The 109,291-nt window shown below is 41.7% G+C and overlaps 3 protein-coding genes across 3 annotated transcripts in view; 1 reads left to right on the forward strand and 2 right to left on the reverse strand.

The window, feature by feature from the left end:
• The first annotated feature begins 316 nt into the window (after positions 1–316).
• Positions 317–28,730, forward strand: serinc4 (serine incorporator 4). The gene is made up of 11 exons (XM_028577598.1): positions 317–385; positions 5,732–5,899; positions 7,751–7,899; positions 10,355–10,434; positions 10,808–10,901; positions 14,556–14,767; positions 15,945–16,040; positions 21,538–21,664; positions 22,103–22,215; positions 23,647–23,800; positions 25,226–28,730. The coding sequence occupies exons 1-11, from the start codon at positions 317–319 to the stop codon at positions 25,431–25,433; spliced, it is 1,470 nt and encodes a 489-aa protein (XP_028433399.1). The 3' UTR covers positions 25,434–28,730.
• A 3,782-nt stretch (positions 28,731–32,512) lies between these two features.
• On the reverse strand, positions 32,513–76,967 carry adamtsl5 (ADAMTS like 5). The gene is made up of 13 exons (XM_028579420.1): positions 76,294–76,967; positions 61,076–61,151; positions 55,563–55,732; positions 53,542–53,602; positions 52,298–52,403; positions 51,549–51,676; positions 46,857–46,980; positions 41,764–41,850; positions 40,490–40,653; positions 37,395–37,605; positions 33,651–33,773; positions 33,283–33,354; positions 32,513–33,171 (listed from the first exon to the last, which is right to left on the reverse strand). The coding sequence occupies exons 1-13, from the start codon at positions 76,311–76,313 to the stop codon at positions 32,831–32,833; spliced, it is 1,683 nt and encodes a 560-aa protein (XP_028435221.1). The 5' UTR covers positions 76,314–76,967; the 3' UTR covers positions 32,513–32,830.
• Positions 76,968–100,021: 23,054 nt separating this feature from the next.
• The window catches only part of crtc3 (CREB regulated transcription coactivator 3), a 46,958-nt gene continuing 37,688 nt past the window's right edge, over positions 100,022–109,291 (reverse strand). The window contains exons 10-16 of the mRNA XM_028577718.1: positions 108,800–109,020; positions 107,274–107,509; positions 106,615–106,770; positions 106,309–106,404; positions 105,538–105,621; positions 104,646–104,859; positions 100,022–103,083 (exon numbers count right to left, since the gene is read on the reverse strand). Of these exons, the coding sequence (XP_028433519.1) occupies positions 102,884–103,083; positions 104,646–104,859; positions 105,538–105,621; positions 106,309–106,404; positions 106,615–106,770; positions 107,274–107,509; positions 108,800–109,020 (1,207 nt within the window). The 3' untranslated portion in view covers positions 100,022–102,883. The remainder of the gene's footprint in view (positions 103,084–104,645; positions 104,860–105,537; positions 105,622–106,308; positions 106,405–106,614; positions 106,771–107,273; positions 107,510–108,799; positions 109,021–109,291) is intronic.

Below are 109,291 nucleotides of genomic sequence, written 5' to 3' on the forward strand. Positions count from 1 at the left end.
CAAAAAACAACTTATTCCCCTGCGAGGCTGGACTGAGAGCAGGCGGACCCGGTGCTCATGCTGAGGCTCTCGGCTACAGGAAGCCCAGCTGGACTAGATTTACTGCTAATCCAGAATATCCAGCATGTAGGAGACAACCTGCTGGACTACTTTTTCTTGTCATCGTCAGGCCTGTTAGAAGTTGTGTTCTGGCCTCTTGGAGGATGTGAGGATGCCATCTTTGCATGCAAGCTGAGAAAAAAAACCTTGTTTGTGCTGGAAGTTCATGGCCAAATGTAGAGTCGTCGTGACCGATGAAAAGCAGTTCAGAGGCACAATGTCGGCCTCTCAGAGGATGAACCGCAGCGGCGCCTACAACTACTTCCTCAACATGGTGGCCTATCAGGTGAGAGCCGCTGGGCAGCAGCACAGGTGGCAGTCACTGCAGTTGGAGTTTGAAGTTTAGTACTTGAGATTGTTAGACAAAAGCGGGCTTTTTTTTCTTTTTTTTATAACAATACTGGTCAAGGGAATTTATCATTGAAAATGCTACAGAAATATTGTGAGATTTTTCTAATCAAGATATTTATTTGGTGTATTCAAATATTGTATTTAAGTAAATGTCACAGTGCAAAAATACTCTATTACAAGTACATGTCTTGCTTTCAAAATAAAAGTAAAGACGTATTTTCAGAAAAATATACCTAAAGCATCAACAGTTAAAGTACTTGTTATGCAGAATGGCCTTCTTCACTGTTATTTTCCTACATATTATTGGATGATTATATATATTATTATTATAATATATATAGTATAGCTTGTGGTGGAGATTTTTGTTAAACTATTTAAAATAATGTTTTAAAGTTAAATCTATAACAATGCATCACATTTTATAAACTGATTATAGATTTTGTATTAATAATCTGAAACTGCAAAGTAACTATAGCTGTGAAATAACTGTAGTGGAGTGAACAGTACAGGATTTCCCTCTAAAATGTGGTGGCGTAGAAGTATAAAGTATAGCATAAAAGGGCCGTACTCAAAGTACCTCGTTATAATTGATCATTGGCAAAGGTTGATTTCTGTCACTGTGATTTTGTCTGCAGTTGTGCTGATTTTCGTGTTTTAACTTTAAGGATTCCACGAGTTGGTCAAAAGATCAGGAACATCTGCACAGTCTCATTCAGCAATAAATACTTTCTTTTAAGGTTGTCACCGTAGCAGTTGGTTTTTGTGTCATTCTACTGAATTGAATGATATTGCCAGGCTTTCATGTTATTACGTTGTTGTTTTTTTATGTTTCAAAGTCTTTATTTGGCCTTGCTGCCTTCAAAGAGAATATAGCAGTATTGCATCATTCACATATTGATGATGACTGAGGGATGGACAGTCTGGATACATTGAGTGTCTACAACATTTTTTTTCCCGAAGCTAAAAAGGGTAGGATCTGGGATGTCAGGATGTGAAACAATGTGTTATAATCTCTGAGCAAGAAAATATAACCCAACAAAAAATGTACTGTTGCACTGTAGTATTTCACCTCTTACTTTCAGTCATAGTAAGTTCACCAGCGCTCACAAATGTAGATTTATGTATTTGTAGCTCCTGATTGGAGAGTTGTTTGTCTAAAGTTGGGTCTTGGTGTGGCCATAGTGGGATTTGTAATTTTGCTTCCGGGATGGGAGAAAAACCTGCTGTGGTTTATTGGCATTTCTTTAAACCTATCACAATCTCCTTGGGCGGTGCTAAGCACCGGACGGAGCCATGGTGCTGCTGCATCCGGCAGAATTTCCGGCGGCATCCGATTAACCGCGGAAGGGGAACGTCGAGGATATAGACTAAAGTGACTCTGATGATTGTCAACTAATGAAAACACTGGCTAAATACAAACATGCCCTGTCAAACAATGTTAATGCAGTGTGAATTTTTCCAGTTGGGAACCTATATTTCTGATTATTCTGACATTACATGGATGAATGTTAACGAAAGTTAAAAGTAATTGGTGAATCTGCCCGATGATATGGATCAGCTCCAAAATTCATTCCTTGCCCACTGCTACACCCTTCCATGAGTTTCATGAAAATCAGGTCACTATTTTTTCCTTCAATCCTGCTGATAGACACAAACCAACAAACATCCACAAACTAGGGATGGCTCTTGAGACCCGGTTCTGTTAAGGACCCGGTTCCAAATTTCTCAAAACCCGAAAATCAATAAGGGTCGAGCTTATCGATGGTGCTATCGAGACTAGTGGATCAAAAAAAGATATGTCTAAAAATACATAGTCAAAACATAGTCAGCTACCGAGAGCACCGCTCTGTGGGCCGCTTAATCAGCTCGTTAAAACACAAACAGAGACAGAAGAAATCAAACAGTTTTTGCAATAAGAGTAATAACAGTTCTGTTAAGATTAAAAAATGTGTCGCCTCGTCTTTCCACCAAATAATAGAAAAGTATCAATAATGGTATTGATAAACACTCTTGTCATTAAGCAGTCTTTCGAAAATGATAGCAATATCAAAAATTAACCTTGGCAGAGGTAACAATGTGTTAGTCTGTCTCTCAGTACTTTCTGACTTCCCTATGTCTGTGGTACACAGTCTTCAGGTTTAGTCATTTAAAACAGCTGGTCACTTTTTAAAAAAAAACAGAAAGAACTAGTGCATTTGTAGGGGACTATTTTCAGCAGCGGATTAATCCACATTTGGTGCTTTAGTGAGTATTTGTGGCAGCAGGAACAATGTCTTATTGCTTTGGCTTGTGACACAGTGACAGTGGTAACGTTACCCGGTTTGGCTCAGCATACAACCAAAGTAAACAAAATTACTGTATGCACCACTTGAAATGCAACAATGCATCTGTAACGTACTCTTTTATTGTAAATTAATTATCTCCCTGAGCAAAACATTCATAATTCGTGGTAAAAACACTACCGCTTTTGATGAAATCAACACCAACTGAAAGTTACATATAGTCACTTTAAAGAAAATGCTTCTGATAAAATAGGCCTACTACTTCAGATTAAATGAATAATGTAGGATGGTTGTTTGACATTATGAAATGCTTCACCTGCAGCTGGACCACTGGCAGTTTTAATCCAGCTCTGCAAAAGCTGCAGTTGTTCTATACTTCTTTAAGCTTTTCTCTCTCTTCTTCGGTGGTCTTTGCTGTGAAGGCATACTTAGCACACAAAACTAACATTAGGCAATACATTTATTTAAAAAAACAATGAAAAGTATATTACATTAACCAATTGGGACATTAATTCTCATTTGCTATCTCACAACAAAATAAGTAAAGGCAACTTCTATCAGCTTTCACTAACGTTACATCTCATTGTTGACTGTAAACAATGTATAATCTAGCATGAACACAGAACCCAAACCATCCCATCCCTTAGCCTCTCTCTTCCCTACAGAGTGCAAATGTAATATATAATTGACGAAACGTAGCTACAGTATGTTAGCCTGCTGCTGCTACATAGGCTGTCATTAGCTTTCGTTGACAACATAGCATGATGCGTTAATATAAGGCAATGCTGCGCGACGTGATGCAAACGTTAAAAGCTGAAGCTACACATTATTCAAAGCTCAAGTGGATTTTCTTCTTCTTTCTTTCTCTATTCGCAGGGCATTTGTAATTATCTCCATAACTTCAAAAACTCTTTCCCTCTCGTGCTCCATGTGTGAGAATATAAACAGAGTCACGTGACTGGGGGCAGAGGGAATTGCTAATTTGATTTAACTTTACTAATGATGGGCATATTGTATTGGTGCAGCCACAACAGAGAAAGAAAGAAACAAAGAAAGAAATGCTTCTTCTCCAGAGGGGCAGCTGAGCCAATCAGGGCAAACGGGCCTGAGCAACAATAGCCCATACCTGTGCACGTCCCTGCAGGACGGCGTGTATAGGATTGAGTCAAAATAGTGTTGACGGTAGTGTTGTTGATGGTAATGAAGGAACATGTCATCCAGTTCAACAGTGTGGCTCATTGATATGTTCTTATAGCACAGACGAGGACGATATGTACGGCTTTGATACACACACAATACTTGTTAGCGATTCTAGTGGTGTGTGTGGATGTATGGATGGAAATGTCTGTCCACAACTTCAGTCCTCCCTGACATATTTCAACAGACATTTGGTTCCGACCTTCACATTCCCCCAGGGTGACTTGTTATAACTTTGGCGATCCTCTGAAGTTCCATCTAGCGCCATCATCATGTCAAAATTTCAGGCTGTTCGCATGAACCATTCATACATCTAGCTACGAAAAATAATGCACTATTATTTTTATGTATTTCAAGTATTTATTACGTTACGAGCCGATGGATGTGTCCTAAGACAGACTTTGCTGAAGCATGAGACAGATGCGCGTGCACGTTTTGCCACCTTAGAATTAGCTCAGGATCAACGGTGACAGGCTTAAGTCTTTAATTTATCAGTCAGAACCAGCCAGATGATGTTAGTTGGACTCATTAGATTAATCTGAAACCGATGGCCCTAATGCCAAACACTGTTAGTGTAAGTTGTCTGTCTGACACAGTGACCTCCAAGTCCATAGACAGCTTGAATTTAAAGTCCTGGACTCAATGCATCCACACATCAATCACATACCGTTCATATGCTGTTTAAGTACTGCCATGGATACTGCAGGCTGAAACCTAAAATATAAGTTAGTCTCTTTAGGCTCTATAGTGGAGATGAGTGGTTAAAATTTGTTATATTAAGGCATAAGATAAGATAAGATAGTCTTTATTAATCCCACACTGGGGAAATTCCTGTGTTACAGCAGCTCAGAAGAAAAAAGAAAAACAATGTACAAACATCAGAATAACACAAATACAATCAAGTAGACATAGGAGAAAAGAATATATACATAAAGTAAAAAACAGACATATTTATACAATAAACACCCTTATATAAACAGACAGTATATATACCCACATATAAAGATGAGTGAGGTGCTGGTGAATAAATATGACATATTGCACAGTTGGAGGTAACAAAGAGTGATAAATAAATAAATATGCATAGTGCAGAATATTGTCCAGAGATGGCTCATATTGCAGAAACAGCTAGCAGTGCTACATTATGATGTAGCATTAAAGAGTCTGACTGCTGCTGGAATGAAGGACCTGCGGTAACGCTCCTTATTGCACTGAAGGAGCTGCTCAGGGAACTCCCAGTCTCATGTGGGGGGTGAGAGGTGTGGCCCACGATTGATGCCAGCCTGGCTAACATCCTCCTCTCCCCCACCTCCTCTATGGTGTCCAGACGACAGACCAGAACAGAGCTAGCCCTCTTCCGGAAACATTGAAGACACAAGAAAGAGAGACATGAACTTTTGTCACAAAGTTCAGAGTTATACAGATGTGAATATAAAGGCAATGTGAACATATTGTACTGTATGCTCAAATACGTCTGCGTACAAACATATATAATACATCCCATGTACGCGCATATTAACATCTAAAATCTCTGTCATGGCATGCCCTTCCAACCACAAAAATTCAGACTAACGCAGTTTTCACCATGTCAACTGAGGCATTTATAAGTAAAATAAAAAGAATACTTTTCTAATCTGGGCCTCATGGATGTGTCAGTCACATGTGTTTTTTTTTTTTAAATAACCCCGACCTCCATTCTTCGCCCTTCCTCTTTAGTTGAGGATGTTTCCTGTCAGGTTGTTAGACTGTGTGTCTGTGTGTGTTGTGTTTGAGATGCTGAGCTGCCTCCATCCTCTCCTCAGATATGCTGTTGCTGTGGACCGGCTCCCTGCTCGCTCTGCTGTGCCTTCTGTCCTCCGGTCAAATCCTCCACCAGCACGCGGGTCATGTACACCCTCTTCCACATCATGAGCTGCGCTGTCTCCTGCCTCATGCTGTCCCGCACCGTCTCCGAGCTCGTCAGGGAAAATGTGAGTACTGGATCTTATGCTGCATGACACAAATCAAAGAAATCAACTGAAATATAACCATAACTAATTATCTCCTGGAACGCTGGCAACATACAAAGAGCACTCAATACTGTAATTATTCTGTACAAAAGTACTGACACAAATAAGGGAGAAGAGGCCCTAAAGTTTAGTTCTGCAGTCCTTGCATACCCCAAGATGGTTTGTGATTGGCTGCAGCTCGACAAGTACACCAGAAAACAGAAGGAAGAGGACGACAGACAGCGGGGACACATTTAATAGCTAACAGAGAAAATGCAAATCAGCCATTTCAAGTAGGCGTACATGAAGAAGCCAAAAATAAATGAGTAAAATAAAATACATCACATTGAGAATTACTGTAATGTGACTTTAAGAGAGCACAAAGCATGGGGGACAGGAGCAAAGAGCATGGGGGACAGCAAAAGTAAATATGTGACATTTCTTTAATACCTGATATTGTTTTACATTGAGTGCAATTGTGGTTACACACAAGATGTACACCATACAGCTGCAACAATTCTCTATTCCATGTTTCCTGTTTAAATCTATTCCTATCAGCCATCCAATTAAGGGAAACATGCCTAAAAGTGGTCAGTCGAGCTTCAGTGAGCTTTCACTAGCAACATGGAGTGAAAAATATATTGCGGCATGATATTAATGAACACACATTTTAAAAACGTAAAAACATATCCAAATATCAATTGAACCATGAATGCTTCTCAAAGTGTATGCCTTGTTTTTGTTGACATACATGAAAGGCCAGAGGTAAGTAGGAGATTTGTTCATTTTTATCAAGTGGGACAGGGGGGGCTCATTTTGTTCACCCGCGACTGCCTGCCACTGTTCTGTAGTTTAGAGCAGGGGTTGGCAACCTTTTTGATATTAAGTGCCCTTATAAAATGCAGCATTAAGCCTGCCATTATTTACTTATTATCACCTTTGCACCGCATTCTGAGAAGAAGGCAACGAGTACTAGCCAATCAGAGGCAGATTAGGGCGGGTCATCACGGAATGTGAATCAAAAAATCAACCAAACTAGCGTAAATAACAGGCTGTGCTCCTGCCAATGGCTGTGAAAAACTTCAACATTTCGACAAAAACTCTCTTGGACACTTATTGCTAGTTTGCCATCGGTCAAGTGATGGGCCTAAGGTTGCTGACCGCTGGTTTAGAGAACATTATAGATACGAGACAGAAGGGTGAGACTCAGACTCCGTCTGCTACTTGAGCACCACAGACAGCGCCATGGATCTATCAAAATATTTCAGAGCCATGGTCGGGGCCATGGATTCTAACTCGCACAAACCTCAGTCAGATAGAGGATCAGTGAGTCAGGCGGACTAGACTCACATATTCAGCTAAAAACCTCTCTGCCCCTGCACTCGCTCTGAAGATGGCAGGTTAACAAGGGGGATGCATTTTGGTCATTTTGCTAACAAGAGGGATGAGGGGGCATCCCTCCTCATTACATCTCAAATCGCCTACTGCCAGAGGTCAGCAAGTTTTGAAATTAATTAAATATTTAAATACTTTAACTGCAGTTTGAAAATGTTAACATGGACAAAAAAACTAATGTCCTTGTCCTTTGGGTGGGGGTTTGGAGAATAGTTTAGTCAAGTTCAGTGCCATTTGCTCTTAATGTGAATATTGATATACACATATAGGCATTTAAGAGATTAAATCATTTTATCATCATAAAATCTTACCAAAACACCTTCTTCTGAAATATTCACCCAGACAAAGAGACATGGATACATGGATGCAGCGATCGATAAAATACGTGTGTGTGTGTGTGTGTTTCAGGTGCCTTTCTTTAACATGGTGTGTGACCAGGCGCATGGTGGGGGCCACTGTGAGATGCTGGTGGGCTACTCAGCGGTATACAGAGTCTGCTTTGGCACTTCTTGTTTCTACCTGATGATGGCGATCTTCCTCATTGACGTGAAGTCCAGTCAGGACTTCAGAGCGCTCGTACACAACGGGTCAGTGCTGCAGAGTTCACCTCATCAAACATGTTCCTCCTGAAGAAAATGTATTTTTTGACTCATGGCCTTCAGATTTTGGTAATCATTAAAATGGAGTGGATGATTATACATTATTAAGGCAAACACTAGACTTGTTATTATTACAAAATCATGAATACAACACTGTTAGTTGACAGACTTTTGTAATTGCACATGAATGCAGCAAAAATCAAAAAAACAAAACATCACAGTGTCAAAATGTTTTGCCAAAGTACTTTTTTTTATTGATCCTGCCGACAAACAGGAAATCAGAAAGAAAGATATAAAGGACTGAATATGTCACCTTTTTCCAGTTTCTTTTGGATATTTCAAATTCCCAAATCTACCACAAAATCCAGAATAAAACTTTTCACACATTCACTGAATCCCTAAAAATCCTAAGTAAAGCTTGGGAATTTTCTCTGAATTATGTTAGAAAGAACTTTATGTCTTTTCTGTCAATCAGAATACTGTGGATAGGCAGGTTGTAAAATCTCCTGCAGCTCTGTCCTCTCTGTCCTCCATCCCTATCGTCATTGTGATACCGACGCCAAGCAGCAATTCTATAATTACCGTTCGGTTTTCTTTGCAAACCTGTGGGCGTGTAAAGCCTGTTGAGTAGACATGTTGTAATTCACGTTCATGTTTATGAATACAACCTGTCAATATTGTTAAAGTGCTTCAGAGATGAAGGGAAAATGTTGCTAATAGTTTAGCCTCCTGCTAACCGTTGCCGTGAGCTTACCGTTTAGCCTTTGGTTAGCAAAAGGCTAAATTATTAGCAACATTTTCTCTCCACCTCTGAAACGCTTCGCTGATTCTGACACAGGTTAATTGTGTTTATTGTCAGACTCTCTTTTAGTCTCTTTTGAGAAGTCTGTCTTCCTTGTTTTGGGTTGCTTTGCAGAGTAGAGTAGAGTTTGCTGCCAATGCTGGAATAGCAGGATTTTCTGCCATTGAATCAGGCTTTCACCATCGGAAAGGACGCGCACACGCGTCTGCATTTGTAGCACAGCCAATAGGAACGCCCTCTGTCTGAAATGACCTGTGATTGGCCAAAGTCAAAGTCTCCCAAACTCAGATTTTCTTAAAGCTGGAAACCGAGCCAATAGGAGCTACCCCAGCTTTAAGACTGGACCTGATCCCATCTAGAAATCTCTCTTGAAATATACATGTAGTTGCAATCTGACCACAACAAAATGCCACTGGAGTGAATTTTAAAAAAAACGAGCAGACGAGATCTAAAAACACCACTCGCACACAGCTGAGGTTGAAAAACTGTGTAGCTTCCCAGATCCTAATTCCCCCCCACACCTTCTCACCTGTGATTCCCCTTCTAACCTCTGATTAGCACACATACATACAGGTGCACAGGTGACGTAGCGAACAAACCAGTCACACACACACACACACACACACACACACACACACACACACACACACACACACACACACACACACACACACAAACTATACACATAATACATAATACACTCACGCAGCACATGTCTAAATTGGCTACAACAATACTCAGATTTACACACTTCTCTACTATACTATACTTCATTGCCGTCTTTAAGGACTAAGTGTTTTCTCCCTTTGGTCACCTGACCCACCCACTGGTCTATTTAAAGCTCTTTGTTCTCACACTTTCCATAGCAGTTGGAATTAGAGCGGTGACGTATTCCAGATTAGGATTTAACAGATTAGATCGCTGGTCCTCTGAGCCTTACTGGTGCCAAGGTGAAAGGTTTCAGGGCCTGGCAAAGGTTACAGCTCTGAGTGTTCTGTAAGTGGGCCAGGGAGTGACCCAGTGCCCCACTGAAACATGTATGTACTCTGAAAGCCCAGAGATAGTGACATGGATATGCAGGGATTTAATTAGAGACAGACTCAATCGGTAATTCTTTGATCATAGAAATGTATTCACATAATACCACTAAAGAGTCATACATAATGTAATTCTCAGTTAATATTTAAAAAGAATATAGGGTACATACTGTATGAAATGAATAAAGTAAATTAAAATGCAACATTTAGTTCAATGTTTTCAGACATTACTGATATAAAATATCCATGAGAGATTTGGTTTGTTAGTAGAGATTTAGTTGTTTAGTGATGATGACGGACGCTTCTGGTACTATTTTTTTTGCTGCAGGAGGCAACCTCTTAGTTTCAGTTTTTACTTTGCAGGTTGTACCAGGTTGTATAGTGTTACATGCTAATTTTCTGTAGGTTTAGAAATTAAAAAAAAACTCTTAACTGTTGTAGGCTAAAAGCAATATAATATGGACAAAAATCAGAGGTCATTTTGCAATCCTAAAAGCTTGCAAGCAACTATTTTAAAGTAGGTAAGAATTTATTTATTTTTTTTACCATCAATTAAACGTAACTACTTTATTTGTGTGTTGTGTCTCTGTGTGTCCACCTGCAGCTTCTGGTTCCTGAAGTTCATCACTCTGCTGGCGATGTGCACCGCTGCCTTCTTCATCCCAACAGAGTCCTTCCTGCATGGTGAGACTATGAGCTGATGCCGTTTCCTGAAAAATAAACCCAAACTGAGAATTAATGTGATGATGAAGATGATGATGATGGCGTTTTAGTGCACCTCTTGCTGAGTCCTGCTAGAGGGCAGCAGAGACCCGCTCCTGAACACACCACTCGACTCACCGCTGTGAATTATTGCACCATAAATCTCTGCGGCTTGATTTCACTTTGTTTGGCAACAATTAAACTGAAGCTGATACACGGCTGAGATCAGAGCTGATTTATGATTCACGGCTTGTTCTTTTTCTTTCTTTCTTTTGATCCTTCTCTCCGTTTCCTCTCCCTCTCTCGCTTCCCTGAAATAAATCACACATTTCTTTTCTCTCTCCCTTTCTCTCAGCTTGGCATTACGTTGGTGTGGTGGGAGGATTTGCCTTCATCCTCATCCAACTCACCCTTATCACAGCTTTTGCGCACACCTGGAACAAGAACTGGTGAGTGAGAGGGTCATATCAATAAAATATTATATTAATGTCAATGTAATCTTTTATTGTGATAGGGATATAAATCATGATATAGGATAGACTGTAGCATAGGACATTTCTGAAATGTGTGAGAGCAAGCTGTCGATTGATGAAATACCCATATGTGAACTATGTATGACCAAATGACGTGGATACACCTCCAGATACTTTTGGCCTGGGGCTGTTTGTGCTCGTTTGGTCTCGGCTAAAGTTAATGGAACTATGTGCAGCACGTCGTGCCCCCGTGCGCAAAGCCAGCTCCATAAAGAAATGGTTTTCCCAGTTTGGTTTGGAAGAATTTGACAGCCCTGACCTTAACCCCATCCAACACCTTTAGGGTGAACTGGAATGAGCCAGACCTTATCACCCAGCATCAGTGTTTGACTGACTGATCCTCTTGTGTCTGAATGAGAACAACTCAACATCTGGTGGAAAGGCTGAAACCACAAGAGTGGAGGCTGTTAGAGCAGCAGATTCACGCTCATAGTTTTGGAACGAGATCGTCGTCTAACCACATGTGAGTGTAATGTTTTGGGTGTCCACATACCTTTTGACCTTGTAATGTACCATGACTCCATCACGTTGCTGCAAACATGTTGCTCATTGATTCCAAGATGCATCTAAAAGGGGTTACAAGAAAAAATATAAATATAAAAATACATTTCCTCCACAAAATGATTTTTTCAGACTTTATTCTCCCCCCCCAGTGTGAGTTATTGGATATTCTTCTGCCCTCAAACCCACAACATAAAAACACACACAAAAAATACATTGTCACAAAATAGAGCTGTTTTTTTGCTTGTGGGGATTTGACATATTTTAGATACATGGTTCAACAGGACAGAAATAATCTGGTCTCTCACCTCTTACAGTATATAATCTTTACATAGACATACACACTCCAGCCTGGTTCACATCTGGAGAAGAGAGTCTCTCTTCTACACTGGTGATGATGGATTCATCTTGTGTCCAGCAGAACTATAGTAACCCCTCTCCCCCTCCCCCCTCCCCTCCGTCTCAACATCTGGAACTCTGTTTCTGACTCATTTATTTTTCTCTTCCTATTTTCAGAATATAATATGTATTCATTCACTTCAGTCAGGGTTTTAGTTCAATCCAATTGTATTTATAGTATCACATCATAACAAGAGTTATCTCAAGACGCTTTACAGATAGAGTAGGTCTAGACCACACTCACAACAATTCCCCCAAGAGCAGGGATTTAGTGCAACAGTGGGGGCTTAAAACACCATGGAGCCTTCTGCTCCTCTCCACGTCGTCTTGGTCATGTCCTCATTCATCCGCCAGACTTTTCCCCAGACAACCTGATTGTCCCAGATGTGATTTTCTGTGTCCAGCTGTTGCTGTTTTGCCGTCAGTCTCTCTCATGCCACCTCTGAACTCTGCTGTGACATTTTGTAGCAGAGTTGTAGCTATACAACAATTAAGAGGATTTATTCATTCCGGACCTTTTCCAACGCAAAACACACACAAAGCTAATCCTCTCATTCCCTTTTCAGTGGTAAAGCTTGTCTGCCCTTTACAGGTCAAAATACAACCTGCTCCTATGTCGTTTTTTTTTTTTTTTTATAGCTCCAGCACTTAAACATACGATTTTTCCAAACCCCATGAGCTTCATAACGCAGCTGGTAGACTCACACAACATTTGTCCCCTGAAACTTCTCAACTTTGGTTTTATTTGTCTCTTTATACATTGAAGCAGTGGCGATTTTAGACCCTTTTTAGATTTTAAATTTCATCTCAGCCCCACTAAAAATTATGATAATAAAAACCAAATTTAAATATTTTTAAAATTTGTTTTAATCAGTTTTAGTGCTTCAAGTTAGAGTTTGCGAACTTAGTGACAGAGGACAATTACAGGTTTAAAGAAACATCTTTAATATCCTGTGTCGCTGTCGCCAATGCTATGCACCTGTAACCCAGTCCAGGAAAGTTTGATTTTTTATTTATTTATTGTTTACACCTTTTTATCAATTAATTTGAATCTGGTAGTCCATAAAGGGACCTTTGTAGTTTGTTCACATATCAAAATATAAATAAAATTAAATATTTTGCATTTATCCTATATTATCAGGGATAATAATACATACATATATTCATTGTTATTCAGTGAAATCACTGATTTAGCAGTGACACGGCACTGTATCCGTGTCACATTCTCATTAGGGGCTGAGCCCCCCTAAAGATCTGATCCTAGAATCGCCCCTGGGTCATTGTCAGTGAGAAAAATAAAGTCATAAACTGGACTTATAGACCCACAATGCAAAAGCACACTGGAATTTGTTGCATGGTCTGTTGCAGAAAAAAATATTTGATAGTTTTTTACAAGATTAAAGGATGTTACATTAAAAACATCTGACTTTGAAGACTCCTAGTAGTGCCCCCCACCCAGCAGCACATTGACAGAACCAATGACCATTTGAATGTTACCACTTTTCAAAAAACACAAACTTATGCCATCAAAATAGTTTTATTGGTTTTTATTAAATTGAATAGCTTTAATTGCACGAAAACAATTCAAGACACTAAATTAAACACATTAAATGCAATCAGGCTGTCTGAATTCTCATTTTGGAATAAAGCACCATCTATGCATGATTGTTTTCATTCAACTAAGTGCAGTAATTAACGAGAAAACAAGAAAAAATGCTCATGAAAGTATTTAGAAATCTTGGAACACTTGTGACCTAGATTTTTGGCAACATCGTTTAAATTTGTGAACTGTTATTTGTGATATCGAACAGCACTAAAAACATAATGCCCCCCTTAGCAGTTAGATTAACTAATGTTTAGTTATTGTTGAAGTGTTTTCTAAGTAGTCTTTTAAAACTAGACACTAGCCTTACTAGGTGCCTCCGCTATGATAGTCGGCAAGCTATTCCACATTGCGATGGCTCTAAACATTAAAGGTACCTTAGGTAGGATTGCGAAGATCCAGGACTTAGCCAAAAAATTTGAACATCGGCAACTTCTCAGTCCCTCCCCCTTTCTGCTAAAGCCCCAAACGGTCTCCTAAGCCCCACCCCCCACAAGGGAGAATGAATGCGTGTGCATGAGCAGTGATTGACACGCAGTCCAACCCCCCAGCCCTGATTGGTGCATCTGAACAGGAAGCAGTGGATTTTTGCAAATTGCACTACAGGCTGTAGGTGGTGCCAAATTACCTGCTTCATGTAGTTCTGCTCGAACATAGGGTCAGTTTCAGCAAATATGACAGAAAGTTAGTTTTATAAGGCTTACCTACTGCACCTTTAAAGACCAGCACACTGCATCAGTCCAAGGTTTTTCCTTGTCACCCATAGCAGTCTGCCGTGTACTATGTGTGTTGGTCTCTCACATAATTTATCTTGGAGTACAGACAAATTGGCTGTTTACTAAAACGGATATTCCTAAAACAATTCATAAAGTTGCATGCCAACCTCTTGTCTACTCTGAGCCATGAGAGACTAGCATTCACACTCTCTGTACTCACCCTCGCACCTATCGCCCCTTGGTGGGAATAACATTATTCTAACCCTTCAGGCGGGTTCCTCTGACAGCATCCAGACTGAAATGAATATCTGTGCTTAAGCCGTTTTCTCTATCCTCTCCCTCCCCTGTCAGGTTGACCGGAGCAGCAGAGAACAAGCGTTGGTATCTGGCGGTGATGTGCGCCACCCTCTTCTTCTACACCATCGCCACCATGGCCTTCACTTTCATGTACAAGTACTACACACACCCCATCGCCTGCCACTTCAACAAGGCCCTGCTGTGGATCAACCTGGGACTCTGTGCCCTCGTGTCCTTCATTGCCGTCACACCGTGCGTGAAGCAGAGTGAGTCGATGAAACACACTCTGTGCATGTCTGTCGTCGACTCTCAGCGGCGAAATAACACTTAGTCCATCTCCAGCTATGCAAACATCCCCCTGTTGAAACCAGTGCTGCTGCAGATAATAATAATTACAGTAGATGTAAGCTAATATCATCTGTTTCTCCCTTTAAGAACCATAACGTTGAATGCAGGCCTGCTTTGTCTGCACATGTTTGGGTTTTATGATTGAAACATACAGGTGCTTTAGTATAAACTGACGTATTGCTATTTTCCTTGAGTATTTTCATTTTGGAAGAATTTACTATGCTTGACTATTATTCAAAAGGAAACGTTTTTACTTTTTATTCCACAGTATTTATCTGATGGTTAACGTTGCAGATTAAGATTTTGCATATCTACGCAGTGCATATACTGTAGAGTACATGTCTGTTAAGAATCTTGTAACTGCAAATGTGAAATATTCAAGAGTGACATCCAGCGGAATTTCCGGCGGCACCTGAACCTGATGGTCCTGTCTTGCCTGCAGGGCAACAGGTCAAACGGGTGCATTTTGTGCACTCTTGTGCATTTTTGTGCAGTTTGGTCCCCTTGTCCTAGAAATAGGTAAAACAAAAATGAATTCTGTATATATGTAAAGAGTTTCAGACACTTGTAGAGGAGCTCAAGTCAATCTGAATAGGCTACATAACAAAACAAATTGTATTACTATTTTTAAGGCTTGTTGTTTTTTACTGATTTACAATGAAAATATGCAGATTTACTTTTTTATTTGGATGTTGTAACAAAAAAAACAAAGAGGCTGAATTTTCCTTCAAAAAGTTTAAAACCAAATATGAGGAACCAAATAATAAAAAAAAAGAAAGTCTGAAAGGAAAAGTTTTTCTTGTTCAATTCTTCTCAGTCTCACTATGAGTAGCTTTACTCTTCCACTGATACACTGAGTACATTTTATGACTTAATACGCTTTACTTTTACTTGAATCAATGGATTCACCGCGGAGGTTTCTACTTTTGATAAGGTAAAGGATTTGAGGGCGCTCTGTGCCGCTAACTTCTTGTGAAGTCTGTGTGCATCTGTGTGTGTTTTGGAGGGTATTATAGTGCATAATAGAGTATTTTACATTATAGTATGTACAGTATTCTGACCCGTACTCTCTCTATCTGTTTCTTCACCCTACAGAGCAGCCTCGGTCGGGGCTCCTCCAAGCCTCCATCATCAGCTGTTACGTCATGTACCTCACTTTCTCCGCGCTGTCCAGCCGCCCGCCAGAGAAAGGTACGCTAACTAACCGGACAAAGAGCAGAGCCACAGCAACAGCTCTCCGCAGCTCCACTGAGATACTGAACGCTGTCTCTGGCCAGTGTTAACACTCACATACCTCTAACAAGAGCACACTTTTAAGTGATTTTCAGGGTTATTTTCTGTATGTCGATTAAAAGAGAAACATATGGTGCAGGAAATGCGTGCAGGCCACGTCACTCTCAATCGTCTTCGTGCTGAAATGTTTTTAATAGCACCATTCACCCCCCAGATAATTATTACCCAACGCTGCAGTTCCCCTCAGCTCTTTGGAGCACTTTGGCATCTTTCAGCTTGTTGTTGGGGTTTTACAAACTGCAACTTTACTGTTTTGGTTCACTCTCATCGCTCATTTCAGCTTTGCTTCTGGACTCAGCAGACTGGACTCAAATTCTGACAAAACCACCTGCCTACCTACCTGAGATATAGTTACACAAAGAACAAAAGAAGGAATGGTAACTCTTTACTTGAAGGTATGGACATAATCGTGACATGACACTGTCATAACTATGACATGACACTGTCATGAACATGCCATTAACGTTATAAACAAGTCATAAACATTTATGACTTCTGTCATTAAGTGTCATTCATTTTTGTCGTTTTTGTCATGACAAGTTGACATTGTTTGGGTTGTCTTGATTATGACAACTTCACATTAATTAAAGTGACATTACCAGAAGTTGTCTTGGTCATGACAAGTTGACATAAAATTAGTTTGGGATGTCTTTGTAATGACAACTTGACATTAACCAGGATGACCTTACCAGAGGATCTCTTTGTCATGACAACTTGATATTATGTCATCCTGTTTACTGTCAAGTTGTCTTAATAAGGACACTCCAAAGAAATTTAATGTCAAGTTGTCATGACAAATACATCATCTGGTAATGTCATCCTGGTTAATGTCAAGTTGTCATCACAAAGACATCCCAAACAAATGTAATGTCAACTTCTGGTAATGTCACTTTGATTAATGTCAAGTTGTCATTATCAAGACAATCCAAACAATGTCAACTTGTCATGACAAAAACCGAATGACACTTAATGACAGAAGTCATAAACTTGTTTATTACGTTTGTGACACGTCCATGACAGTGTCATGTCATAGTTATGACAATGTCATGTCACAATTATGTCGATACTTTCAAGTAAAGTGTTTCCGAAAAAATTAGTACCAAAAAGACTGCCGAACCACATATTAGCTTAGCTGAACCTTTTGCAATTTTGCACAGAACGAGAACTGGGGATTTTTGTTAAAATGGCTCGTCACAGCCAGTAAGGAATGAAGAAATATATACAACAGCAACCACTTTACTTCAATGTAAATACTGCATTAACGCTGCCTTCACACTGGCAGTTGAAATCAGCTCCGATACGGCTTCGAAACAACCAGAAGTCATTAATTTCCTATGGAGATTCACAGACCGCATGCGAATGGGTCCAAACCGGGTCCGAACGAATGCAAAAAAAATCGTGTCAGTTGGTCATCCGGTTGGTTCAAAAAATTTAAATCTTGCGAAAGCTTTACGGACGGTTCCTATCCGACAAATTCCAGTGGAAGTTAGCGTTGCTATGGTACTGATAAACAAACCTGCTAATGCTAATTGGTTAGCTAGCAACAGACATCGAACTATTGACATTATACCGCTATATATCACATTTAACCGACGTGACATGTCAACGTCCTGGGCAACTTTTCTCCACGCAGCAGCCTTTCTATTTACAGCTGTATAAGAGAGGTCATAGAGAACCGTACATTCAGACACTTATCACTCGTTCTAGTCTCTCCGGCATTTTTGTGAGTCGCTTCCGAAAGCTTTTCAACGGTGTAGTATGATGTCCGCTGGGGGCGTATTGCGTATTATGGAGCTGATTACAACTGCCAGTGTGAAGGCAACGTTAGACTTTAAAAAAGTCTGAACCTCTGCTTTTATATTATTATTTTTTACCACCAGATAAAAGCGTCTTATGGTGAAACGTCTCAAAATGTTGTCTTGTATCTGTCCTACATAATACTAAAGAGCACACACACACACACACACACACACACACACACACACACACACACACACACACACACACACACACACACACACACACATTCGTATTTTAAAATCCTCTATAATTTGACTTTGCTTACCTCATAATGACTCACTTGTTGGCTCCAGGTAAGACAAAGAGCCTTCTCATGATTGAGACATTAGCGCAGAGGCTTGTCAGAGGCCCCCGTCTTATCCGGGGTTTACATCTTAATGGCACGCATGCAAATATAGATGTACACACACACACACACACAGATAATCTGAGATGAGATGTGTTGTGACATGCTGCCTGCTGGTCTGGTGGCTTGTGGTGAGGGCAGAATATTTGTTTCACATTCCTCATGGTTCCATTGACAACATAATAACAGGAATACAGCCTGGCAGTGTCATTATGTTGAACACTGAACACATAAAGTGCAATACATTGTTTGTATCTGTTTTCTACAGCTGAGAGAAAGTCGGATCACACAAGACGTTCCGGACATTGTCGGGAGTTGGCCCTTCACACATGTAGCACACAACAGGAGATTGTCCCTGTGAGGCGCGCTCTCACTTACTCGAAACACTGCGTTTTGGTTTAGGCAGGGGTGGCGCCTGGGTAGATCGTGCAAAGGAGAATCAAAGCAAAAAAGTGTTAAAACATCCACAACAACTTCTCAAACCCTTCATGCAAGAAATTACTAAACATAATAGCACAGCAGACACTTGAACGGCTGACCTTGCTTGCCCAGACTGAAGCTGTGCATTTAGCTGTATTCCATCACAAATATGTGTGTTTGCAACATACCAAGCAAAACGATGAACATGAAAGAAGTGGATTCTGACCTGGGAGTGGCTTGGGAACTACACTAACTGCCACTAATTGTTTTCCATAGAAAAGGACTTAACATAACCCAGCAACAGACTGATAAAATACGTTTGTTTTTTTCGCTGTGAAACTACTGCTGTTGGAATTCATTGTAAATGCTGTAAATCTAAGCTGACTGAAGTTGCTTTTCTCCATAAGGGAGCAACTTGAGGGCTCTGTCTACACAAAGGTTTTGGGGGGAGTATTCCTTTAATGCCCCTGGCGCTAAAGCTTAAAAGTTATTTACCGTATGTTGATTTAACTCCCCTGAATGCCTTTGTATCTAACATGCTGCTATCCACAGAGGCGTACAGTATGAGTGTGTGTGCTGTAGGTGTGTGATAGAGTCTCGGGGCAGCACAGGACATTGTAGCAACTTGTTGAGAAAAAATGCACTCTGAGTTTGTTTTAAAAACACCTTTTCACCTCTAGACTGTGAACCACACACACACACACACACACACACACACACACACACACACACACACACACACACACACACACACACTGCTCTGTAATATTACATTTTCACCTACTGTTGCTGAGTTTCCTTTCTCAGCTGCTTTAATTCAGGGGGTTTGTCACCTGTCTATGTCACATGCTAACATCTCCAAGGGTGTGTGTGTGTGTGTGTGTGTGTGTGTGTGTTCGTGCATGCGTGTACAACAAAGAGATCCGTTCTCTGTCTCCTTAGGTCCTTGTTTCTCTAGTAGTCTGTCCCTGGAAGGCTTATTCTGCTCTATGGCCTCACACACCACAACATGTGTGTGTGTGTGTGTGTGTGTGTGTGTGTGTGTGTGTGTGTGTGTGTGTGTGTGTGTGTGTGTGTGTGTGTGTGTGTGAGGCCATAGTCTATGTTATACAGTCTGAGTCCTGTAATTAGCCAGTGTTTTCACTGTGTTCAGGTTCCTTTCCCCCTCCACAACACACATTAATCCACAGCCAGCTGAAACAAGGTTGGGCTGGATTTGTGTGTGCGTGTGTGTGTGTGTGTTTGGGAGTTAGGGTTAGAGTGAGCATACAGCACATATTTGTGAGGACTCTGTTTACCCCAGAGAGTGTCCAGAGGGTGAGTCTGTTAAGAGTCCCAAAAGGGAAAGTGCAGCTGAGACCCTTTTTTACAAGGAAAAAAAAGTAACTTCCCAGGAAATGAAACGAAGGAGAAAGGAGTAAAAGTGACCCTTGACCTGCATGTGGCACCTTTCTGCGCTGCCTGCAGAAAACAAAACATAAAGTATATTGTCAAAAAAGAAACGTATAAAAACCAAATATGCATTTTGTTCCTGTTGTGTGTAAAAGTTTTTATGACCGAACAAGATTGATTTAGATTACATAATAGAAATGCATTACACCATGGGGGCGTCATGGTTTAGGGCTAAGATGTTGACCATAAACTCCAGATGGGGACCTTTGTTGCATCTCTCTCACTCTTTCCTGTCACCATTACGCTATTGCTAACTAACAATACAATCATAAAATGACCCCCCCTCCCTACACCCCCCCCTCCCTACACCCATAAAATTTGCCATTTACTTTTATTTTCAAAAGGGACACAAAGCCCGGTCTCCTCATGGATGTATTATAAGGTCTCCTGGGTGAAAGTCCTGTGTTTGTTTGACCCATTCACTACCCCCCCAACCTGCCTCCTTATGCGGGATTTATACTTCCTCACCTTACTTCCTAGCCTGGGAAAACCCTGATGAACTTCCGGCAAATTTGTCAGTCTGGCCAACAGCCCATTCAAGCCCATTTCCAATTTTTCTAAATCGAGGCACCAATCACAACCATTAAGGCGGGTCTGATTGGTTGAAGGACTATACAATTGGACAGACTCAATGTTTTTCATGAGGAAAACATACAGTGATGTAATATGAGGTTGCTCTTGTACATTTCTTAGTGTAACAGAAAATCTGTTGCTGCCTTGTATGCACTTTGCAGTTTTTCCAAAGTCCGTAAAATAATATATGCATAGGCGCCGATTTATGTTTTCCTCCGTGGGTGCTCACGGGCGCACGGCCTTTAAAAAAAAAAAGTAGTCAAAAAATGTTTGCGTTTCAGAACCTTAGGAAATGGACAGCGGCCGACACGAACACACGCGCCTATTAACTTGATAATGAAGCTGTAAAGTAGGCTATCTTTCAAATCAGGATCGCAGCACTTCTCACAAATACAGATAGGACTTGAGATGAGAAGTTTAACTGACACGTAACCGCGATCAGCTTGTGGGAAATTAGGAATCAATGCCACTGACATAACCGATCGCACTATGACATCAGTGCGATTATTTCATTTTAGATTAATGTTGCCTACTGGCAGTCTGGCACACATGGGTGCTCAGTATTTTCCGTGGGTGTTCGAGCTCCGGAGCACCCACGGTATCGGCGCCTATGATTATATATACTATCACAATCATCTTTTAAACAGTAATAAGGATTGTATATATCTATTTATATTGTAAATATGCATTAACTGCCACTAACTGTTTCCCATAGACAGACACTGGTAGATGAACCAAAACATACTTTTCCCCCTGAATGAGAGCGTGATGGAGCTTAATGTGCTGTGTTGTTCTCTGTGTCAGTGGTGTATCAGGGCATGAACATGACCGTCTGTTACCCCACCGTGGGACAAGATGGCATCCAGAACGAAGGCAACGCTGTGGCCATAATTGGAGCTGCCATCATGTACTGCTGCGTCCTCTTTGCATGGTGAGTCGTCTCTTTATTTTCAACGCAACGTGTATGCAAAAAAGTAACAATCATTACCAGCATACCACATAATAAAATCCACTTCAAACACAAACACTCACTTTCATAAATGCTCAGGTTCAGGTTCAGGTTTAGGCTTGTTTAGTTGTACCCGTGGGTAGATTTGTTTTGCAGCATGAATATGACATCCATTATGACACACAACTAGCGTATTAGATGCGAGCTGTTTTTGTATCGCTTTGTTTTGCCCCTTGGGACTAAAAACCTCCGTCAGGACGTACAAAGCTGAAAATCATTCATTATCATATCAGTCATTATTTAAAATAGAGGTAGCTGTCCTCTGTATCTGTGTGTGAATTTTGGTGCAATAACAAAATATTTTTTTCATCTCTGAAAAGAGGTATTGTCATTATTATTTATTAACTTTTCCTGCCGCAGTAATGAAGCTTCCTACCTGGCAGAGGTGTTCGGTCCGTTTTGGATGATCAAAGTTTACCGCTACGAGTTCCAGAAAGCCACCTGCTGCTTCTGCTGCCCCGAGGAAGAGGAAGGTTTGTTCTGATGTAGTTAACATTACACAATTGTCTTTTTAAAACGTGTTTTGTGTTGTGTTTTAACGGCAATAAAGCACTCCTTTGCTAATATTAAGATAGAAGCAAGACAAGCAGGAGGTTCAGGAGCAGCACAGTTCTGCGTTCTGTTGGTATTTCAGTTTGCTTTATGGCACAAAGCATGAAGCTAACTTCCAGGCAATTCAAACTCTGTTTCGATTTCCATCTTTGTAATGTACGAGTTTCAATTTCACGTTAAAGGTGCCGTAGGTAGGATTGTGAAGATCCAGGACTTAGCCAAAATATTTGAACATCTACAACTTCTCAGTCCCTCCCCCCTTCTGCTAAAGCCCAAAACGGTCTCCTAAGCCCCTCACCCCACAAGGGAGAATGGTTGGTGGAGATCGGAGCACCTGAAGAGGGAGCTGTGGATTTTTGCAAATCGCACTACAGGCTGTAGGTGGTGCCAGAGGAGCCAGATTTTTATTTTTACCTGCTTCATGTAGTTCTACTGGAACATAGGGTCAGTTTCAGCAAATATGACAGAAAGTTAGTTTCATAAGTCTTACCTACTGCACCTTTAACTTACTTGTTTTTGCAAAGAATGTTCAATTCAAACAAACAAGAGCAGGAGAAACGTCACGATCAGAAATCAAAAGGTTTTATATCACTGACTGGACAAACATGTAGCCACTGACTGTGATGTAACTCTCTAAAAGTGTCTAAAAGGTGACTGACTGTAGTAATTCGGCCATTCGGCCATTTGGCATCCACTAGGCACAATACTTTTGTTTAAATTTATTTATTTATTGCATTTATCCCACTGGAAGTCCTTTGTCTTGTGTTTTTTATGTTTATTTATGTTGGAACGCATCACTTGAGTGCCACAACTAATTATGTTGTATTCCTATGCAGTGACGATAAAGGCCTTCTAATTAGACCTAGAACATTAAAATCTTGAGCAAAATTTAAGCTGAGAGGACAAAACAGTTGTGAACTTATTTTAGGAGGAACAAACTGCTTTTAACATATTCCTTAGGCCCCATATACAATGTGTTTTTGGTAAGAAACACTGAAAGCAAAGTTAACTTTTGTTTGTTTACAAGAAAACCTTAAATGACCGAGTCGATGTTTTATAGATTCAAGACACATTACAAAAATTGCATCCTTTGGAAAAAAATATTAACTTTTTATCAATGTGGTGTCTTTGAACCAATGTCCAGTGGCCATTAGAGGGTTTTTAAGAGCAAAGGAAACTAAAGATGTCAGTTTCTTTGAATTAAACAGAATATATAATTGTGGATATACCGTATGTCTAAATATTGTTGCTGACAAATTCAATATAGTAGATTTGTAGACAAAACGGTAGGTTTATACGTTTAGTTATGTTTGAAGTTGGCAGACAGACATTTATTAATGTGTCTTTTTCAGCTGACGAGGAGTTTGTGATTGACGAAGAGAACAAAGGCTGTCAGAAAGTTATTCATAACGAGACGCAGAGAGTGGCGTACAGCTACTTCTTCTTCCACTTTGTCTTCTTCTTGGCCTCGCTGTACGTCATGATGACCCTCACTAACTGGTTCAGGTTAGTTAACGACGCAGACCTTGTCCTCTCTCAGATTTGTGGGGATTTAGAAGGGATTGTACGAAAATTATTAGGTAGGAGAAGGGGATCAGAAAAGGTGGAGGGTTATGTATTTTTGGGGGGTTTTTTTGCTGAAGGGAGGGTAATCAAAACATTTTTGGGAGAGTGAACGTCATTTGTCTAAATTACTTCATTCTGCAGTTTAACAGAAGACAGAGTTACATAAAATTATGAATGTGCCAACAACTCCTCCAAACCATACGATGATATAGGTCGTTTATTCCCTCTGACATAGTCTATATCAACGACGTTTCATTTCCGGGATTGTTCAGTTGCCGCCGAAATTCCGCCAGATGTCCCTCATTTCGGCCGGATGTCCGTTACCTTCCGCTACAACTTATGTGGTCGTTTTTCGTAGGGGGGGCCGGCTCAAATGTGTCATATAAAGTGACAGTGATGGTTCTTGGGTCCAAAAATAAAGAATAAATGGAATATTTGGTAAACGAGATACATCATTTCGTTAAGTTCGCCTTGATTTGGTATTTGCTAATTCCACTTCTATTGTGTGTGTATTTGGTGAAGTATAGGTCCTTTAACACAGAGATCTTCAACAAGGGGGACCCCTAGGGGGGTCCTCAGAGTCACTGAAGGGGCCACCAAATTATTGTTATTTTTCCTCCAAAAATTCAAATATTTAGGAAAATATACATTAACATGAATCCAACATATTATTAGCAAAGATTAATCGGCCTATTTGTAAAAAACAACAACCTCATCAACATTGATGATAGGCTTACTGGCCTATAGGTGAGGTAGCACCTATGGTAGCCATCCACAGATATAGGTAAGCTTCTGGATTCTCTGTGCCTTCCACATGTTTGTTATGTTAAAACATGATGACATATGAATATGTAAATAATTATTATTTTAATAGCTTAGTATAGTAGGGCGCCATGAAAAGGTATGTATAGGCTTTAGGCCACCCTACGCGTTATTGTAAGCCCAGTATATTATGCAACTCCACTTTATATAATATATGTAGTAGGGGGTCCCTGCTCGTCTCTCTTAGGTTAGGGGTCCTTGGCCTAAAAAACGCTGAAGACCCCTCCTTTAACATATTAAGTTTTGAATTGGAGAATGAAAAATGTATTAAATTTACTTAGTGGACTTTAGTTATTTAGGTAAAATGAATTGTGCCAAGTCATTTATGTTTGAAAAAACTGTTATATTACTTATTATGTCTTATTATTGTGGTAAGGCTGTTGCAGTTTTTCTTTAAATCAAGGAGGGTCAAAAAAGGAAAGAAAAAATGAAACATAATGTTCACCTTTTCAACCCTAACCCTAACCCTTAATCCTAATACTTTTTGACGAGTTCCTAAGCACTTGAAGTGTCATGGAGTAAAATTGTGTTGTCCCCCTCCAGCTACGAGTCAGCAGTGTTGGAGACCACCTTCACCCACGGCAGCTGGTCTACCTTCTGGGTGAAGATGTCGTCGTGCTGGGCCTGTGTGATCCTCTACCTCTGGCTGCTGCTGGGCCCTCTGTGCAGCTGTCAGCCGGAATCCAGACCTCGCCGCTCACGCATCAAACGGCGCTCAGGATCCTCGCGTCACGTTTCCGTCATCATCTGACACGCTCTGCGAGCGGTAAGACAGGGCGCGATGTGGACAACGGGGTCAGGCCGCTCCTGGAGCCAGGGGTCAGGGGGCAAAGACTCACAGTGCTGTGAGAAGGACCAATCAGAGGGCCCAGTGCACTGTTGCTATAAGAAGAACTGGATAAAGCCCTGATGTCACCGGCTGCACACCATGTAATTAAACCACTAGCGAAGACTTGACTGTGGTTTGGAAACACACTTAAAGTATGAATTGCCAAAGGGATCAGAAGAGATGAACTCTCACTCTGCGTAATGTGGGAGTTACAGTACGTAGGTGTAAACATGGATACATTATGAACTTTCATTTTAGTAACATTTTCAACTTTTTAGACTTTTAATATTGTAACAGAGGAGTATTCTAGATATTTGCTGTAATATTGCTAGAGAGGCGCACATCCCAATTAGGTTTTTCTTTCTTTCTAATAGACAAACGAATCTGTCCTAAAATTGAAAGCCCTGTTTGCCCTCCGATCTGTGATCATGAACAAATCTTTCTCAAAGTTGGAAAGGGAGAGCTGTGGGCTGAATTGCATCAAAGTTCAAACATAACCTCGGATGCAAGAGATGACACATTTCAGCAGCTTGTTGCAAAAAGTCGTTACAAGTATAATCAAAGAAAGGAACGAAATATTTAGGCAGATCATTTACGCTAATAGTGTTCAACCATATGTCATGAGTGACGGTTTTCTATTCAACCAAACACTACAACAAATGTCTCCGTGTAGCGTTTGGTTGGAAGATGAACTTTAGGCTTTTCTTCCTTTCAAGTTTTTCATACCTGCATCATCTTTTTTTAATTTTTTTTTATAAATCTTAATAATCAAAACTCACATGGAAATTTAAACTTCCAATCTGGAATTTCAGTTTTCATTAAGTTACCTATGACGCTACATGGCACACACAGTAATATCGGGGTGATAAAACACATTTCAACGATCAGCCACTCACCTTCAATCAAATTCAGTTACCCACAAGTTACAGCACAAGCTTTAAAAAAATAGATCAACATTGTAGGCAATGCATGGAGAGGAATACTTTTAGTACATGACTCCCCATAAAGCCACAACTTGTTGATTTAATATTTATGTTTGTGTACAGATTAAACAAACAAGATAAAACATGCTAATTAGTGAGCTGTTGAGCAGTGGATCCCATTTCCAGCTAAAGCTAATCAATTCCTAGCTATACCCCCCAGATAATGCACAGACATGAAAGTTGTGTCGATCTTCTCAGCTAACTCTCATAAAAAAAATTGAATAAGTTTGTATCCTAAAACGTCAAACTATTGCTTGGACATTTATTTTAAGGACTTTTCAATTCAGTGTTACAATGCATTTAGTAGGGGTGGGATTCTCTAGGCAACTCATGATTCGATTCTGAGGGCTACAACGCAATTTTGAAAGAAGAAAGAAACGGTCGGATTGTATCTATCTGCGGTTGCTTACACTCAGCCATGTCACCAAAACCCAAGATGTAGCCTAGCTTAGAATGTAAACATGACACACAAGTTTTATGTCTGCTATGGTTCACCATCTATGTGGTTTAGCCATAAGAAACATACAGCCCGGGCAAAATTGTTACAGGTGATCACAATGTGGGCAATTGTGTATAACATTTCCAATTACTGACTTGCCTGCGTCGAAACATAATCTTTTAAGGAAAAGTTGCAATGCATCTAAGAATCGATTTTTTTCCCCCATCCCTAGAATTCAGGTTACCTTGCCCATGTCAGCTGGATTCTCACGAGATTACGCTAGAATCACAGGATCAGATATCAGACAAAAATCCATCTCGTCAGGCTTCAACTAGGGTATTGTGTCTGAGCTACCAGCTTACCGAACCAATCAGCGTCCGGATTCCCCCCAGGATGGCGAAGGCATGTCCCGGCCTACTCTGTCTTACTCTAACCCCCTAACCCTAACCCTAAGCCTAGCCTCTGACATTCTTACCCTAACCCTAACCAATCTAACTCCTCATGCCTAAACGTAACCAACCCTACCAGAGCAGGCAGCAAGTACTAGCCAATCAGAGGGACAGTAAGGCCAGTTATGCCTTCCCCATGCCTTCGCCATGTCTTCGCCATACTAGGAAAAAGATTATTACCGGCAGCTACGGTCGCGGCGGTTCGTTCAAAACAGCAATGGATAGACAGATGGTTCATCAAATCATCAAATCGCCTGCCAGGTATTTTTAGAAAGTGCTTGCCCTTTTCAGTTTCCAATGACGGCTTCTCCGATGGTTCTGTGTAACAAACCATCAGGTTAGAGTTGAGGTATCACTGCTGCAAATTCCCACAATTTGAAATCAGCTGCTGGAAAGACAATGAATAGAACAGTCACACTGTAGTGTCACAGAATAATAGCATTCACTTCATTTATTTTAGTGCTGAGAGTTGCATCCTATCATTCAATTATAAACGTTAACTCCTACACTTGTCGTTAAGGCAGCTTCAGTTCAACGCCAAAAACAAAGATTTGTTCATGTGTTGAAATAAAACTTGCAGAGACCAGGGTCACGGGGATAACAGTTTCTCTATTTCAGTATTTTCCCTCCATCTTTTCACAAGATTGTTCTTTAAATGTGTCTGACAGAGTGACTGAAAGGCAGCTAAACAGAAATGTATGATGTTCTTTAAAGTTCAACACAAGAGGCTTGTTAAATTGGGGCAAAACACTTTGCATTTGACTTACAATGAGGAACGCGTTGCATGCTCGCATTATGTTGCTTCATAGTTCATCGTTCACTTAATTCTTGTTTACATTTTGCTTTGCATGTGTTAGTCTATTTAAAAAAACTTTAAAAAATTTAAACCAAGAGTGCTCAAAAAACAAAACGATACTAAAAGTCACTTCCAGAAGGGATAGAAGCGTTCTGTCTCATGCCTTCAGATGAAGTAGTCATGTCAGCTGAGATGAACCGTGCTGTGAATCTAAAATAGCCCCCTATTCCCCCATATGTTTATGTTGATGTTGGTATGTGGAAACCTGGAACTGGTTTCACCACTGAAGGGGCGCTGAGCTGAGCGTCTGCGATTACTTCTTTACAGTTAATGAGCAGAAATCTGGCTCAGTCAATAACATAAATATGTATAGTTATATTATCTGTAGTTTAAAGTATGTATTCTACGGAAGCCCTGAGAGGCAAGTGAGAAAAAAATATTCTGGTAATCCTTTCTTTTTTAAGTCAGATCTAAATAGGTTTTTTTCTCATGTGTTTATGACTTAAGAACAGGTGAAAAAATAATGTTTTGGAGGGATTGTTTTAAATAAAAAAAAAAAAAGTTTGTTGTTGTACTACTCATCCTGGTCACAAGAGGCTGAAGTGCACCACTATTGGTGATGTTCTAAACTGGACTAAAAGCATTCATGTTTACATCCAGGTAAGTGATAATTAATAATATAATCCATCTACTCTAACCAAATTTTTGAAATACAAATTTTTTTTTCACAGTTTTTTTTTTTAAGAATTTAAGATTATTCTGGCAAAACGTTTTTTTTTTCACCTGTTAAATCATAAAAACTCGACACGCAAGAGAAATCCATTTAGATCAGACTTAGAAAAAGGATCACCACAATTGTTTTTTTTTTTTTTTCTGTTGTAGATGTGAAGTATTTTTGTAAATATATTGTTTTCTTACAAACACTGTTGATCTCATGTCTGGTTTGTTGAACTCAAATAACAAAAATCACTTTAAAATGTTTTTATCAGCTTTGAACTCAAATAACAGAAATCACTTTTAAAATGTTTTAATCAGCCTTAAAGCAACGCCGACGATTCTTTTGTACGTTAAAATAATGTTTCCAAAATCGTTTCAGTGGTTCATCAATGCGTAACAGGGTGAACGGCACTTCTGCATTCGCTTTGCGGCTCTCTATCGGCTATAACCGCACTATGCAAGTTTGCCAGATCGGGTAGGGATCTGTAGTTCGAATGAGACATAATTGACACAATTCCGAGCTACAATGTAACCTAATGGGGCAATTGTGGAGCCTTGCTTTATGTCCAATAAAAGTTATTTTTTTTCATCAAAATCATTTAAATATTCAGCGGTTACATTTCAAATCTACTGAACGCCTTTTTCTCGTCTCGCGTTTCACTCTCCAAACAGCTGTCTTCGGACAAAAATTCACGTCCTGAGATCGATGATTGTTGTCAGACACTTTTAGTAACAATCTGAGCCTGTCAGTAGCACACAAAAAAAATATCACTTTTATTGGACACAAGCAAGGCTTCACAATTGCCCCATTAGGTTACATTGTAGCTCGGTTCGCGCCGGTCCGTCATTGCGATCTTGCTCAATTCTGGACCAAATTCAAAGATTTTTGTTCACATCAGTCTATTAGACATACATACATGGGGAAATGGGGTTGAAAAAAACAGTACTTAACCTTTAATTCAAAATTCAATCACAACGGTTGTTTTTTGTGAACGTCTACAATAAGTTGATATTAAGAAGAGTGGGTCATCATTCACTTTATGGACAAAATGTACAAAGACAATATTTTGGCACATGTAGCTGAGGTTTCAGAAGAAATATTATATATCAAATGCATAACACAAGGCACAGAAGTTAACTGACTATTCAACAGACTGCAAGTTTTCTCAAAACAATTATAGTCAAATTATACTTTAGTATATTTGTAGCTAATCAGTGCCACGTAATAAAATACTGTATATTTCATAATCTCTTTCACGTAAAGTATCACAAAGCAGACCAGATTTAACACACTATAACACTGAGACTATGAAAGACGTTAAACAAGTGACACACAAGTTAATGTGTTATGGTTTAAGCTTATTTTCTTTATACATAAATATATTGTGAAGCAATATGTTGTTACTATATGTTGAGTTAAAACTAAAAGAAAAAAAAATCCACCTCTACATCCAAATTTCAATACTGCAACATGCACTGTGAACATAGCTGCAGTTAGCTGTTTAAAAGAAAGATAAATGTGATACCAGAGTTAGAATCTAATTTAAAATTTAAAGTTATTACACTCCGGTCTATTTCCCTAGACTGTGGTGGAGCAGAGTTCTGATGTGGAAATAGACTCACTTTTCCTTGCTGAAAATTCCCCTTTTAACGTTTTCTTTAAATGATATCCTCAATGTTCCTCATCATATTCAACACTGGCGTCTAAGGCGTCATTTAATGATACGTTTATATTACGGTAGCCTTGTTTACGGGATGTACAGTGCTGGGATATGTTTACGGGATGTACAGTGCTGGGATAGGTTTACGGGATGTACAGTGCTAGGATAAAGCCTGAAATCTGGCGCATACAAAGGTACCGTTGCATCCAGGCCTTAGCACCGCCCAAGAGGATTGCGATTGGTTTAAAGAAATGCAAACAACCCAGTGTTTTTTTTTCCTCCTATACCAGAATGACAAGCCAGACCGTACTCCAGCGCCGGTGGTCTGGCTATGTGAGACTAATATTATGGCAGCTCTACAAAGACGGCTTTGCTCCTTAACTCTGAGGGACTGATGCCCAACACTAACTGTTTTATTTTTTTAGATCGCTGAAACATTTGCTGCTATCATAGTCTCGCATTGCCAGACCTTCCTCCACAGCGCCGCGAAAGAGGGTCTGACTAGTCCACACAGCATTACTGGATAGGAGAAAAAAACGTGCTCTGGTTTATTGGCATTTCTTTAAACTAATCACAATCGTCTTGGGCGATGCTAAACGCCGGGCACAATGACAGAAAAATAGTCTCAGGGAAGGAACATGTGTTCGTTCAAAAGTTGTTTTAGTCATGCAACAAAAAAACTCTAGTCTAGCTAGCTGTCTGGATTTACCCTGCAGAGATTTGAGGAGCAGTTAACCATAGTCCTCACAAATCCACCGGAGTTTAAAATGTCAACACAAAGGAAGAGGAAGGAATATCCGGCGGCACCTGAACAATCCCGGAAGTGGAACGTCGTCGATATATAGACTACTGCTATCACAACTCTACTAAGCTGCTGGATATGTAATTGAATTTAAGTTGCTCTTTGTCGTCATGTTTTGAGGTGGATTTTCCCTTTAAGTTTACACACACACACACACACACACACACACACACACACACACACACACACACACACACACACACACACACACACACACACACACAATTATAAAAAGAAAAGATGAAATGATAGCTGTGGAAAAAAACAGCAATCAAGAAAAAGGCCATTTCAGTCAATGTTCTTCTCTTTGGTATGTGTTTAAAGGTGGGCACAGGCATCCACCTAAAGTGCTCTACATGTTACAGTAAGCTGGTCAGGCTTTTAAATAAAGGTGGAGTCTTTTTGGCTTCTTAATGTGGCGGGTTTCAAATTAGGCTGAAACTGTCCGTGGACGATCCAACTGTCATTTCTCTCCAGTGACGCCACTCTGGAATTCATCAGGCCATCATATGGATCACAGGAGTCTGATGGTGTTTTGAAGGTCAAACAAAAAAAATTGAAACGCAGGAAGTGAATAAAGCTTCAGTGTGAGCTTCATTCTCTGAGGCGTGCGCGCACACACACACACACACACACACACACACACACACACACACACACACACACACACACACACACACACACACACACACACACACGCTGAATCTCACTTCTCTTTGCTCCTTGCTCCTCTGTTGAACCTTAGGTCGGTCTGGCCCTCCTTTGTTAAAGCTCTTGTTCCTGCCCCGAGGATCGAGGACAGAGAAAGGATCTCTGAGGATATATGAGCGAGGATGCAGAGAGCAGCCTTCTCGGAAGCTGTGCAGCTGAAAGCTGTTGCTAACTCCGCCCGCACAGCTGACGAATTCATGTGATGCTTCGAACTAGGGCTGCACAATACAGTATATCGTTTTTAATTATCGTCATCGCGATATCAACTGGCGAAACATACGTATTGCGAAAGGGTGCGAGATATCGCGAAAGACACGCAGAGATTTTTTGTGTTGGTTGAAAGAAAGTATCAGCAGAAAACTGCACTTTAAAATGAAACCTTTTATATTCAATTCAATGTTCAATTTGGTCAATAAAAGAATGTTAGCAATAATTTCCTTTTTTTTGTTTTAAATTCAACAAGCCATTGGTTGCATTTTCGAAGAATACTGAAAGCAGCAGAACTGCAGAACTGAGTACCCTTTGATATCTGTTCATTTATCGCAAGTAATATCGTTACCGCGATATTCTACAACAGTATCGCATATTTTTCTGCATATCGTGCAGCCCTTTCTTCAGAGAAAGGGACGTCTCATCCCTCTCCTCGCACGATTTCCTCGTTTCCTCTCTCCTCGTTTCCTCTCTCCTCGCATCTCTCCCATGCTTCCTCAAGCAAGGGGAGGAGCAATTTAAGGGGAGTGAGATTCAGCCAACGTTTGCCTCTACACTCGTCCCGTCCGTTCTGCCGGCTGTCTGGGTCCTCGGTTGCTGCAGAGTCTTTCGAGAGGTCGCAGCAGCTCGTCCTCTCTGGGTCTGTACGGCACCGCGTAGCTCTCCTCCTCCAGCAGGATGCGGTTCAGCGTGTGCTCATAGTTGATGTGACGGCGCACCATCAGTATATACTGTCTTCCCTCCTCCAGGTGGGGGCAGTCACACACATTAGGGACCCACAAGAACTCGCGGTGCTCCAGGCGGAAGCCGTTCCGGTATGTGTGGATGATCTGGACGTCATAACGCGTCTCCTCGCCTCTGTACAGCTTCCCGAGGACTCGGGCCCGGAAAACTGACAGGAAACAAAAAAAAAAATGTTTATGATATTTGAATGTATATGTTGACGTGAGCATTCTAGCACAACTTATTTAGAAAGCAGCAACGCTACAAAGTTTCTACTCACCAAAGTCCTTCTGGCAATACTGTCTGTGGCGTTCCCTTCGCCCTTTAACTCGCCGACATTTCCCACAATGCCCTGCACGATAAACCGAGCAGAAACAAGCTCACAAAAATAGTCACGATAGCACAAAACATACCTTAAACCAGTGTTTCTTAAAAGGAGGTACGCGTACAGTTTTGAAAAAAGTTTGACAACCAATGCCTTAAACAATACTTTTGACATGTTGAGGAATATGCATGCTTCCTCGCGTCATATAAAAAGGTTAATATCCAAAGGTATTTTTCCAAAATATCTGAGCATCCCTTGAAGGATTATTGGCTCGGCTTAGCTTGTTGTGAGGGAGGGTTGGTTGGAGAAAATGTCGAACATACTTCCAGGTGAAGGCTGAGGCAGGAGGTTTCTGTGGTTCTCCTCCCGCCGCTCCAGGCGGGGCGCGGTGGGCTGGCGGCGGTTGTGCTGGGGAGATTGGTGGGGCAGCTTCACAGGCCTTAAATCTAGTAGACACAAATCACACACACAAATCACACAGTGTTGTCAGCCATGTTTGGAAACAATTTAGAATAAGCCATGTTTTCAAAGTGAACTGTAATGAAATTAGTTTATTATTAATGAAATTATTTAAAAGCTCTTTTTATTTTGGATTTGAACATTTCTGAAATTAACCATGTATTATGAAATACACTGACAGTTCTACTGCAACATGTGCACTGACACACGTCATGTTTTTAAAGCTGTCGCACCATTATCCACAATTTGTTCACATTTCTTTCAATCTGTCAGCAGCTGCTCCATTTGTGGGACACAAAAAGTATAAAATCAAGCAAATTTAGGATAAATAGGGATGATCTCTAAACCTGTAATTGTGGGACTTAACTCACGTGAACACGACAGACACTTAAAACTGGTTAGAATAATATATTTGCCACATTTTAAAAGAGCTTTCCACAAAAATTAATGATGCATGTTGACACAAAAAAACAATTATACCAGAAAAGAAGTAGAGGATTTTTTTTTGGGATGTTAAGAACATATTTCATGTGGTGTTCTGGCTTAAAATGTAAATGTAGCAGTTATTTTGACCCTGTTTGCTTGTGTTCATTTTAGTTCTGCAAATCACCAGCGAGCTGGAAGATCTGCAGTTTAAAAAGCTCCTGGTTTCAGTTAGTGGCCATGCTCGACAAAGTACTAATGAGAAACTTGGACCACCTTCTGTCAAAAATAAATGTTAAAAAATTGCAGGCGCACCTAATCTCAATATGTTGCACAACAGATTGGAGAAAACAGGAAGTTCTTTGTTTGGATATCTTGTTCTGATAGTAATAAAAAAAAAACAGACGTCTCTCATATTGTGCTGGTGAGTTAATCACAAATAGATTTGCATGGATTTATTATTACAGTTCCTTGTCTTTCAGATCATTCTAACCTCATTATATCCTACCCAACATAAAAAAATCACGACCAGACTCAGCAACTGGAAAGTTCACCTTGTTACCAAATAATCAACTACTGTAACTATTTTTGGCAACAAGAGTCAGATTGTGTTTGGCACGAATCCATCGGCTGGAAAGTATCTGCAGAGAGGCTACTTAGATTTATAACAGTATTGGATAGATTCTGACAGAATGTACAAGTCCTCAGGCTGCCTGCAGATTTCCATGTGAAAGTGAGTATTTAGGGAGACATTCAGCACATGTGTACTTCAGGCTTATCACGAGAGATAAACCAGCTGCGTTCCTCAGCTTCAGCAGTTCAGCCCGCAGATAAACACTTTCAAATCAAACGTGACCTGAAGATGGGTCCCTTTTAACCCATCGACCAACACACTTTTTGCGCCAGATTGGATCTCCTCTCAGGACTTTGCGGGCGTGTAAAGACAAGTGATTGATTGACATTTCCCTCGTTCTCCTGTTAGTTTGTTGCACCTGTTAGCTCATTCTTGTTAGTAATGACAGAAACACCTGGGAGGGTGTGCAGGGATTTCAATATGACCGAGATGACCGGAGTATTTGAAACACAATGCTGAGGAAAAAATCCTGACTGAATTCTAAAACCTCCAAATATCACAGTGCTGCTGCTGCTGCAGACTTGGGATAAAACTCTACTCATGTAGCCTGGTTGACACCAGACCCTTCTCAGTTGTAACCGCTCAAATGCCTCTGGGTGCAATTGGATAGTCCTTCAACCAATCAGACCAAGGATCCGGGTGACGTAGCAGCGACAGCAGCATCAACGGGTTGCTGCGCTTCGTTGGCCGTCATTCGCTGCGCTATCGTCATTGTGTAAAGCCCGCCTGAATGGTTGTGATTTGTGCCTCGATTTGGAAAAATTGGAAATGGGCTTGAATGGGCTCTTGGCTAGACTGACTTGCAGAGCAAATCTCAAATTTGCAGGAAGTTCGTCAGGGTTTTCCTAGGCTACTACTCATGTACAGGCAATAAAACGCACTCATACACAGCTTATCTTAATACTTCTCTCTTACAGGAGTAGTTCACCCTAAAATTAAAGTTCAGTCATCATCTACCAAACCCATGTCAGCTGAAACTCCATTGAAGGTTGTAGGAACGCCAAACACATAGATTACTCAGGTAAGGTCAGCCTGATCCCAAAACTACTGATAATGACAGGCATATCTGATTAGCTCCAAAAATCAGATATATAATCAGATTACTCCAAAGGTGCAGCTTCTCAAGGCTCCAAAGGTTTAGTTTTTCCCTCATTACCTCCTAATATTTTCCACGGTCATGCTGGCATGTTGTAGACAAAAGTCAGTGAGGAACACCTTGAGCATAACGTGTTAAGGTGCAAGATTTGTCAACCACAGGTGCAATCGTTCACTTGAAATAAGCTACATGAGCTGATAGACATTATGGGCCATCATTCCTATCGATTATGATAACACTGTAATGAATTAATAAGTTGTGGGAACACACCGACATCGCTACAACAACCTTAAAGTCTGATGGGACAAGTGTTCAGACAATCAGACAGATTGTAAACAATACGAGGTAAAACTGATATTGAACACACACAGTACAGTGGTTCAAAGTTGAAAATTGAGTGAAATGTTATTCTTACTGATAAAAATGATGAACAGCACTACAAAAATAACCTCCAGGTTGTATGAAACTGGAATTTTACTTTAATGGACATGTTTCTGCTTTTGAAGTTTTTAAATATTGGCTTCATTAGCTTCAGGGGCTAAGTGCATTTACCGGGCGTTCAAACTAAAAACAGAACTGTGTGAAAAAACACAAGGGGCTGTGTCGGTAGGGCTATGCTGCTTCAGGTACTTAAGGGTTGATGTAAATACTATCCAGGATGTCCAGTTTGAATAACAGATCCATGAGTTTGAAGGCTTATCAAACACCAAAACACTGCACAACGGACAGGATTTACAACTCTGGTAAATTATCACAACAACAATCATTTTATTCTCCATTGCAATGATTGGCAGGTAAAAAGTTGCCATTTATCATCTGCATTTGTTTCTGCGAAAGCCTGGCGGTGCCAAAACAGTGGCCTCATTGAAATTAATGAACACTAATGTCTGCTAGTTCTTAGAGTTCTTCCCTTCAAATGGAGTTTTGACTGACAATGAGGAGGAGTAGATAATGTATTAACTGAGATTTTGGAGAATTAAAAAGGTGCAGTAAGCAATGCTGCGCAAAGATTGTTGATATCCAAACTCAACGGCCAAACAAATACAACCCATGAAAAACATGCTCTGGTTTATTGGCATTTCTTTAAACCAATCACAATCGTCATGGGCGGCGCTAAGTGCTGCACGGAGCCCCAGTGCCGCTGGCAAATAGCTTCGGGAAGGAACTTGTTTTGGTGGAACATCAAAAGTTGTTTTAGTCGTGCAACAGAAAACTCGGATTGGACAGATAGTCTAGCTAGCTGTCTGGATTGACCCAGCAGAGATCTGAGGAGCAGTTAACCATAGTCATCATGAATCTACCGGAATTTAAAATGCAGACACAAAGAAAGGTTAAGGTACGAACGAAAAAAAAGGACATATTGCGGAATTTCCGGAGGCAACGGGGCAATCCCAAAAGTGGAAGGTCTTGGATATAGACTAAGGGTGGTATAATGAAGCTGGAGGCCGGACTTACACCAGGGGGGTTGGGTGGTGACAGGAGGAGGCCGGGTGGTGGTGGTGGTTGTGGTGGTAGCGGTTGTGGTGGAGGGTTGATCCCAGGGGAGGTAGTTGGCAGTGTGGTGAGCTTGACGCAGTGGACTCCTCCCCCCATGGTGGAGGGCGTACTGGCCTGGTGGCAGCCAGTACTCATACTCGATGCCCGGGTTTCTGTCTGTCGCCAGCACCTGAACACAAGGACAGCGTGAAAACATCTAGACTGGCCTGAACAGGTTTTGAATCATTTTTTTCTATTTTCATAATTTCATTTACACTTAAAGTGTAAGTCAAGTCAAGCCATCTTTATTTATATGTAAGTTGACCCAAATTGCTTTACAGCCAAGGCAAATGGTTTAAATCTGCCTCCATACATAGATTGACAACATTAGGCTACATAAATAAAAAGTACATAACAAACAACAATACAAACCGTGATACAAAACAGCTCACGTTAAAACCAAAATCAAGTAAAGAAGCAGGTAGGACCTTAAAGTGTACAGCAGTGTACAGGGTAGGCCTAAACTTTGCAACTGCATGAATCAATATTTATATAATACTGAAGTCAAATTACATAGCGTATATTAACTTTGTTCGATTTTACTCCTCATTTTGGCATCAGGCCAGCTCCTAGAAACATCTTTCTTGGCTTTACGGACACATTAACTATTTTCTCTGTAGACAAAAACAATATCACCACAAGGCCTTTTAGCGCTGTTCTGGAGCTTTTGAATCGTACTTCGTCTAAGATTGTATAATAGAATAGGGATGTTGCTATCAAGTTTGTTTTGGCGCTGATCCTGAGCAGAGTCTTTTAATACTGGGTACCTGCAGAAAAACACTCAGTACAGTGGCGTTACAGAGTGATTTCTCAAGTAAATCTGGCTCGCAGAGAGCGCACAAACCAGACAAAAGATTTTGGTCTGTCTCAAGTTATTCATTCATTTAACGTAATTGGTGACAGCTGAGATAGCCCGGCTACAAATGAGAAGCTGCAACCCCAAACGTTTTGAACGCTGCTCTTTGCTGGTAAGAAGAAAAATAGCAGTAACGAAAGGATTGGCATTTGGTGCGGTTTCATTTTAGCCGATATAGATCCATTAAAATATGCCCAGATCAGCTTGATATCATCTCTATCATAAATCAATAAATCAATAAATGTGCCATTGTTTTATCAACTACTTTTTTAAGTGTCAAGAATTTATTTTTAATCTGAAACTATTTTCTGTGCTCACCAGAGCGTTTTGGGAGGAATGGTCTAGAAGTGTCTAGAATTTGTCATCGTACCCTTGTAAAGGGTTAGGGTTACAAGCGTAACTTATGGGTTCCATGGCATGAAAATGTCCCCTTATGAGGTTTTTTAACATTTGTGGTGTCGTTGGTAGCGATGGTGTAATGCTATGTGGAGAGGAATCCGCCGACACTGTTTCTTGATTATAAAGGTTTATTCACATCCAAGAAATCAGCATCATGTACAAGCCCTGCAGAGCTCGGAGAGGCACTGTTATCCCAATTCTCTGATGGTCACTCCGGCTTTCTTTGTTCAAACATGGTATATATTCTATAACATATGTAACATAGATGGGGAGGAACAATACTTTGACCAATGGCTAAAAGCCAACTGGCCTTATCTCGAGGCCCCACTGATAAGCATGACAGATGTTTTCCAGAGAGGTGTCTTCTGAAAGTAGGCTAAAGTTCATCACTTCTAGCTACATATACATAGTTCAGATATGGCCTAAATACAAGTTATAGAATGATCAGAATAAAGTAGGATGTTAATATACCTCACATTAATATGAGTTCCCCTAGCCTGACTATGGTCCCCTAGTGGCTATCTGGCAATCTGGAATCTTCTCCTTATGAGGTCATAAGGAGCAAGGTTACCTCCCCTTTCTCTGCTTTGTGGGACCGGCTCTAGTGGCTGTAATTCTGCACCAAGGCTGAAGTATGGGAAAGAGACTTCAGAAACAGTATTAGGGGACCACTAAGGTCTATATAAAAGAGACTTCAGATACAGTATTAGAGGACCACTAAGGTCTATATAAAAGAGACTTCAGATACAGTATTAGGGGACCACTAAGGTCTATATAAAAGAGACTTCAGATACAGTATTAGGGGACAACTAAGGTCTATATAAAATAACCTTTAACTAAATGAGGGATCAACAAAATGGCATGGCTCTTAAATGGATGACACATTTTCCAAAATCTGAAGTAAAGGTTGTCTTAACCCTAAGGATTAGCGTCAACCCCTTACCCTTAGATTTAGTGTTACAAGAGGACAAATTGTAGGAAGTCACGAGTGCTGTTATATTCATACTCTGCTATGTGGAAATGAAACAAACAGAACACAGTGTTCAGAGGATGCTTACAACCACCATCAATGTTTTACAGAACAGCGGACTCTAACTGTTCTTACAGTATCTGAGGAGGAAGCAATCGTTAACAGCTGTTTGGTAACTGAGCCACATACCTGCACAGGGTCTGAATGGTAACAATCAGTTATTAATTCAAACCTGATGTTTTTCGTACCTTGAGACATGCTTAACAATAAGCAGTATTTACCATTTTATTGCACAATGCAGGAAAGAACAATGTGTGTATCTTTTACTGGTTTTGGTGCCTGCCTGGCTCAATGGTGTCCTACTGGTTGGTTGTGATGAAACAGACTTACCAGAATGGCCTCAATAAAGTAGACCTGGTTTCACTGACACTTCACAGTGGCTTTACAATGAAGACATTTATTGCATGTCTGGTCATTCAGGGAGGAGAGGGATCCCTCCTCAGTTGCTCTTCCTGAGGTATCTTCCTTTTTTGGGGGAGTTTTTCCTGATTCAAATCAAGGGTTTAAGGACAGAGGGTGTCTAATGCTGTACAGATTCTAAAGCCCCTTGATGCAAATGTGTGATTTGTGAAAATGGGCTATATACTGTAAATAAAATTGACTTCAGTTGACCATGCAAAATCAACAAAACGTCAAGAGACTTCCAGCTCCTGAGACCAGATGATGACTAAACTGTTCTGCTCCAGTATAGAAAGAAAGTTCTAAACTAAAGTATCTTGGAGCTCTCACCATTAGATGGAGGTCTTCCTGGGTGGGTCCTGGTACCTCGAAGCTCTCCCAGGTGTCTGCCGAGCGCCGGTATAACAGCTTTGTTCCGGCTACATTGTACTCGCCTGGAATGCTGATCTTCCAGTTACCGTTGATCACAAACTGGGAGCGACCGTTCTGGAGGGCTGGATGAGGGATGAGGGTAATGGAAAGGAAGGAAGGAAGGAAGGAAAAGTTTGGGGTTATTCAGTATTGATAAGTCAGTAAAATCTAACTAAAATTTAAGGAGTCTCTGACTATCTGTAGGTCTGTCCTTTGATTTTTTTCGGCAACCGTTCATCCGATCAACTTCACACTTGGCGGTAGTATTGCTGAGGACCCAAGGAAGTGCACTGTTGAGTGCGAGCTCTTGAGATCAACAGGACATATTTATTAGTAGTGCTTTATGTACACACTGTCGTGTATTGAGAGGGGACCCCTATTAACTGTTACACCGCCAAACGGCATGCTGGGTACAGCTCGCTCTACGTCATTCGCTGCATAACATTCAAGAACAGATGAAGAAAGAGAGACCGGAGATGCTACATTGTAGCAACCTCAAACATTTCAAGCATCGGCGATGTAACTTTCATAATTAACGCTATTGTTACTGGAAATAGCCTGGTCCCAAATAGCTAGCTGTTAGCAAATGATGCGTATACTCCAGCAACTAAGTCATGGCAGATGTAATTCCCAGGACCCAAAGAAGCGCGGTATCGAGTGTAATGTAGTTTGGATAAGCAGAAAGCTGCAAGCCTGCCTGTTTCTGACAGGCAGGCTGTCAGAAACAGAAATATGCCAGCTGGCTATGTATGGCAGCTGTCTCTCCTCAGTGGTGGGAGAGGGATTTTCCATGACATGAAATGGAAACAAGTACTTTCACCTGCCTTGAGCCAGTGGTCGGATAAAGCCTTTACGAGCGTCCCTTTCAAGGCCACAATGTGTACCATTTCGGGGCCCGTTTTATTTTGGTCTCATAAACAAGGATAAGAATAGATGCCCTTGGTTATTATGTTGCCTGGAAAACACACAGCAGGACCAGAGACCAGATGGGACTGCTGAGCCCCTCCTGTCTCTGGGGAGAGGAAGTAATAGTAAGTCTATGAATTACTTTAAGTGCCTGATTTACACTGCAGCCATGGGTCTTCAGCAGAAAGCTGGAACTGATATACACGGCAGCCCAGGTGTTCTGTATGTGCATGTGTGTGCGTGTGTGTGTGTGTGTGTGCGTGTGTGTGTGACAGGCTGAATCTTACCTAGATAATTCCTGCTGTTATCAGTGACTCGGATGTGAGTGGCTCCAGCTGGAATCATGGCCACTTCGTTGTATCCAAAAGGTCCCGCTGGCAAACAGAGACACTCAGTGAGAGGCTTGGTTTTAATATGAATTTAATTATGAGTTTACTTCACATGATTAAAGGAAAAGTCAGTTATTTTACAACCTTGGGGCACACGTGCTACACTGAAAACAGCTTTACCAAAAAGTGATGCCAAGAAGGGAAACGCCTCAGATGGCTTTTAAATTCAAGTTATTTAAAGTTTTTTGAATCTAAATGAAGGAAAAAAAAAACTTTTAAAATTGTGTTATGCCATGTATGTATGACGGTGGTCAGAAAGCAACAAGAGTGCAGCAACAAAGTTAATATCAGTTTGATATCAGTTTGACCATGAAAGTAAGTTACTTCTCTGTGACGGACAACAGTGGCGCATTGTTCTGACCATCAGCATAGTTAAAGTCTGCCTAACAACTGATGAAGAGGGCGTGTGCCAAAAGACTGGGACCAGTCTGTGCACCAACCAGGGGAGGCTAAGTCTAAACCACGGTACTCCTCCAACTTTTAATAAACAAATCAAAATGCTCTTAGAGACTGATATATGAATTCATGTATAAGCCAGAAAATTCAGTCAGATGAGAGAAGCCTGTGTTGGACCCGTGTACACGTTTATGCTCTTATGATTTTACTTAAATAAATACTTGTTAAACTTTTAAATCCTCTCCTTGCCTACTTAGTGGATTTTGAACCTCACAGTATTCATATTATTTTAAAAACACATGCATGAATGATCTTTGAAAAGTTGTGCATGCATTTTCAGCAACAGCTCTCTTTACATTTTACTGCACAATTATTACAGTTCAGTGATTGACAAGTACAGCCGCTTAATAGATAGCTGCAGGCCTTAACATTGTTCTATGCACTTTATATTCAGGGTTGAACAGCACGCTAAGTCATGTGCCATTTTTTTAGCAATTAGTAACTGATATCATATCAGTTACTCGCAAATAATCTGGATGAGTGTGACTAATGATGTTCTTTAGAAGAGATCTTGCCAAATGCTGATATTGTATCACAATTATAAAACAAATAAAATCTATGATGTCAGTAATGATCAACTGTGATGAATGCTTTACAGGATCGGTTTACGAGCACAAAGAGAGACAATTTATGAATGAGCCGAAAGCACACCCATTCATTACAGTATGATATTTCACTTCCAAGAAAAAAAAACAAAGAGGCTGGGACAACTCAATGGTTCCCCTGCTGCTCTGGAGTGAAAAGTAACCGCAGGATGAACTCCCTTCATTACGGTCGGCCTCTGAGGAGCATGTAACTTTGGTTGCCCCTGCTAACACGTCTCAGAGAGGAACTATTCACGAGGTTCCTCTCCGGGGCTTTAGATTCATGAAGATGTAGTGCTGTGACTGAGGTTACAGAGTTACAGACAGGCTCGAAGCCGTCGGTATTTGACCCGGCGAGATACGACGTTGTGCAGCCACCCTCCATCGGTTCTCTCTCCGTCGGGAAACACAGCTGCAGGAGGAGAGAAAACCTCCCAAGGCTGTTGGGTCGCCCAAACAGAGCGGCTATTATCAGTTTTCTTCTTGCTCAATCTGAGCCATTATGGCCGGCACTTTGCTCTGCCTACACACAGCTGTGTGAAGAAGCTACTGTTACAGAGCCAAGTCGCACGCCAGAGGTGTTGGGTACTTTCTGTTCGTGTGTGTTAAATCTCACAATTTGTGTAAATTCTCAGTAGAGGGCAACACAGGATCAAAAGGAGATTCCTCTCCCATCTTGATTCAACCTAATTCAATTGTATTTCCTTTCTACACATCACTGCCAACATTGTTTTATCTTTTCACAATCTAAGTGATTATTTACAGACTGTTAGAAGCTAGGGCTGTCAATCGATATTTAATCGTATTTAATCGTATTTAATCGCGATTAATCGCACGAATGTCCATAGTTAACTCGCGACGATTCGCAAATGAATTGCACATTTTTCATCTGTTCTAAATGTACTTTAAATGAGATATTATTTAAGATGTTTAACCTCTTATCAACATGGGAGCGGACAACATTTTCTTGCTTTATGCAAATGTTTAATATTATTGCAACAATCCAAAACGTTGACAAATCCTGTCGGCGTATGCTTGGCCAGCAAGTGGTTTTTGAGACTTGACGTACTCCGGTGGTAACTCAGTTCACATCGACAGTACATGCTAACAACTTCAGTCTTGTCTGGAGAACAATCTGGAAAGCGTTTGAAAAGAAACTTACTATACTTCGAGGCTTATACCTCGACGCAGAGGTTCAGGGTTCGAGTCCAACCTGAGACGATTTCCTGCATGTCTTCCCCCTCTCTCCCCTTTCTCACCTAGCTGTCTGTCTATCAATTAAAAGGCAGAAAAGCCCAAAAAATAATCTTTATCCATTTCTGCTCAAGGAGGTTTGTTTCTGCCAGCCATCCACAACATTACTGCTGCATCGCTTCTTGATTCCATAAACTACGGAGCCGCCCGGGGCCCAAATCACAGATTCTGCATAGGACCTCTCCTCACCTGTCCCAACTTAGCTTTAGTTCCAGACTGTAGAGAGTTATTGCAAAACTGGAAAGTTCACATATCCCACAATATCGCCTCCACCTTTTCTCTCTTGTTGCTGAGGCTATTTCAATAAGAAATTAGCTTGCTGGTTAGCAATAATAATAATAATTCACACAACTTTATGCCAAGCAGCACTTTGTTTTTTTATTTTTTTTATTTATCCTTTATTTTACCAGGTGATGTCCCATTGAGATAGTCAAATCTCTTTTAGAAGGGAGCCCTTTGTTTGGATCTGTAATCTTGGGAGGGAAGGGACATACAAAACAGGGATTCCATGAACTACAATAATGATCTTCTCCTCCACAGACATGTAACCGTATGCACAGCAGGTATCTGCATCGCTTTCTTTCTCAGTTTTTTGGCTCATCTCTGCAGAGTTTACAGGCATAAAGCAAACATGTTCCAACTCTCAACAGGTGTGTCAGTAATTCACCCAGATGGAGTGGAAAGGGGGAGATAACCACATATCAACAACAGATGAGCATTTACCACACCATGCAGAGGGTTTTAAAATGAATGGTACGTTTGAAAAATGCCTCTAAGAGCAGTGTCTTTTCTGCCAAATTTAACTGTATTATCATAATGATCCCTGACAGAGCCTGCCTTTAAACTAATGTATTTCAATGGGAAGCATATTTCGGAATCGGTATTTCTATACCACTAACAACGCTCAAAATAGCCCCACACTTCCACGGTAATATGAGGGTCCCTACATGTAAATCGAAGCATTGAGAACTGTGTAAGTGTACAGAAAGTTTATTAAAAAGATAGTTTAGAAAGACCGTACTGTTCACGTATAGAGGCTGGGGCCATCTTGGTGCTTGAGCTATGTTACTGGTTGCACGGCGTTCGGTGAGCGGGCAGGTTTGACAAGTGACGTGACAAGCGGGCGCAATCCTGTGAAACTTGCGTTCATTGTGGTAAATGCACATCTTAAATAATAGGTAGTTGCTGAGCGCACATGGTTATTGGAGTTAGAGAAAATGGCGTCCCAACTGGCGCATACTTGTGTGTACTGCTCTTGTGCAAAGACATCCATCTTTTACCCCCACACACACACACACACACACACACACACACACACACACACACACACAAAAATGCAGATGAGACTTAGAGGATGACCTAAATTGAGGACAGCTACTTTATTGTAAGTGCAATGATAAGTTAAAGTCCAATATCAAACCGTATGAATGTGAGTCCCAGCCCAGGTTAGGAAATGAACTAACAATGTAAAGATCAACAAGCCACTGACACATATGTTCATATTTGATTCATTCAATAACTTATTATTTTGTGTCTTAAATCTACCAGCCGTTTTCATATTATACCAACATCATCATCCAGAGCCTTTTTAGTAAGGTTCCTAGAAAATCTCAGCCCAGAGTAATTAGTTAATAGTAGTAATTATTATTCTCTCCAAAACAAGTTTCCTTTTTATTTATTTTTTTATTTTTAAGAACTATACAAAAAGAGTTGCAACTTTTTTGCAGCAACTCATGTGTTATGGTCCACATTCACCTGTGTTTTTGTTGTTGTGGTGTGCGTAGGCTACTCCTGATTTTGTCAGTCCTGTCATCTCTTATATGCATTGGCGTAACGAGCCAACACCAGACCCCTATGCGGGATTATCAAGGCTGGCCCCCCCACTACAGCACATTATGACGGCGCAATGTCCATGAGTAGGCTACCATGAATAGGACAGGATCATAGAGACACAGCAAGTCCTGTTTTTCACCTTTTATGAGGCAAAAAGAAAACTGGCTGGTAAAAAGTTTTAAAGATTTAAAAATCCACCTGCCACAGTGGCTGGTGGTCCAAAAAGTTAACTTCATGCCCTGGATAGGAGGCCAATGGACAAAACAAAGCCAACCCATCTCCCAACGTGTTTGATGTAAAACCAGTCCGACCCTCTGTACCAGTGTAGGTAGAACATGTTTTGGTGGCATCTAGCCAATATGTCATTCGGGGCCTGAAGAACTCTTTTTTTTCCTCCTCCTCCTCCATATATTATATTGGAGAACATGTTGTGAAGCTGAATTTCTTCCTGGAAAGCAGCCAACAGGTTCTGTTTGGCATAACTGTTTCCATGGTACATTTTCCTTTCATCAAGGAACAATAAAAAAAAAAAAATCTCTTTGCTAAAGAAAGAATTACTAATAACATCTGGGAGGGAAAACACAAATGATCCCTAGATTTGGTCTGAAACTGCTCATTTCATTCTAGGTGGAGATAATGTGTGTGTGTGTGTGTGTGTGTGTGTGTTTGTGTGTGTGTGTGTGTGTGTGTTTTGCGCGTGCGTTTGTGAGTAGGTGCGTGTGTGTCGTGTGTGTCGATGCGTGTGTTTGTGCGTGTGTGTTTGTGCGTGTGTGTATGCGCATGCGTGTGTTTGTGAGTAGGTGCGTGTGTGTCGATGCGTGTGTATGTGCGTGTGTCTCGTGTGTGTGTGCATGTGTATCCTACCTGCCTCCAGACCGTTGCTCTGGTACACACTCTTGTGTTGCAGGCAGGTGGTGTTTTGTCCTCCACACACCATGCAGGCGTCCTCCTGCTGCTTTGATCCAAAGATGGAGTCACAGCCGGGCTTCTGTATGACATGACACACACACGTTTAGGAAACAACAGTTTGATCTGGTTGGAGGTCTCTGCTGAAACTTGTTTCTCTGACAGCGTGTTGACTTTGCACTCCGACTTCACACATTTTCTGACCAGAGCCCTGGCAACCTCTAACCTTTCGTTTATGTTTTTGTCTCTGCACAGTGTACAGCCACCTTAAATCCTTCTGCCATGATCCAACTCTGTCCACTTTCTCTCTCCTTCTCTTGTTTGCTTCTTCCTTTCAATTTTCTCTTTCTCACAAACATTTACTTTGGGATAAAACTGCAGCTCAGGGCCTCAAGAAGGGGAGGACCGTTCCGGAGAGTTGTCTCTGTAAACGTTAAAATGTCAAAGCAAAGAGCACCGAGGATGAGCTGCATGGTTTATGGCGTGTGGAGAATCTTGTAGTTAGATAGATTTACAGTGGCCGCTTTCTTCTCCGGCCTCTTCATCTCGCGCTCTCCGGAGCAAACCAATCAACGGGGAGGTTACCAGGCAAGAGAGCAACAATCTAGGGGACCTATAATCAGCCCCCTAAGCCCCTAAAAACACAACAAACACTCTAAGCATCTGTGAGGGTAAAACAGGAAATGAATCCTCGATGACCCGAGGGAGCGACCGCAGTCCTGCAAAACACCAGAAAACGCTCAAACATGAAAGTTAATGTAGTACAGTATAGCCATTGCACATGCTTGTGTACAACAAAATATGTTGTCCCGTAACTGAATATAAAAGTACTAAAAGTGTCAGGTTCAGCAGGGAAGAGCAGGGAATGGTGGACCCAAAGGCAGAGAGCAGGCAGGCAGGCAGGAATAAGTAGGTGACGAGGATTTATTCGACCAGTAAAACAAAGTACAAAACAACAAAGGAAGTCCAGAACGCAGCAGGCAAAAAGTATTGATTAGTCAGTCAAGAAAATATTTACTGCTTGCAGCTCAAGTGAAGTCAATATCGATCGGTCGGTCGGTCCGCCACTGAAATATCCCAACAACTATTGGATAGATTGCAATTTGGTTCACAGATTCATGGTCTCCAGAGGAGGAATCCTAATGACTCTTGACTTAACATCCTCTGACTTTTCCGCACACATGAGGTTGACATGTTTTTGAGGTTATCAGTGAAAAATCTTGACATCTTAAGGTGTAGAGCCCCAAAATTTGCTGCAGTTATTCAACGTCCCTTGAGGATAAATTGGAATAACTTTGGTGATCCTCTGACTTCTCATTTAGTGCCACTAGCAGGTTACATTTAAAATGTGCCCAATCCTTTGGTTTATGAGCAAAGACCTACAGAACTCCTGACATCCCCTTTGTTCCCGGTAGTACTTAGTGTTTAGCACTAATTAGAAAATGTTAGCATGCTAACAGGCTAAACTAACATGCTGAACCTGGTAAACATCATCGCATGTTAGCATTGTCACTGTGAGCATGTTAGCATACTGATGTTAGATATTGTTTATAACTCATTTCACCTTTTACGTCAGGTAGGATGTCACGGGGGTTGGTCTTACAATAATTATGTCTATTTGTGCACCTGCATGGAGGATGCTGGGGAGGGGTTTGAGTTCTTACATTTTCTGTTGACCACAAATTTCACCGCATCCATGTTCACCTTTGCACACATTTTTTTTCTTGTTTTAAAATAGCTAGTCTATATCCTTGACGTTCCACTTTCGGGATCGCTCGGATTTTTAACGCACACGTTCCACCAAAATAAGTTCCTTCAGAGCCTATTTCTCCAGTCCTTAGCACCGCCTATGAAGATTGTGATTGGTTTAAAGAAATGCCAATGAACAAGAGCACAATTTCCTCCCATCCCTGAATGCTGTGTGGAGTAGCCAGACCTTCCTCCGGCGCGCTTTGGAGGAAGGTCTGGCAAAGCGAGACATTTAGTTCAGAGTGCCTCAGTAGAGCCGCTTACTTAGCTGTCGACTCTTGCTTGAGTCTTGTTCCTACTTTTTATCACTGTAAACTGAACGAAAACCTTATTTTGGGTTTGGACTGTTGGCTGGAGAAAAAAAAATTATTGGAACACAATCCCCCTTTGACACTGGCAACTTATGATGGGCATCTGTCACTATTTCTGACAAGGTAATAGACAGAAATAATTGAACAAACTCCAACATATGGCAACTGCAAATAAAAAAAAACACTTATTAACACTACAAAGTTAGCTGTGCATCTATTGCACACGTGCTGCGTCTAAACCAGCCATGTGTTCTGCAGTCTGATCTCAGTTTGTGACCTGCAGCAGTCCGCACCAGCTGCAGGCTGCATCTGCTTCCGGTTTCAGGCCTTGTGCAGTTCTGACCTCCAGAAGCCAAGTCAACGGCTAATAAATCCACTTATTTGCGCTACATGATAGCATGCACACACACACACACACACACACATATATATATATATATATATATATATATATATAGACATAGGCTATGTAAACACAGACATGCATTAATCCTTTGTCAGTGGTGTAAAAATAACTTTGCTTATGAGTTTTACCCTCAGACGTGTCTACTGAGTATTACATATGAATTTCATTACTTTGCATGTGCTGCAGGACCTGGGGGACACAAGTTAATTTCCAACTATCCCCATCTGTGTGAGGGTGAGAGGGGTGAGCAGGGGACAGGCTGGATGTGGGAGCGAGACTCTGGCCTGTGTGCTGAGCAGAGCCGAGCTGTAATGCTAACTGAAGGCTGCGGTCCATACTGATTAGTGCACTCTGGTCCTAACGCGCAGCATTGAGTTCAGTTCTCCAGAGAGCTCCAAGTCAGAGTGGTCAACATCACTCATACTACGACAGGGTGGGAATGAACACAGAAACTGGATCAAGCCCCATTTTGAAATCACCGTCAGGAAAATAGAAGTCGGAGGAGATAAGTCAGGCGTCCAGGTTTCTGGTTCCAGTTTACACTTTGCAGAAACCTGATAAGACATTCAGCAGGTTAAATCCCTGCACTTTAAGATTCTGGGTCAATTGTGGATGAAATTGGCAACCATGGTGCTGTGTTTTAACCTGGCGTGCCGGATGGTTTGTTAACACAGAACCATTGGAAACTGTCTGGAAAAGGGCAGGCACGCCCGTAGCTGCCTGTAGCTCCTCACCGGACGCTGATTGGTGCAGTAAGCTGGTAGTTCCAAACACAAACGCATTCCTTGAAGCCTGACAAGATGGATTTTGTCTGAAATGTGATCCCGCGATTCTCGCATGATCTCGTGATATCTCGAGAATCCAGATGCCAAGCAAGGTAAGCTGTGTTTTCAGACCAGCATACCAAACTAGTGGAAGAAACCTTTTTCATAGAAACAAAGTTGAAATAATAACATTTGATGGCTGTACCATAGGCCGATAGTATCGTTAAATTATCCAGCAGACTCCTGTGTTTATATAATGAAGATTATAAAGAATATCCTTAAAGGGGAACTATTGTAATGGGAAAATTACATTTAAGCACAATTCCTTATATTTTTATGTTTAATTCATACTTTACTTCTCTCACAAATGTTGAAAGAGTTTATCTCATTACCTACATGTAGATTTTGATTCTAACTTTGTGAGACATCCAGTCTGGAACATTTTGTGAGCTCTGTTTGCCTGAACTGATAAAGGTACAAGGTCACCCCAAAACTATCTCATGTTTTCCCATGCCAGTTAAGATGTAACGGGGGGGTGAAAGTCATACAGGGAGGAGGAGGTGAGATGACTCCAAGATGTCTCTTGTATTTCTCTGAATGTCTTCACGTGTATCAGATTGCCTGTCAAAATTGTAGCGTTATAATAATCTAAGTGCGTGTGCTGTCACTCTGAAGATGCATATAAGCCTGGTGTTCTTGTTCACTCATTTGAGAATCTGACTCCACACTGTGCTGCGGCCTTTTGTGAAATCATGTTGATCCTATATTTGCAAATATATCTTTCTTAATAAAATACAAAAACCCAACTTGGTTTTAGTCTCAGTCTGTCTTATTTGTTTCAATTTACTAAACTCTGAAAACTCTTTCCCCCTGCTGCAAAGGAAACTTCCACGACACTATGCAGTTTTTTTTAGCTTAATTTACCTTAACTGAACAGCTTCGGAGTCATTGGAATGGTTATAGGACTTTTTTCGAGTTGAACGGTGGTCGTATCGCTTCCCCCTAGCGCCTGTGAGTGGAAAAACCACCCTTGCATCTTTCGGCCTCAGTGTCAGGAAGTATCGCGTGATATCAGGTCTCGCGAAGTAACAAATTGCTTCACAGCACTGCACACATACGCCTATTCAGGAACCGGCTAACAAGGTAGCGATGGAGTTTTCACACGTTGTTGGAGGAACAGAGAAAGAGGAAACGGCAGACTGACCGATCGAGGAATCAGACACTAGTAAACATAGGAGCTGCCAAATATCTTGATATAAAACAGCGAAGAAATTACCAAAACCTGCATAGCGCCCCTTTAAAGTAAATCTTTGAAATGGGAATTTAAAGTGTGGGAAAAACACTGACACAAAATTGCATTAATACAATATGTAAAGAAAACACCAACACACACACATACAATAGTATTGCTGCCACTCACCAGGCACTGCCCGTTGACACACACCGCTCCAGGCTCCTTGTCGCAGGCTGTGCCGTCGAGCACACGGCCAAAGTTGTAGTAGAAGTTGTGGCCCAGGGCCAGGCAGCTCAGTTCACAGGGGTTAGAGCCTGGCAGGGAAGATCTTCAGTCAGTGACTCATTAGTTTATTATGGAAAAATAGGCGAGACAAAAGGACAGGGAGGGAGGTGGCGGCGAAATAGAAACAGGCAGGAGGTGAAGAGATGGAACTGGGAGAGAGCAGAGAGGGAGAGGAGGCAAGAAAACCCATAACTGTCCGGATTAAACACCTAGGAGGGCCTCGCAGTGGACGTGAGTTTACCACAACTGCCATAAAACACAATAGCTAAAGTTACACATTAAGCAGACAGAAACACGCGCTTAAATTATATTACACTCCCATCAGCAAAGCCACAAGGGTGAGTGACCCTAAAAACGTGTGGGTGCAAAAACTTTATGCACCTACAAGCCCACAGACTAAATACGTGTGAAACATGTTCACATGCTTTAATGTTCAAAAAACACATTATTTTTTATCATACCGTCTGACTAAATATACATTTAACTTTAACTTTACTAACCCGAAGGAAATTTTGATCTGCAGCAGGCATCAAATCACATCAAGGTCCATGACAAAAAAATATCTGTATTCAACTGTCTAAACGCTCCGTCTTAGCGCCTGTCCCAACCCCACGAAAAAGCCCACTGAACACTGAGTTGTGTTCACTGACCTCCATGAAAGGTGGTCCATCTGAAGGTGTTTCCAGCCACTAACGGTCTGTCATTGAAGGCAGCACACTGCATCTCTCTGAAGTCCTCCGAGCTGGCGGGACACTCCTGCAAACAAACACACACACACACACACACACACACACACACACACACACACACACACACACACACACACACACACACACACACACACACACACACACACACACACACACACACACACGTGAGTATAGATGCAAAGATTTATTAATTAGTTGTCAACTTTCAAATTAATTGCCAAATATTTTGATTATGGATTAATCGTTTTGAGTCATTTTTTATAAAATGAAAAGTAAAGAAAATTATCTGATTCCAGCTTCTTAAATGGGACTATTTTTAGTTAAATAGCTTCTCTCCTCTGTGTCAGTAAACTGAATATCTTTGAGTTGTGGAAGTCATCTTGGGCTTTGGGAAACACTGATCCACATCCACATCGGGAAAATAATCGACAGATTTATCGATAATGTAAATGTAATCGTTAGGGGCAGCCCTAGTTGTGAGAAAACGGTATTAATTCCCTAAAAGTTTATCTCAAAGTCACGTATAACAACTTCATGTCTAACCCCAACCCTTGCCCAAACCTTAACCCAGTCATAATTCTAATCTTAACCCTAAAATAAATGAAGTCCCAAGTGTGACTCCCCAGATGTCACAGTATGAACAGATAGGGTCAGGAAAAGATCATATTGTTCACATGACGCATTGCAGCAGAGAAAGATGTCTGGGATTGATGTCCATTCATTCGAAGCTCTGAGCTAATCACACGTACAAACTGCCACATGCACAGCACACATTTGAGCATGCTTCAACACGCTGCAGCCCATCTGTGTGCTTTTTCCATTAATCAACATGGGCTACAGTGACTGGCTGTCCAAACACACACACACACACACACACACACAGCCCAGCATGTCTGACAACACAGCCGCTGACCTCACAAAAGGAGCAGGTCTGATACGTGTCTGCAGCACGGCTGTGTTAAAACTCAGAGTTCAGCGCAAAGCATTGCAGTGGAGACAAGTTAATATGTCAGCGAAATTCCAGATCACACCCTGAAATACCTGCCCCTGGCCCGCACACACCTATATGACCAATGTCTAGAGCAAACATCAGCCATTGTTCTAAAATATTTGCATTGAAAGTCGGTTTTTTAATTTTATTATATTCTTTAATTCAGTTATGAGAAGCTCTATGCTGAAATCACCTTAGTGTTGCAGATCTTGTATTGTCTGGGATCTCCTGTACACAGCCCGCCCACTGGGTTCCTGCAACACAGAAGCCGAAAGAGATTAATGGCACTACGGTACCAATGGCAAACACGCTTTATTATCAGGTGGGAACTATGTCGTGAGTGTACAGGCGACTGTAATGTCTGGTTAAAAATCCTCTCATCATACACAAAGCACATTTTTGTTAGTGATTTAGGACTCATTCATTTAAAAAAAAAAATGGGACTTCATTTGTTTAGATTATTCTGAAATAGGTGAGCAATTGATTTTTGAAACATTGTTTGCAGTGCAACCACGCTGCAGTTTATTATGGACAAACTAATCTGCAAAATGAATACATGTAAATGTAGTTTAACATCGCAATAGGTCTGATTCACTGTGAACTGCTGCGATCAGTAAGGAAACTTCGGGGTGCATGATGACATTCAATCTGGAGGAAAATCAGTTCAAAAACATACTTTTGGCCAGTGTTTTTGCATTGGAAATCAAAAATACACACTATTTTATTGGCAAAGTTCCATATTTAGATGCATTCTAAATGTTTTAGTAAAGCATTTGAGTGCTACAACTCTATTTCAATATGTATAAACTACGCAAATATGCTATTTCAAATATATTATTTTAAATGCTTTTCAGGTTTCTTGGAAAAATACAATTTAGAAACAGGTCGAAGAAGTTCTCAGATGTTTTATTTAAATAAAAGTAGTAATACTGCCTCTGGGCTTTACAATCTGTACAACAAATGATACCCTCTGTCCTTTAAGTTACTTGTGTAAAAATTTAAAACGTAATATAAAATACTCAAATAAAGTCCTGCATTTAAACTCTTAAATGAAAGTACAAAAGTATTAGCATCAAAATATACTAAGAATACCAAAAGCAAAAATAATCAATATGCAGAATGGCCCATTTCAGAATAATACAATGTTACAGCTGGTAAAGGTGGAGCTGATTGTAACTATATATTGCTTGATGCTATAATAATATGTCGCAATGTGTTTAGTTGATTTATATTTTTTAATAATAATCTAAATCTGCAAAGTAACTAAAGCTATCACATGCACTTTAAAATTGTTCTTAAGTAGAGTACTTAAGCAAGTTACATTTCACCACAGGAACCAGATAACACATTAAGGCTTTAAGTTGCACTTTCTTTTAAAATGATTTATGAGGCTCATTGGGACCATAAATGAAATACGATACTTAAAACTTAAAGTGCTCATATCATTCTCATTTTCAGGTTCATAATTGTATTTACAGGTTATATCGGAATAGGTTTACATGGTTTCATTTTCAAAAAACACCATATTTTTGTTGTACTGCAGCTCTCTGTTTTAGCTACAGAGTGAGACATATCCCTTCTTTTCCATCTTTGTTGGGAGTCGCACACGTGCAGTAGCTAGGTAAGGACTACTAGCCAGTCAGAAGCAGAGTATGAGGGCGTGCCCTGACAGTACCTAGGTAAGGACTACTAGCCAGTCAGAAGCAGAGTATGAGGGCGTGCCCTGACAGTACCTAGGTAAGGACTACTAGCCAGTCAGAAGCAGAGTATGAGGGCGTGCCCTGACAGTACCTAGGTAAGGACTACTAGCCAGTCAGGAGCAGAGTATGAGGGCGTGCCCTGATAGTACCTAGGTAAGGACTACTAGCCAGTCAGGAGCAGAGTGTGAGGGTGTGCCACCCTAGCAGCTAGGCGAGCATTATAACGTGTGTTACAAAGTGACCACGTTTGTCTCTGAAGTAAAGGCTGGACTACAATAGAGCTGTTTGGAGTGTTTTCTGTTGGAGATGGTAAAGTCCCTTTGGGGGGGACTTTGGGCTTTTTCACTTTGTAAATCTATAATGTGCACACAAAGGTATATAACACAATAAAGGAAAGTAAGAAAGACAAAAAGCATAATATGCGCACTTTAAAATACTTAATAAGTATGTTTTTTCCTATCCTATCCCAAGTACACTGCTGTGAGTGACCCTGCGGGACACGGTGGGTATTTACCTGGTGATGCAGGTGCGCTTCCTCACCGAGGCTCCGCTCCCACAGCTACGAGAGCAGACAGACCAGCCGCTCCACGTCGCCCACTCGTTCCTGAAGTGCAGCTGCCGCCGGGCGCGCGCCGGTCGCCCTGATAAGGCCTCGCCGGAGGGATGCCACGCCGAAACCCAGGACTGAGACACAAATGGCACAGAGAGACACTTTAATGCTGACACACAGAGGAAGAGCTGGTGACAGGCTGAGACAATCAACAAATCTCTCTTTTAAGCCTTAATATCTTCTTAATGGAACAACAAAACCACAATTGTGGCATAACCTGTTGTGACTAACATCTTATGAAATAAAAGGTTTAACTTTGTATCTCAAGAGAAATCTTGATATAGAAATGATAGGAAATGCATTTTAAGGCATTTCCTCAACTTGCAGATTATGCATTAGAGTATTTCAATTACTTTCTTTTGGTAATCCTACTTTAACATGTTAGTTATAGTATATCTTCTATTTATCTCCTCTCTCAATCATCACTTATGACCCAGTAGAAGTGTGTGGGGGTGTCTGTATCTGCACTCTGCCTGCCTTATTTTGCTTTGTTCGGGTCATTTCTGGGCATCAATCTTGATAAAAAAAAATCCTAGCGACTAGGTGCCAGATCATAAGGACGCATCCAAGAGGAAGCTACGAAAATGGCGCATACAGCGCCAAAAATACGTAATTATAGCGAGATAAAAAAAAAAGCCAAGCGGACAAAGCTCGTTCCAAAACGAGAGTGAATCTGGGGTTGGCTTTCAACCGCAGGCAAGCAAACCGCGGAGGAGGTGCTGACTTTGAATGTTGTGTTCACAAACCGCAACAGAACACATCCTGCTCATTCTGCATTAAAGCACGCCTTCCATTTTGAATGCAGGACTTGCAACAGAGTATTTTGGCAGTGTGAGATTGCTACTTTTACTTAAGTAAAAGGTCTGAACACTTTCCCCACTGGTAAGATAGACACATAAATAACATTTTCACAACTCTGAACACAATTATTGATGTCAAATGTTCACAATATTAACAAATACAGTATAGGAAATATAACAAAATAGTAACAAAATAGACAATAAACATAAACCCAATAAACATATGTTTATTGTGACTCTTCCCAGCACAAAGCTTCCTAGGAGCCCTCCAGGAAGCTCAGGTACTTCCCCCACACTTGTCAATATTGTCAGACATCACACTGATCACTTTCTATCCTGGGCTGCTACTTCTGTTGATATTGTGCCTCTTGGACTCTGTGGAGCCATGCAGTTATGGACAACATGACTCGGTGCTCTGCAGCGTTGGCCTGCATGTTCAAAGCTGTCAACTGCTCAGTCCCTGCGTGTGTGTGTGTGTGTGTGTGTGTGTGTGTGTGTGTGTGTGTGTGTGTGTGTGTAAGAGGAAGACAGAGAGACTACAGTGTTGGCAGAATGATGGGATATCATTTGTGAAAGGGAGGAAAGTGTGTTGGGGGGAGTTATGTGTGACCCACGTTATTTATAGCCAAGAATCCAACACAGGCAGATGAAGTGAAAGAGTAGATGATAAAAAAATAAATAACCTTGTGAGCCTGGAGGATCCGGACCATCACAGCCAAACAATAAAAGTGATTAGAGAAATCTCAATGGCGCTCCTCAAACACATTCCAGAGTGTTTGCCCTGGAGGAGGACTGAAACTGGCAGCGTTCCCACCGGTTTCTCATACAGGAGCTGGCTAACACACTTTCTTTAACTCTTCACACACACACTCCACAACCTTTCTATCAGGAATGGCTGGAGCCAACGTCATCTGGGGTATCAGCTGTGCAAGACGAGAATTAAAACTCAGCCCACAAAGAAATAAGAGCACAACTGAAAGCTCTTTTCCTCGTTTCTCACTTTCCTCATTAATATGCAAATGTATGCTGCAGGATCCTCCGCTGCGTAATCAGATCTTCTACTGTAAATGAGCAGTTTGGCGTAAGGGTGTTTCTGTCATGTTCTGCACTTGATTTATGTGTTGACAATAAAAGACTAGAGCTCAAACTAATAAATACTTAACGTTCATTTAACAACATTCATTTTTCCTATTACCTGATTTACGGTTTAGCCTGTAAAATAATCTTTTTTACAAATGTAATCGATCTGTAAAGTCAGAATAGGCTTTTTAAGAACAAGCGATAATGTTTTCAGTTGAATTTTCTAAACTTACTTCTTGATGATTGTCCCGTGACCATTTATGCTGTTTCTTCAGATACAGCGAGAGGAAAACAAACCTGAGACTCGCACACGCACACACACACACACACACACACACACACACACACACACACACACACACACACACACACACACACACACACACACACACACTCCTGTGCCATGACTCGCCATCATTTTCCATGGCAGGGTCACCTGAGGTTGCCCTCATTAGTGTTACCGCCGGTCAAATTAGCGTTGATAACAGTTGGAGATGGGGTGGGCTGGCATTCTAGATTAATGAAAGTGACCTTTGACCTTTACAATGCAAATCCCCCCCCACCCCCCTCCCTTTCTTCAAACAAATCTGCTCTCTTGTCTGAAAAGGAAACTGCATAGTTAGAGAGATGAAAGACGAAGGTAAAGAGCCAGAGACTCAATCCAATCCAACATGCAGGTAAACTGACGATGTTTCCCACGAGTCCTCTCGTCTGTCGGCAGACCAGCTCTCCCAGCCTGCCGCCGTTAACACTTGCTACCTTAAAGGCAACAAATGGGGCCAATTGGTGAAGACAGAGACCACAAACTAAATTATCTGATTTTGTGCAAAAAGTTTAGACTTATAGATTAACTTAAAAATGACTCTTCAGTCAGACAAGTCTCAGTCCAGACTACAGTTTTACTGTGAACTGTAGGGCCAAAATCTCCTATCCCGATATACGTAGGTCGTATGCATATCTTAATAACAATATACTGTATATCACAATATAGCATGTTTTCTTTTATTTCAATACACAGTTTTTATCCACAAGCCGTTAGGTTCCTGAATCAAAACATGACAAACTGCTCATCTGCTCCACTTTAAGCCCTGGATCTAATTTAGTGAGCACTTTAGTAGTACAAGGTTTTATTCTATTTATGAGTAGGGGTGTCTGGGTAGTATATTTTTATTTTTAGCTTCTTATTTATTCATGTTTTTAACTCGACTTTTATTCTATAACTTAATTATGTTATTAGTTATGAGATTGGTGGAGTGGATTCAGGAATTCATTTCACTGCTTGTTGTAAGTGTATGACTATGCATGTGACAAATAAACTTGAAACAGAAAATTTCTATACGAAATACCCACATGGTAATGCCTATTTTTGTATACTCCTGTGTAAATTAAATAGTTGACAAATGAAAAGAACTTAGTATTATATATTAGTATATAAAGCGTCTTCCAAGTGACGTAAAAATAATGCCATAACGATGCCGTTTTTTTTTTTTTTTTTTTTTACATTGCGATAGAAACGATTAAAAAAAATAAAAACGATAGACATTTTTATATTGTTTTGACGATATATATCGTAATATCACCCAGCCCTACGTAGAATTGCTCAGATTGCTGCAAGGCAGACCACCAGAATTTCTGGCCTGCCAGAAATCCATCCGATTGTTGGAGAGCCTGATTGCTGGTCATTCAGGCTACTGATTAGGCGCTGTGACCCGCCACCAACTGAACCTCAGACAGTAACTGACCTAGCATAAATCCGAATCCGGGATTAAACCAAATTTCCCTATCAGAACAAACAAAAGTTACTACTAGTACAGCATTTGTACACTTCACAGCCTTTGTGTTCACTTTCAGCTTTTAGCAAAAGGAAAAATGCATCCGTAGTTTGAACTGAACTGGTCACAACTGGCTCTTTGTCTCATATTTTGCATTTCATGATCTATTTCTTGTTCTCATCTTTAACTTGCCAAAATGTGGACAACAGAAGGCGTTGCCAGTGCAGCTGCGATGATGACTGAATGCAGAAAAAGTTTCAGCAATCTAAAACATCGAAAACAAGTCATTAAAACGTGGGAGGACTGACGGTTTTGTTTTCCTTAAAGTGGCATTGCTTCGGTTTGCAGAAAATGAAAAGCTGATCTTGTTGTGTTGACCCTCCACTACATTCCTGTGCTAATGTTACAGAGCAGGGGGCTGGTGTATAGGCCTGAGAGACGGTCCGGGCTGTCTGCCTGACAACAAGACAAACAGTGATGAAAGATGGACGCTGTGGCCGGAGGAGAAGAGGTGGTGCAGCAGCAATCAGAGCGTGGAGAGACCGAGAGGATGCCGGCTCACAGGAACGTTACCATTTCCAAGACAAAATACCGTCCCAAGACAAACACGCTGCGAAAGAAAAAATCCAATCAGCACGCAGCCAGACCTGAGCTGATGTTGGTCAAAGGGCTGTGATTGGTTTATTCTCTAAATTAGCTGGAGTTTCCTCTCTGGAACCTGAGAGCACGGGGTTTCTCTGCACAAATTAGCTTAATGACAACATTTAACTCTGTCAGATGTAAGAAAAAGAGGACATAAATGCAGGAGAAAGTGGGGAGCCTGTGGGAAAGGGCCTTGGGCCCCGACAGACTGGGACTACAAGGCCCCATGGTGCAGTTGAAACGCCGTCATCTAGCTATTATCTTAGTGTATTTGCACATAACACGACAGACGGGTTGACATTTTGGCTGCCGACTGAGTTCTTGCCTATAACTAAATCTATGTGAGTACATAAGGAGCTCTGTTATGTTGTTATAGAATTCAAAACTATGTTTTAAAGACATTCAACTTTATTTAATTGAATATTAAACAAACATTCTTATATTACCAAAATATCAAATGACAATGTGTAATGTGAAAAAGAGACTGTCCTCAGGGATACATGATGCAAATACATAATGAAGCTCTATGGAGGTTTTCAGCCTCAGTGTTATTAAAAAGTGGTGTTATTTTTTCCAGCTTTTCTCTAATATTCGCTTATTTCTGGTGAAGTACTATAGTCACACCATTTCAGGCCTACAAAATCATTTTAATGAAGCAATTTGAAAGTGGAAAATTACTCTTTGGGTTGCAAGGAGATATTGCAGCTTTAAGAGCTGAGACGAGTGCTCGATTAATTGATACATCAACATCCACAGAAATGTAGTTCTTTTGTTTTCTGAAATGATGCTCCGGGACACTACAGGCCCCGCCAGGGGCCGTGGTAGTGGAGTTTAGCCAGGAAAAGTGAGCGTCATGCGGTGATGACAAACAAGCGTTTCCAGCATGAAAGCGCTGTGTTTTATATTGACACCACGTTGTGCTATTTCATTTTGAGATTATTTTCCATTGAATATTTAGTGTTCATTAATAAGTGGTTCGGCATGCCTGGCCGAGTGGCACTATATCCATGGTATTGAAAAGGGGGATTTGATTCTTGTATGTTCTGCACCCTGGTTACGTCATTAGAAGGAGCTGCGACCGGCCTTCCAGCGACTCGTGTTAATGAAGGAGGGTCTTACTTACGCTCTGAGGGGACGACAGGCAGACGGGAGCGACCAACAGCAGGGCAAAGGTCAGGGCCTGGCAGAGAGACAGCTTCCTGCAGAACGGGGAGAGAAAGAAACAGCGTCAGTCGCTCGGTTGGTAACATCGCCCTCATCCTTTTACATATCATACACGCAGGAACACCGAGGCGAAGATGTAGAAGTTGTTACAGCGGAGGTGTTTGAGAAGGAGAACAGGAGGATTACTAAAAACATGTGTGAACTGACCTAAATGTAACAGATCTGTACAGTCAGAATATGGTTTAAACAAGTAATAATCTTCTGTAGGAATGCTCGATAATGGAGAAAAAAAAAATCATAATCACGATTATTTTCGTCAATTCTGTCACACACAATTGTTTAACACGATTACTAATTGACTTTTGGAAAGATGTTGCAATTTTTTAACTTAAAAAACTGTGGAAAAGTTAAACAAGTCAACAGTGAAAACACCTTGAACTGTGAAATTTCCCTTAAAACATTTCCTGTTTGAAATTTCTTTTTCCATTCAGAACACAAGACAAAACAAAAGTGTTTATCTGCAAAGCATAATGTGCTGTATGTAAATGTAATCCTTTTTCTTGAATACTCTACTATACTGTTTTTGTGATCGTTAGGAGCCAAAATCGAAATCACGATTAAAATTTGATTAATCGCACAGTGATTTGTTGATGGTTGTCCAGTGAAAATTCCAATAAAGTTTACTCCTACAACATGCGTCCTTAATAATTGACAAAAAGAGAGAGAGGCAGCGTTACTTTGTGCAGTTCTACTATCAATGGCAGAAAGAAAGAAGAAATAAATAGCTTGACAATACAGTGTCTGTTCTGCAGCGAAGTTCAGTTTAATATCCCATTAGTCTCGGTCAAGACTACAGTTTTAACCACAACATGTAAAACACACCAATATATATTATTATTATTATTATTATTATTATTATTATTATTATTATTATTATTATTATTATAAGGAAGGAGAATGGGAGAAACAGACAGGAAAGACACGACTGACACTTCAAACAACAGAGGTCTTTAGGTCATTGATAATATCCACAAATAAGCTGCCACACTACTGTGACCCCCCGTGGGCAGGAATCCCCCCATCCAGTAAGTATCATTATTTCCCCTCTGCCCCCCCCCCTCCTCACCCACCCCTCTCCAACTGTTGACCTCCGTTACGTAAGAATATGCTGAAAAACCTGCTGCATCTGTATCACCTCCTGCGTTTAAATGAAGCCTTTTTATTTCACTGATAATTGGAATAAGAGCTCAATTACAGCCGCTAACTTAGCCTTTTTTTAACACGTTTACTAGGTGGAGATTTAGCAAACACAGCAAGGCACGCAGTAGGTGTAATTTACAGAGGGGATGGGGGGAGGGGGGTTACAATCCCCCCAATAAAGCCTGGTCCTACCAGACTCTGGTACATTTCATTTGTACAGAGTCTGGCCAATCTCCACTGACAAGTGTTCCTTTAAGGCGGGTACTCTGTTGAAGTTTAAAACTATTGGCTCTGACCAGAGCCACTCTGGTAGCCTGGCTCCGCCCTCCTACGTACTGTCTGGTTGGACCAGGCTAACAAGAGGGGAGACAACAACAACTATCGGCTTAGCATCGCTAGCGTTAGCCTTAACCAACTGCTTCACCACTAGCGGAGCGAGCTGGATAATCAAACCGTGGGGAGGAGGACCACAACATCATGGCCACCAACAAAACTCAGCAAAGATTGGTCTTGCTCTGGCTTTAACTTCTGGATATTCGGCAGCATTGCCACAACGGACCGAATGGCTTCGCTCGCATCTTTCTCCGCCGCCATTACGGAACTACAACTCAAACTAGCGCACGACCTCAACGTCATCGTTCTCAGCCACTCCCTCTGTTCACTGATTGGACCGGTAAAGATTTGACCGGAGAAAACTCAAGAATATACCGCAAACCCAGGTGTTGTACTGAAGGGAAATGAAAATTGAGCGGAAGAACGTATGAGGGCGGAGCCAGGCTATGTGCAACCCACCCCAAAAACCTATTATTATTTCCTTTAAATAAATATAGACATTTGCACTATAACTTGATAAATTGTTGTGGGAAAAAAATCACTAGATTGCAGGAAATGAAGTGTTTTGCTCAAAAGTTGAAATCTCTACCCCCTCAGTGTTGGCCCTAAAGTTACGCCCTTGTAAAAAGGTAACAAAAAGTGAGTACATTGACCTTAAATTGGGATTGTTCTGTGAAAAAAGCAATATGATGTTTACACTGAGTGAAATATTCAAACCTAAGACTCTAGTGCTGTGTCTCAAATCGCGCACCACTGTACAGGTACGTTCCATACGGTTGCTTTTCAGCAAATTAATGTAAACATTTTCAAATGCTAATTAGAAAAGGTTTTATTGAGCTATTTACCTTGATTAAAGTCAGATGAAATTGAATCGTCACTGTTTAAATATTTGTGAAACCCACAGACCCCAAGGTAAAGGGTGACCAATAGATTTATTAATTGATTTATAGCACATAGTGCTACGAGTACCCAGATGCTGCAACCAAAACGGTCAAAACGTTGAGTGTGGAACGCTGGACACCATTCGCCCTCAAAGGTCGCCTTCTTTGCTACGGAGTGAAAGACCGCTGAAGTTAATTGTCATGTGACCGGTCATTATTTGACTAGTCTACATCCACGATGTCCCTCTTTTCGGCCAGATATCTGTTATCTTCCTCTTTCTTTGTGTTGGCGTTCTAACCTCTGGTGGATTTGTGAGGACTATGGCTAACTGCTCCTAAGATCTCTGCAGGGTAAATCCAGACAGCTAGCTAGACTATCTGTCCAATCCGAGTTTTCTGTTGCACGACTTTTGAACGTACACATCTCCCGCCAAAACAAGTTCCTTCCTATTATTCCTATTTTGCAGCGGCGCCGTGGCTCCGTCCGGTGCTTAGCGCTGCCCATGATGACTGTGATTGGTTTAAAGAAATGCCAATAAACCAGAGCACGTTTTTCTCCCATTCCGAAACGCTGTGTGGACTAGCCAGACCTTCCTCCACCGCGCTGTGGAGGGAGGTCTGGCAATGCGAGTCTATCATGTGACCGGCCGGGGTTTGCCGTAATTTCCTACAATATCATACAAACCTGTTGATGAATGCGTTTGGATAGCAGAATAAATCTCACGTATTATCGGCTTCATTTTTAGACCAAAAGCAGCATATTTTTGCATATCGAAACTGAGTCAAAAGCAATTATTTGCAACTGTAGTACCTACCACGGAGACCCTTCTGAGGTGTTACTAGATAAAACCTCCAAATAGCTTTGTGTTGAGTCTCTGTTGTGTTTGCTCCACCAATTTCCTCCTTCCTTCTTTACCTCCGGGGGAAAAAACTGCAACTGTGATTCCCCGTCTTTTCCTTTCTCTGATTCATCATCAAAGAACAAGTGCCTTTTCTGAGAAGTGCCGGTGATTCTTGGAAAGCCCCTCTTTTTGACTGCTTCCTGGCACCACTTTGCTTTACAAGTGTGTCATACGTTTAAGGGCCTGTTTTGTGACGAAGCGTTTTATTAGCACGCTCTGAGGAAAAATATATCAGACAGGCTGCATTTGAAAAGTTACAGCAGCTTAATCTTCTCTATTTCTAACCTTCTCTCCCACATCTCACTTAGCCCTCCTTCAGCTTCCAGTCCGTCTGTCATTTATCTCTCTGCCTGTTCCGTCTCTTTTATCTCTCCCTGGTCCATAAACACAAAACTGCTCCAGAGCCTTTTGGATCAGTTCCAGGTCAGTAGTTGGCCTGTCCAATTAAACGATACACATCTCCCTCACACTTGGCTGAGCAGCCCTTCCCTTCAGCGACCTCGGCTCCCGTCCTGGCCTTACATGGGGGAGTTCATATCGGAGGGAACAAGGAAGGTCGCGCTGACCGAAAGAGGTAATAGGTTCATAAATCATGTTTGATGTAAGAGGCCTTCTCGTTTTCACACAGACTTTATTTTACTTTTTTCCAGCATCTCAGCTGCAGGACTAAAGGGCCCTTGTGTGTGCAAGTCTTACATCCTGACCCCTGCATATTTTCAAATGCAGACCATATTATATTCAATGTGTTAGGTGTATTTTTCACAACAATTAAAAACTTGCATAAGTCCTGTAATCAATGTCAGGTCTGCATTCATTTTTGTCAATGTTTAATTGTGTGGTAACACACTTTACTTCCAGATGGATTTGAAAAGTCTCAACTGCATAACCTTACAATGGTAACTGTGACCAAACTAAATGCAGACTTGCTGTTTAGTTTTTAAAAGTCTGCTAATCCATTTTGTCATTGCATGGTAATAAATGGAAACTAACGGCCACATAGAATGACAGAAAAAACGCAATAAAGTTTCTAAAACACACCTGGATCGTTTGTAAAATGGTCAGTTGTGACGTCAAATATACCAAACATGATTTTGTTGAACATTTAGAAACTTTTACAGAAGATAAAAGCAAAACTGCTTTACAGGTTTCAGGATTTTATTAAAACCATGGGTTTATTATTTGATTAATCGATCGACATAAACATAATTGGCAACTATTTTCATTATCGATTAATCGTTTCAGTAATTTTACAAGCAGACATAGTGAAACAATTCCGATATTCTGTGATTCCAGCTTCTAAAATGACAGGATTTACCATTTCTTTGGGTATTTGGACTTTTGGTCGAACCAAACATGACAAGATAACATTTCAAGACGTCATGTTTGGCTCTGTGAAGTTGTGATGGACATTTCTTAACAATTCTTTGACTTTTTATAGATTTAACAATTATAGATTATTTAAAAAGATTATTAGCAGTTTAATCGATAATTAAAATAATCAGTAGCCGCAGCCCTTCACTCCCTATGCATAATGTCCTTCACTCTCGCTAGTGTTGTTCTCAGTGTATAGATGCTGATTATAACCACTGTACACTACCTGTAGAGCACACAACAACAGATGTAAACATTATCGACTAGCTGGTGAACGTAGTGGAGCATTTAGCAGCCAAAAAGCCAGATATTTCCCTTTAGGAGTTGTTGGAGACCAAACCAGAGCTAAAGGGCGAGTGAAAATGGGATTTACATTTGTCGGGTAAACAAAAATCAGTTACAGCTGCTTCTTAAAAATGGATTGGACAATTTCTTTTTATTTTAAGGTGCATTGTTTGGATGACAAGCATCCATTTTTACAGATGATACGGTTTGTTTTTGCATTCATGCACCAAGCTATAGATGCTCAATGATGTTTTACACATCAGCGATAATAAGCAGGGTTTAGATTTCAGGGTTTCCTCCAGGAAAATTGTTCAGCCCGGTGGCAAGTGTCTTTTTTTTGGACGAGGGCCCGGCTGCTGCCAATCACAGACTGATGGCAGCGTTAATGTAGAGCCCGGTAATTTCTGTGATAACAGAATGATGGAAGGAATCCCAAAATTGAGAATTTAAAAAGGCTATAAGACAGATTCCATACATTGTCAGAGATTTGAAAATATGACTAACGTTACGTCTAACTTTCCAACCGAGTCTTAAAATACATGAAAAAAATGTATTCCCAGTGGCTTAGACCTGGTGGGGAGAAATTTAGGCCTGGTGGGCCACCAGGCTTGCAATACACTGGGGGGGCAACACTGGATTCTAAAAAAGCAAAATTTTGTAATACTCTTGTAATCCACAAAGATTAAGTCATGTATCTCCCTTTCACTTGATCTTTGGCTTAATGTTTTTGAACATGAAAAGACAGCAGCTCTGGTCACTGACTAGTTGGCCCCCTCCCTACAGGAGCCCTTACAGAGGTGATCAGGGGTCAGTCCGCCTCCGCCTGCTCTCATTAAGACTAGAGCAGCACATTAGTGAATAGCTCCGGGGCAGGGGGAGGGAAATGGCTTTAATCAATACGAGACTAGTTGTTTATTTTTAATGACATTAGTCGCTCTCATTACCGAGGAAGAAGAAAAAAAAAACACACCAGCCCCGCCCGACTCACACAACACTGAACTACCCTTATCATTAACCAAATACCAGAATGAGGCTGAAACCATCAGGCCAATTAGCTTTGATCTGAACATGGCTCTGAAATTGTGTTGGGTATTTTTCGAAAATATTCTCTGAAATGTAACAAACTGAAAGATTTACAGAGAATTCACAAACAAAATCACAGAATCAATTGTTCAGTAGCTTCAAGATACAGGAACTATAGGGTGAGGGTGGTGTTCTGTGGGATGGTTAGGGTCGCTGAGAGAGATGGAGAGGCTCGAGGACAGGGTCAGGATACATCCCCTGTATTTGGCCATACTTGTGAAAACACACTATGTACTCAAAATAGCGAGTCCTCTCTGTCAGGCAGAAACATTCTCCATTGTTCCATCCATCCATCCATCCATCTTCGTCCACTTATCCGGTGTCGCGTCGCGGGGGGGGGAGCAGCTCCAGCAGGGGACCCCAAACTACCCTTTCCCAAGCCACATTAACCAGCTCCGACTGGGGGATCCCGAGGCGTTCCCAGGCCAGGGTGGAGATATAGACCCTCCACCTAGTCCTGGGTCTTCCCCGAGGCCTCCTCCCAGCTGGACGTGCCTGGAACACCTCCCTAGGGAGGCGCCCAGGGAGCATCCTTACCAGATGCCCGAACCACTTCATCTGTCTCCTTTCGACGCAAAGGAGCAGCGGCTCTACTCCGAGCTCCTCACGGATGACTGAGCTTCTCACCCTATCTCTAAGGGAGACGCCAGCCACCCTCCTGAGGAAACCCATTTCGGCCGCTTGGACCCTCCACCATCCTACACTCCATTGTTCATCATTTCAATTTCTCTTTGGATAATTGCTATTGGTCACCTTTTCGTCAAACCATTTCAAATTAGCATTTGAAAATGTTTACAACAAATTCCTGAAAAGCAACCGTTTCGAACATACTTAACTGTACAGTAGTGAGAGATTTGAGACACAGCACTAGAGTCTTAAGTTTGAATATTTCACTCGGTGTACACATCATACGGAAGAGGAAAACTGGGGGAGAGAGGCTGCGCGGTTAAACCTTGGGGGGTCTCTGGGGTGTAGTTTTTTCTATCACACTAAACTTTTTAAAGGATTTTGGACTGACAACGCGAGAAATTTGGAGAAGTTACTTTGGGCTCCTGGAACTGTTGATGGGCAATTATTAACGTTTTCTGACATTTTTTGTTTTTTTAGACCGCTCTTTCGGCAGCAACAACACACACGCATTTCATCAAGAAAATAATTGGTACATTAATCGTTAAGAAAAATAATTAATTCCTGTTTTTGATCTAGAAACATTTAAGTATTTTTTTAACGTTGGCCTTTTTGAACAATTTAGCTGTTTTCTTATGATCAACTGCACCGATGTGACGGAAATATATTGCACATGTATCTAATTAATTCCTATTACCATGTATGTATGGTACCATTGTACAGTATTTGGATGCAGATTTGGATATGACTGAGAAACTCTGGTTGTCTTATGATGAAAGTCCCAGATGAAAACCACCACTAAAATCCCATCTACTACTGACACTTGAACAAAGTGCGATCTGTCCACATTAGAGCTGGAGAAAAATCAAATATCACGATATTCTTGCATTGGCAGACCTTCCTCCACGGCGCTGTGGGATGAGAGAAAAACGTGCTCTGGTTTATTGGCATTTCTTTAAACCAATCACAATCGTCTTGGGCGATGCTACGCGCCGGGCACAATGCCGGCAAAATAGCCTCTGGAAGGAACTTGTTTTGGTGGAACATGTGTACGTTCAAAAGTTGTTTTAGTCGTGCAACAGAAAACTCAGATTGGACAGATAGTCTAGCTAGCTGTCTGGAATTACCTTGCAGAGATCTGAGGAGCAGTTAACCATAGTCCTCAGAAATCCACTGGAGTTTAGAACGGCAACACAAAAACAGCGGAAGGAAACAGACATCCGGCCGAAAAGAGCGTGATTCGGCGGAATTTCCGGCAGCACATGAACAATCCTTGAAGTAGAATGTCGTGTTGTGTGATGTAGACTATTCTTGACCACATACATTAATGTCGATATTGTGTCGATATTTGTAGGATTGACATTTGGTGCATTCACAAAATATTTTCACAAAGAGATTTTTGATAAATAATCAATAATGTGGATAGTATGAATAAGTGGGTAAAGGCAATTAACAAAACAGCGAGTAAGTCTGGTAGGTTCAGAAAAGAAGCCTACATCACTTCACTGTAATGCAGCCTTTAAAACCAGGAGAAAAACAACACTTATCCCTTATTATGATACAATATTCAAAATCTAAGACAATATCTAGTCTCATATATCCATATAATATCCTTATATTGCCCAGCCCTAGTCCACATACAGACAGTCAGACAGGCAACATAGTCTCCACCCAGCCTCCGCAGCAGACGTTAAGAGGCTCTCCAGATAATTCCTCCGTAATGACTGAACTCACAAAGCTTTGCTGAAACACACCCTGACAGACAGGTAGCTCTCACATTCCCACCCTGAACAAATAAACAACAGCTCCATGCTGTAATCATGCATCAATTACATTGAGGCAATTAAGGTGCCCTGATTAGGAGTGCATTGCAGGTGAGAATGTGTCCTTTGACCTGGTATGAGTTACGTCAACACAGGAGACACTTGACTGCAGATCTCTGCTCCTTCACTTTCTTTGTGTGGGATCGTAGGCCAAGTGTTTCTGTATGGTGACCCCCTTCTGGGTGTGCACACCCACCAAGTTTGAAAAAGCAATATGTCTTCCAACCAGGGGCGGGTCTTAACCTTTGACCCGCCTGGAGACTTAGCTATGACCCACCCAGCGTTTTGGGGTTGAGGCCGGTGGAGGGTCCGATGGTTATATGGAGCACGCTGGTGAATGGATTGACACAACCCTTAACAGATGTTCAGTGTGAAGGGTCTGTGGTCAGCTCTGACCCCCCCCCACCCCCCACCACCCCCGGGTCTATAGTGACTATGAATGAGGCAGGCAACAATCGAACGCTCAGTGGCCTCGGTCAACACGCATTGACAAAACGTGCCACTTTGAACACAAGTGTGTGTGGGGGTTGGGGGGGTCTTTGTGTCTCAGCAGCTGCTTCACTTGAAGACTCAAAACATTTTAGCAAAAATGAAATCGAATGCCGTTGTATATTGGGACAAAACGCCCAGACTGTTGTGGTAAATGGCTAAATGAAAGACAGACATTAGTATTGTGTTGTTAGTTTTGTTGTTGCCAAAATATCTAGAGACTCAGCCTCTTGCTCAACTATGGTCCCTTCCCTTCCCTTCGCAGCATTTAACTCACTCCTTCCACGACAGGGAGAACAAACTTGGTACACCATCATACCTCAGGGATTATGAGATTATCTTTTCACAGCCACTTTGACTGAACCAGAGCCTCTCAGGTCATCTACAGTCATGGTAGCAACATGGGAAACATGCAGAGATGCACGCAAGTAATATTGTGACGAAGATAACAGGCAAAACGGGATAAATAAATGTTAAAAAGGCAGACATGATTGAGGCGTCTTCTACCAGACGCATGTCAACAGTGACGTCTGTATGGAAATCTGAAAGAAAAAAAAAAATGACTTCTTGTCAAGCTTTACACAATACACCTTACACTTCAAATTTTTTATTTAAATTACTGGTCTAGAAGCTGCAAATGTGCCCGCAGGACTGGGAGGTTCTGAGGTTTCTGTCTCCATCAGTTCCATAATTACAGCTAAGAAACACTAATGGTCCGGTAGCAAAGTCCCAGATCTGGATCACCACCAAAACCTAATCAATTGTTCCTTGGCGCAAAGCCGACGTGTCCATCACATTTCACGGAAATTCTTTCACAGGGTTTTAAAACATCCTGCTGACAGACACTGAAACACTCTTAACTGTGTAAAAACCACAGCCCCTAATCCTGCTCTGAAGCAGACCTTTCTAACAGCACAGGCTTTTCATCGGGTTTGTGCAGAGAGACACAAACACAGAGCAGTAAACTCTTATCTGACTGAACCTTGTAACTGTCTGACTTCTTCGTTTTCTCTGACAGAGTGCAAAGGTCGGCGTATACAAGCCAGTCAAGTTCCTAACCTGGTTTCAAAGTGACCGGGAAACAGTATTTAGAGCAGCAGGATGTTGACATGATGACGTGAGGGGGATTCTTCCAACTGTTCTTCAGAATTAATAACTTAAAGGTCCCATGGCATCAAAATTTCACTTTATGAGGTTTTTTAACGCTAATATGTGTTCCCCCAGCCTGCCTATGGTCCCCCAGTGGCTATATAGTGGGTATCCTGCTCTGCTCAGATGTGCCGATCTGGAATCTTCTCCTTATCGATCTGGAATCTTCTCCTTATGAGGTCATAAGGAGCAAGGTTACCTCCCCTTTCTCTGCTTTGCCCGCCCAGAGAATTTGGCCCACCCATGAGAGAGAGAGAGACATCATCATTTCAAACGAGCAAAGTGGCAGTTGGTCAAGGCCACACCCCCACCCTCCACCTTGCCCCCCCTCTCTCCTCCTCAATAACTACAGACACAGAAATGGCACATCCTAAGGAAAGCTCATTGTGGGACTGGCTCTAGTAGCTGTAATTCTGTACCAAGGCTGAATTTCGGGAAAGAGACTTCAGATACAGTATTAGGGGACCACTAAGGTCTATATAAAAGAGACTTCAGATACAGTATTAGGGGACCACTGAGGTCTATATAAAAGAGACTTCAGATACAGTATTAGGGGACCACTGAGGTCTATATAAAAGAGACTTCAGATACAGTATTAGGGGACCACTAAGGTCTATATAAAAGAGACTTCAGATACAGTATTAGGGGACCACTGAGGTCTATATAAAAGAGACTTCAGATACAGTATTAGGGGACCACTAAGGTCTATATAAAAGAGACTTCAGATACAGTATTAGGGGACCACTAAGGTCTATATAAAAGAGACTTCAGATACAGTATTAGGGGACCACTAAGGCCTATATAAAAGAGACTTCAGATACAGTATTAGGGGACCACTAAGGTCTATATAAAAGAGACTTCAGATACAGTATTAGGGGACCACTAAGGTCTATATAAAAGAGACTTCAGATACAGTATTAGGGGACCACTAAGGTCTATATAAAAGAGACTTCAGATACAGTATTAGGGGACCACTAAGGCCTATATAAAAGAGACTTCAGATACAGTATTAGGGGACCACTAAGGTCTATATAAAAGAGACTTCAGATACAGTATTAGGGGACCACTGAGGTCTATATAAAAGAGACTTCAGATACAGTATTAGGGGGACCACTAAGGTCTATATAAAAGAGACTTCAGATACAGTATTAGGGGACCACTAAGGTCTATATAAAAGAGACTTCAGATACAGTATTAGGGGACCACTAAGGCCTATATAAAAGAGACTTCAGATACAGTATTAGGGGACCACTAAGGTCTATATAAAAGAGACTTCAGATACAGTATTAGGGGACCACTAAGGTCTATATAAAAGAGACTTCAGATACAGTATTAGGGGACCACTAAGGTCTATATAAAAGAGACTTCAGATACAGTATTAGGGGACCACTAAGGCCTATATAAAAGAGACTTCAGATACAGTATTAGGGGACCACTAAGGTCTATATAAAAGAGACTTCAGATACAGTATTAGGGGGCCTATATAAAGAGACTTCAGATACAGTATTAGGGGATCACTAAGGCCTATATAAAAGAGACTTCAGATACAGTATTAGGGGGCCTATATAAAGAGACTTCAGATACAGTATTAGGGGACCACTAAGGTCTATATAAAAGAGACTTCAGATACAGTATTAGGGACCACTAAGGCCTATATAAAAGCATCCAAAGAGCACCATGTCATGGGACCTTTAAGCAAACTAAGATGCAACTGTGGTTTTCATGTGTTAACCTTCTGTTAGTTTGAAAGTTGTGGAATTGCAGGTTTTGTACGATAACAGTTTGTGGGGGGTCTTTTTCACAGCATTCACAACATTTTGACTCGTTATAGTAGGAAACGCAGGGATGTTACTAATGACACGCACAATACCAGGACCATGAAACAGAAGCAGCTAAATGGAATTCAGCCATCATAAATTGTATTATTTACACCTGTGGTATTCTCTACTGGGACATATCAGTATGAAAAAGACCTATTGAGAAACGGGTGTGCTACTGATTCCGATCCCTGTTGTTCTTCCCATTCGTTGCCTTTTTCAAAATCAATTAATTCATTTTCTATTTTGGAAGTTTGTGTGGTGTTATTAAGACATCTGTGATGGGGTTACTTACTGGCATCTTTCCATTGAATATACACACAGACAAAAGGTATAGAACAGAATTATTGTGTAGAAAACCTTGATGCTGAGGTAGTACTCCATCCAGGCATTTTGCAGTACTCTTTGTGCATATATACTTTTTTTAACTACCATAACTACAATGATGTACCCCAAGTGATAAAACTTTACAAACTGTACCTATACACAATGATTTAAACAACAGCAGCGACATTAGCGTAATGCAGCATTTTTGCTTTCTTTTAGACAAGGCTAGTGACTGACAGTTGGAGCACTTGGACATAAAAACTCTACAGGTTGAATCCTCAGTAAAAACGGTGAGCAACTGTTAGGAAAACAGCAGTTTTTGAACAAGTCAGAGCTACAAACCGGCTGAAATAAAACCGTAAGAAGTTTTTTGAATGTTAAATACAACTCCCACGGTGCATTTCAGTAACAAACAATCAAGACCTTTGAAGTCTGTAACGTGTACCACTAACAGCAAGCAGAAGCTAAAACTCACACTTAGTTGAAACCTAATGAATCATTCAGCTGTTTAAATCAGATCACCTTCAAATTCCGGCTATATTCTGGATGAATTCGGCAAAATTTGGTGCAATGATTTCTTTCCAGATAAAACAAGGAAGCATTTTGGCCGGGTTGGCTCAGTGGGTAGAGCTGGCGCACATATACTTAGAGGTTTATGCCTCGATGCAGAGGTCCAGGGTTCGAAGCCAACCTGTAACGATATCCTGCATGTCTTCCCCCTCTCTCACCTAGCTGTCTTGTCAAAAATGAAAGGCGGAAAAAAATTATCTTAAAAAATAAAAACAAGGAAGCATTTTGAATTCACTACAGCTGTGATTTGTCCCTGTGACTGCCTTCTTAACCATAGCAAATAAGGCTCATGGGTAATGTAGTATTTTGAACATTCTGTACCTGGGGCAAATGCTTTTGTTTTTTCAAACTTTGACCACCCTCAATAAATGTGCTACCTTAAGTTGTTTTCATTAACTCTAAATCAGGTTAAGTTTATTACTCTATAGTCTATATGCACGACGTTCCACTTCTGGGATAGCTCCGGTGTCGCAGAAAATTCCCCTGGATGCATGTGTTTTCGCCGATGTCCGTCACCTTCCTCTTTCTTTGTGTTGGCGTTCTAACCTCTGGTGGATTTCTGAAGACTATGGTTAACTGCTCCTCAGATCTCTGCAGGGTAAATCCAAGCAGCTAGCTAGACTATCTGTACGACTATTTTACAGCAACTCCGCGGAGCTTAGCGCCACCCAAGACGATTGGGATTGGTTTAAACAAATGCCAATAAACCAGAGCACGTTATTCTCCCATCCCAGAATGCTGTGTGGACTAGCCAGACCCTCATCCGATCCGCAGCGTGTGGATGGTCTGGGAAAGCGAGACTAACTACTCTATAACTTTACTGTGGATCAAAAGCTGCGGGTGCATCTGGGGCCCATTAGAGTGAGAGCCTCTTACATCTATAAAAAAAAATTAGAGCTTTTCATTTTTTACAAAAATTTACCTCAGAGTATGTAAAATAAAGACGATAACATCAACAAGTTTCGATAACTTTTTGGCTTTTAGAAAATTATAAAATAGACAATTAGTCAACAGAGAGTCACAGTTTTTTTTTAAATACTGATGTCCTTCTCTTGCGCTTCACATCCACGGGGAAGAAAAGCATTGAAATTCCTCCCCCCCAGGAGAGAGTGACATCATAGCATGTAACACCAAATTAGAGTCCTCGTTTTGAAGCTATATGCTCAGTGTTCCATGGTAAGCCGATTAAATCTGTTCATGGGGCTGATGGGCTCCTTCCCAAACAAACATTCCTCCAAAGGGTTATCAGAGAGACAGAAAATGTGCCCTGAGCCAAATCCTTCTCCTTCTGCAGACCAGTCAGGCTGACAGCGGTCCATCTGACAGACAGACTACACATTTGTCCTGACACCTTACAGCAAAATGCAGCCCCATAAAAGGGAAAAGGGGCTTTTTTCTGCAGAGTGCAGAAATGTCAGCGTGCATTGTTTCCACCGAGGAGAGTCATCCAGAGGACCGGGAGGGAAGACACGGTCAAGGTAAATTTGTGATGTTAAAAAAGGACAGATTTAGAAGAATCAAGACTTCATTTCGAGCAGAGATTCAGGCCCTCTGCAGGCCCCCGCCCCATGTTTGTGTTCTCTGTTGCAGGGATGGGGAGCAGATCAAAAATGAGCCGGTTATTTATAGCCGGTGACATTTAGGAGATAAAGGTAGCGAAGCAGGATGGGTGGAACATAGAGCCAGGAGCTGCAATATCACAGATACTGTATGGCAGGAGGATTACCTCACCCCGCTGGCAGGAAGTATAGCTTCCAGCAGAATGGATATGACTTCTGCCCCCGGAGAAAACATTCACACACCACAGGCGACTGCAGGATTGTCTAAACTGCTTCAAGTCAACTTTCTTTCGTGCAAAAGTCAACTAATACATGACATGTTTCAAATATGCAAAGAAAACTCACAAAACAATGTTTTAAACCACCACTTTTTTCCTGCAGTTCTTGTGATAAAGTGAACCACAAAACAAACAGCTTCCAAATGGGGGGGGAGGAACCCTCAACTGTTCTTGGAATGTATCACCTCCCATCCTTCACTATACTGCAAAACAAATGCAAGGCTTTGCAGCTCCTTGCAAGCAAAATAAGTCAGTGTAAATATTTAAAGTCACCACATATTTCTCGAAATTCAACTCAATCACGGTACAAACAGTCGCCACTGGGAAGAAAAAAAAAAAAAAGGAAAAGCTCAACCTGTCTCCGGAATTTATCACCTCCCATCAAAGCTCAACACTTGTTATAAATCATCCTAATTCAGTTCTCATGTGATCCTTTCTGCAGGCAGCCAACGCTTCGCCAGAGACGCGTTTTCCCGGCCTTACCTCGTCAGTAGTGAGGACATGGTAGATCCTCGTGGATTTGATTCAGGTTCTTCGTTGTCAGGTGCAGTTTTGGTCCCGCATCATGGTGTGAAACGTCGCAGCTCAGATGCGCAGTGCGTCCCAGCTGCGGGCTCCGAGACACGGATTCCGGACGCAACACCATCCATATCCAACTCTCTGCTGGGGTTTTTTTTTTAAAAGGGGAAACTTTTAAGGAACTTTATTTTTCCTCTCTTTCTCTCAGCTGCAGAGCTCGTCTATCCAAACAGCTGTGACTCAGTTCCCAAAACACATCACATCAGATTGAGTTGACTTTCGGGACACGCGTAAAAGTTTTGGAAAAAAAGGCGCATCCTCTGCTGAACGTTCAGGTGCAGAAAAAAAAAGTGAAGTCTTCACGCGGAGTTCACTTTTCCTTCTTTACATTAAAACACAATAGCTGTGATTCACATTATTCCATCTACTTTTGTTTTTGTCCTTAAAGTCTTATCGCCACCAGGCAGGTGATCTCACTTGTGCCCGGTCCTGCACGGTTAGAGCACTCCTGGCTCAGCTCCAGTAGTTGTTTTTTTTCTCTTTATGGCCTTCCTGTCAGTCCGAACAGGTCCAATGTACGGAAGAAAAGCCCGATAAAAGAGCGCAGAGAGCCACCGGCAGCACTCCACTATAGTCCACCGTCCCTGGCCTCTCTCTCTCTCTCTCTCTCTCTCTCTCTCTCTCTCTTACTCTCTACCTGAGCGTTGCATTCCTGCGGTGAACACGCCTCTCTCGTCCAATCACAGCCCAGCAGCTCCTCTGAAGTCAGAGGTGACACATAAGTTTCCTACAGAAACCTATGAAGGTGAAGAGAAGAGGAGCTGTGGGATAACAACCTTAATTCTAGTAAATGATAGCCTCCGGTGCAAGTAGGCAAACTCTGCACTCTATGGGGAAGGAACAATTTAGTTTTATTTAGATTTAATCAAGGTATTGATTTAGGTGAAAATGTGTTTTTAAGTTGTGAGGTTTTCAGAAGAAGAAGAACAAGAGAAATTCAGCTGAGAGTCAACTGAGACAATTGCAACAGAAGCAAACTCAACTGATTTTGTATCCTCAATGTGTCCTGAGTAAGGAAAAAAAAGCCCTGAAGAATCCCATTAGGGGAAAGTTTCAAAAAAGACCCAAATATAGCCTATTCATTCTTTTTCTCACGTGAATAAGGTAAACATTTCAACCTTTAGCTATCACCATGAAAATTACTGAATTGATTACTTACATCAGGACAAACAAAAAATGTATTGCAAGTTTTTTTAAATAGTTGGTTAACATGGGCATACGTTGCATAATCTAATTACATATGTGCTAATTTGCATAAATACCACAACAGATGTAAACATTGGGTATAGCCAGGTGAAATGTCTTGTTGAATCCTGTTGACATATAACAGTAAAAGACTTAATGTTAAGATCTGAATGGAACCCATTCAGCTGAGTTTGCTTCTGTTGCAATTTGACTATAAGGACTTGGACACATGATGAACGAACGAGTATTCACTCACACAACCTTGTCGTGAAGTCGGCAAAAGAGATTTGATTCATCACATCGACTGTCATTTTTAAGAGAACCTTAAGAATTTCTCAGACACCTTCTAAGGAACTGGGTATTTTTATACCAATGTACCCAAAGACCAAAAGTTAACCCATTAATAGTCTAAATATCCCTCAATATTAGGGATTGGCGATTCTTAAAAATTCTACTTACACGCAACAAAATTATATACGCAACATAATCCATCCACCTCACAGGTGTGGCATATCAAGATGCTGATTAGACAGCAGGATTATTGCACAGGTGTGCCTTAGGCTGGCCACAATAAAAGGCCACTCTAAAATGTGCAGTTTTACTGTATTGGGGGAGGGAGGGTCCGAAAACCAGTCAGTAAAAAAAAAAACAAACAAACAAAAAACTAACAGTTGCAGGCCTCTCTAAAATGTGCAGTTTTATCACACAGCACAATGCCACAGATGTTGCAAGTTTTGAGGGAGTGTGCAATTGGCATGCTGACTGCAGGAATGTCCACCAAAGCTGTTGCCCGTGAATTGAATGTTCATTTCTCTACCATAAGCCGTCTCCAAAGGCATTTCAGAGAATTTGGCAGTACGTCCAACTGGCCTCACAACCGCAGACCACGTGTAACCACACAAGCCCAGGACCTCAATATCCAGAATCTTCCCCTTCAAGATGGTCTGAGACCAGCCACACGGACAGCTGCTGCAACAATCGGTTTGCATAACCAAAGAATTTCATTTCTGCACAAACTGTAAGAAACCATCTCAGAGAAGCTCATCTGCATGCTCGTCGTCCTCATCAGGGTCTCGACCTGACTGCGGTTCGTCGTTGTAACCGACTTGAGTGGGCAAATGCTCACATTCATTTGGCATCTGGCACTTTGGAGAGGTGTTCTCTTCACGGCTGAATTCCGGTTGACACTGTACAGGGCTGGATGGCAGACAGCGTGAAATGACTTCATGTGGGTGAGCGGTTTGCTGATGTCAACGTTGTGGATCGAGTGGCCCATGGTGGCGGTGTGGTTATGGACTGGGCAGGCGTATGTTATAGACAACGAACACAGGTGCATTTTATTGATGGCATTTTGAATGCTGAGATACCGTGACGAGATCCTGAGGCCCATTGTTGTGCCATTCATCCACGACCATCACCTCATGTTGCAGCATGATAAAGCACGGCCCCACGTTCAAAGGATCTGTACACAATTCCTGGAAGCTGAAAACATCCCAGTTCTTCCACGGCCAGCATACTCACCAGACATGTCACCTATTGAGCATGTTTGGGATGCTCTGGATCGGCGTATACGACAGCGTGTTCCAGGTCCTGCCAATATCCAGCAACTTCTATTTTTTTTACTGACTGGTTTTCATACAGTAAAATTGCTAATTTTAAAGTGGTCTGCCAATATACAGCAACTTCTTTTTTTTGTTTACTGTCTGGTAACCAGTGACCCCCCCCTTCCTCCCAGATACAGTAAAACTGCACATTTTAGAGTGGCCTTTTATTGTGGCCAGCCTAAGGCACACCTGTGCAATAATCCTGCTGTCTAATCAGCATCTTGATATGCCACACCTGGGAGGTGGATGGATTATCTCGGCTCGCTAACACAGATTTAGACAGATTGGTGAACAATATTGGAGAGAAATAGTTCTTTTGTGTACGTAGAAAAAGTCTTAGATCTTTGAGTTCAGCTCATAAAAAATGGTGGCAAAAACAAAAGTGTTGCGTATATAATTTTGTTGAGCGTAAAATACATTTTGAGGATTGTTTTGTGCTTCCAGGTGGGTAAAAGGATTGCATCACAGGATTATTATTATTATAGGGTGAAGTTTATTCTCACTTATCATACTACTGGTATTTTATATTTTAGTTTCATTGACTGTCGCTGTTAGTTTCCAAACTATTATATATCTTATATACTTTGACGTTGCTTGTCTTTGAGCGTAACTTCACAGTCTCACTGACCTCAGGCATCCGTGCCTTACTCACTCTTTCCTCATTCGTCAACTCTCCCCACATCCCGTCGACCTCTCCTCACCTTCCTCTGCTCTGGGACGCCTCCGTACACCTTTTTTGTGTTCATCGCTCCATAGCAGCTTGCCCTTTTCACAGGGATGTCTTAAAATCCCCCTCTCTCTTTTGTAAGTGAACTAAGTGAAACTGTATCCCTCAGACATCTCCTTTGTCTCTCGCTGAGCTTTCCGTTTGAAGGACCACAGAACATCCCTTTTTAGCAGGTTTTGTTTTACAGTCGGAGCACATCTCGTGATGTATGAGGCAGTAACAGGCGGGTCTTCTCCAGTTTCCTACACGGCTTGTGCCGCAGGACAAATGGGATGACTTAGCAACCATGTGGCCTCTCTTTGAACTCGGAGCTCCGTCTCCACCTCGGCGTGTCACAGTTCCTTTAAGCTCAGCCAAGGCGGAGACAATTCATCTGAGCTGTGCCACGATTTCAACACACAACCTTGAACTATCACCTGGAGCCGTGCAGACATAACAGAGCAGACAGAGCAGCAGGGACGTTAAAGCAGTCTTATCTGTCTCCCTGTCAGGATCTGTTACTACTTGTTAGCTGGTTTTTGACCACACAGGGTCACGTAGCCATAAACATTATAGCGTATCATACCACTTACCAACACAGAATGTTATGTTGCAGTCATTTGAAGCCCATTACGGATGCCAAAGGACTGATTTACTAACCAACAAATGTTGACTTGCAGACAACACGAGCCTGCAGCGCCATAAATCTACATCACACAGGCAGCAGCACTCAGCAGAGCGGCTGCAGAGAGCAGCTCTGTCACTCAGGGTGTCCTGTCGTCTCGTCTGCCTAATAACAAATATGTTGGGTTAATCATCATGGAATAAAGACAACTAGAATATTTATCTCAAGTAGAAATGTAGTTGCTTGACATAAAAGTAAAAATAAAGGTGGCAATATTCTATGTTTTTATCGTTGTCAAACAATCACATAAATAGGAAAAAAAACAAGATGTAAAGTCCATTTACTTAAATGTGTTTTTACAATCTCCCAGGCCTATCTGTGGCACTGAGCAACAAGCCCATTAGTTCACACTGATGACATAAATCATCACAACTATAAAAAAATTTCAAAATTATAAAAAGACTCAGTAATTTCCCAAAACAGCTGGTCACTGTAGTTGTTATCAAACAAACAGGAGGAAATGGAATAGTGCATTTGAAGTGGGGACTATTTTCAGTGGCGGATTAATCCACATTTGGCTCTCTAGTGAGTATTTGTGGCAGCAGGACGGTGTATGCGGGATTAAGTAAAAAACTTACTTTGTACTTATGTAAAACAATTTGTATGATATCCTACGAAATTACTGCACATTGTTTAGCTAACAAAAGGTCACTTTAAAAGGGCTGTGAGGTGATGGTTTGGTTTGGGTTAAAACACCGGCCCCCTAAGTAGCACTACCAGGACAAAACATCCGTTTCCTCTGTGAAAGTCTTGAGTTTTCTCCTTAAATTCTTCCGGGATACGAGCGCGCTCCTCTGTTTAAAAGTTCTCTGTTTTGGGACCTATCTATCTCACCATGAAAGGGCCAAAATGACATCCGGACAGTAAACATATACATGGACTGTCAGTTCATACATTTAATAGAATTGTTTGCGTCAGCAGCGAGTGGCTCCTCTGTACCTGCGAATATATAATGATTAGTGAAGTGCTCCGAGGTCTCGGTGCTTGTCTCGGCTTGTGGAGCTGTTTTCCTCTGCCCTCCCTATAGTTTTAACTTTACTGAGCACGTTTCACTGTTTAGTGCTGCCTGTGGTTACTGAGAAACAGATAGCTAAGTGTTTACAGTAATCATCACATTCATGCACATATGCTCTCTCTCTCTGTGTGTGTGTGTGTGTGTGTGTTTTGGCAGCCTACAATGTGCTGCTCTGTCATAAAAGGCCGAAGGAGCCGAAGAGGCACTTTACCACTCCTCAAAGAAATTAGTGTGGAGGTGCGTGCGTGTGTGTGTGTGTGTGTGTGTGTGTGTGTGTTTTTGGAAGCCTACAGCGTGCTGCTCTGTCATAAGAGGCCGAAGGAGCCGAAGAGGCACTTTACCACTCCTCATAGAAATTAGTGAGGAGGTCAGGTGCGTGCGTGAGTATGTGTGTGTGTGTGTGTGTGTGTGTGTGTGTGTGTGTGTGTGTGTGGGTGGACTGGGTTTCACTCAGCAGCACTGATGAAAGGCTTGACGTGGTGGTGTGAAACATCATGTACATTACATGCAGCCTGAACACAGCTGCAGCCAGGAAGTTATTGAAGTGGGTTGTTGCTGTGTGGTTTAAACTTTTACTTAAAGTGCTCATATTATGCTTCTTGGCTTTTTCCCTTTCCTTTATTGTGTTATATATCTTTTGTTGTGCACGTTCTAGGTTTACAAAGTGAAAAAGCCCAAAGTCCCCCCCAAAGGGACTTACCATCTCCAACAGAAAACACTGTTCACAAACTGCTCCAAACAGCTCTATTGTAGTCCAGCCTTTACTTCAGAGACAAACGTGGTCACTTTGTAACACACGTTATAATGCTCACCTAGCTGCTAGCATGGCACGGCCTCATACTAGGCAACTGACTGGCTAGCAGTGCTTACTGCGCATGTGTGACTCCCAACAAAGATGGAACAGAAGTGAGATGTCTCACTCTGTAGCTCAAACAGAGAGCTCTACACACAGGGTGAAAAGAGGAGCTGCAGCAATGTGCAGTGCAACAAAAATATGGTGTTTTCTGAAAATTAAACCACATAAACCTATTCTGGTACAGCCTCTAAATACAAGTATGAACCTGAAAAAAAACATAATATAAGGCCCACCACCTGTGGGAGGAACCGCTGGGGTCGGGTGCGTTGTCACACGGGTGGCAGTGAAGGTCAGGGGCCTCGACGGACCAGACCCGGGCAGCAGACGCTGGCTCTGGGGACGTGGAACGTCACCTCTCTGTGGGGGAAGGAGCCGGAACTGGTGCGGGAGGTGGAGCGCTACCGGTTAGATCTGGTGGGGCTTACCTCTACGCATAGTCTCGGTTCTGGAACCATACTCCTGGATAGGGGTTCTTCTCCGGAGTTGCCCAGGGTGTGAGGCGCCGGGCGGGTGTGGGGATACTCACAAGCCCCCGGCTGAGCGCCGCTACGTTGGAGTTTACCCCGGTGGACGAGAGGGTCGCCTCCCTACGCCTGCGGGTTGTGGGGGGGAAAACTCTGACTGTTGTTTGTGCATATGCACCAAACAGGAGTTCGGAGTATTCAGCCTTCTTGGAGACCTTGACTTGAGTCCTGCATGGGGCTCCAGTGGGGGACTCCATTGTTCTGCTGGGGGACTTCAACGCACACGTGGGCAATGATGGAGACACCTGGAGAGGCGTGATTGGGAGGAACGGCCTCCCTGATCTAAACCAGAGTGGTTGTTTGTTGTTGGACTTCTGTGCTAGTCATGGATTGTCTATAACAAACACCATGTTCGAACATAGGGATGCTCATAAGTGTACTTGGTACCAGAGCACCCTAGGCCAAAGGTCAATGATCGATTTTATAATCGTTTCATCTGATCTGAGGCCGTGTGTTTTGGACACTCGGGTGAAGAGAGGGGCGGAGCTGTCAACTGATCACCATCTGGTGGTGAGTTGGGTCAGGGGGTGGGGGAAGACTCTGGACAGACCTGGTAAGCCCAAACAGGTAGTGCGGGTAAATTGGGAACGTCTGGAGGAGGCCCCTGTCCGACAGACTTTCAACTCACACCTCCGGCGGAGCTTTTCGTGCATCCCTGTGGAGGCTGGGGGCATTGAACCCAAGTGAACAATGTTCAAAGTTTCCCTTGCTGAAGCTGCGGCGAGGAGCTGTGGTCTTAGGGTCTTAGGTGCCTCAAGGGGCGGTAACCCACGAACACCGTGGTGGACACCGGTGGTCAGGGAAGCCGTCCGACTGAAGAAGGAGTCTTTCCGGGATATGTTATCCCAGAGGACTCCGGAGGCGGTTGCAGGGTACCAAAGGGCCCGAAGGGCCGCAGCCTCTGCCGTGAAAGAGGCAAAGCAGCGGGTGTGGGAGAAGTTTGGAGAAGACATGGAGAAGGACTTTTGGTCGGCACCAAGGTGCTTCTGGAAAACTGTTCGCCACCTCAGGAGGGGGAAGCGGGGAACCATCCAAGCTGTGTACAGTAAGGATGGGACACTGTTGACCTCAACTGAGGAGGTAATAGGGCGGTGGAAGGAGCACTTTGAGGAACTCCTGAATCCGACTAATACGCCCTCTATGTGGAGGGGCTGTCCTGGTTGACCTCTTCAACATTGCGTGGAAGTCTGGGACAGTGCCAAAGGAGTGGCAGACCAGGGTGGTGGTTCCCCTTTTTAAAAAGGGGGACCAGAGGGTGTGTGCCAATTACTGGGGTATCACACTTCTCAGCCTCCCTGGTAAAGTCTACTCCAAGGTGCTGGAAAGGAGGGTTCGGCCGATAGTCGAACCTCGGGTTGAGGAGGAAGAATGCGGATTCCGTCCTGGTCGTGGAACAACGGACCAGATCTTTAGTCTCGCAAGGATCCTGGAGGGAGCCTGGGAGTATGCCCAACCGGTCTACATGTGTTTTGTGGATCTGGAAAAGGCGTATGACCGGGTCCCCGGGAGATACTGTGGGAGGTGCTACGGGAGTATGGGGTGAGGGGGTCTCTTCTCAGGGCCATCCAATCTCTGTACAACTAAATCAAGAGCTGTGTCCGGGTCCTCGGCAGTAAGTCAGACTCGTTTCAGGTGAGGGTTGGCCTCCGCTAGGGCTGCGCTTTGTCACCAATACTGTTTGTAACATTTATGGACAGGATATCAAGGCGTAGTCGGGGTGGAGAGGGGTTGCAGTTCGGTGGGCTGGGGATCTCATCGCTGCTCTTTGCAGATGATGTGGTCCTGATGGCATCATCGGCCTGCGATCTTCAGCACTCACTGGATCGGTTCGCAGCCGAGTGTGAAGCAGATGGGATGAGGATCAGCACCTCTAAATCTGAGGCCATGGTTCTCAGCAGGAAACCGATGGAGTGCCTACTCCAAGTAGGGAATGAGTCCTTACCCCAAGTGAAGGAGTTCAAGTACCTTGGGGTTTTGTTCGCGAGTGAGGGGACAATGTGAGGGACAATGGAGCTGGAGATTGGTCGGAGAATCGGCGCAGCGGGTGCGGTATTACATTCAATTTATCGCACCGTTGTGACGAAAAGAGAGCTGAGCCAGAAGGCAAAGCTCTTGATCTACCGGTCAGTTTTCGTTCCTACCCTCACCTATGGTCATGAAGGCTGGGTCATGACCGAAAGAACGAGATCCAGGGTACAAGCGGCCGAAATGGGTTTCCTCAGGAGGGTGGCTGGCGTCTCCCTTAGAGATAGGGTGAGAAGCTCAGTCATCCGTGAGGAGCTCGGAGTAGAGCTGCTGCTCCTTTGCATCGAAAGGAGCCAGTTGAGGTGGTTCGGGCATCTGGTAAGGATGCCCCCTGGGCGCCTCCCTAGGGAGGTGTTCCTGGCACGTCCAGCTGGGAGGAGGCCTCGGGGAAGACCCAGGACTAGGTGGAGGGATTATATCTCCAACCTGGCCTGGGAACGCCTCGGGATCCCCCAGTCGGAGCTGGTTAATGTGGCTCGGGAAAGGGAAGTTTGGGGTCCCCTGCTGGAGCTGCTCCCCCCGCGACCCGATACCGGATAAGCGGACGAAGATGGATGGATGGATGGACTTTAAATATTGAAATATTGTGGTGTAACTGGAGAATTAAATTGTGTATCCATTAGCAGAGCAGCTCAGAACAACATTAGAATTTATTTAAATTTTTGAAGAACTTCCAATTTTGCACAACATAAACATAACTAAATATGGCAACACTCAAAGTGGTAATGTTGAAATCATGTCTACCATTTTCTGGGTCCCCAGATAGCTCAGTTGGTAGAGAGGGCGCCCATATATAGAGGTTTACTCCTCAATGCAGCAGGCCCAGGTTCAACTCTGACCTTCAGCCCCTTGCTGCATGTCATTCCCCCCTTTCATTTCTTCAGCTGTCCTATCAAATAAAGGCCTACAAATGCCCCTCCCCCAAAAAAAATTCTAAAATGTCTACCATTGTCATTTGTTCAGAGCAGTGTTGCCAACTCTTTTCCAATGAAAGTAGTTTTTGAATTGTCATGAGAGCTATGGCGCTTAATACTGAAGCCTGGATTCCATCAGGCGCAAATGCGGCACGTTCCGGCTGCGTCTTGGTTTTGTTCTGTCGTTTTGTTCCGTCTATCGAAGGAGCGTCTCAGAAGCTGAGTGCCTTGCCTATTTGTGCTTCTAAGTAGTTCAACATCGTTAAATGGTTTCTTCCATTTAGTCCACTTATGAAAGAGACACAGATCAAAGATTTGTGGCTGTGTTTTAGTTGTTAAAATAGTGTAGTTATGTTCTATCACTCTGGAGTCTGCACAGAAAATTGATCAGATGCTTTAACATACAGTAGACTCACTGTATTCCAGACACTTTTGACACAGTAAAAGTCCCATAAGTTATCAGTGCGTGAAAAGATAAGCCTGATTGGTTTACCTGTCTCTGGCAGCACTCATACTAAAGTTTGATTGACAAATTTTGGGCAAATCATTAAGAAGAAATCAGTAGACACGGAGGGCTGGGAATTTCACATTGGATTAAATGCCTCTGTAAATGTGTGTATCCCTTCAAAAAGTCAAAATATGTGCAAAAACTAACTCATAGATATTCTATGAGGCCTTAAAAATGTTTGTCATTTGCTGGGTTATCATGCTTTGAACCAGTACTTTGCGATCTTAAAGGTGCAGTAGGTAAGTAAAATCTGGCTCTTCTGGCACCGCCTGCTGCCTGTAGTGTGATTTGTCAGTCGGGCGGCTAAGCGTTCAATTCCTAGTATCACATCGTAGGATCAATCAATGGTGATGGCGCAGTGGATATAACACATGCCTTTGGTGTGAGAGATCGGGGTTCAATTCCCACTGCAATACATCAACCAATGTGTCCCTGAGCAAGACACTTTGTGTGCGACCTCTGATATATAGCAATTGTAAGTCGCTTTGGATAAAAACGTCAGCTAAATGACATGTAATGTAATGTCCCTCCCTCATTACCACCACTGAAGTGCCCTTGAGCAAGGCCCTCAACCCCCAACGGCTCCAGTGGAGCTGCTCAGTGGCCAGCAGATCAGACTGTGGTTGTACTGGGCAGCTTCCAGGTATGAATGAGGAACTGTGTGAATATGACGGGTCGTCGTTGTTCTCAATCGACTTACCTGGATAAATAAAGGTTAAATTAAAAAAAAACTCCAGCCCTTTGTGTTTGTGATCTGCATACGTTCATTTACATTAACTCCTACATGGAGAAAAAAATACAATAAAATGATGCAGTTGGCTGCTGTTGAGGTCCACCCTCACATTAAAGGTCCCATGGCAGGAAAATGTCACTTCATGAGGTTTTTTAACATTAATATGAGTTCCCCCAGCCTGCCTATGGTCCCCCAGTGGCTAGAAATGGGGATAGGTGTAAACCGAGCCCTGGGTATCCTGCTAATGGGGACCACTAATGTCTATAAAAAACATCCAAAGAGCACCATGTCATGGGACCTTTACGTAAGATATTACATTAGTGGGACCTAGAGAGCTTGTTATTGGTTCAAATGTATCAGTGCAGACAAAGAACAACAAATCAAACCTTTTCTTACCAGGACAGTGCGTTGTTTGGTTTTTAAATGGATTTAAAAAACTGCTGGCCGTCAGTCCGAGCTCTTAATGTAATGATGATATGGTCTGCTTCAGGCTACTGTTCACTGGTCTACACTAACGAGCTCGTTAAGAGTAGAGTGTGACATGTAGTGGGCAACGAGTTTATGAAGAAAAGACTCGCCATTCTGTTGGAAACATAAAGACACAGTCCATTCCCTGTCTTTTAACCCTTGTGTTGTCTTCCAGTGTACCATGAAGTTGTTGTCCATCAGGGTCAAAATTGAAAGTGAACTTTTTTTGGCGCATTTTCTGACGTTTTACTTGCATTCTGTCCACGCTTTTTTAATAGATTTTCTTTTTTCATTCACCTACACCTAATTTATATAACATTATACCAGAAATTATGAAGTATTTTGACTAAAAGTTAAGAACAGAGGATGTTGAGTGGATCACAGACGGGTATCTGTTTTGAAACCGTTTAAACATGTTTTTTCAAGTGCTACAAAATTGAATAAAACACAGAAAATGCAACGAAAGTAATCATTAACTTTACCTGCAACATACATCGATGCATTCGTGTTATTTTTGGGGTCATTTGGTTGAAAGAGACCCATATTTCTGATATAAAAAACTTTGGAAAAGGGACAACACAAGGGTTAAAACAATAACACAGAGAGGTGATTCTTTTTTCAACTAAACCTCCCACGACATTTCTCATTTAACTCAAGTTGTTTGACTTGTCTTTCTGCATCACATGGGAAGCCAAGAGAAGAATTCTGAAGAATGGCAAAGAACGTCAGTATAACCAGTAACAAATCAACAGCGTAGTGTGCATGTTCTTATGTTCTGAGGTACTGGCCAGAGTTAGTTTAGTACAGTATAAAGTGACTGTTGACATTGTTTAAATAGTCTTTCATCTGTTTGACATAAAGTCGTACATATACGTACAGATTTACTGTTATGGTGTAATCTGTATGTAGTAGCTGTACACACACACCACATGGTGAAAGCAGGTCAGTTTATACTATGTTCAGTAAAGATGGAGTCCAGCCACTCCTAAAGCTTTAATCTATCGGTGCATTCACGTGCTCCTCGCATGGTCCCATTTTCCAAGTTGGGAAGTTGTTTTTTCCCCAACTTCGGTGTGTTCCAACCCAGTCTCACGCGTGTTCATGAGTTTTAGGAGAACCCCCCCTTGAGATGTACCATCTCAGAGTGTCCCAGATGTGGTACTGCACCAGAACATTCCCTAAAACCACTATAATATTGCTTTACCTGACTTGTTATCAGGGTTAAAGTGATGGTTCTGAGTAATTTCACACTAGGGTCCTTTGCACATTGACCTCGAGCCAAACACACCCCCAGAAGCTTTTTTTCACCTGGGTCTAACATTGGGAGAGTTAGCGTAGAGTAGCGGTATCAGCCGAATAGCTTAGCGCAGGGGCTAATGGACCCACGTTTGCATCTCGTAAGATACCCCACTAATAATGCCCGAAATGATACCAAACTTCTACACTAGTACAAATAGGTTATGCACTCATAAAACCATGGATTGGAAAGTTTGTAAGTACACCAGAAGTTTATGAACACTTGCCTGCTCTTTTCTGCTAGCTGCTGCTGCTGCTGCTACCTGCAGTAAGACGAGTGCTTAGGGACGTCTACAAATTACAACACCGAAAAGAGATACAACAAAAATATTTATTAATTTAATGATTAAATAATAATATCAGTTCAGGCACTGGCACCGTTTTTTAAAGTATCGCTTTAGCACCGTTATCGGAAGAAAACCAAACAATACCCAGCCCTACATCAACCCAACATTTACTATCGTCCACCCTGGGGTTTTTTTGCGTAATATGACAACAACTTGGCAAGTCATGTACCAAAATATTCGCTGACTGTCTGAGGTGTGATTCCGACTTGCGGGGGGGCAATTTTTCCCAGTCAGGGAGTCATTTATTCTGACACCACATGATTGCAGCATATGTCTATGATCAATTTATGTCTCTTTGGCGCATGTTAAAGTGATGGTTCGGAGTAATTTCTCCCTACCCACCATAGTTTCTGTACTTATAAAACGAGGCATTAGAAAGTTTGTAACTACACCAGAAGTATATTTAAATAACACTTGCCTGATGGAGATCACACACAGAGCACAACGTCTTATTTCTTTTAAACCACAGCCGGGATATATACAACTGTGCGGCATCTTGTCCCATCGTCTCACGCTGTAGTATCTGCTTCTGCTGTTCACTCGCTTCTTGATTCTTCTTTACCAGTAGTCTCTTCCGGCAATAGAGGTTGTGCTCTGTGGCTGTGCGTGAGTATCCATCAGGCAAGTGTTATTTAAATATACTTCTGGTGTAGTTACAAATTTTCAAATTTTCTAATGCCTCGTTTTATAAGTACAGAAACTATTTGTACTACTGTAGAAGTTTGGTATCATTCCGGGCATTATTAGTGGGTTAATTTACGAGATACAAACGTGGATCCATTAGCGCCTGCACTACGCTAATGAGCTGATAATGCTAACTCGACCAATGTTATAAAAAAGCATATGGGGGGTTGTTTGGCTCGAGGTCAAGGTGCAAAGCAGCCTAGGGTGAAATTACTCCGAACCATCACTTTAACTGTATAAATATTTCATTTTTTATATAAGTAAAATATATAAGTATTTTGTTTTTGATTCACAGGTTTTTATTACAGACATGTACGGTGGCTGACAGGGCCAAACGCCCTACAACTTAAGAAAACACATACAAATAGAGAAAACATCTTCATTAATTTGACAACACATGCGCAGCATTTAGCAAACGCGCTGCAAATGCACACAACACAACCAAATATAGAAACATAGCAAAAATAAAAGCACACAAACCCCCCAAAAAGAAACAATGCAAAAAGAAAAAGCACACAAACCCCGAAAACAAATGCAATAAAGAAACAACAAAGTTCTCCAGGCCTCTAGGGGGAGCGCTAAGTGGAACAACTTGATTTTCGACCCCACGGGGAGAGAGCGCTCTGCCTTTTTATTACCACGAGTTTACAGACACGTCTCTGCTGATGAGTATCAGCTGTGACACGGCCAATAAACTAAAGACACACCCACCAAACAAGAGAAAACATATCTCAAACATAGACTTAATATTTACGGTCTATGATCTCAAAGTAGTTTCACACCGTTTCCAATCCGTGAGATTGAACGTGCCCTGTCTCTCTTGCTCTCGCTCTCTCTCTCTCTCTCTGTGGGGTCAAAAATCAAGATCAACATGGCACCATCCCAGCATGCATCATGGGTGGTATTTGAAGTGGAGGTACAGTACAGTATATGTGCCCACTGGCTGACAAGAAATGCTCTTATGTTTTGAGAGCCTGAAAGTCTTGCGGGCACTTTCTGCTTTCATCTCAGGCCGTCCATCCGTCACCTGGGCAACACATTGCCATATACATTGATGTGATGTTATGACATGTTTTGGATGTGGCGCTGGCTTAATGGCTGGAGCAGAATCACATAAAGAAAAGTCACTCTTGCAGAGGCTAGGAAGGTTTGATGTACAGTAGGTATGAACAAAGAGAACAACAGCTTTGATTTACAGCGGGCAGGAAGGTATGAGAGAATTACACAGTGTGTAACACTCAGGTTAGAAAGCCTACAAAAACAACGCTGCTTCCCAGAGTGTACAGTCAAGCAGTTGAGTCATGAAGTATGTGTTGTCCAAACTCATCATTAAGAGCTATTCATTACATGCAACCACCATGGTCATTTCACCAACCGCTTTCCCATCGGAGAAAATAACAAACGCAAGAAGCCACTTAAAGCCTCTAGTAAATACCATCCACTACATTTACTGCGCTGTTTGAATACTGTATAACAGGCTGAACATCTGCAGCAAGAGTTTATGTACAGAAAGCAAACAGCCACATGCTGCTCTAAACTGGCTGGACGAGTAAATCAGTACACTTTCTGCAACGAGGTGTCAACACCAGAGCGTGCAGAGTTACAGGATGTGATGAACATATTCTGCCATAGGTGTAATTTACAGGATTTACATCAGAGGTGAAACCATCCACCCGAAACAACAAAAGTCAAGAAAATTCTGCGTATGGACTGGGGAAGTTGTGGTAATATGGATCGACTACAAGAAATGTGAAGTAAGGGAGAACACAAATGAATGATGGCTTCAATTCTCCATGTTTAGAAAGATGTGTATAATGGATGTATCACTGAGAGCATGGTACTGGGCCTGGACTGATATATGAAAATATTTGTGCGATCACGGAAGGCTTGTATCATGTGGACGCGCCAACAGTTTTGATGTTATTACTTAGAATTCCTCATGGGGGAAACTACGCACAATAGCTTTAAGTAAGAAAACAGCAACATGACAATTTCAAAGCAAACTATTGTCTTGTAAGTCACGTTAGAATAAGGTTACACATTGAGTTTATAAGTTGCACATTCAGTTTCAGAAAGAAATAATTCCATCAGCCGTAATTGTCTCTATTCAGATTTTGCTCAAATTGTTACCGAGCCGTAAGCATATACACATCTGAATGATGAGTGATGTGAGGATACAGTATCTCCACTCTGAGGTATTAAACAGGATGGCTTTTCCCTATAAATTCACACCGACCTGTAAGCTGTCAGACTAGATCTAAACAAGGCGTCTGGATGGGAAACATCTGCTGCCTCTGTCCAGGCTGACGTTATCGTCTTCCTCCAGTTTTGTCTAAAGTCCTGGAGAAGATTGTCTCAGAATAACTGATGACACAAACCATTACCTGAGTCCTCTGCAATTTGGATTTAGGCACAATCATTCAAGAGAATACGCTACTTGTTTATTAACCGAAAATATCAAACAATCACTTGACAAGGGAAATGTAGTTGGTGCAGTATTTCTAGATCTAAAAAAGGCATTTGGTACAGTAAATCACGACACCTTAATTTCAAAATTAGCTAAGTTCAATTTATCCAAACAGTCATTGTCCTGGTTTGAATCATATTTAAGAAGCTGTGAGCTGTGTGTTATAATTTATAATGTGAGATCCACCTTTGTCAAAATTGAAACAGGGATCCCTCAGGGCACTGTCTTGGGACCCATACTCTTCAGCCTCTACATTAATGATTTTTCAAATGTATGTCCAGATATAGGTCTACAGATGTATGCAGATGACACAGTGGTGTATGCATCTGGTAATACCAGTACTTCTGTGGCTGACAAACTAAATGCCAACTTAGACAAAATATTATCTTGGCTGGCCTCATCCTGTTTAACTTTAAACACAAAAAACCAACTCCCCCTGCTTTTCCATTAAAAAACTACCTCTTACACAACTCTTGAATGTACAAATTAATGGAGAGCTTATTGAACAAGTACCTGAAGTGAAGTATCTGGGAATAATTATAGACTATCAGTTGAATTTCAAAAGTCATATCAAGAAAATCTGTAAAACCCAGGCCAACTTGGGCTGTTTTATGATGATAAGAAACTGCCCAACTACCTCTCGTCTTTTATTTTTTTTTGTTCTATGATTCTCTCACACATATCGTATGGTTTAACCACATGGTCCCAAGCTCCACAGGAATCAGTTAAGACCATAGAGTGTCTTTATAACCGAGCCTTGAAAGTCCTGGACAAGAAGAGAATAAGGTACCATCACTGCCAAATTGTAAGCAAACATAAGATTTTAAGTTTTGCCAATTTTATCTCCCTGCATTTTGTTAAATTGATCTTAAAATGCCTAAATAACGCTGCTCCCCCACCCCTTTGCAAAACAATAACAAGACAGCAAAGTGGTACCAGATCCACCAACCGAGCAGCGTTAAAAGGTAATTGTAGTATCCCTTTCCGTAGAACATAATTTGCCCAAACTGCCTTTTCCGTAAAAGAGGCACAATTATGGAACTCTCTGCCAGACCACTTGAAATGTATCCCAACATTAGCCACCTTCAAAAAAAATACCAAATTGTGGCTAATTTGGGAACAATCTTGCTCTCATATTTAGTTTTTACGCTGTGCTCTCTCTGTATACTTCCTTTAATTTTTCATTTCATTCCATTTTATTTCATCTTTGTCTTATTTTTAATAATGTAAATCTGTATTTTTAAGCAAAAGCCCTACTAGGGACAGGTGTTGTGAATTAGCTTCAACTAAAAACACCATAATACATATATCAGATTACTGTTAAAGCTTATCTATGTTTTTAGTATCTGTCCCTATCTAAATAAACCTTTAAAATAATCTCAGTGTCTCTCCTTTGCGATGTGCAAAAAAGTCCAGGGAACCTCATGCTTCAGTGCAGGCTGCCTCCTGTCCAGGCAACAATCACACACACACACACACACACACACACACACACACACACACACACACAGTGGCACGGTAGTCAAAGAAACACTAATCAACATCTCAATACAAACATCACCGCCAAACAGCTGCAGGAGGGAATCGTGTCTGTGTGTGTGTGTGTGTGTGTATGCATTTAAAAATAACTTCTTTTACTAAATGAAAATCACAAACACGCAGTAAACAGAGTCATCCCTGACCAGCGTATTGCCGACAGATGTTCCTACTGAGCAGAAATGTGGTTCAACCTTGTTGGCTGATCGTAAGCATTTGAGCAAAAGCCAAAACCAGCACCATCCCACATCCAAGCCTCCGTTCACAGAGCTGACCGCAGATCAGATGCTGCTGCCCCTCCTCCTGTTCTGGGAATGAGGTTTATTTGAGCCTGTTCAGCTCTGATCCTGCTTCTGATGTGTGGGATTAAAACTATTTCAGTCATTCGCAACACACACACACAACAGCAGAGTGACCGCTCTGCCATCTGAGTCCCGGCATGCTAAAAATACCGATCACAAGCATTTACATGGTAGCCGACTGTAACTGAGGAGGTTTTTAGTTGTTACAGTAAAACTCCTCTGAAATGATTGTTTGGAGGGTGACAAAGACTGTGGTTCAACTGTTGGATGGATTAGGAAATTTGCTGCAGACTTTCGTTCCTTAGCGAATCCCCTGGAGTTTTCATGTAGCATAACCAACAAGTCAAAACTTACTTGATCAACAGTCATCATTTACTTCTGCCCAGCCCCCTTAGTTTCAACTTTTCGTGTTCTGCAAGAAGGAAAGTGCAGTTCACAATGACAACACTGGCGGATTTAGCGTCAACATTTTAAGTCTTTTTTTAAACAATGGGTTCTTGATTTCAGAAAGAGGTAGACAAAAGCGGGCTTCTCATTTTTAGCCATCAACTGTAGCTAGCTAGCTAATTAAGCTAATGTTAGCTCCGTCAGTTTGCTGATAATTGTGTCTCAGGCTGCCTTTTTAATGCTTCCATCCGACTCGTTTTAAAATAAGAATCTTGTAAAATGGGTCCTGAACATGCATTTGATTACTACATGCGCATATACATAGTGCTTAAAGACTTTAAAGTTTAATTTAGCTTTTGCTTAAGGCTAAAGCTAAATGAAACAGCATTGTTCTGCAGTGTAGAGTTAGTTCTTGTGTTGTAATGATAGGGAAATGTGCAATATCACTGTTATTTTGTTATAACATAACCCTGTTTGGCTGCTTAGCTTACATTATACTCATTTTGCTCAGTATGTTTTAACTAGGAATGCACCAAATCCAGATTTTTGGGGTTCGGCCGAATACCGAATCCACTGGTTAAGATTCTGGCGAATCTGAAACCGAATACCGAATCCTCCTCCCATCCTCAGTCCATTAACACAGTAAACACATTAATGAAGTAAACAATGTCCGCAGCCTCTAAAATAGTTAAATGTAACAACTCATCGTAGGAAATCACATCGCTATTTGCAGATGAGTGACAATTTTGTTTGGCAAATTTTCGTTAACCAGTGTATGATGAAGGCATGTTGGGTGGGTGAAATTAGAAATCTACCGTTAGCTAACGAGCAGCAGCATGTGGTCGCTCCGCTCCCGCTGTAGGGAGACTCATTTCCAGAGAGAACGGCTGACAGCCTGGGAGAGGCTCGGTCTGGTTAACATCAGTTTTTAGAGACTATCCTTCCTTTGCCGTACCTGAAGTTGCTGCATTGTGGCTGCTGTCTGTAGATTCCTTCATGCACAACTTGTATCCTTCGGATGTTTCATACCAAATGTTTTAACATGTTGTGTATTGTTTAGGGTCCTCGCCACCACGAGACAAATCAGCATTGTAAATTGAACATGTAGCTGGACTTGAATCGCCTTCTTTTGACTGAAAGTACTGCCAAACACTTTTTCTGCACACAAGTTCCATTTTCACTTCCTCACAGCCTACTGCACTGAACACTCCACCTACGTAAACACCTTCCCGCAATCCATGGCGGCGACATTACGTCGACCAGCGTAGTGCGCGTAGTGTAAGCATAGGGATCGGTTCTGTGGAAAAAATTTCTACGGCTGAAACTGAACCCCATCAAAAATCCCAATACTGATATGTTTGACAAATGTTGCCATCTCGAGTATCTTGGCTTGGGTTTCTGAAGTATTTCCCCAATAAAGAGCCTAACAGAGCGCTAACATACTCTAAACTCTGATAGCATCCAGAAATGGTTTCTACGCAGTGGGGAGTAGCTACTGTACTACCAACCTGATCTCACAGAATTACGTGAAATGATCACAAACTCTTAACACCCGCATTACGGAATGTGTGAAAATTACATGTGGCCACCACGGAAAACAATGCCAATGTTCGTGATCATTTCACGTAATTCTGTGAGATCAGGTTGTGTACTAGACAAGTGTCCTTGAACCCTAAACCGCTCTCGTTTGTTTATGTAGGTGAAAGAAATTTTTACAAAAGTGTCTGCAACATGCATGGAATGAAATATATTTAAAACACTGACAAAAAAGCACCAATCTAACATTTCTGTGGCTTAGACTGAATAGACCATTTTGAAGTGGACGGCACGGTTCCGTCACTGCAGTTGCGCACGCATTATGTTGGCAAAAAAACAGTGGAAACAATAGCGAATTTAATGTTTATGGCGGCTGGCTGGCTAGTTAGCTAGCTAGTTTACTAACTCCACAATGCTATAGTGCCACCCTGGTTAGAAAAAATTAGCCGAACAACCAACTGGTGGCCAGCGGCAGTGCTGGCTCCAGAGACGGATAAGATAGCTAGCTAGCTAGCTAGCTGGCCTTCGCTCTCCTCCCAGCGAAGGAGTCTGACAGGGGCGGGATAACCGCAGGTAGGAATGGCCGGTATGTTAAAATTTTCCATCGGCAACCTGCAACAGTCGGCTGCCGATATATTTGCCCAGGTGTGTGCGCGGCGGCTTGGCAGCATTTAAGCCTCACAATGGAATTTTAAAGAGATTGTTCTTTGTTCTCTCTCACACACATACCATACAATTGATACCAGAAGAACTCAAGAGTGACTTCACTGTGTGTTTGAGTCTCAAACAGCAAAAGAAGAGTCAAGCAGCTCTGTTTTGAGTCGGCTATTCTGCACCGAATAAATATTTAGTCCATCAAAAAATGGGCCGCTCCCTGACTTTCAATCCATGCCAGCACTTTTTGAAATTTGACAATCTGGAGAGATTTTTTGTCGCGGCTTTCAGTTTTTCTCTAAAGGGGTCTGGGTGGCATTAGCTGTAAACAGCACAGAGAGAGCAGGACTTACTCAGTCACATAAACATCAGCAAAACATGTGGTAAAAACCCAGAGTCAGGGCAGTGAAAGTCAAGGATGCTCCTCATTGCAAACAGTAAAAGAACAAAGAAATGGGAACAGTTTACTGCAAGCAAATGAAAAGAAAAGAAAGCAAAAACACACAGGAAGGAATGTTTAAACAGCAAGAAATGATGTGGTTTAGTGATTTAGTTAAAGGTAAACTTTCCCTCCTGGTTGATGTTGCAACACCTGTGGTACTTGTCATTCAAAAAGATTAATCTCTGGAAATTCAAGAGAAGATGACGAAATAATAAAAAGAGTAGAAGTGTCAACTGGCAAGACAATGCTGAACACAATCAAAATCACAAAAAATATGCATATAAATAGCATGCCACTTTTAAATTATCATTTAGCGCCCTGTTCTAATTTCCAACTCGTCAGATTTTCGGCTAACTTGGTGAATAAAAAAAAAAGGAAACCGATTGGTTACGTTTAGGAAAAGATTGTGGTTAAAATAAGAATGTTTGTTGCATAACTTAAGTTAATAAGTTAACTAACCAAGGCGCTGCAGATTTTTATTTTGTTTTCTTTTGTTTTAGCTTAAATGAAAAAGTTCACCACGTTGCGCTAGCTCGCTAGTCTGGTTGGGGCCTAGCTTGATAACCTAACTTTTAGGATACAACCGTGGCAACTGTAAACTGAATGATTTCTGTTTTCATTTAGATTGTGAAACACGACTCTGCTATCTATCAGGTACAGTTGTCTATTTTTGTGATTTCATACTGGTATTTTGATAATGTCATATGGAATACTGTTAACCAGGCTGCAGTAGCCTGTTTCGCGCTAATTGGAGCTATTTATAGCGACGAACGTGATTGTGAAACACTATTCTGCTGTCTATCAGAATAAACGGCTGGGATAGCCAACAAAAAGCGACGGCTTCATCTGTAACACAACGCAAGAGAGAGAGTACACCCCCGCTACACTAAGCTCTGCACGGAGCCGCTGCCAAACAGCCTCGGGAAGGAACTTGTTTTGGTGAAACGTGTGTACGTTCAAAAGTTGTTTTAGTCATGCAACAGAAAACTCAGATTGGACAGAGATAGCTAGCTGTCTGGATTTACCCTGCAGAGATCTGAGGAACAGTTAACCATAGTCCTCACAAATCCACCGGCGGTTAGAACGCCAACACAAAGGAAGAGGAAGGAAACTTGCAAAAACTGCGGTTTGATGAAAAAGAGAAAAAAAAGTGATTGCGGACTTTGGCTGATTATGCATTGAATTATGCGATCGCATAATCACGTTTTTCTGGAGGGACTGGGAAGTGCAACGTCGTGGATATAGACCAGGCTGACGGTGGCCGGTTGGAGAATTTTAACGTTGCCCAACCCAAGCAGGTAGCGTAGTGAGTTTATCTTAGCCTATTACCCGAAAGCAGCTGGCTGCTGCTGGAAACGTGCTTGATTGGATCAGTAAGAGAGTGCACCAAAACAATAATAACTTGCACGCCATGAAGCTAAAACAATAAACTTAAAAGGAAGCGGAAACGCTCCATACTCCTGCAGAGTCCATTGATAATTCATTGTGGGCTCGTCCACCACATGGGACCTCTTTCACATTACACATAGCCTATTCATTTTGATCCATTGCTCACATAATACGATTGATGCAGCTTTAAATGGAAAACAGCATTTGGTAGTTTTATGATGTGAATATCACTGGAAATACAGACCAGTTTTACAGCTCTGTTACTAGAGTCACTGATGCAAACAAACCTTTTACAGCATCTGAGAACATTAATAATTTAGGAAGAGGATTCTCTCTCTCTCACACACACACACAAGAGGAATTTGAGGCTGGCATTCTGACCTGCCCAGACTCACTCTGTGGACCAACTCCAGGTCTCTGACTGATGATTGTGATTATCTGTTCATCTCCCTCACTCTGTGTGTGTGTGTGTTGTTGTTGTTTTGGCCGATTTCCAGGAGCCTACACTGTCCATCTGCCAGACTATACTGTCCTCACACACTCCTATGTGTATACTATTTGTGCGTGTGTGTGTGTGTGTGTGTTTGTGTACGCAGAGAGTGCAGTTCCCACCCGCTGGGCACCAAATGTCAGATTTGTAAATGCTATGTTAACAAACTGAGAACCACCATTTTTGAATTCTGACTTTAAACTGGGAGAAACAATCATCAAATCGTTACCATCTGACTCCAATTCGGACCTTGGTAAACAAACAGAGTATCACTGCCATTAGTTTCACCTGGAAAGACGCAGCTAGAATACCAACTAAATGCACACTTAGTCTACTTTATATAAGAACACATCAGGGTAAGTGATGTTTCACTGAAGACAAAGACAAAACTGGAAGGGAATTTTCTATAGGATTTTTTCCTATTTTACATTTTAAAAGTAAAAGAACTTTGAAAGATTGATGATGTGGTTCTGTGAATGTTGGCAGAGCATTGACGACAAATTACAGCGGATTATTTCATGTGGTGAACTTAATTAGAATGGGAAAAAAAATTTAAATAAATCACCTCTGGCTGACGGTCTCTTCCTGAAATGATGGTCTGTTTGCTTGTTTAAAAAATAAAGCTGCTGTCCATCTGATCAACGGAACCAAACAGACGGTAAGAATTACCGTCTGTAATTTTTTTTTAACAGAGCTTCTCACCAAAACGAAAATAAAGAAAAATCAGCCTTTTGAAATACTTTGTCAGCATACAGAGAAGTCTCTGAACATATTCTTATAGACTTTTTTTTTTTTACACCACACTGCTGCCATCTACTGGCCAGAAAATCAACCACATCCCATGATATTTTAGAACAACAGAACCTTTAATACACAGTATAGAGTTTTATTGTTTATATTAAATCAGGAAGATAAGCACTATAACATAGGTTACAAGCCAAGAACATTTTATATCTTGGGGAAAAACCAACTCATATGACATTACAAAAAAAAGTAACACTAGTGGACAAAACATTCTTTTAAATAACAGAACTGTACATTTCTTTTATATGCAACTAAAAAAGTAAGACACCAAAAAAAGAAACTGTGAGACTAAGACACAGGAAATGACAATGGGCAGTTAGTACTAAACAGTGTTAAAGCTAAAGGGAGGGGTTACGGATACAGGTTACTGCTGGAATATGAAAAGTCAAAAAACAACAGAGTAAGGCAGCAGAAGGCAGGCGTTCAGACAGCAGGAAACCGGCAGGGACAGAGGAAGGAATAGACAAAAAGAAAACCTTATAAACAACTGCAAATGGCTCCATGGCTCACCCACCGTCTTATGGAGCTAACAAGAGAGCAGGCAAAAATGTAGAATAGCTGAAATTGAATATAAACTCTTAGAAATCAACGTCACGAGAACCCCGACTCCCCTCTTCATTTTGTATTTGACAAATAATCACACACTGAATCTCTTTCATACACTGGGAAACAACCCACAGTCCTCACAGCGCGGGTACGACACCTTCGGACTGACAAGAAACAAACGAAAAGAAAACACAAACAGTGCCATGCACCATTTTGCCTGCAGTCCAAAGAAGTTGCACGAGTTAAAAATGATTTAAAAATCATTCACTAGAAATGCTCTCGTTGTCCGACTGTTGATCAGTTCGGATGCAAATCCCACAGGAGCAGACGCCCTTCTTACTGACTGAGAGTCGACATACACTGTGGACACTGGACACATGTAATATTGTGATTTCTAGCTAATTTACATTGTGCACATGAAATGAACCTGCACGCCCTGTTGCACTGCATAATGTACACGTTGCACCAGGTATTGCTGAATTGGGTAAAAAAAAATAAAAAAAAAATAAAAATTGCATAGCTTAGGGAGCAAAATCTGCTCCAAATCCTTTTCGGAAACAATATATTTAACAAAAAAAAATATCTCTTTGCCTTTATTGAAACACTAGGGGGCACTCAATGCCCTAAATGGCCGAGTTATTACATAATCAACTGCAAATATGAGCTCTTTATAAAAACATGTAACTATATGGCCATATAATCAAAGTGAAGAATACATTTCAATTTCCTCACATCATATCAAAAGTAAACGCCTGTTGCTGGTGTTTTGAAATGTGTGCATGTGCAGCAACAAATATTTAGTCACATAAAGTTGCACTGTTCTCAGTAACTGCTTCATTCAACTTCTTTGGGTTATCAGGTAAATAAAAAAAAAAAAAACATACTTACCAGGTGTAAAAACTATCAAGTCTACACACTGTGAACCAATTAGTGCAAAAGAGGTTAAGTGCAATGTTACATGATGTCCGATGTCCACATGATTACAGTCTGCTCTCTGAATGAGTCACTTTGACTGTTCAGACACAAGAGGGAGGGGGGGGGGGTTCACTGTACTGCCGTAACATGAGGACAGAAAGCCGGATGCAAACAGATTTTTAGGGCGTAATCAATCCACAGTACACATGCCCTTATTCACAACAAGGTTTAAAGTACAGTTAAAGCGCCATTACAAGTCAGTACAAAAGGTAAAATAAAACATATGCAATTACTGTACATAGTATTACATACATAGTAAGTATTTAAAAACATGTTGAAGTTCCTTCTTTTTTTTTTTATGGATCTTGACGCTGTCCAAGTTCTGCCAGAAGAAATCATCTGTGACCGAGGAGATGGGGAATATCCAACCAAATTGCAAGGAAAAATATAGCATTTATTCAATACATCTTAGAATTTTATCTATTAGAGTTCAAAAATCTAAACTCTTAAGTATAATTTACTTAATAAAATCTCATCTTTGTAAACACTTTGCCCTTTTTGTTTCGAGTTTGAAAATACAATTTAATCAGACTGAAATTGAGGCTTATATGTGAAAATATTTATATATATATATATAAACACATATGTATATATAGATTTGTGGCAAAAATAATCTGATATCGTATGTAAAGAAATCAATTTAAAACAAAAGCTCTAATCTCTCTAGTATTAATTTCTACCATGATTGTTCAAGAGCCTGAAGTAGCCACGGCATGGCTGTTTTTTTTACTTCACCTGAAGACAACTGGGCTGCCAGATGTTTTACCACCGACACACGTCACTGCTCCAGCTGTGAACAGTGACTGCACCACAGCTCTGGGCTCCCTTTGCCTCGTTTACTGGGGCTGTAAGAAAAGTAAATGTGTGTGTGTGTGTGTGTGTGTGTGTGTGTGTGTGTGTGTGTGTGTGTGTGGACATTCCTGCTGCTCTCAAGCTTTGCAATAGGGTTGCTATGGTGTGTAACCATGGCGATGAGGTTGCCATGGTTTCAGGGGGGCTGTGAGCTGGCGAGGAGAGAAAGAAGTGGGATCGTCTCACGTGTTCGCCCGAGTCTTTTGGGGTTTGGGGGAGGGAGGAAGAGGCGCAGACTCTCAGAGCTGGACCCGTTTCTGCTCCCAGGGCTGATTTGGAACCCCAAACTGCATTTTGCGAACAATGTCTGCGAGATACGAGCTCGAGCATGTGCGAAGGTAACTTTGCATGAAGCAGGCGTAAACAGTGTTTGTTCACAAATCTCCTCCTTAAAAAAAAAGTGTGTGTGCATGACACACGTGTGTAAATGGTAAATTTCACATTTAATGAATCTTAGTGGCAGTGGATGCATGCATGCACAGTGGCCCTATAGAGATCGTTTGCATGCATTGTCAGATTTATACACGTTTGCGTTCCCTTTTTTTGGAACCTGTGACTTTATGTTCAGAGTCTGTCACTGCGGAAAGTATCCTCCACCGATGGGTCCGGCAGCACCATGTCGGGATCACTGAGCATGCTCAGACCGTCCAGGCTGAGGGGCTCGATGCGCAGCTCGTCCTCCAACGGGAAGCCTCCCTCCGAGTCAAAACATTCAGGCACCGTGGAGAGTGCACTGCTGATGTCCTTTGACAGACTGGAGTCATCTGAGAGAGGGAAACAGATGACGGTGGGTGAGCGTTTCCTCCGTCCAGGAAAACATTTCCTCCTGCTCTAGCTAACAGTCTCACTGCCCTCATCATTAATCACGACAACTCTTAAAAAAAAAAAAACACAAATAAAACCCCACATCTGACACTCTCCTCCCTTTAAGACAGTTGCCGTTAAACTGGAGCATCCCTATCTGTTAAGCCATGGTTAGTCCCAAATATCAGCAGCTAAAACAAAGCTGGAGCCCAAGGCAGCACAGACAAAAGTCTTCATGAAGGTATGTTCATGTTCCTGAAAAAACAAACCGCTCTGCAAACGTTCCTCTTTGATTTCAACCTCAGGAAAACCTCACTAACTAATATTTGCATTCAGTGAAACAGCAGCATGGGAACACTGAAATTTCAAAGAATAATTTGTATCTGTCTGGAGACACTTAATGCTTTTACTGCGGGGAACTGCAATCAGTCTTAAGTGAGAACATTATGTATGTAGAATCACATTGCAAATCAGTTTGAGGCCAATGGTGGTCGAAGGCCATTTCACTATAGCCAATCTTACTCTCTTACAGGCCGTATCCCCTCGTCTCTCATTATAGTCATCAACTAAATATAAAAAATGTCTTAGCTTGAAGTTTTGGTTTTACGACTCTTTACTTTGCTGAATGAATATACTGAATACATGAGTGTCTGATATTTTGCTGCTGTAGCACTGAAACTTCCCAATTTGGGATTAATAAAGTCGATCTAATCTAATCCAATCTAATTGAATGGTTCAGTCTCAGGACTCATCAACTCGGTTTCAGCTGCAGCTGTTTTCATAAACAAGAAATTATACGCCGATTGTACTTACCATGACCTGCCCAACACTTAACGGCAAACTAAACTTTTCAGGTAAAAATATGTCAGCACTGTGTGTCTGTGAGCTTGTATTCTACCCACTAGTGGCTAAAAATAAATGTATACAGCTTTAAAACAGGCACACAAATAATTCTTATACACGTAGAATAAGAATTAATAAAACTCCAGTGGCACAGGATGACCCTGATGAAGGTCACAAGCTGAAATGTGTTGGTCTAACAATAAAGTTGTTCTGTGTACTACAAGTGTTGCTGGAGTTTGACCTCTTCCAACAATGAATTATTGCCTATAGAGCCTAACAGGGACCGACCCCTTTTTGAACAGCTCTGGTTCCGGAAGTGATTTTCCCCCATTCAGTGATTTCATTGATGTTTCAGAAAATACTTATATCAAAGAGTTTTAAGTCTGGAACCTAGCCAACAAGCTACGAGAAAAATCCTGACCATAAATCGTCGTCAGTGCAAAAAAAAAAAACATTTTAAAAAACGGCAAAAAAGTTACAAGACTGTGTACATTTCCAATAAACATTTCTATGGTAACAGCAAGCTGAAAATGAATGGGATTTTTGCTTCCGGACCCACACTGTTAAACTCTATATGTTCAGTTGTTTTCTGTTAAAAACAAAAAAACACTGAATTCCTCTTTCCCAGAATACACTTATGGGTGACATTAAAACAAGCCACCCACCTCTTAAGACTTACCGGTGAGTATGATGTTGGGCAGTCCTCCGCTGCAGTTGGAGTACAGCATGTTGGACCTCATGTGCATTGGGTCCTGCAGGCTGCCATGGCTGCCACCCAGCCCCGAGAGGGCAGCCTGGGAGTAGTAGAGCAAGGAGGAAGAGGAGGAAGGGTCGAAGCAAGAACCCCCTGCTGAGGAGCTCAACGCGTTTTCCAACAGAGTGAACTGGTCCAACTAGACGGCAGATGGCGGAGAGAAAATGGCAAACGAAACTAAATGCAATGAATCAGTGAGCCGAGTTGTCGAGTTCACATTGGCATCCTGACTCTATGTGATGTCTTCAAGTGATTTCGCATAACATCCACAGTGCCCAGAGAACCTTATTAACACTAAAACTGACAATGACAGATTCTGTTCAGCTCCGTAGTCTGACAAAAACTTAATTATTAGTTATTGTGTGGGCCAAGACGATGCAGATACATCCTGCTGAAAAACTATCAGTGGTGATGAACTGATGATTTCTCCTGTAAAACTTTAAACAACTTGGCTAAAGATATTATGTGGTTTTAACTTGTTTGTGTAAATAAGTAGATTCTGCTTTGAGTCAAAGTTCACCCTAAATTACAGCAGTGATTTTCCCATTACACATTTATTAAAAAAATGTTCCATTACAAATATTACTCATTTTTGCCAGCACATTTCCTGCACCTGTTAGCCCTCCTATGTCGATAAGGAAATGCTACCTTGAGGGCTATGGAGAAAAAACAGGCCAACAAGTCTTTTTCTTTGTTGTAACACTATAAACAACCCAACATTACTGGTTGAAATGTCTCTTAGGAAATTTCTGACTAAAGACAGACACTACTTTATGCTTAAAGAGGTATTTACTGGTGTGTGTGTGTGTGTGTGTACCGTATACTGGTGGGTCTTGGTCTGGCGATTGGAGAACTGTTGCTCCATGAAAGGGTCGTTGAAGAGTGTTGCCATGTTGTTGTGCTGTCAAGGAATAAAAAAAATAAATAAAAATAAATAAATTAAAAAAATAAAAAGTGCCAAAACATCACTTTGTTGTCAAATCTTGGAAGAAAGCAAACTGTCTGCAAGTCTCTTGTTTCTATGATTTACTATAACATGTGTGTAAATAAATAACTTTTTAGAAGTGGTTCACTGAGGTGAAGTAGGACCAGGCTTTTATTCTTGGTTAGGCAATAATATAAATGTAACAATGTAACAATAACAATCAATTAATTGTTTAAATCATGCATTATTGTTTCCAGCTTCTCCAATGTGAGGGTTGGCTGGTTTTCTGTTTTATATAACTGTTAACAGAATATAATATATTAAGGTTTAGAACTAGACTTGTCTTTATATCCATGTCTTAATATTTATAGCTATGGGCAGAATATTTTTTTTATATTTTGGGTCTGCCTATTAAATAACAAATTACACAGTACATGTGATTGCTCAGCTTAGTGTGGGTTATTAGAATTACAAAGTTGTATCTCATCTCCCACACTAATTTCTGCCCTGCAGGGAGACAAAAGCAAATGATAACCATAAGGAATGTGCATGCACAAAACACCATAAAAACTGGTGCACAAAATATGATTTTGTGTGCGTGTGTGCGTCAGCGTGCTGTCCGTGCACACACACTCTGACAAAGACTCTCTTCATGCCACTCACTTGGCTCGTGTTGAAGTCCAGAGAGATGCTCTGAAGGGGGGAAACGGGCTGCTGCTGCTGCTGCTGCTGCTGTTGGTGTTGTTGGTGCTGTTGGTGCTGTTGGTGCTGCTGCTGCTGCTGCTGTTGCTGTTGGTGTTGTTGCTGTTGCTGCTGTTGCTGTTGTTGGTGTTGCTGCTGCTGCTGCTGTTGGTGTTGCTGTTGTTGGTGTTGTTGCTGCGGTTGTTGCTGCTGCGGTTGTTGGTGTTGTTGCGGTTGGTGTTGCTGCTGCTGCGGTTGGTGTTGTTGCTGTTGGTGTTGTTGGTGTTGCTGCTGCTGTTGTTGTTGCTGCTGCTGCTGCTGCTGTTGTTGTTGTTGCTGCTGTTGGCGTTGTCGGCCCTGGTCCACTGCATGCTGGGATTGTTGGTAGAGCGGATAGGGTGGGGGCGGCTCTCTTGGCATGTTGCTGGTATCCAAAGCAACTCCCTACGCAGGACAGAGAAAAGCCAGCAATAGCCTCAAAAGACTGACTAGAGTTGGGACTTGAAGTTTATGTATTCTGAATGTAGTGTCATTACTCAACTGCACCCTCCCCATCAATGCAGGGGTAAAAACAATTGCACCAGTGTATTTTTTGCAATGGCAAGATTTTTTTACTTGGATGTCAAACTTTATTTTCCATCATCGTACATTCCTGATTGTTTTTAGACTTTAGTTTTAACTCTATTTTTGACAGCGGTGGTTCTTAGTTTACACAATGCAATGACACTGGAGACGCCCCAACAAATCAACTCCATCAAATCAAAAATTCCCACTAAACACCCCTGAATTTATTTTACATGGTCTGCACAAACAGTATACACCCAACTACTAATGTTTCTCATACTACTCAGTTTTTTATAGGTGAATTTAAGTTTATATTGCTAATCCAGTGCACTACAAAGTAAACAATACCTCTTGTTATAAGAGGAATGTGAGTGGATGTGTACCTGTGTGATGGGGGACAGCGAGGGTGACATGGTGGGAGACAGCTGCTTGGCCAGACCCCTGCGCTGCTCTGTGCCAGGAGACAGGGTGAGGGGGCTAATGGGAGCAGGCCGTCGCCGGGGGGAGTTGCTGGACAGACGCAGGGATGAGTTGATGGAGGGATTGCTGAGCGACGACTGCAGCTGGCAGTTGTTGAGAGACCCTTGAATTGAGGGATTGCTCAGAGAGGAGGAGAGCCCTGCAGGGACAGTAAAGATAACAAGACATGGGCACATCGATCAGATGGATTCAAACAGGATGAGTACATGAAGAATGAATCTAAAAAAGGCAGCTTTGAATCCAGAAGCCTTAGAAACCAAGGAGAACATGTGGAAGTTAAGATGTGGTATGTACTCGATTTTCCAGCATGCTCTCCAGCCCCTGACCTGAAACACTACACTTTATTGTGTGACTGGGGAGGCAGAGAAAGATGGAGAGCAGAGGGAAGGAAAATGAGAAGACAGAGGGAATCTGAGGGAAAAGAAAAGGGCCTATTGTAACAAGCCAAAACAGGGTCAAAGTTCCCCTTTCAGTTTGATGCTCAGCCAAGCTGAACTGTGTTCAACATGAGAGCCCAACCACACATACACTCACAAAATACAGGAAGGAAAGACTGAGAGGAGGGAGCAGCGGTGGGTGTGATCAGATCAGGCAGCAGAGTTCATAGTGAGGAAGGTAGAGACCGAGAAATCATTCAATGAGCTATCCATAATGTATGGTTGGGCTGGCAGAAACCTGGAACCGCTGCAGCAGTGGCTCCCAACTTTGAGTCTAAAGCTTGGACAGACCTTCCGATTATTAAACTCAGATACTAGAATCTCTACAGATGATGGTTCACTTCCACCCAGATTTTTTTAGTCTCGACAGTCAGAGGAGGCACATGTTGAACATGATGATAACACAATGAACGACAGCTCGACTATGATTAGAGTTGTGTTGCTAAGCAACACCCCAAATCCTGCAAGAAGACAAATTCTTGTTAGTGACAGTACCAAAGCAGGGACAGACATTCGTCAAAAACATAATTTCCAGTATGCCACAAAAAACAAAAGGAGGCCAAGAAACAGAGGGGAAAAAATGCTAAATTTGGATAAAATGGTGTCTGAAGAGATGAAAGCCAAAAGAGAGAGTGAACTTCATATGGGCAAGGGGAGCATCAGGTGAGCTTTGACTCTGCACGGAACCCTGATGAACTCACAGCACAGAAAGCGCAGGAAAAATATGCGTGTTTTTTCCTACTCCAACAAACAAACAAACAAGTTAATCAACCTGTAAGAAGTTGCGAGTAGACACTGCTTTGTTTTCATACGCCAAAAAGGGTGGGGCGCACACACACACACACACACACACACACACACACACACACACACACACACACACACACACACACACACACACACACACACACACACACACACACACACACACACACACACACACACACACACACACACACACACACACACACACACACGCGCGCTCCACCCACCCTGTGAGTTGCCGATGCCTAGGTGCATCATGGCGGCCGGCAGGTTACCGGTGCTGCTGCCCCCGCTGAGATTGGGGTACCCTCCATTGTCCTCAGGGTCCAGCGGGGTGGAGAGCGGTGAGGTGAAGTGCAGGTTGCTGAGGTCGGGCAGGGAGCCGCCGCTATTTAACAAGCCCTGGTAGTGGGACAGGCCGGCATTCTGCTCCGGAGAGGGGAATATGCTGCAGCGAAGACACACAGAAAACTTGTTGGAGTCATCGGGAACAACACTGATGATCAGAATCCAAATTTCGATTTATGTAAAAACTGTGCATAATTAAACGTAGGGTCCTTTAATGTGCTGCCACTGTCATTCCTAATTGACAAGACGTTTCTTTGACTCCCATCCACTTCTCTTCTAGCCTCTTCTTTTTTCCACCCACTCTCCATTTCCTCCGCTACTGCACTAATTTCCATTTCTGCTCATATGCTGCATTAACAGCATATGAGCAG

Source organism: Perca flavescens, chromosome 1 (assembly GCF_004354835.1).
Source record: "Perca flavescens isolate YP-PL-M2 chromosome 1, PFLA_1.0, whole genome shotgun sequence".
Lineage (NCBI taxonomy): Eukaryota > Metazoa > Chordata > Actinopteri > Perciformes > Percidae > Perca > Perca flavescens.

Excerpts from the sequence above, each read along its gene's own strand:
- serinc4 (XM_028577598.1), top strand. The coding sequence starts at position 317 with ATGTCGGCCTCTCAGAGGATGAACCGCAGCGGCGCCTACAACTACTTC. Across the intron at positions 22,216-23,646 it reads CTGCCCCGAGGAAGAGGAAG|CTGACGAGGAGTTTGTGATT; the intron begins GTTTGTTCTGAT and ends TGTCTTTTTCAG. Across the intron at positions 23,801-25,225 it reads ACCCTCACTAACTGGTTCAG|CTACGAGTCAGCAGTGTTGG; the intron begins GTTAGTTAACGA and ends GTCCCCCTCCAG.
- adamtsl5 (XM_028579420.1), bottom strand. The coding sequence starts at position 76,313 with ATGTCCTCACTACTGACGAG. Across the intron at positions 51,677-52,297 it reads ATGGACCACCTTTCATGGAG|GCTCTAACCCCTGTGAACTG; the intron begins GTCAGTGAACAC and ends CTTCCCTGCCAG. Across the intron at positions 33,355-33,650 it reads GCCTCAGCCTTCACCTGGAA|GGCATTGTGGGAAATGTCGG; the intron begins GTATGTTCGACA and ends TTTATCGTGCAG.